Below are 136,874 nucleotides of genomic sequence, written 5' to 3'. Positions count from 1 at the left end.
TCCAGTAGGATAAGAACATGATTTTTAAAAATATAAACTCATAGCACTCTGGCTAAGAAGCATCCAGTGAGGAATAAATAAACAATTGTTCCTGAAGGCACCTCTAGACCCAACATTCTTCCACTGGGGCTACCTCTGTCTCATAGGCCAGGATAATTTTACGCCATGTGCAGCTGCTGCTCCACTGAAAATTCACCTAAAGAGTCCTCAAAGTGCCTCATTTCATTTAAACTGAATGTATCTGTTTTCCTGTGACATATTTTGACACAGAGTTTCTAAAGCAATGGTGTCTGTGCAGTATTTGGAACTCTTTACTTGTAGCAAAATGGCTATTGGGATAGCACATTACAAAAAGACAAAAAAGAAGGCTCATTGTATTAATATTTGGCCCACAAAATTCTTGATAGAGAGGGCAACTTGTGTGTTTCTAAACAGACTTGAAATACCTGTTGGAGTAGAGGTGTGACTCTGAGAATTTAAGCATCAGTAGAAACCTAAGCAAGAGAAGAAATGACTGTTAAATTGCTTTGTTAGAGAAATGTTGTTTGTTTTGAAAAACAAGGTAGTGAGTAGAGGGAAGAAAATAGACTATGAGAGAGAAGAGATTGGAACTAGCAAGGTAGAAACAGGCTATGCTGGGCTATTGTGGAGTGAAGGGCTTGTGGGTCCCCTCAAAGTTATGATGGGCAAAGAAATCTTATGAAAAAAAATAGCTTCCCAAACCCATATCTTTAACAACAACTTCTGCACTCAAATGTGCTTTTTCAATTGTCTTACATTTGGGAGTGAGGATTAGATGAGGCACTATGTCCAGTTCTATCTCAGATTAAATTGCCAGCCCCAGACTGAGAGGTCTTCTTCATCATGCCTGGAAAAGTCATATTAGAAGGGCTCAGTCAGTGACACAGCATGGTCTTATCCAGCCCTGGAAAATCACTCAAAATATCATAGGAAAATAATGAAATTTCTGCTTAATTCACTCTTTCTTTGGGAAGGCTGTTTAGATATTTGGGTTAAAGTATTGTGTTCTTGTTCCAATGTTGATTCTAGCACAGCAAATAAGTTCACCATGAACTAGCAAATAAAAAAGGCAGCTCTGAAAGTGAATTACCAGGGAAGGGAATGGAGGTTCATATTAGATATTCTTGTATTGTTTCAGTTTGTTACTACGTCTTATGTGTCAAGTCAGTATGTCTTGGAGATTCTTTGCTTGGCTTTGAGATAGGCACTGGAGGATCAGCCAGAGATGATGTGTTGTGAAAAACTAGGGATGGTATTGGAAAATTAGAAACATTAAAAGCAGCCTGAATATGTTTTGGTGGGAAAACATAAATATTGTGTTCATACTAAACAGCTATTCAAGGACACTCACAAACACACACACACATTCTTGAAAAAGAATGTTAAAAACAGATATATACATACATAAATAACATCATTTTTCTTAACAAAAATAATAAAAAATTATATCAAACTGGTCCATAATCATGAGTATTATCTATCATAAAAATGATTCAATATATGTGTCATTAAAAACCACAATGTATTACCACTACCTACACATCTGCCAAGTGGAAAAAAGGCAGACTGTGTTGAAGCTTGATGAGCTTAGAATGTTCATACATTACTGGCGTGAATATAAATTAACATAAATTAGTATAGCTGTGAAACCAATTGACAGTGTCTACTAATGCTGAACATATGCATTTGTAGTAATCCATTTCTAGATATACACATGTGAAGAATATGAACATTTGTAAACTAAAAAATATGTACAAGAATGTTTATAACACCACTATTCATAGTAGCCATAAAAGTGAAAGTACTCGAATGTTCATTGAGTTGAACGGATAAATAATTTATGATATATTCGTACAACAAATACCATACCACAATAAAAACAATTGACTTATAGCTAAACACAAAAATAGACTAATCTCACATGTATACTATTGACTTAAAGCCAAACACAAAAAATTAACTAATATCACATGTATGCTATTGAGTAAAAGACACTGGATACTAAAAAGATATATATATAAAAGCTTTATGATTCCATTTACATAAAGTACCAAATCTAATGGGTGTGGGAGGAGATGGTAGTGTCTGACTAGAGCATGAGGAAGGCTACAGGGAAACTGTTGTATTCTGAATTTTCTTTGAGTCCTGGCATTCTGGATGTGTTTAGTTTGTGAAAATCCATAGAACTGTGTATTTATGACCTGTCCACTCTTCTGTATGTGTATTTATGCTTCAAAGATGTTTACTTAAATCATTTGACAAACTCTAGGAATAAATCTACCAAAACATGCAAGGATTAAACATTGAAAACTATGCAATATTTCTGGGACAATTAAAGGGATAATAAATTGTGAGACATATCATGACTATGGATTGGAAGAGTCAAATTTATCTATAGATTCAATGCAATTCCCAGACTCATGCATATATAGTGAGTTGATTCATTGCAACTACCGTGAAATGATAATCTTTTCAATAAATAATGTTACACTAATATTATATACATATCAGAAAAATTAAACTTGGCTCCTACTTCCTGACATTAAAATAATCAATTCCAGGTGGACTGTAGATCCAAATTTGGAAGACAAAACAATACAATTTTTAGAAAAATATCAAAGACATTATTTTCATGTTCTCAAGTTTGGGAAACAAGACAAAAAACTATGAATATTAGCTATAAACAAAGAATCAATAAATTCAATTATATTAAAATTGAGAATTACTATTCATCCAAAGATACAATTAAAATAATTAAAAGGCAAATTAAAGGTTATGAAAAATATATATGCATGAACAGAATATATAAAGCAGTCTCCAAATCAAGAAAAGACAACTTCTTAGAGATAGAAAGCAAGGTCTTAAATAAGCACATTAAAAAGAGGATATCCTAATGAACAATAGACATGAAAAAGTGCTTAACCTCCCTAGTTATCTCTCGTCTCAAAGAAAAGCAAATTAAACTGTGAAGTAAATGTACAGACCCACTAGAATCACTATAATTAAAAGGTTGACATATCCAAGTGATGGTGAGAAGGTGAATCATTGCAGTTCTTATACATTGCTGATGAGAGTATAAATTGTGACCATAATATGGAAATACTATTTGATGTTCTATACTATGAAATGAACAAATGCATACTATATATTGAATAATTGCACTTCTAGGTATCTGGAGTGAAATATTATTACAGAACCCAGCAACTTGGATGAATTTTAATACCTAATTTTGAGATAAAAAAGACAAACCTAAAACAAATATTTCATATTATATAAAGACATAGAGCAGATAATAGCAGTCTATGAATTTACAAGTCAGGTAAAAGTTTTTGTATTAGTTATCTTTTATTGCATAAAAAATTTGCCCCAAAACATAGTGACTTGAAACAGAATTTCAAGTCCTAGCTTCTAAAATTCACAAGAATCTAGGTATAGTTTAGCTGGATCTCCTTTGTGGTCTCTCACAGGCTGTAATCAAAGTGCTTGCTGGGCTGCAGTTATCTCTAGGCTTTACTGGGAAAGAATCCACTTCCCAAACTCACTCTCATGGTCATTGGCAGGAGGAAGAGTGAGACCCTCTCTCTACAAAAAATAGAAAAATTAGCTGGTCCTGGTGGCAGGCGCTTGTAGTCCCAGATATTTGGGAGGCTGAGGTAGAAGGGATCGCTTGAGCCCAGAAGTTGAAGCTTGCGGTGAACTATGATGATGCCACCGCACTCTAACCAGGGTGACAGAAAATACATATATATCTCTATAAAGTGCTCAACATCACTAATCATCAGGAAAATGCAAATCAAAACCACAATGAGGTATCATCTCACCCCAGTTAGGATGGCCATTATCAAAAAGACAAAAAATAACAAATGTGGGTGAGGAGGTGGAGAAAAAGGAATTCTTATATACTGTGGGTGTGAATGCAAACTGGTACATCCACCATGGAGATCAGTATGGAAGTCCCTCAAAAAACTATATATAGAACTACCATATGATCCTGCAAACCCACTACTAGGAATCTATCCAAAGGAAAAGAAATTATGTTGGAGAGACATCTGTACTCTCATGTTCATTGCAGCAGTATTCACAATAGCCAAAATATAGAATCAACCTAGGTGTCCAAGAACAGATGAATGGATAAAGCAAATGTGATATATATATATTTACATATATTATAATAATTATATATACTTATAATATATATTTATATTCAGCCATATAAAAGAATTAAATCCTGTAGTTTGTGGCAACATGGATCGAACTGGTGGATATTATGTTAAGTGAAATGAGCCAGATAAAGAAAGCTTAATGTTACATATTCTCACACTCGTACATGGAAGCTAAAAAACATTGAAGTGGAAGTAAAAAAGTAGAACAGAGAATACTACAGGCTGGGAAGGGTACAGGAAAGGAAGGATATAGAGAGATTTGTTAAAGGATACTAAATTACATATAGATAGGAGGAATAAGTTCTAGTGTTCTACACCACTGTAGAATAACTGTAGTTAACAATAATACATAGTTTCAAGCAGCTAGAAGGAGAATATTGAACATTCCCAACACAGAGAAATGATAAATATTTGAGATGATGGATATATTTATTAATTACCCTGAATTGATCACCACATATTATATGTATATTGAGACATCCCTATATACCCCATGAATATGTACAATTATTATTTGTCAATTGAAAAAATTAAAAATTAAAAAATGTTAGTGAAGTAAATGCTCCAATTAAAAGGCAAAAATTGTCAATAATGACTGTGTTACTTAAAAAAAAAATAGGGCCAGGCACGGTGGCTCACGCCTGTAATCGCAGCACTCTGGGAGGCCGAGGCGGCTGGATCACTTGAGGTCAGGAGTTCAAGACCAGCCTGAGCAAGAGTGAGACCCCGTCTCTACTAAAAATAGAAATAAATTATCTGGCCAACTAAAAATATATATAGAAAAAATTAGCTGGGCATGGTGGTGCATGCCTATAGTCCCAGCTACTCGGGAGGCTGAGGCAGGAGGATTGCTTGAGCCAAGGAGTTTCAGGTTGCTGCGAGCTAGGCTGACGCCACGGCACTCACTCTAGCCCGGGCAACAGAGCGAGACTCTGTCTCAAAAAAATAAATAAATAAATAAATAAATAATGAGTGGAAGGATTGAAAAGAGGACTCAGCTGGTCCAGTAAGCTTGGTGTCTCCTAAAAGAGCTTTGGTCTTGGAATGGCTGCAGATGTAGGAGCAGAATCTTGCCATTTATTGCACAAAATCACAGCTCAGCTTGTCATCATGTATTATCTCAAGCTGGTTAATCTTCTTCCACTCAGAGGGTGGGTGGGAGGCAAAGCATTTCTTCTTTTGGGAGAACTTTTACATACAGAGTCAGGAGAGGTTAAAATTTTTAGCTTTTACATCAGTACCAGAAGAAAGGTAAAAAAGGGAAATTTATAGCCCAGATTTTATGCATCACTTTAAACTATTTCTTTAAATGTGTTCCTTCTCTGTATTGTTTTGTTATGCGTAACATCACAAAATCTAAATATGGGATAAAAGTAACCTAATCATAGTACAGGAAAAAAGGGAAAGGCAAAGAAACCTGTCCCATGAACAAAAGAATATGGCAATAAAAACTGACCATATTAAGTCATATACTAGGCAATAATTGCTTCTTAGGAATAGCCTAGTGAGTAGAAAGAGGGAACTATGACAGTGAATATGCTCACAAAGTGATAATTCCTGGTATTTTTTTCTCTGTTTTCCAATCATTAGTACTTGTTACCTTGCTTTAGCTTCAGAGAATTCTCCAGGTATTTGTGTGCTGTGATGGGTTGTCCATCTGCTCCCAGCTTCAGGGTCACATCTCTCAGGGTCCACACCTGGAAAGATGTCTGGAAAGATGCTCATGAAGTCAGCTGAATCCTCAACATCGTTTATATCAGGTGAGGATTTTGCTCTGCTTTGATTGGTCAGCTCTGTCATACAGCTAACTAAGGAAAAGTGGCAAAAAGAATAGGGCCTCTCAGCTGATATTAGTTACACATATTCCAAAACCTTTTTTATGCCTTTTTCTGACAAAAGTGTTAATTCATCAGTAGATCATGGGATGTTTCCCCTTGACAAAGATTTGTTCCTTGACCAAACTTTATTCAGGCTTCTCTGAACCCAATAAGGCCCCATACTTGGGCATTTCCTCTAAGAACCTAGATTAGACTCCTGCTAAATCAAGTTAGCCAATATCTCCCCACCTTCAATATCTGTTCACTTCAATATCAGATCACCCTCCTCATCCTTTATCATCTCCCAGGTGATGTATGATCATCCTGGCCTGCCTCCTTCAAGAATATTTTTAGGTCAGTTAGCAAGAATTACCATATCCTCTTAGTATTAAATAATTTTCTATCTACCCATGCTGCTGCTTTGTTCCTTGGCTATAAATTCCTACTTTTCCTTGGTGTATTCATAGGTGAGCCCAATCAATCTTCCCCCACTGCAATCATTAGAATGAGTTTATCTTTACCAAAAGCCATGTTGCATTCCAAGAGATGAACATTAAAATATTGAGACAGGACAGAATGTTTTCTTTTCTCCCATCATTGCAATAGTTCCTACAGTAAAAATAAAACCAGGCCTATAGTAATCAAAACAGCATGGTATTGGCATAAAAACAGACACATAGACCAATGTAACTGAATACAGCACCCAGAAAAAAATCCACACATTCATGGTCAATTGATTTTCAACAATGGTGTCAAAAACACATCATGTGAATCTTCTAAGATGGGAGGAAGATGGCTGACTAGAGACATCGGTGGTAAGATTGTCTCAGGAAGAAGGACAAGTTTTAGATGGAAAAAAATATATATATATGTCAGGTGTAATTCTGAGGGAGAAGTGCCAGAGATTTTTTTTTTTCCATCACATCCTAGATTTATTACAACTGATCTGCAGGCAAAAGGGTAGAACTATTGCATAAACACTTCGATTCTATGTATGTATCTCAAATACAGGAGGAATTCAAACAAGAATACAGGATAATATATTCAAAAGCTCCAAGAAGCTGTTATGTTACTGAGCTCCATTTTTACGGACAAATAAGGCAATATCCCTGCACATTAACTTTTTGATAGTTTTTATACATTTTTCTAAAAATTATCAAAAAGTTGATGTGCAGAGAGAAAAATAACCAGAGCTCACAATGTACAGTTCTTACACTATTTTCACAGTTTGTGAACACTATACACCTTTTTGTTTTAATAAAGATACATTGTAATAAACTCCTTGCCCTTAAGTTTATAGTTTATAATAATCTATATTTAATCCACTAAAATTGCCTTTTTATGTGGTTCACATAATAAAACAGTCAGATTAGCTCTTGGACAGTCAAAATTGCTTTTGTCTCCATTAGCATAATGGAAAATTGACCCTATGCTGAGCCAGACAGGAAGTTGACAGCAGAGAAACAGATTCCTGGTCCCCGGGAACAATGGAGGATGCTGGCTTGTTGTGGTCGAAGGAAGACATATAACAAATGCCTCCTTTCAGAACACTGGGAAGTCTAAGGGTTTAGGATGCCATAGGGGAGAAAATAGGGAAATTAGGCAAGTGGACCAAAATAATTACTGAATTCTTCAGTTTACAGGATGTAACTTTAAACAGCACCATTCTCCCTTTATTGTTTTATAATATTTATGACTGTCACTCCGATACAACAATCCCTGCTACAAATCGTGTATCCCACGATTTGGTTCTATAATGGCATCACCTGCATCTCAGACCATGGCTGTTTTATACTGCAGTGTGCTTGAGCAACTCACAGTGCTGCTTAACTGTCATACAAAGCCTAAAGTTCAGTGCCAGAGAGGCTAGAGCAAAACCTAATGAGAGCCTGGCTCATGGGTAAGTGAAGAAACACAGCAAAAGACAACAGATTAAATGGCCTCTTAGAACTCTGGGGTTTTTGTTTTCCTTTTTTTTTTTTTTATATTTCCTGGTAGAATTCCAATTCCAAGAAATGATGGTGAATTATTAGAGATTCTAGCAGGTGATGGCCTTATCTAAAAGACTGTCATTTCAGATCCTCATCTGGTCAAATGTGTCTCTTAGAAAAGATATCTCTTTATCACCTACCACATCAGCTGGGCCCCACTTTTCTCAGCCTTTTAAACATTAGAGCATATGAGAGATTTGGGGCTACAAATCCTTGGTAAGGAGCATCCCTGGTAATTATAAAGGTTTTCGATATAGAAAAAAAGGCAAAATATTGGATTATGCAAAGTCACATAAGGACAATAGACCATAGGGGAAGGTGAGAGGGAAGGGATTCAGAAACTGAAGTCCTGGACCAGTGATGGCAAGAAGCAAACGACTGAGACTTGGTCTTCTGCTGCCTACAAGAAATATTTACCGAATCAATCAAGGCACATTGCTATTAGCTACTTCTCCCTGTTAGTGAGTTATGATGGCTAAAATATCAGGCTTGGGGAAAATGTATAGCTGCTACAAGTTTTTCCAGATAAGATACTAGAATTGGAAAACATCTGTAAGCTTTGCCCTCTGTACTTTTCTTTCTTTTTCAGTCCTGGTGGTTTGTGCTAGGTGGAACATCAAGTTGGCAGCATACTGAATGCTGAGAATGAAAAATTCTCAGATCAGCACCTTCTTTGACAAGTGCCAGACCCCAGACTCTTCTCGGTGAAGAGTAGAAGGACTGGCAAACGAGAAAATAAAACATTCTGTCCTGTCTCAATATTTTAATGTTCATCTCTTGGAATGCAACATGGCTTTTGGTAAAGATAAACTCATTCTAATTTAACATGATATTTCAAACAGGAAATTTGGCTGAACACATCAATTCTGTAAAGCAACAGAATATCAAATCAGTAAATCTATTGCAGTTGGTGAAGAAAGTAAATGCCTCCTCTGTCTCCCAGCTCCAGAAGGCAATATGTCTCGTAGGCTGTGCAAGCTCCTCTCCCTCAACCCCTAGTCTCTACGTTCAGACATAGTACGTCCATCACCACGTCCTTCCAGGATTTGGAAGTCTGAAAAAACACCATTCTAGCAGCTGTGTCTCCAGGTTTTAAGTCTAGAAATGGATTTAAGATGTGATCTCATCACAGTCAACAACTTGACCATACTGACTTCCACATTTCATGAGTATGTTCATCATGAAAGAGCAGGATGAGATCCCTCTGACCAGCACTAGCACTGTGTGATCAATCAGGTATGACAAGGATGCACATTCTAGGTTACAGGAGTATACAGATATGATGGAAATGAACACCAATCATATTGCACATGGTGTCTGGGTGAGCAATAAAAACACAGGATGAAAATTCTTTATGTCTTGCTTCCTCTTAGCTCTCTTTTCTGGAGTCTGATGTAGCAGCAATGTCAATCAACATACGTGGAAGGGTTGGGAGTAGCTGGCATTTGATCCAGGATTTTACAAACATAGCATGCAACCTCAATGGTATGTTCTTAATACATCAAAATAAAGGTATGTTTCAGGAGTTCCTTATACTTTGGCCTCTTGGAGTCATCCTTTGTAAGGCATAAGTTGACAAAGTTGATGAAACTTTTATTTATTTTTTGAGACAGAGTCTCACTCTGTTGCCTGAGCTAGAGTGCCGTGGTCTCAGCCTAGCTCATAGCAATTGCAAATCCCTGGGCTCAAGTGATCCTCCTGCCTCAGCCTTTCAAGTAGCTGGGACTACAGGTGCTCGCCACCACATGGGGCTAATTTTTTCTACTTTTAGTAGAGATGGGTTCTCACTCTTGCTCAGGCTGGTCTCTAGCTCCTGACCTCAAGCAATCCTCCCTCCTCGGCCTTTCAGAGTGCTAGGACTACAGGCGTGAGCCACCACACCCAGCCAGAGAGTAGATTTTAAATGTTTGAACAGCAAAGAAAAATAAGTATGTGAGATGATGAACATGTTAATTAGATATATGATGTATACATATATCAAATCATCACATTGTACCCCATAAATATATACAATTATTACTTGTCAATTCCCTTTCCTCAGATTACTCAGCAGTGGAAGATCTCCTTTCACGATGTGTGTTAGTTGATCAAATACACTATCCCACTTTGGATAAGGAAGTTGGCTTGTGGCCAACTCATACAACGTGATCCTCAAACTCCAGACATCAGAGCGGACATCATATCCTTGTAGAGATGCACTTGGGTCTAGTCTTTCAGGAGCCATGTATGGCCTACACCCAGCGTCTCTTGTCTTGGCAGTGGAGTCCACAAGCTGTCCACTAATACCAAAGTCACAAAGTTTAATATTTACACTCCTTTCCAGAAGAATATTGAAAGGTTTAATATCTCTGTGAGTAATTTTCAAGTTTTCTTTTAAGTGAGTTAGTGCTTTCACAGTTGCTGAAGTGATTTTGCCTAACATTTCTTCTGGAATAACATCATCTAATACACTATATACATATTTGTAAAACTTATCAAATGAGATAGACATGAGTTCCAGTCACCATCTGGGAAGAGTGCACCATAAGCCTGAACAATGTATGGGCAATCATCATTCAGCATTACAACATCCTGAAGGTCATTATACTAGGATTTACCACTAGATGTTTTTCTATTGGAACAGTTTATGGGGTGTTTTTTTTTTTGTTGTTGTTGTTGTTGTTTTTATCATGCTGTGGTCACCTTCCTTACTTTTAGTTTTCTCTAATTATGTTTTATCATTATCTAACAAGATTTTTTAAATTACAAGAACAATATAAGCAAAAGCAAAAAAAGTGATAATTTTGGCCACAAATTTAGAAGACTTAAAATGACCCAAGTTAAGAACAATTATAACCTATCCTTTGAAGAAATATGGAAGTAGGCCATTAAAGGTATTGGTTAAATGAGCAGCTCAAGAGTATGATCAATAATACAAATTTCTTTTTACTTCCTTCTTTGACTGCCTCATTTGTGTTTTCTTAGGTTGGCCTCCTTCGTGTTCCCAAAATGGCAGCTGCAATTCTAGGTACCACATGTAGAATCAACATACTGAGAATGTAAAGTTACTGTCCTTCCCAAATGTCCCTTATTTTCTGGGAAGAAAATATTTTCCCAGAAGCCCCCCAAAGCACTGGACCATAGGGCAGAGGAAGAAATGACCACAAGGTACATATATTAAATTCAATTTATTGTGTGATATGTACCTATTAACTTTGTCTAATAAAAATAAATCCAATCATTAAGTCTCCATCAATGGATGAATGGGTAAAAAAAATGTGGTATATATACATAAAGGAATGCTATTTAGCCTTAAAAAATCAGGATGTTCTATCATTTGTGACAACATGGGTGAACCTGAAGGCCATTATGCTAAGTAAGCTAAGCCAGACACAGAAAGGCAAATACCGTATGATCTCACTTATGCAGAATCTAAAGAAATGGAGTAGAATGATGGTTACACAGGCTGGGGCTAAGAGTGGGGGGAGGGGACAGAAGGGGAGATGTTGCTCCGAGGGTACAAAGTTTCAGTTAGAGAGAATAGATTGTTTTGATATACTGTGCAGCATGGTCACTATAATTAATAATAACGTAATGTGTATTTCAAAATTGCTGAGAGAGTAGATTTTATTTTATGTTATTTATTTATTTATTTATTTATTTATTTATTTATTTATTTTTTGAGACAGAGTCTCACTCTGTTGCCTGAGCTAGAGTGCCGTGGTCTCAGCCTAGCTCATAGCAATTGCAAATCCCTGGGCTCAAGTGATCCTCCTGCCTCAGCCTTTCAAGTAGCTGGGACTACAGGTGCTCGCCACCACATGGGGCTAATTTTTTCTACTTTTAGTAGAGATGAGTTCTCACTCTTGCTCAGGCTGGTCTCTAGCTCCTGACCTCAAGTAATCCTCCCTCCTCGGCCTCTCAGAGTGCTAGGACTACAGGTGTGAGCCACCACACCCAGCCAGAGAGTAGATTTTAAATGTTTGAACAGCAAAGAAAAATAAGTATGTGAGATGATGAACATGTTAATTAGATATATGATGTATACATATATCAAATCATCACATTGTACCCCATAAATATATACAATTATTACTTGTCAAATAAAAGTAAAACAAAATTAAAAAAAAACACAAAAATTCTGTATCTGGACTTAGATAAGAGAAGACTTTTATTTTTATTTTTTTTTTAAATTTCAGCATATTATGGGGGTACAAATGTTTAGGTTATGTATATTGCCCTTGCCCACCCGAGATAAGGGAAGACTTTATTGATATGAAAGACTATTGCAATTGGGAGAGTGCTCTAATCTCAAGAATCTACAAGTTTCTCAAAATCAAGCGTAAAAAGACTTTTGTTTTATAGGGTGGGATAAATAAGAAAAGTTTTACAGGAACTTACAGGGAATTTGGACAAGCAAGGGGAAATGACTAATGGAATCTGACAGGAAGTGTTTCATTGTGGTCAGCCTATTCTCAGGATAAGCTCCTAAGAGCATATGTATGCTTTTAAGTCTTGCTCGGGCTTGGGGGCATGCAGAGCCCAGGGTGTCATGGGGAGGAGAGAAATCTAACTAAAATCTGGTCAAGATAAAGCAGAGGGGAAACTGTGAGCCTTGATTCACTTCCAGCTGCATTAAGTGAGGAAGTAATTACCTGTACACATTTTTTCCCCTCGCCTTCTTTTCATTGATACCAAAATCCAGCTTCACAATCAAAGAATGTTACACTATAGAAAAGAAGGGTTTATTCTGAGAAGGAAAGACCAAAGTCTTTCAATGACCACTTTGTAAGAGCTGATTATATATTGAAAGAATAGAAGATATACCTCCTGCTCATTCCCTGGATAGGTGGGTTTGAGGTGTTTGTCCAGATATATCTAAAGCATTCAAGATGAACTCTGTCTTCACTTGATTTCTTCTGTATGTTTTGCCTACGCTGAAAATGCATTCTGATATACCTGCAGGCAGGGTTCTTGATATATCCCACTCGACTGATCAGTCTTTAGCAGTAGCTTTACCCTGCATTTTGTCTCTTTTCTTTTTCCTCAACAAATCACACTGTCTGGTAAATTGTATCCTACAAAATTCTCTTCCCAACTTTTCGCTTTGATAGACAGGGGCACAAAGATATGAGTGTTCAGTTCCAGCAAAGATACATTTTATCTGTTGATAAATATTTGGCAGCAGTCCTATAAATATTTGTTCCATCTGCAGTCAAACCATTGATAGAAGAACTCAAATTTAAGGTATAAGAGTTAGAAGAGATTTTTTACTGAAGTTAGCTGGGATCTTGTGCATCCGTTGAATTCTCCATTTCCACCCTGGGTGTCACCTGCTGCCAGTGCTCCCCCTTTGCTACTTGTCCCCTCAGTTTACACCATCCTAATTTCTTTATTACCTTGGAGTCTCTCTTAAGTAGGACAGTTGTGTTTAAGTTTGTACCCTACACAAAGTTTTGGTGATGGTGGGTGATTTTCAACGCAGCCATCTTTTGGGGGATTCCTTTCTTCTCTAAGATAGTTCTTTCCTCTACCTTGAATCCCAAATTACTATTCACTTTTTATAAACAGCAGTTTAGGTGAATACTCTATCACCCTAAACAAAGTTCCACTTCTACCTTTGCATATTCAACAATTCATTACTGTATGTCGCTAAATAAAGGTCATCTTCATGTTATCACCCTTTTCAGAAAACCTTCTAGAATTAGCTTACTCCTGCTTAAACAGACTCTGTGGTGAACTATTTAAGTAAAATGAATGACATTGGTCCTATATCTAATCGTATTCACCAATGAAATCCTTTTGCAAACGTTGTGTCTCTTAGAGTAGAGACAGAGTGTTTAACATACCCAGGTACATTGCTTTGCCCCAAAGCCAAGAGATTAAAAGATTCCTTCCTCTCTACACAATGGTAAAAGTAAAAAATCATCTTCCCGAGCTTCATTATTTCCATCAGATTATTCAATCTGTATGCATTTGATAATCAGATTTTAAATAATGGCAGAGTAAATATAGGCATACCTCAGAGATATTGACGATTTGACTCCAGACCACCACAATAAAGCGAGTCACACAAATTTTTTTGTTTCCCAGAGCATATAAAAGTTATGTTACATTATTCTGTAGTCTAGAAGTGTGCATTAGGTTGGGGTGGCTGTGGAAATTTTTTAGAATAAGACAACAAGGAAGTTTGCCACATCGATTGACTCTTCCTTTAATAAATGATTTCTTTGTAGTATGCTATTTCACAGCATTTTACCCACGGTAGAAAGTCTTTCAAAATTGGAGTCATTCCTCTCAAACTCTGCCAGTGTTTTATCAACTAAGTTTATGTAATATTCTAGATCTCTTGATGTCATTTTGACAATATTTACATCATCTTCACTAGGAGTATGTTTCATCTCAAGAAAGCACTTTCTTTGCTCATACATAAGAAGTAATTCTTTATTTATTCAAGTTTGACCATGAGATTGTAGCAATTTGGTTACATCTTCAGGCTCTATTCCAATTCTAGTTTTGCTATTTCCACTACATCTTCAGTTACTTCCTCCATGGAAGTCATGAACCCCTCAAAGTCATCCATGAAGTTTGGAAGAAACTTCTGTAAATGTTGATATTTTGATCTCCTCCTATGAATCATGAATGTTCTTAATGACATCTAGAATGGTGAATCCTTTCCAGAGATTTTTAATTTATTTTGACCAGATCCATCAAAGGAATCACTGTTTATGGCAGCTATAGACTTAATGTATTTGTTAAATAATAAGACTTGAAAGTCAAAATTACTCTTTTATCCATGAGCTAAAGAATGGATGTTGTGTTAGCAGGCATAAAACAACATTAATCTTCTTGTACATCTTTCTTAGTGCTCTTGGGAGACCAGGTGCATTGCTAATGAGGAATAATATTTTAAAAGGAATTTTTTTGAGTAGTATGTTTCAACAATGGGATTAAAATATTCAGCATAACATGCTGTATGCAGAAGTGCTGTCATACCGGCTTGATTATTTCATTTACAGAGCAAAAGCAGAGTAGATTTAGCATCATTTGTAAGGGCCCTAGGGTTTTTAGAATGGTAAATGAGCATTGGTTTTAACTGGAAATCATCAGCTCCATTACTGCCAACAAGGTAGTCAGCCTGTCCTTTGGAGCTTTGATGTCAGGCATTGACTTCTCCTCTCCAGCTATGAAAGTCTTAGATGACATCTTCTTCCTAAATAGAAGGCTGTTTATCTACATTGAAAATCTGTTGTTTAGTGTAGCTACCTTCATCAAATATCTTAGCTAGGTGTTCTGGATAACTTGGCACAGCTTCTGTATGAGCACTTGCTATTTCATCTTGCATTTTTATGTTATGGAGATGGCTTCTTTCCTTAAGCCTCATGAACAAACCTCTGCTAGCTTCTAACTTTTTTCTGCACTTTCTTTACCTCTTTCAGCCTTCATAAAATTGAGAAGGGTTAAGGCCTTTCTCTGGATTAATGTTTGGCTTAAGGGAATGTTGTGGCTTGTTTGGTCTTCTATCTAGACCACTACAACTTTCTCCACATCAGCAATAAGGTTGTTTTGCTTTCTTATTATTTATGTGTTCACTGGAGCAGCACTTTTAATTTCTTTCAATAACTTTCTTTTTCCATTCACAACTTGGCTAATTATTTGCCACGAGAGTCCTAGCTTTTGGCCTGTCTTGGCTTTTGACATGCCTTTTTTACTAAGCTTACTCATTTTCTACATTTTGATGTGACTCTTCCTTTTCACTTGAGCACTTAGAGGCCATTTCAGGGTTATAAATTGGCCTAATTAGAATATTATTGTGTCTCAGGTAATAGCAAGGCCACAGGAGAGGGAAAGAAATGGAGGACTGATCAGTTCATGGAGCAGTGAGAACATACCCAACATTATTGTTTGTTTGCCATCCTTTATGGGTACAGTTAGTGGTGCCCCAAAATAATAATAGTAACATCAAAGACCACTTATCAGAGATCACCATAACAGATACAAAAATTATGAAAAAGTTAGAAATATTGTGGGAATTACGAAGATGTAACACAGAGATATAAAGTGAGCACATGCTGTTGGAAAAATGGAGCCGATAGACTTGCTCCTTGTAGGATTGCCACAAAGGTTCAATTGGTAAAAAATGCAACATCTACAAGGCACAAAATAGTGAAGTGCAATAAAATGAGGTACACATGTAGTTCTTTGAAGCTTTGTTAAATATGAATGTTAAGTTAAAAGTAGCCTAAAGAATGTTAGTAATGTGTGTAACTTATAAACCAGTAGAGAAAAAAAATTAAAAGGGATATTGAGCTTCCATAGCAAAGATAAAAATTGAAAAGATTGTTGCATCTTCATATTCATTGTGTGTTCATATTTAGTAATATGAATTTAGTAAAAAAAATCCTATTTTACTCCCACCATAATATGAACAAGTACAGTGCTCTACCTCGTTGGTTTGGATGACATTAATGAGGATGAAAAGGCTTTATGTGTCTCTACCTTTTATATTAGAAGATAGATAATTCTAATTCTCTGTCTTTGCTATGGTGAAGCATGAGATTCATATTCTGCCAAATGGATTGACCTTTGTGAGATTTAGATGCAGATGTGAGCAACTCAGGGACACTGCTTTACGTGGGGAGTTGGTTTTCTGCAAATGTGAAGGTGGAAGTGTCCATTTCCTCAGCACTGACGTAGTTAGAGCTTCAGGCAGTCAACATGGAAAACATGGTGCCAGGCAGCAGGAGCTGTGGGGTTTTGCCTTGTTACTTCATTCCACGGTGGCATTGTTCCTTGCCAAACGGCCATGCAGTCTGGCTTTCTTCCCATCCTGGGTATTCTACATGCTTCCTAATAATCTGAATAATTAATTTTTTTGACTAAAAATCAGAGTCTTTTGTTTGTACTAAAGGATCTTGAGTGATATACATCCTGAAACAGTTGGCTTGATTAATATTAGATTAATGAATTGTTCTTTCTTTTGTATCTTCTATTGTCTTATCCTTCTTAGCTTGGCATTCTTTCCTCAATGACTTCCAGGAAATGATGTCATAGCAGAAAAGTAGAGAGAAAATTAGAGTCAAATTTTAGGTTTTTTAATGGATCAGAACACTCCAACCCCATCCCAGGATAAAAGTAAAAACTTGAGAAAGAGTGTGGGGCTGAGGATATTTGGAAGCATGGTGAGCACAGGGAAGAACAAGTATACCCTGAATAGAACTCTAATATCTCTATGTTATGAAATGCATCTTGATTACTCAATTTCTGCAGAGTAAATATGCATGATTTCAAATATGGTATCCAGATCATATTAACCATTATTATAACAAACAACAAGAAATTGATAGCAAACTTTATGGCCCAACAAAGTGCAGGTAAATTTTTTCAATTTTAGTGGCAATTTTCCTGATGTTTTGAAGTTGCTCACTCAACTTGTGTGGTGGGCAGAGGAAGCTGGATGTGAGAGCTATGTTCTTTGGATGTTTAGTGCATGCTACTTGGTAGCTTTGATCCTGAGCTTCTCTGAATACACATGATTCCTTTCAGAAGATTTGTGCTCTCTTTTCTGAATCTCTCCTTGGGAAAGTCTTTCCATACCTAAAGCAGGAAAGACAAACCTAAAACCTACATGGTATAAAATTTGTTCCATATGGCTAAAATAGTCTCCTTTTAGTATTTACATTAATTCCTTAGGAGCTTTTGACATTCTTTTTCTGAAATTTTCTTCTTTTTAACTTTGATGATATCACTCTCCCTGAGGGTCCTGTGCCTAGTGCTAATGTTCATGGACCTTTTTTCCTAGCTTCTGAAGAGTTTTTTTTTCTTTTATTTTCCCTGAAATATTATTACCTTTTAATTCCATCCTGGGATTTTTTTAAAACTCATATCACACACAAACATTTTGTGTAAATGGTTGTATTAATAGGAAATAATTTTTTTTGCTGCAAATCTCACTTATACATTTTGGATTTCCATACATGGACCTAAGAAGCATGGTTGAAATCCAACAGGAAAGTCATTTCAAGATTCTCAGAATCAGGAGAGGTATCAAAGTAGAGAATTCCATGGGAGCCTCCAAAATGTTAATAGGAGCAGTAAGAGAAAAATATTGAGGTCAGGACCTGCATGGGCCATAGGGCATTTCTCAGCTATACTTCAGACTCAACATAGACTTGGAGTAGGGCTTGGAGCATAGGAAAGCACTGGCATGCTGGACACTTTCCTGCTCACTAGAGTGCTTTCAGAGATAGCCATACCAGGTATTGCAAAAAACAAAATCACTGTGAACCCCATTTGTAGGAAAGACAGGTTGTATTTTTTTCAAGGTATGATCAATGACAGTTCCTTATTTTTCATGCAATCACAAATTCCTCATTTGAAAAAGTATTATAGGTATCTCCTGTGCCATAGATGAGGCTTCAAATCTGCAATGCATAAAGCACTTTGTGTAGGGCTTGGAAATTCATAGCTACTGTATATTGAATGATATTAATAATGCAGGCTCCATGGAGCATGGTCTGCTTATAAAAGATTTTAGCAAGCACAGGTTGGCAGTGATAGAAAAGGAATGGAATGAAAATTGTAGTAGGATGTGTGGGATGGAAAGACCTTTCTGTGGGCATCATGCTCTAACCCCATACTGTTTTTGATGAGTAGTAGAATGGAAAATAAAGATATGCAGTTGAATACCCAAAGTTACAATGTAGGGTCCTCCTTCACTGTGTCTACAACTGGGCTCTCTCCCTCTTCATCTTCCCTATCGCATATGTACCATAACTTGACCCATATGGCTAAATTATTCTTCTTGTAGTATTTACATTAACTCCTCAAGAACTTTTGATGCACTGTTTCATGAAATTCATTCCTCCTTTAACTTCCATCAGATCATTCATCTCTGAGTCTTCTTCACTTTTCGTGAACCTTCTTTTTTATTTTCAGAAGTGTTTTTCTTACTGTTCCTGAAATATTGCTGCCCTGGCATGATGGCTAATTTTATGTATCAACTTGGCTTGACTATAGTGTTCACTTGTTTGGTCAAATACTAGTTAAATGTTGCTGTGCAGGTATGTTTTAGATATGATTAACTTTCACAATCAGTGAGCTGATTGCCATCCTAATGTAGGTGGGTGTCATCCTATCAGTGGAAGGGAATGAAAAGTGCAGTAGAGCGTGTAGGCTAAAAGCCACTATTCCAGACATAATGCTCTAACACTTACACTGTGTTTTTGACCTGGGGCTAGCAGAAGAGAAAATTGAGATGGAACAATGGATACCTGAAATTTAAGAGCGATAGTTATTTTTTCAACAACTGGGCCCTATCCCACGCTCTCTTCTCAGGTGGTTTTCACATGTTCTTGATAACTCTTTCTTTTATCTTCCATCATCTATTTACTGTTTTTTGCATGTTCTGAGGCATTTTTCGTAGATTCAAGTTTTAGGTGTTCAACTAAAGATGAAAAGGAAGAAGAAAAATTTATTATCATTAAGTACCACTCATTTTTTTACTTGTTATTGTTACTGCTTCATAAAAGAAATTCCCTCAGGTCATTTTTGTTTTTTTTTTTTTGCTTGAGGGTAACCACAAAACTGCTGGTTGCATATGCCACACTCAGAAATAGCTTCAGGAACTAAGACCCATCTTTGCCACTCTTTCTCTAGTTCCATGATCCTAGGTGGACCAGGCCTAGAAGGAGGGAAGTAAATACCCAAAGAGCTATTATGGGCAGAGAAGGCTGAGCCTCCATTATGTACCCATTCTGCATAGAAGTAAGCACTTCTGCTAATGAGTAAGATTCCCATCAACACCCATAGAAAATGCAGCCTCCACTCAATGGAGAACTGTACACTAGCTGCACATGGAAGCTAGGTTAGTTGCCCCTGACATTGCTGGTTTATGGGGACTTCCCTCTGCTCACTTCCAGCCCATAGTCATTGATCACCATGCAGTAGTGATGCTCAGTGCACCATGCAGCAGTGATGCATGGTGCCTAATGGCTCTGTGCAGGGCCCATTGGATTCACCCTATGTTCACAACAGTCCAAGCCCTTTCCAAGGCACAAGTAAACCCTTGAGTAAGAGCATGAGACTAACATATGTTGTGGAATGATCAAATCATGCTACTAGCCTATCAATCACCTTAAATATTTATCATTTCTTTAAAATTCTCTCTTTTAGTAATTTTGGAATGCATAATGCATTGTTATTAACTATAGTCACTGTGCTGTGTAATAGAACACGTTTGCTTAGCACAATGTTTTTAAGGTTCTTCAATACTGTGGCATGTATCAGTACTTCATTACTTTCTATGGCTGAATAATTTCCCATTGTGTGTATATGTCACATTTTGTTTATTAATCTGTTAATGGAATGTAGGTCGTTTTCTCCTTTTGGCTATTGTGAATAGTGCTGATATGAACATTCAGAAACAAGTTGTTTTTGAGTGGCTGCCTTTAATTCTTTTCCTTATGTACCTATAAGTGGAATATTGGGTCATATGGTAATGCCATGTTTAAATCATTGAAGAAGTGCCAAACTCTTTTGTACAGTTGGCTGCATCATTTTACATTTCAACTCATAATGTACAAGTGTTCCAGTTTCTCTCTATCCTTATTAGGACTTGTTATTTCCTTTCTTTCTTTATCTATTTTTTTTTATTGTAGCTATCCTAGCGAGTGTGAAGTAACATCTCATTGTACTTTTGATTTGCATTTCCCCAATGACTAATGAAGTTGACTGTCTTTTCATGTGATTATTTACCATTTGTATATCTTCTTTAGGGAAATATCTATTTAGGCTTTTTGTCCATTTTTAAATTAGGTTTTTTTGTTGTTGATCAGTAAGGGTTCTTTTTATATTCTGATATGAGACTTTTATCAAATAGTTGAATTTCAACTATTTCCCCCACTTTTTTGGTTGTCTTTTCACACCTCTGTTAATGTTCTTTGATGCACAAAGTTTTATTTTATTTTATATTTTATTTCAGGATATTATGAGGGTACAAACATTTTGGTTACATTTTGTCTTTGCCTCACCCAAGCGAGGTTTAGAGGCATGCCCTTCCCCTCTACAATGCTCACCGTGTCCATTAGTTGTGAGTTTATACCCCCCAATCCCCTAATCCCTGGAGAATATTACTACTATGTGAGCACCATAGTGTTGATCAGTTAGTGCCAACTTGATAGCAAGTACATGTGAAGGCTATTCCTCTGATCTTGTGATACCTCACTGTGGATAATGGGCTCAAGCTCAATCCAGGAAAAAATAAGAGGTGCTAGATCACTGTCATTTCTTATAATTGAGTAATATTTCATTGTATACATATACCAAATTTTAATAATCCACTCATGAATTGACAGGCACTTGTGTAGTTTCCACATCCTTGCAATAGTGAATTGTGCTGCCATAAACATTCGGGTATAGATGTCTTTATTATAGAATGTCTTTTGCTCTTTTGGGTAGATGCTTAATAGTGCTATTGCTGGATGGAACAGTATTTCTATTTTTAGCTCTTTGAGGTATCTCCAAATTCTTTTCCACAGAGGTTGTACTAATTTGCAGTCCCACCAGCAGTGTAATAGCATTCCCATCTCTCCACATCCTCACCAGCATTTGTTGTTTGGGGATTTTTTGATAGAGGCCAATCTCCCTGGGGTTAGGTGATATCACATTGTGGTTTTGACTTGCATTTCTCTAATGATTAGAGATGTTGAGTATTTTTTTATATGCTTGCTGGCCATTATTCTGTTTTCTTTCGAATGCACAAAGTTTTAAACAGAACGATTTATCTATTTTTTCTTTTTTTACTGTGTGCACTTTTGGTGTTCTATTTACACTGGTGCAAAAGTAATTACAGTTTTGGACCGTGAATTTCAAATCATTATAACTAGGCTCAAACACATCTTTATTAATCAAAATAGGAACCCTTACAATCAACACATTTTTGCTAATGAGAAATAAGTTTGTTTGTTCCTGTAGTGTAAAAATCCATGCTTTGGGATTCAAGGAACTCTTGGAAAGCATTTTCTGCATCCTGCTAGTGGTGGAGGCAGTTTCCTGCAAAAAGTTGTCAAGATGCTTGAATAAATGGTAGTTGGTTGGCTAGAGATCAGGTGAATATGGCGGATGAGTCAAAACTTTGTAGCCCAATTTGTTCAACTTTTGAAGCTTTGGTTGTGCAAGGTGTCATTGTGGAGAATTGGGCCCTTTCTTTTGACCAATGCTGGCTGCAGACATTGTAGTTTTTGGAATATCTCATCAATTTGCTGAGCATACTTCTCAGATGTAATGGTTTGGCCAAGATTCAGAAAGCTGTAGTGGATCAGACTGGCAGCAGATCACTAAATAGTGACAATGACCTTTTTTTGGTGCAAGTTTGGCTTTGGGAAGTGGTTTGGAGCTGCTTGTTGGTCCAACCACTGAGCTGCTCATTGCTGGTTGTTGTATAAAATCTACTTTTTGTTGCATGTCACAATCCAATTGAGAAATGGTTCGTTTTGCCTACAACAAGAGAAGAGGACACTTCAAAATGACTATTTTTTTGTTTGTTTGCGGTAGGCTCATAAGGCACCCACTTACTGAGTTTTTCCCCTTTCCAATTTGCTTAAAATGCCAAATGACCATAGAATGGTCAATGTTGAGTTCTTCTGCAACTTCTTGTGTAGTCATAAGAGGATTAGCTTCAATGATGGCTCTCAATTGGTCATTGTCAACTTCCAATGGCCGGCCACTGCGCTCCTCATCTTCAAGGCTCTCATCTCCTTTGCAAAACTTCTTGAACCACCACTGCACTGTACGTTCCTTAGCAGTTCCTGGGCTGAATGCTTTGTTGATGTTGCAAGTTGTCTCTGCTTGCTTTACAACCAATTATGAACTTCAGTATGAAAATTACTCGAACTTGCTTTTAGTCTAACATCATTTCCACAGTCTAAAATAAATATAAAATAAACAAGTAATGTCATTAGCAGAAAACATAAAGCAAGAAATGTACATTATAATGATGTATAACATAACCACATTTATTTAAGAATGTATTCCAAAATCAAAAGGCAAATTTCAATAATGCTAAAACCCCAATTAGTTATGCACCAAGCTAATAAGAAATCATGGATAAATCCACAATAATGAAATTTATCTCTATTTTTTCCTACTGTTTTCATAGTTTTGGCTATTAAATTTAGCTCTTTGATTTATTTTGAGATAATTTTTGCTTAAGGTAGGAGGTTAGGGTGCAAATTCATTCTTCTACATGTTGGTTTTGGTATCTAAGTGTCCTAGCACCATTATTAAAGAGGCTGTTTCTTTTTTTATTTAACTTATTGAATTTTCTTGGCACCCTTTTGAAAATCAATTGACCATAGCTGTATAAATTTATAGCTAGACTCTTAACTATATCCCTTTGTTCAGTTTTTATGTTAGTACCACATTGTTTTGATTACTGCTGCTTTGTACTATATTTTGAGGTTAGGAAGTGTGAGTACTCCAACTTCGTTCTTCTTTTTCACAATTGTTTGGCTATTTAGGATCCCTTAAAATTCTATGCAAATTTTAGGATTGGCTTTTCTATTAATATTTCTGCAAAGGAAGGGATTTTGATAAGAATCACATTGAATCTGTAGACCATTTTGGGGAGTAATGCCATCTTAACAAAATTAAGTCCTTTGATCCATGAATGTGAGGTGTCTTTCTATTTAGTTAGATATTTTAATTTCTTTCAGCAATGTTTTATAGTTTTTAGAGTACAAGTGTTTCAACTCCTTTATTGAATTTATTCCTGTTTTTTATGCAATAATGAATGGAATTGTTTCATTAATTTCCTTGTGGATTGTTCATTTTTAGTATATAAAAATATAATAATTTTGGGGTGCTTCTCTTGTATCCTGAAACTTTGCTGAATTTATTAACTAGCTTTAACAGTATTTTTTTTTCTGGATAGTTTAGCATTTTCTTTATATAAGATCATGTCACATGTAAGTAAAAATAGTTTTCCTTCCTCTTTACCAATTTAGATTCCTTTTATTTCCTTTTCTGGTCTAATTGCCCAGGATCAATAATAATATCTGCAATTTTATTTGTTATTTTAGTAATTTGAGTCTTCTTTCTTTTTTCTTAGTCAACATAGCTAGAGTTTTGTAAAGTTTGTTATTCTTTTGAAAGAACCAACTTTCATTTTTGTTAATTTTCTCTTGTATTTTTCTGTTTTTTATTTCATTTATCTCAGTTCTAAACTTAATTTTTTTTTCTGCTAGCTTTGACTTTAGTATTCTCTTCTTTTTCTTGTCATTTGCAGTGTAAATTTAGGTTATTGAGGTTTTTTTCTTTTTTAATGTATGTCATTATGGCTATAAATTTTGCTCTAAACACTGCCTTCACTGGATCTCATAAATTTTGAGATGTTTTCATTTTTGTTTCAAAATTTTTCCAATTTCCCTTGTAATTTTTCTTTGATCAGTTGGTTTTTAAATGTCTGTGATTTAATTTCCACATATTTATTAATTCTCCAGTTTTCCTCCTGTTTTTAATTTCTAGTTTCATTTCTTTGTGATCCTAGAAAATATTTTGTATGATTTTAATATCTTTAGATTTGTTGCGTAGTGGTGTGCTATAACATGAGATCTCTCCTAAAGAATGATCCATGTGCACTTGAGGAGAATGTCAAATCTGCTGCGGTTGGGTGGCATGTTTTGTATGTTTCTTAGGTCTAATTGGTTTATAGTGATTGTTTGAGTCTACTGTTTGTCTATTGATCTATTGTCTAGTTCTATTCATTATTGAAGGTGTGGTAGTGAAGTCTACAAATCTCATTGTATATCTTTCAATTATTTTCTTCATTTTTAAAAATTTTTGCTTCACGTATTTTGGAGCATTGCAGTTAGGTGCATATATATTTCTACTTGTTATGTATTCTTAATGAATTGACCCTTTTATCAACATATATGTCTCATAACATTTTGGTACAAAAATCTATTTTGTTTGGCACCAGTATAGCCACACCAGCTCTCTTTTGGTTACTATTTACATGGAAAATCTCTTTTTATCCTTTTGCTTTGAACCTACATGCTTTTGGATCTAAGATCTGTCACCTGTACACAGCATATTGATGGTTCATGGTTTTTATGTTTGCATTGTGCCAATTTCTTCTTTTAATTTTAGAGTTCAATCCATTTACTTTTAAGAAAATTACTAATAAGGAAGGATTTACTTCCTCCATTTTGCTATTTGTTTTCTGTCATATATCTTTACATTTCTCAATTTCTCCATTACTGCCTTCTTTTGTGTTTAATTATTTTTTAGCATCCTTTTTTGATACCCTTCTCATTTCCTTTTCTCTGCATTTTAAAGTCATTTTCTTAGTGATTTCCTCAGGCATTACATTTACATCTTTAAACTTATATCAACCTGGCTTCAATGAATACAATTTAGCTTCAAAGTCTACAAAAATCTGCTCCTATCCCTACTTCCTTTTATTGTTATTGTCACAGATTACATCTTCGTATATTGTGTGTCTATTATCATTGATTATAATTATTGTTTTATGTGTTGATCTTTTAAATAATATGGGAAAAAAGATGAGTTGCAAATTAAAAATTCAATAATATTGGCTTTCATATTTATCTGTGTAATTGTGTTTACCAGTTTGTGTGGCTTCAAGCTACTGTTTAGTGTCCTTTTGTGTTAGCCATCAGGACCTTCTTCAGCATTTCTTTTGTTTTATTTATTTATTCAGGACATTATGGAGGTACAAACACTTTGGTTACATGTAATGCGTTTGCCCCACCCAAGGCAGGGCTACAAGCGTGTCCCTGCCCCATACAGTGTGTTCTTCTTTACTCCCCCACCCACCCCCACTGTTACCAAATGAATATTACGACCATGTGAACACCTTAGTGTTGGTCAGTTAGTGCCAATTTCATGGTGAGTACATGTGGTGCATGTTTTTCTATCCTTGTGATACCTCAGTTCAAAGGATGGGCTTAATCTCTATCCAGGATAATATAAGAGATGCTAGATCACCATTGTTTTTTGTAGTTGAGTAGTATTCCATGGTAGTATTCCTTGTGGTATACATATACCACATTTTATTAATCTGTTCATGTATTGATGGGCACTTGGGTTGTTTTCACATCTTTGCAATTGTAAATTGTGCTGCTATAAACATTTGAGTGCAGCTGTCTTTATTATAGAATGCCTTTTTTTCCTTTGGATAGATGCCTAGTAGTGGGATTGCTGGATCAAATGGTATTTCTATTTTTAGCTCTTTGAGGTACCTCCAAATTACTTTCCACAGGGGTTGTGCTAATTTGCAGTCCCATCAGCAGTGTATGAGTGTTCCTATCTCTCCACATCCACACTGACATTTGTTGTTTTGGGACTTTTTGATAAGGGCCATTCTCACTGGAGGTAGGTGATATCTCATTGTAGTTTTGATTTGCATTTCCCTAATGATTAGAGATGTTGAGCTTATAATTGACTTGTTTGCCTATAGGTATTCATAGCATTACCTCATAAACTTTTTTATTTCTGTAAGGTCATTAGTAATGTCCCTTAACTCATTCTTGATTTTAGTAATTTGTGTCATCTGTGGGATTGTGTGTGTGTATGTGTGTGTTTGAAATTTATCACTATCTTGGTAGTTACTCTAGTGCTTAACATATATATAACTTAGACTATAACTCAAATTTATACTAATTTAATTCTAATGAGGTACACAGTTTTTTATTCTTATAACTCTACAACTATTGGCTTTTCCCCTTTTTGCCATATTATTATATATATGAAATCTGTATGCATTTAAACTTAATAATAAAGTTATAATTATTAATTTATATAATTTTATAACTTTTAAAGAAGCTAAAGGAGAAAATAAACATTTATAGATGGATAACAGACTTAAACCTAAGTCATGAAACCTTAAGAATTCTGGAAGAAAATGTCAGGAAGACTCTTTCAGACATCAGCCTAGGCAAAAAAATTATGAAGAAGACCCCCAAAACAATCACAGCAGCAACAAAAATAAACACATGGGACCCTGATCAAATTAAAAAGCTTCTGCACAGGCAAGGAAACTATTATTAGAGCAAATAGACAACCTACAGAATGGGAGAAAATATTTGCTCTCTACACATCCAATAAAGGGCTAATAACAAGAATCTATATAGAACGTAAGAAAATCAACAAGAAAAAAATCAAACAACCCATCAATAAATGGGCAAAGGACATGAACAGAAACTTTTCAAAAGAAGACTAATGGCCAGCAAACATACAAAAAAGTGCTCATCATCAGAGTTTTCATGAGATTGGACAAATACACTTCATTGATCCTATTATTGATCCCCTGTGTAAAATTGTTATACTCTAAATTGCTAGCTCTTACTCTCCCTATCCCTCCTCCACTTTTCTACATAGAAGTTATGGTCATTTGACATTCTGTATGGTTTATATTTTTGTTTATTGCTTGATGGATACAAAGGGTTTCAGCAAATGGAGAGATTTTGGCCTCCACTTATATACCCACTCTCTCCATAAATATCAGCTCTTCCTACGGTCAGTGTCCAGGAGTGACACCTTTTCCAACAGACCATATGACTTCTACCTAATTGTGAACCATATACTGTCTATACACTGAAACTAGATTAATTGTCCTACATTAGTTGCTTATGAGATCTTCCTCTAAATGCAGCCGGAACATGATCTATTGACCACTGGCAGGAGTGATGCCTAACTGCCCCCAAACTCGCTCACTCCTAGTCTGACTTACCTTATGATCTCAAAATTTCAAAAATGTTGATACCATCCCAGGACACAGGTAAACTTTTGTGTCAGAATATGGAGTTAAAGATGTTCAGAAGTATGATGTGGGTGAAGAAGATAAAGTCTACTCTGAATATAGCTCTCCTGATATATATAAATCACCTTCACAAAATTTACAATTTTTCCAGAAGAAATATTCATGACTTAAAATATGGTATTTGGTTAAATATCATATTATATATCAGTAGTGTAAGTCAGAATGAAATGAATACCTCTACTTGGTAACAGATTACCTTCATAATTAAATGTGATGTTTCCATACTCTCTGGTTAAACGAAAGTTCAAGCATCGTGATTTCTATTTGGTCTAGTGGTACTTGTCTGATGTTCTAAAATTAATTGTTATACTTGTGACTTGGTTTAATGGTGTAGGGGAGGAAATCTCTGTTATTTGAATTTTTAGGTCATAACAATATTATATAGATGATAATAATTGTTTTTCTGCTTCTCATCTCTGTAATCTAGATCTTTTCCTGAAGTGTTTTGCTATCTTCTCTGAGTTCCTCCTTGAGCAGTTCTCCCTGTTCCTAATACGGAAAGAGGATACTGAAAATAGCATGGAGTAAAATAAGATCACTAAATTAGTTCTATAGTTGTCAAATTATTTCCCCTTTTAGTACTTCCAATAATTCCTCAAGAGTTTTTTTTTAAACTCTTACTTGAAATTCTTTCCTGCCTTATGTTCCATTATGTCACTCTTTCTTGAGGCTTCTATCCCTGCTATTTAATTTTATAGGCCTTTTTTAATACTCCCTGACATTCTGTTGTGCTACATTTCCATCCTAGAATTCTTGAACCCCCAATGAACATGATTATTTTGCATAAGTTTTCACTTTTTTTCTCACTCATATGATGTAGGTTTTCATATACAGTCATGTGCTGCATGATGACGTTTCAGTCAAGGACAGACTGCATATACGATGGTGGTCCCGTAAGACTATAATGAAGAATATATAGAAACCTGATATATGACACTTGATATTGGCATTGCAGATAAAGTAGGGGGAATGATTTATACTCAGTAATGGTACTGGGACATTTGGTTTTTCTGTATCAAAAAATCATATAAATAGAAATATATAGGGGTGTGTGTGTGTGTGATATAGATTCATGTAAATACACTCTCTGGTGTTCACTACCACAATAAAATCACCTAACAATGCATTTATCAAAATATATCCTCATAATTAAGTAACACATGACTATATATATATATATATATATATATATATATATATCTCCCAGAAGGATGATGGAATTTCAGATGGAAGGTTACTACATGAATCTCAGAATCAGCAAAGATGTTTGATCAGGGATTACATGCAAGGCTTCAAAATTTTGGTTGAAGCAGTGAGAAAAAATAGTTGAGGAAATCAATGGCCCAAAGGGCATTTCTGGGCCAACATGCATATGTAACACAGGCTTGGAGTAAGGCCTCGAGAACAGGAAGATAATGGCAGCCTGGATATTTTAAAAATGTGTTTAAGTGAGTAGAGATGGTTAGGGCTACAGTTTGAATGTTTGTCCCTCCAAGTCTCATGTTGAAATTTAATTGCCATTGTGAAACTATAAGAGGCAGGGCTTTTGTGAGAGACTTGGGGTTAGAAGAGGTTGTAAGGATGGGGTTCCCATGATGGAACTAGTGTCTTTATAAAGAAAGGCAGAGAGACCTGAGCTGGCAGGCTCTCTCACCATGTGATGTCTTCTATCATGTTATGAGACAGCAAGAAGACCCACATCAGATGCAGCCCCTCGACTTTGAACCTCCCAACCTCCAGAACCATGACCTACATGAACCTCTATTCTTTGTAAATTGCCCAGTCTGTCATACTGAGGTGTAGCAACAGAAAACAGACCAAGGTAGAGAGTCTGAATACTCACCAGGATGCTTCCAGAGCTAATGTCATACAAGGTATGGCGAAAACAAATCACTATTGACTCCACTCAGTAGAAAAGACAGGCCAGGCATATTTCCACAAAGTATGACCTAGAAAAGTTACTTATCACTCAAAAAAATTATAATTTCTTCATTTTAAAAATGAGACTATAATAGTTCCTTTTCCATTAGATGGGATTCAATCATAGAATACCTGTGCAGTGCTGGCAGTGAATAGCTACTGTTTATTAGTGATATACCAAAGAATGATTTTAAAACGTTTATCCTTTAGTTAGCAGCAATGGCCAGGGGTAAAGCAGTAAGAGAATGAAAATCCTGCTAGAATGTATGGGTTAGAAAAGCCCTTATTATGATATCATGCTCTAACCATTATCTTGTATTTTTGATTCAGGGCAGCAGAAAACAAAACTGAAATTACCTAATCTAATAAATGAAGTTTAAGAAGCAAGACATCTTTCTTGCTCTGCCATTGACTGAACCTTATCCCTCACCATATTTTCTCATGGTTTTTATGACTTTTTTTCTTCCTGTTCCATCATCTACTCATACTTCTTTTGTATTTCCTCCAATATTTTTGCTACAGCCTGTGTAGATTCAACTTTTTAATGTACCACTTAGGAAGAAGAGGAAGAAGAAATACTTACGTAAGATTACCATCTTACCTTCTTTCTTTCATACTTATTTATTCTGTTGCTACTAGAGAAAGGAGATTTCCTGGGGCTATTTTTCCTTTGAAGAAATCCTAATACTAGTGACTCTAAGTGTCACACACAGAAGTGACTTTAGAAGCTACTAGGATCTTCTTCATAAGGCAGTTTTGCTCTGCCTTATGATCATAGTTTTGTCAGGATAACTCTATAAACTTTTAAGACCTTTTGTGAATATCTAGTCTCTTGTGTTACTCCTCACCTACAATCAATCTCCTTTTCCTTTCTTGCAAGAGTCTGAACTTTCTGTAGAATTGTATCAGTCACAGACTCCTTGGGCCTCATGTATGTCTGCAGATTCTCTTCAGCCTTAGATTCTAGAGAACACAGAGGTAGCAACAGGAAATAGCTGTAGGCACTTGTTCCTGTTTGTCTTCCCCTCATTGTTGCTTTAGGAATCGTTCCTCTTGGGTTCAGTGGTTTTGGTGGTCAAAGCTTTCTGTGCAAGAAATGAGCACATGGTCCAGGCTGGCCAATCATGGTGCCCTACTAAGCAGAGTACTTTTTAGAACACTAGTGCAGATGCTGGGGAAAAGAAACTGTCCGTATTTTAGATTGAGGCCACTATGTCTGGAGCTGCTTGTGCTGTGGTCCCATATGGGCTGAGCATGCTGGAGAACGAAGCCTTCCATCTTGGAGAAGGGAGATCAGAGGAATGGAGATAAAGGAAGAAAGGGAGGGAAGTGGAGATCAGGGTAACAATTGATAGGGATAGAGAGGAACACGTTGTTTGAATTCTTAAACTCAGTTTTCCTTGAAACTATGTGAAGCTTAAACTGATAAATTACATTTTTTGCTTAAATGTCCATTATAAGGTTCTGACCTTTGTAACATCATCTGTCTAGCTATAATATTAGAAACAGGTTACTTTGATGATTAATTTATAACTCTAATATTAGTTGAGTGTACTCTTTGATGAGCAGATAGGACATATCTGTTATAAGAGGCTTCCTATACATGTTTATTAAATGTAAAATTATTGCCATGGGCACTTATTATACAACTGCATTTGGTTACCCTGGTGTTTCAAATTAGCTTCCCATAATTGATGGATAAATCCTGATTACCAGTATCCCCTTCCTTGGTTCCTGAAGGTACTTTATTTTCAGCTTTTGTGTATTGTGACTGAAGAGAGGCTACTCCGCTGACTTAAAATATATCTCCTGCTTCACTCTTTCTTCTAGAGAACTATAAATATACTGAATTAAAGCCGAGCAAGGATGTGATGATGCTCTCTTCTTCTATTTAATAAAGTCATTCCACATTTTTTCCACCTGAGCCTTGAATGTAATAACAGGAAGCAAAAAGAATAACAGGAAAAATATTTTCTAGTTTTGCATCAGAATTTCTGGAAATGCTTCTCAAAAACTTATTTCCCCAAAACTTATAGACAACTCAACAAAATCATATCCTTTCTCTTGACTGAAATTATTCTCTAAAGTTGTTTTCTCCTTGAAGGTGATGTTCACAGCATAGATTCCTACCTTTATGCCACACTTGTATATGTAACTTTCTGCTTTTCAAATTACTCAAACTAAGGATTGCTATGAATGGAATAGATGTGACACAACATACCCCTGCTGCAGAGAACTAAAACTACAAATGTCTTTGCTTTTGTTTAGTATGATAGCAAATCAGTCTGATAATACTATGTAATCAAAATGCCAGCTCTATTTGTCACATATATTTCTTTAATTAAAGGGAATACTAGGCTGGGTATGGTGGCTCATACCTGGAATCCTAGCAGTCTGGGAGGCCAAGGTGGGAGGATCACTTGAGGTCAGGATTTTGAGACCAGCCTCAGCAACAGTGAGACCCTGTCTCTAATACAAATAGAAAGAAATTAGCCAGACAACTAAAAATAGAAAAAAAAATAGCTGGGCCTCATTGCGCCAGTCTGTAGTCCCAGCTACTGGGGAGGCTGAGGCAGGAAGATTGCTTGAGCCCAGGAGTTTGAAGTTGCTGTGAGCTAGGCTGACCACCACAGCACTCTAGTCCAGGCAACAGAGTGAGACTGTCTCAAAATAAATAAATAAATAAAAATAAAGGGAATACTATTAATTTGTGAATGAAAACAAGTTTCAAAACCTTGAATCCTATAATAAACTTGTCATGATTATAAATAGGTAGGCACAAATTTAAAATGTAGTACGAATTGCTTCTTTCAAAATAAATACTGATTTCATTTCCTAATAGTACTTTGCCATCTGTCCTAGTCTTTTTTGTTCTGCCACACCAGAATATCTGAGACTGGGTAATTTTTAAGAACAGAGGTTTATTTCTTACAGTCTGGAGGCTGGTAAGTCCAAGGTCAAGAGGTCTGTCTCTAGTCAGGGCTCTCTTACTGCGTCATCCCATGGTGGAGTGTGGTAAGCTGACTGAACTCATTTTTTTATCAGGAACCCAATCTTACTGTAATAGAATTAATCCATACATGAAGGCTTGTCCTCATGGCCTAATGGCCTCTTAACGTTCCCACCTCTCAACACTGTTGCATCTGGAATTAAGTTTCCAACACATAAACGTTGAGGGCCACATTCAAACCATAGCGACATCCAATCCCATGTAAAATTGAGGAAATTAATGCCACTAATCCTTTTGAAATAAATGATCTACATTTTATTCATTTATTTATTTATAGTGAATTGCAAGTCGGTGTCCTAATGATCTACATCTTTGAAGGAACTCCTGCTGCAGACTTCGATGGCCTCTCTCTCACTGGCTCTGTGTAGGTCTGGCAGCTCCCAGAAGATTTCTGTGAGAAGCTGCACCTTCTGGCTGTTCATAGTAGATAATAACCTTTTGCATTACATCTAAAATCTCTATCCAGGCCAAGACCAGGACTACATTCTTCAAGCAGAACAGATGCTAACGGCATTAATATAGGTCAGCACCAGGTCCTCTAGACCTCAAATACTGAACCAATGATGATATTCACTGCATTTGGGGAAAGGAAACATTTTTATGTTGTGTAAGTCTGAGAATGTCTATTAATAGTTATTTGCTTCATCAATGCTACTAGCATTACCTGGAAGCCTGACACTAATGCATATTCTCAGGCCCTGCCTCAGACCTACTGAAACAGAACCTTACCTTTGGCAAGATGCTTAGGTGATATGTATGCACATCAAGGGTTGAGAATCTCTATTTCACATTAGGCAGCTGTATTTATTGAATGCTTGTAACCATTTTAGCCCTGGCACATTTAGGATAGGAAAAAATAAATCTTTTATTTACATGTGTATCATCTGTCCTTTGAACCCTGGTTCACAGTAAACTTTTTATTATTTTTAAATACTTTTTGTTTTTAGTTATGGGTATATGTATATAGCTTTCTATATTTATAGGGTACGTGTGATGTTTTGATGCAGGCATAAAATGTGTAATAATCAAATCAGTAATTAGAGTATCCATCTCCTGAGGTATTTGTTAGTTATTTTAAAGTATACCATAACTTACTGTTGACTATAATCATTTTGTTGTGCTAACAAATATTGTTCATTCTACCTAACTGTATTTTTGCACCCATTAACTTTCCCCACTTTTCCCCCCATCCCCACTACCCTTCCCAGCCTCTGGGAACTATCATTCTACTCTCGGTCTCTATGAGATCAACTGTTTTTAATATTTAGCTCCCACATATGACTAAGAATATGTGAGATTTATCTTTCTGTGCTTGGCTTATTTCACTTAACATAAAGTTCACCAGTTCCATCAATGTTGTTGCAAATGACAGGATTTCATTCTTTTTTATATAATATAAAAATATTTTTAATAATATTCTATTGTGTATATGTACCACATTTTCTTTATCCAGTCATCCATTGATGAACATTTATGTTGATTCCAAATCTTGGCTATTGTGAATAGTGCTGCAATAAACATGGAGTGCAGATGCCTTTTTGAGGTACTGATTTCTTTCCTTTTTGATATATACCCAGCAGCAGATCACTGGGTCATGTGGTAGTTCTATTTTTAGTTTTTTGAGGAACCTTCACAATGTTCTTCATGGTGGTTGCTCTAATGTACATTCCTACCAACAGTGTACAAGGATTCTCCTTTCTTCACATCCTTGCCAGCATTTGTCATTGCCTGTCTTTTTGATAAAAGCCTTTTTAATTGGGATGAGATGATATCTCATTGTCATTTTGATCTGCATTTCTCTTATGACTAATGATGTTGTGCATTTTTTCATATACCTGCTGACCATTCTTATGTCTTCTTTTGAGTAATGTCTATTCAGATGTTTTGCCCATTTTGATTGGATTATTTTATTTTTTCCTATTGAGTTATTTGAGCTCTTTATATGTTCTAGTTGTTAACCTCTTGTCAGATGTGTAGTTTGCAAATATTTTCTCCCATTCTATGATTTTTCTCTTCCCTTTGTTGATTTTTTCCATTGCCATGTTGAAGATTTTTAGCTTGATGTGACCCCATTTGTCTAATATTGCTTTGGTTGCTTGTGCTTTTAGAGTATTCATCAAGAAATCATTGTCTAGACCATGTCCCGAAATGTTTCCCCAGTGATTCTTTTAGTAGTTTCATAGTTTCAAGTCTTAAAGTCTTTAACCCATTTGATTTTTGTATATCACTAGAGATAAAAGTCTAATTTCATTCTTCTGTACATGACTGTCCAGTTTTCCCAGTACCATTTATTGAAGAGACTGTCTTTTTCCTAATGTATGTTCTTGGCATGTTAAAAATAGTCAAAAATATAGTAAAAGGCCAGGCATGGTGGCTCACGCCTGTAATACTAGCACTCTGGGAGGCCGAGGCGGGTGGATCGCTCAAGGTCAGGAGTTCAAGACCAGCCTGAGCAAGAGCGAGACTCTGTCTCTACTAAAAAAAATAGAAAGAAATTATCTGGCCTACTAAAATATGTATATAGAAAAAAATTAGCCGGGCATGGTGGCGCATGCCTGTAGTCCCAGCTACTTGGAAGGCTGAGGCAGTAGGATCGCTTAAGCCCAGGAGTTTGAGGTTGCTGTGAGCTAGGCTGATGCCATGGCACTCACTCTAGCCCGGGCAAAAGAGCAAGACTCTGTCTCAAAAAAAAAAAAAAAAAAATTTTATATATATATATATATATATATATATGGTAAAAAATAAGTTGACTATAGATGTCTTGATTTATTTCTAGGTTTTCTGCTCTGTTGCATTGCTGTAAGTGTCTGTTTTTATGCCAGTACCATGCTGTTGGGTTACTAGAATTCTATAGTATAGTTTGAAGTCAGGTAATGTGATTCCTCCAGTTTTATTCTTTTTGCTCAAGATGGATATGGTTACTATGGATTTTTTGTGGTTCCATATATATATTAAGATATTTGTTAATTTCTGTGAAGACTGTGATTGGTGTTGTGATGGGGATCACATTGAATCTGTAGATTGCTTTGGATAATATGGACATTTTAACAATATTGATCCATCTAATCAATGAGCATGGAATATATTTCCATTTTTTGTGTCCTCTTCAATATATTTCATCAATGCTTTATATCATTTTCATTGTAGAGATCTTTTACTTCTTTGGTTAAGTTTATTCCTAGGTATTTTATTTTATTTTTAGTGATCGTAAATGGGATTACTTTCTTGGTTGTGTTTTCAGATTGATTGCTTACTGTTGGCATATAGAAATGCTACTGATTTTTGTGTGTTGATTTTGTATCCTGCAACTTTACGGAATTTATCAGTTCTCATAGTTTTTTTGTGGTATCTTTAAGTTTACCTAGATATAAGATCATATAATTTGCAAACAAGGATAATTTGACTTCTTCCTTTTCAATTTGGATGCTCTTTATTTCTTTCTTTTGTATGATTGCTCTAGCTAGAACTTCCAGTACTATGTTGAATAACAGTGGTGAAAGTGGGCATCCTTGTCTTGTTCCAGGTCGTAGAGAAAAGGCTTTTAGTTTTTCCCCATTCAGTATGATATTAGCTGTGGGTCTGTCATATATGGCTTTTATTTTGTTGAGATAAGTTCTTTCTGTACCCAGTTTTTACAGTGTTTTTTCATGAAGGATGTTGAATTTTATCAAATGCTCTGTCAGCATTAATTGAAATGGTCACATGGTTTTTGTCTTTCATTCTGTTGAGATCATGTATCACACTGATTGATTTGCATATGTTGAACCATTCTTGCATCCCTGAGATAAATGCCCTTGATCATGGTGAATGATCTTTTTAATGTGTTGTTGAATATGTTTTGCTAGTATTTTGCCAAGGATTTTTGCATCTATGTTCATTAGAGATATTATCCTGTAGTTTTCTTTTTTGTTGTGTCTTTGTTGGGTTTTGGTATCAGGATGATACAGGCCTCATAGAATGACTTTGAGAGTATTCTTTCCTCCTTGATTTTTTGGAATAGTTTAAGTAGAATTGGTATTAATTCTTCTTTGGATACTTGCTAGAGTTCAGCAGTGAAGCCATCAGGTCTTGGGCTTTTCGTTGGTGAAAGACTTTTTATTATTGCTTCTATCTTATTACCTGCTATTAGTTTATCTGGGTTTTGGATTTCTTCCTGGTTCAATCTTGGTGAGTTGTATGTGTCTGGGAGTTTATCTATTTCTTCTAGGATTTCTAATTTATTAGCATATTGTTGTGCATAGTAGTCTCTACTGATTCTTTGAATTTCTGCAGTATCAGTTGCAAATGTCTCCTTTTTCATCTATGATATTATGTATTTGAGTCTTCTCTTTGTTTCTTAGTGTGGCTAAAGATTTGTAAATTTTACCTTTTCAAGATACCAACTTTTTGTGTCATTGATCTATTGTATACATTTCTTTGGCTTCAATTTATTTATTTCTGCTGTGATCTTTATTATTTCTTTTCCTCTAGTTTTGGGTTTGGATTGCTCTTGTTTTTCTAGGATGAATAATTTGTTTGTTTACCTGAAGCTTTTCTACTTTTTTGATGTAGGTACTTATTGCTATAAACTTTCCTCTTATTACTGCTTTTACTGTATCCCATAGGTTTTGGTATGTTGTGCTTTCATTTTTATTTGTTTTGAGAAATTTTAAAATTCCCTTCTTAATCTCTTCATTAACCTACTGGCTATTCAGGAGCATATTGTTTAATTTCCATGTGTTTGTATAGTTTCCAATGTTCCTCTTGTTATTGATGTTTAGTTTTACTCCATTGTGGTCAGAAAAAATACTTGGTATGATGTCCAGTTTTTTTGAGTTTTTAAAGATTTGTTTTGCAGCCTAATATATGCTATATCCTTGAGAATGATCCATGAGCTGAGAAGAACATGTATTCTGCAGCTGTTGGATGAAATGTTCTGTAAATATCTATTAAGTCCATTTGTTTCATAGTGGATATTAAATCTAATGTTCCTTTGTTGATTTTCTGTCTGGATAACCTATCTAATGCTGAAAGTGGGGTGTTGAGATATCCAACTTTTATTGTGTTGCAGTATATCTCTCTTTTTAGCTCGGATAATATTTGCTTTATATAGCTGGGTATTCTGTGTTGGGTGCATATATACTTAGAACTGTTATATCCTCTTCCTGAATTGACACCTTTATCATAATATAATGACCTTCTTTGTTTCTTTTTACACTTTTGGTCTTGAAATCTATTTTATCTGATAGAAGTATAGCTACTCCAACTCTTCTTTGATTTCATTTGCATGGAATATCTTTTTCCATTCCTTTATTTTCAGTCTATGTGTGTCTTTATAGGTGAAGCAGGTTTCTGGTAAACAACAGTAGTTAGGTCTTGTTTTTTAATCCATTCATCCATTCTATGTCTTTTGATTAGAGAGTTTGTCTCAAGCTTCACTGTCTGGAGTTGGAGAAGGGGTTACATAGGCACTCACTTTGGTGCCATCTCTTGTGTCTCATTGGGTCATGTATACCCCAAGTCCACTGGCTCTGAGCCAGCACAGCTGCAAGAACTGCCCAAAGACTACTGTCCTCATGGTGTGGCTGACTTACAAATTTACTCCAGGCCCCAGGCCACTTTTGTCATTAAGTGGTGGAGCTAGCCAAAACTCGGGTTCCTACCACTAGAGTGGAGGATTCCCTTCTGGCTGGGGCTGCTGTAAATGTTCCCTCCCTGGGCACCAGCCAAAATCTGCCTTGTGTTGTATTTCTCTGTGACAGGGCAATACTGAGTTCCAATGCAAAGTTCCACAATCACTTTACCCTCCCTCCCCTAAGCATATACATTCTCTCTCCAATCAGTGCTGGTGAGGCACCATTGGGTGACTGGGGATTGCTAGAGTAGGCAATGTAGACTATCTTTCCTGCCCTCTTCAGTGCCTTTCTTTCTTGATATAATGTTAAAACTAAGTAGTGTGATCATACTCACCCAATTTTTAGTTCTTATGAAGGTGTTTTCTTGCATGGATATTTGTTCTATTTGGTGTTCCTGTCAGGGGAATGATTGCTAAGAGTGTTTTGTTTGGCCATCTTGCTCCATCCCTCCTCCCATGCTAAACAAGTGATAAATATATGTAAAACAAATGATATGGCAGTCCTAAGGATTCTTCCATTTGGTTCAATCTTGTTCACTGTTGTCCAACAGACTTTCTATGAAGAATGAAATATTCTATGTCTGCGACTTCCATTAGTGTGGTTATTAGCCATATGAAGCTATTGATCCTTTGAAATATGATTATGTGATCTTATTTTAATTTTTTTAAATTTTAACTAATTTACATTTAAATTTAAATAGCCACACTTGTGTCTATTTGCTACCAAACTGGACAATGCAAGTTCAACTTACTAGGACCATGTTAAGGATAGAGCTTGTTTTCCTTGGCCTTCATTATCTTTTCCTATCCTAAAGATTTGACTAAGGAAAAAATTAGATAATCTCTGAGATGATCTAGAATGTAACAACATACTCTACATATGAGTAGACACTGCATTTCTCAAGCTTAAACCAGGTGGCTGTTTTTCTACTGTCCCTTAGTCTTAACAATGAGTAGAAGGACTTGGAAGAGGACTCACAGGTCCATTGAACTTGATGAAGTTGAATTTAGTTTTAGAATTGCACAAGATGTAAGAACAGAATTCTGTCACCTATTGACAAAATCAGAATCAAGCTCATCATTTTTAAGCTTTTTGACTTGTATCTGGCGAAAGATAAAAGATATATCTAACACAGTGTTATTTTTAAAAAGTATTTTTAAGTATATGTTTCTTTTATTCCATATTTTTTGTCATGTGCAGCTTCATAAGACCTAAACAATGAGATGAAAGCAATTCATTTATATACTATTATTAACAGTTCAGGGAAATGGGAAATCATGAAAAACTTGTCCCACGAACAGAGAAATATTGCAATAAATATTGAATTTATTTAGTCACATACTTGACAAGAATTTTCTGGTGTATAGACATAGAAAACTGTGAATGTAACCACTCACAAAAAAAAATTTTTAATTCCTAGTAGTTTTCCTCTCTGTTTTCCAGTTATCAGTCTGTTATCTTGTTTTGCTTCAGGTAATTCTCCAAGGTACTCATCTACTGTGAGGGTTTTCCATCTGCTTCCAGCTCCAGGGCCACATCTCTCAGAGTCCACACAAGGTCTGAGAAAAAGCTCATGAAATCAGCTGGATCCTCACCCTCATTCTTGTCAGGTGATGATTTTGCTCTGTTTCATCTGGAATACTTAAGTAATACAGCTATTTCCTGGACAATTGTAATGGACCTGACACTTTTTATCACTTATCTTTTTATATGCTCAATACAATGTTATTGGGCATGTAAAGATCTTGTATCAGTTTTACGTATCATCTAAGGCTAAAATAATAAAATAACTTGCTGAAACTTTAGAATGGGTAGGGGATAGAGCTATGAGTTGAAAATATATTATCTGAACTTCAGAACCTAAATCCTTAACTAATGTTTTTGGCAGGGTAATAGTACCTGGCTTAGTTCACAGACTTTAGTGATAGAATACTGTCTCCTGATCATAGTCAGTGTTGATTTTTTGAGAGTGTTGCCCCAGTTCTTTGGCTCCTGTCTTGGAAGAATCAGAAGCCAGGCCTGTGAGATGAAGAGATGACAGACACTAGTGTTTCCACAGAAGCAGCTTTTATTGCAGGCTTGTCAGTATAGAATAGAAAGCGAAAGTACATTTCCTGAGGGGAATGGGTCTATCTCTGCAAGTAGAGAATACACTGAGGTCTTACCACACTTCTACTTTTATGTCTATGCCTTATGATGTGCTAAATGGTGGGTGGAATATTCATTACTTTCCTGGGAACAGGGTGGAGAGTTCTTAGAGCTAAGGGCACTCCCCTATTTTATATCCTTATAGGCTAACTTCCAGGGGTTGCCATGACATTTGTAAACTGTCAGGGTGCTGATGCCTGTGATTTTTACTATGCTAATGTATGTTAATGGAGGAAAAAGTCACCTTTAGACATGAGCTTCCTGGTTTCTTCACATGCTCCTGGCTGGGAAAAGTTCCTAACCGCAAGTTCCTGCCGTTTTGGGTTAGGTTCTAAGTGCTTGCTGGCCCCCTCATTCCTGCCCCCCTCCTCTTTTCCTGTGGTTAGCACTGCCAGCCTGCACCTGCTCCTAACAGTCATCATGCTCCTCTGTTACAATTCTGCCTTATGGATTTTTTTTTCACCTCTGGTTGCTATAACTTGGTCTCATGACATGTAAACAGAAATTAAAAGTCTTATGTTTCAGTGGAAGCTCTTATCTAAGGAAACACTAATTACTGAAGAGAATAGTCAGAGATAGATGCCTTAATCAAAAATGAAATCCTCCATCCTTACCTCCTCTACATATCCCAAGCCCTCTTTGTTAAGCAGAACTAGGGTGTGGTTTGGCTGCTTGGGATGAGGCACACACCGCATCCAGAGTCCTTTGGTGTGAAACTGCACTGTGGGTCCAACAGAGAAGCCTACAAAGGAGAGAGGGGATAAGAGGGAAAGATGAATTAGTAACAGGTGGTCCTGGGAACTGAGTTAAGGGAAATCTAGGTTAGAAGATGACCATAACAATGGCCAGTATTGAATTTAACCAGATAAAATAGGAAAATTAGGATATCCAATTTGCATCAGAACTTTTTGGTTTGCTCCAGTGATCAGGAAGCTTGCTGTTACCTCATAAATATTTATTAAATGTCATATAGTTTATATATATGCATATCTCTATTACTACCACTCACCCTTGTTCTTCCCAGCCAGCTTGTTCAGCAGGTAGGATTTGCCCGTGCGGTAGAGGCCCACGATAGCCACCACCACCACAGGCTGGGTAATGGCAGACAGGGTCTTCAAGCCTTCTGGATTAACCCTCAGTTTCCCTTTAGCATTCTCAATGAGGCATACTGGGCCTGGCATGTAGATTTCTGAGGCCATGTCCACGGTTGTCCCTTGTCTGCAAGGGAAGAAGTGGAATAAATTAGGATTTTCTGTCTTTAAGGCGAGCAAACAATTTTACCAGCTTATGTTGCTGGTAAAATTTATGTCATAAAACTCTCCAGCACTGCCAAAAGTTTGGGGGCATTAGTGAGATAGATGAGGAGCATATTTGTGTCATTTTAGAATGTTATAGAGTATTAAAGAAGTCATTTAATGTTAAAAATATTGTCATGAAACTAATATATCTATATTCAAGCACCCTTTTCATTAAAAGTTTCCATGTAATTTATGGTGGAAAACTTTTTGGAGAATTCTCATTAAACAATTTACAATAGTTATTAAGATGAAGATAGAATAGGTTTAGGAAAAATTTACTTTACATTCTGGCTATATGTAAAATATATAAATGTTTATTAATTGAACTAAGATTTATTTTTTGTTTACTTTTGTGCAAAGACTAAGTGCTAGAGGCTTGGTTTCTGGCTTCAATGAACTATTAGTCTTATTGTGAGAAAAATAAACCCTTAAGCAATACCTGTGTTCATATACAGTGTACATCCTGGTATTGATTATTTAATTTAATCTCTTCCATAACTCTGTCCCATAATGTTTTACATGATTTTCTATCTTTGATCCCAAGTCCTTGGACTCTATTTCAATAAGATTCTAGGTCCTTTAGCCCTGTGCTACAGGCTAGTATACTGCATTTCACCTCTGCTGTGCAACAGAATTCCCATTTCCTATATTCTAACCAAGGAATACTTTTGGATTTAACTATTATTTCATTTCTGTTGGACTTAGGCTATCTGTCTCCCTGTATGTGTATAATGTATTGATTCTTCTTTACCTCTAGTATTTTATATTCCAAGTTCTGCTTTAAAATATCATCAGTTTGCTTATCTTGCATCCAGGTTCTTTGTCCACACAAGATATATTCCTTTGTATACTCAAAGGTGACTGTGAAGCATTTTCTGATGAATCATGGCTCTTTTCTTCTCTGAATACTGCTTTTTGAAAAATATTTATACATAATTTTGCTATGGCTTCTTTAATAGGCTTAAAACATTTTTTAAAATTATGGAGTATAAGATATGAGTAAAACCCTTTATTAGTAATGTTATAACTTTCTTTTCTTGTTTATTTTGTTTTCTAACTTCTTTTTCTCAATCTCTGCATGCTAAATTGATTCTGATATAACTAACAATGCTAGCTCTTTGTGATTCAACAAGTTTTCTTTAGAAGTTGCATTTTTTCCCTCTTATTCTACAATAAAAAGCAATTTACTGAGATGCTTGTGAAAGGGGCGGCCTTGCAAAAATAATAGGAAAATACCTAATCCCACGTAGGAAAATACCTAATCCTACAATTTCCTCAGTACCTGTTAAGATCCATCCTATGAGTTTCCTCACTAACAGGAGTTCTGTTTTGCACAACTTCTGAAGAGCTGAATGGACAGAAAAGAGATGTAAATCTCTCTCTTTCAAAATTGTGTTTTGAGAATCTGCTTTTACAGAGTTCCTGAGTAAACAGCAGAAGAATGAACGACAGCCTCAACCATATGTCGAGGACAGAGTCACATCTCCTGTGATAATCCCTTCTCCAAGGAAAGGCAGGACACCAACTCTTAGACTTTGACATCTTGAAGTTTTTGTTACCCACCTCTGCCAAGAAGAAAGAAAGGAGTGGATGCAGCAATTTCTCAGCCATACCCTGCAGTTTTTACAACCCCGTTTAAAAAGCCCCAATAGCTGATTTTCAGGGCCAGCATGTTCTTCCTCTTTCCACCTCTCTGCTGGTTCATTTCTCTTCCCCCAGGGAAAAGTAAATAAACCTTTTCTTTCTATGCTAATCTCTGTCTGGAGAAATCTTTCTCAAAACCCGTGTGCACCGGCATCGCCACCCTAACACTTGCTTCTGTCCAAATGGAGCAATAGGCGCTTGATTTATGTTCATTCCTAAAACATAAAAAAGGGGACATGTATGAAACATCAGTTTTTGAGACATTGGACATCATACAACGAAGGGTAGTGATTCCTGACAGATGGAAAACAAACACACAAGGTAGCTGTTCCATTGACCCATCTTGCTGACTTGGATTATAAACACTGACACAGGTAGAGGAAACTTAATTGAAGCTTTGTGGACTCCTTGAATTGAGGAGATGGAATTGGAAGTCCACAGAGACAAGAGAGGCTTGAGTGCTTTACAGAGTACCAGAGAGAAGAGAGCTACACAGAGAGAGGACTCTAGAAAGCCGTAGAACTCACCGTGGTGTCCACTGAGTACTGACCAGCGCAAGTATGTAAGGAACTACCCATGGCTAGGGAAAGAGCTATGGAAAGGATTCGAAGGAACATTACCTGGGGGTTTAATGGCTTGAAATAGTGCTTGTTCCCACTGGCCAGATTAGAAAACTTCACGATTCACAGGTCACTGGGAAGAGTTCACCAAAGGGTATCTCCTCAGTATTGGGGAATAATTAACCCTAGACAAGGTTGAGCATGGTGGCTCACGCCTGTAATCCTAGCACTCTGGGAGGACTAAGCAGGAAGATTGCCTGAGCTCAGGAGTTCAAGACCAGCCTGAGTAAGAGCAAGACCCCATCTCTACTAAAAATAGAAAGAAATTAGTTGGACAACTAAAAATAGAAAAATTAGCTGGGTGTGGTGACACACACCTGTAATCCCAGCTACTTGAGAGGCTGAGGCAGGAGGATTGCTTGAGCCCAGGAGTTTGAGGTTGCTGTGAACTAGGCTGATGCCACGGCACTCTAGCCCAGGCAACAGAGTGAGACTCTGTCTCAACAAAACAAAACAAAACAAAAAAACCCTAGAAGAGCAATGCTCAGGGCTTGCCTAATATTTCTTATAAACAAACTGAAAGGATCAAAGTGTTTCTAACTATTCTCAAGAATACTTACAGGAACACAGAAATATCTAGCACCTAATAAGGTGAATTCAATGTATCTAGAATCCAATAAAAATTTATAGGGCATATAAAGAAGCTGGAAAATACAACTTGTAATGAGGATGTAAATCGATCAAACAGAACCGGGGCAGCACTTACACAGATTTTAGAATTAGCAGAGAACATTAAAAGAGTCATTATCACTGCGTACCATGTGTTTAAAAAGTTAAGGAGAGTAATGAAAGATACAAAAAAGATTCTTTACATATTAACATAAAGGCAAGAATAAATAATGACACCAAGATAGTTAGTATAATTTGTTGCCTACAGAGTGTTCATTTAGAGCAAGACTTAGTTGTGTAATATTTGGCATGTCATTTAACCATCTTCAAAAACATTTTCTAGAAAATGGAAATAATAAAACTTCATTCTTAGGGTTAGATTCAAGCACAATGTAAATATGAATATCATATTTCTTGGTTATAATGAGAGAGAGAGAAAGGATGAAAAATGTAGAAAGAAACACAAAAAAATAGGGATTAAAACTAGAAGGAAATAGTAAGAGAGCTAAAAACGATGTGTTTCAAAGAAAATATTTGTATTTCAAGCCGTATACTTCCAGGTTTTCTCTTTTTCACTGCTTTTCAATTTGAAGCAAGGGGAGAATCAGGAGAAGGAAGAAGAGTTGTAGTGTTACAGCAAGTAGTTACAGCGGGTAGTTCCAAGGACAAACCGAGAGGCACACGGAAAGTCGGATAATCAGGGTTTATTCCCGAGCGGGCTCAGAGGGGTCTCACCATCAAATTCTGAGCACTGTCTACCGGATTTTTCCCACTTTCATTAAGTAGGGGTGGTCCGAGGGGTGGGGTCTCAGGTGGCTAACGTGCCAGGTAATAGATGGGGGTTTTCCTTATCATTCCCCCCTTTGATGTCCTTATATATCTATTATAGGGCATCATTTCCCAGTGGGTGATAGCCTCGTAAGGCCATTATATGAGCTGTTGCTCTCCGGGTTACAGTTGTCGCTATGAATTTTATAATCGTGCTCAGTATGCAGGGGCCTACAGTGACAAGGAGGAGAATAGTTACTAGCGGCCCAGCCAGAGGTAGAGCCATGAGTCCATTGTCCTAAGTCGAAACCCCAGGTTTGTTCTAATTCCTTCTTTCTTTTCTGGATTCTTTATTTTAGCTCCCTGACCTTTGTGGTTACTACTCCTGTCTGGTTTATATAGTAGCAGCACTCTTTGCCTAGGAATATACGGGTCCCCAGCTTTTCAGCAGTGAGTAGGTCTAAGGCCCATCTATTCTGTAAGGTTGTTACTGCTAGTGAGTTCAGTGGACTCTGGAGGGACAGTAGGGAATCTGCTACTCTTTCCATGTCTTCATTTAGTTCTTGGGATAACTTGTGGTAGATGCTCAGGGATGTTCCTAGGCCTCCTACTCTTGCTCCCATCCCAGCAGCAATTCCTCCCGCTATGAGGATCGATGCTAGTAAGGCCCGTCTTTTCCCCGTGTTTGGGTGGGGGCTTAGTGCAGCTTCCAGTTGCTGGGTTTCAAAGATAGAAGCATCTGGGGTGAGGAAGACCAGGGTGCAGGTCCAGGTCCAGTTTCCTGGGAGGCAGAGGTAGGCAATGTCTCCATAAAGAAAGAATATGCCATCCCGGGAGCAGGTGGCAGTGGCATTACTGGGTAAGGTTTGGTTATTTGTGCAGAGCTCACCCGGTATGAATCCAAATATTTCATTCTCTCCTGCATTAGTGATGTAAGTGATATTCAGGTGGGAAGTTATGGCTAAATGGACATTGTATGCTACTGGGCCCACTACGGATGTTTTTTTTTGGGCCTGGGATCAAGATGTTAGAGTTCCAGCCCGGAGGCACAGGGACTCCAGTATAGACTGGTTTCTGGAGGGGTAAACAGACCCAACATGAAGTACGGTTGGGTAGGGCCTGGAGGGTCATATTGAGGAACTGGGTTATTAGGAGAGAGGTTTCCAGGGGTTCAGTGATCTTTCACATGCCAGTAAGATCTGGCCTCATGTAAGTTGACTCTGTTACTGAGGCTGCCTTAATAAGTTGAGTCTTTCTGTCTTTGACCTGTTGGATTCTAGCCTGGTCTTGGACTCCTTTCTCATCAGACATCCCCCAACGGGTGTAGTAAGTCCAACAGGCTGGTTTGCCTTCTGGGGCCATACAGATTTGAATATCACCTATAATGCTGCCAGTCCAGTATTTCTTTCCCCCACTGTGGCACACCTAAGCCTGACTATAACATGTATTTGGCATGTAGGTGCAGACTGTGAAAACTCCCATGGTCCAGAAACCTTGAGTAATCCCATTAGTGGAGGGGATCCAAGTCCTAGCATAACAAGCCTCAGGGCAGGGTTTCCTTGCCATAAGTCTTAGGACGAGTGCCCCAACCAGGAAGAGGGTAGGGCTGAGGCAGGAGTGGACATCCTATAATGAAAAGCACAGTTAGAGACACCCTCTGTAGTCCAGTCCACTCTCTCAGAGTTACCAAGAAGAGTCCAATCCCCAGTAAGTTCACTACAACCCCAATGAGGGCCAGGGCCAATGGTCCCATTTACTTCTGTTCAGTCTTGGGTGTGGCTGTCCTCATTGGGAGATGGTTAAGCTGGATTTTTAGCGGGTTCTGCTGGTCCTGACATGCAGTCCAGAGATCAGTTTGGTTGTCTGGTTTAGCCTTTTTCACCCAGGAGTGGTGGATCCACAGAGTGATACCTGCAACTTTAACAGCAGTGGGAGTAACTAGTATCACAGTATGGGGACTCTTCCAGGTGGGCTCTAGGGGCGTTCTTTTCCAGTCCTTTACCCAGACTAGATCCCCAGGTTGGTGGGGATGGACAGGGAGACCCAGGGCGGTAAGGGTTTTTTCTAGGACAGTGTGGTGGATATGGTGTGTAGTTTGGGCTAAGGCTTGGAGGTGTGTGTTTATATTCAATTCCCCTAATTGTCTAATGTCTCCCTTTAATTGCTTGATGAGTGGGGGAGGTCTAGCAAACAGGATTTCAAAGGATGAATATCCTGTGGGCCTCGGTATGCACCTGACTCTGAACAGGGCTAGCCTTAGCATGTCTACCCAGGGTAATTGTGTTTCCTGACATAGCTTCGCTAGAGTGGTCTTGAGGGTCTGGTTCATGTGCTCTATTTTCCCTGAGCTCTGTGACATATAGGCTGTATGTAGTTTCCCTTTGATTCCTAGTGCCTTGGTGAGGGTTTGCATGACCTCCGCAGTAAAGCTTGGTCTGTTGTCACTGCCAAAGGAGAGTGGTAGACCATACCTGGGGATGATTTTTCTCAATAGAAACTTTGCAACTTTCCTAGCCTTTTCGGTTTGGGCAGGGACTGCCTCGACCCAGCCTGAGAAGGTGCATATCACTACCAGCAGGTATTTATAGCCCCGACATGGTTTTACTTCTGTGAAATCAACTTCCACATCCTCAAACGGAGAGGTTCCAGGGGCGGGTCTCAGCTTGATGACTGTATTGTTTCTAGCACAGGTCTGGCAGCGGGCACTGACTATTGCAGTGAAGGACGGACGTTTGGCGATATGGTAGTACTGGGCAAGTAGCTGCGTGAGAGCTGTTTTCCCTAAGTGAGTTAGGTTGTGATGTTGGGAGACAATGGAGTATGCTAGTTTATTGGGGATAAAGATGTTATGGTTCCATAGGTGTCACAACCTGTCTGCGTCCTTCTTGGCCTTCTCCTGCTCTGCCCACTGGTTCTCTTCTGGAGTATATTTTGGTTCTTCGGGCTACTCAGGTTCCAGCAAGATTTGACATTGGGTTGGACTGTTGTTTTCTGAATATTCTGGGGTGGCTGCATTTTTGGCTTCTTGGTCTGCCAGGTGATTGCTGGTGGCAATTAGATCTGTGCTCTTTCGGCGCCCTCGACAGTGGATGACCGCAATTTCTTTTGGCTCCCAAACTGTCTCCAGCAGTTAGAGGATTTCATCCCTGTTTTTGATCTCCTTTCCACCTGCAGTCAGCAGTCCCCCCTCCCTGTATATTGCCCCGTGGATATGTATTGTGGCAAAGGCATACTTACAGTCTGTGTATATGTTTGCCTTCTTATCCCAGGCATGCCTGAGGGCTTGGATGAGGGCCCATAGATCCGCCCTTTGTGCCAACCACACTTGGGGCAAAGGGGCTGACATGATAACCTCATCCACTGTGGTGACAGCGAAGCCCACCAGTTATTTCCCGTTCTGGATAAAACTACTGCCATCCGTGTAGAGTTTTAAGTCTGGTGCCTGTAGAAGACTATCTTTCAGATCCGGCCAGCTAGCATAGACCTCCTTTACCACCTTGGTGTAATCATGGTCCGGGGGCCCTGGCTCAGTGGCTAGGAGTGTGGCAGAATTCAAGGTCCCCACAGTCTCTGGGGTGACCCACAGATTTTTCGCATAGCAGTCATTGGTATTGTGCTAACCGATTGTTTGAGAGCCACCGGCGCCCTGAGGTGTTCATTAGAGATATGACTGTATGAGGGACTTGCACACGGAGGTTCTGTCCCAGTGTGAGTTTGTCTGCTTCCTTGACTAGCAGGACAGTGGCCGTCAGTGCTCAGAGGCAAGGTGGCCATCCTGCCACTACTGGATCCAATTGTCTTGACAAGTAAGCCACTGGTCTCTGCTACGGACCCACAGTTTCAGTCAAAACCCCCAGAGCCACCTGTTTCTTCTCGTGTACAAACAGGTTAAAGTCTTTGGTGAGGTCCTGTAGCCCTAGGGCGGGGGCTCTTTTTAGTAAGTCTTTTATTTCCTGGAGAGCCCTTTCCTGACTCTCAGCCCATTCCAATTCTTTGCTTTCAGGCCCATGTAGGGCTTCGTACAGAGGCTTGGCCTTTAGGGAGAAACTTAGGATCCAGATGCAGCAGAATCCGGCCACTCCGAGGAATTTTCTGAGTTGTCTCCCCCTGGTCTGACTGGGAATTGTACAGATGGTGTGCTTACACTCATGTCCCAGTGTTTGGCGCCCCTGAGTGATGTGGAAACCGAGGTACTTTACCTGTTGCCTGCAGATCTGTGCCTTTTTCCAGGAGACTTTGTTTCGTTTGTCAGTGAGCAGTTGGAGCAGGCACCAGGTTCCCCGGTGGCAGTCTTCTCTGGTTGGGCTTGCTAGAAGGAGGTTATTCACATACTGTAGAAGTGTGCACCAGGTTTCTTCTCATGGAAAGGAGATGAAATCAGTGTCTAGAGCCTCCCCGAAGAGAGTTGGTAAATTTTTAAATCCCTGTGGTAGTTGCATACAGATTAGCTGGGTTTTCCTTCTTGTCTGAGGATCCTCCCACTCGAAGGCGAACAGAGGCTGGCTCTTCAGAGCAAGCCGCATGCAGAAGAAAGCATCGTTTAAGTCCGGGCAGAAGAACCAGGCAGCATCAGGAGGAATGAATCCCAGGAGGGTGTATGGGTTCGGTACCACTGGGTGGAGAGTCACTGTGGCCTCATTAATCAGTTGCAGATCTTGGTTGGGCCGGTATCCACCTTCACTGGGCTTTTTGACTGGCAAGAGGGAAGTGTTCCATGGGGATTGGCACTCCACCAAAATCCCCTCCCGCTTGAGCCTGTCGATGTGTTGCTGAATTTCCTCTCAAGCCTCCTTGGGGATGGGGTACTGTCATCTCCTGGTCAGTTGGGCTCCCGGTTTCATCTTGATCACCAGGTATGCATGTTGGTATGCAGACAGGGGGGTGTGGGGGTTGTCCTCCACCCATAGCGATAGAAAATCCTGCTGGAAGTCAGGTGGATTGTGTTCCTCTTTGGCCTCATTGTATAGCTTCCATTCCAATTCCCAGGGCAGGGTGACTGCCATTATGAGAGTCTCTGGAGCGCTGAGCGTGAGGCGCACAGTCCCTTCCAGATGGAAGGTGATCTGGGCTTCCAGGTTGCTTAGGAGATCTCGACCTAGGAGGGGAATGGGGAAGTCAGGTATGCATAGGAATTCATGTCTTATCTGATGGCCCTCCCATCTGGCATATTTGGGATTGGCAGAAGGGTCAAGCTACTCGAGTTCCAGTGGCTCTCACAGTGGTGGTTTCCTGCTTTGTAAGTGGAGCCACCGGGGTTGTTACCACCAAGTGTTCTGCCCCAGTGTCCACCATGAACGTTATTGGTCGCCCCCCTCCCTACTTACATTACGACCATAGACTCCTGGGGGCCAAGAGTCAGGGAACCCAGTCAGTCCTATTCTGAGTTGATCCCAGTGAGACTGATGAGGTCCTGGGTCTCTGGCTTCTGCTGGAAGCCCCTGGGCAGGTTTCTGTTTGGTGGTGGGTGGTTTCTTTTGTTGGGGCATTCATGCTTCCAGTGACCAAACTTCCTACAATAGGTGCACTGGTCAGGCTTCAGGGTCCCTCCTCTCCTGGGTCCTCCTTCAAGTGGCAGGCCAGGTCTCTTGGCTGGATCATGTCTTCCAAGGGCAGCAGCAAGGAGAGCAGCTTTCTGTTTCATTTTCTTATTATTCTCCCTCTGGGCAGCCTGGTCTTGATTAACATAGACCTTCTGGGCCACTTCCATCAGCTGCATGATGTTCATTCCTGCAAACCCGTCAAGTTTCTGGAGTTTCCGTCGGATGTCTATATAGGACTGCCCGACAAATGTGGCATTCACCATCTGCTGATTTTCGGCTGCCTCTAGGTTGAAGGGTGTGTGGACTCAGTAGGCCTCACAAAGGCACTGGTAGAATTCACTCGGTGATTCCTCCAGCTTCTGGGTGATCAGAGCGACTTTGTTCACGTTGGTTGGTTTTCTGGCTCCCTCCCAGACCCCATGGAGGAGAGCTTCCTGATACCTTCCGAGTTCCTCTTGTCCGCTTGGGAAGTTGAAATCCCAATCTGGGTTGGTCTCGGTTGCTGCTCTCTGTGCCCACTGCTCCATATCCAAGGTCCCTGCTAGAGCCTGGTCCTGGAGTCACCTCTGGGTCCCAGCTACAATCTGGCGTCATTCTTCCATGTTAAAAAGGGTCAGAAGGAGCTGGCAGCAGTGTTCCCAAGTGGGATGGTGAGTCTGAAAGATGGATTCCAGGAGGTTAACGAGGGCCTGAGGTTTTTCAGGGTATAGTGGGGTTTGGTGCTTCCAGTTCAGGTCAGTGGTGGAGAAGGGCTGGTAGTACAGGACTGACTGACCTGGCTGAATGGGCCCATCATCCATAACCTGCATCAGACCTTGCACCTCAGGCAGGGGCATCTGGAGGGCTGAAGTTGGGGCCTGAGCTGACTGTAGCCGATAGGTGACGAGACTGTCAGCACTTGGCTGATCTGGAGCTGGCGGTGGGGAGACTGATAGTGGCAGGGTGTCTGGTGGATTTGGGGGTACTTCAGGAGGTGTCACAGTAGGGTTATAGGGCAGTGGTTGTGAATCCTCTTCAGGAGTTTCCTGATAGATGGGTTTGGACAGAGTCTCTGGTCCTTTGGGCCAAAAAAAATCCTGTTCTGTCCCTTATTAGCACAGAACCAGATCCAAGGGGGCATGGTCTGAGAAATCTCTAGCCATGGATCTATGTAAGGGAATTGGTCGGGGTGGCCAGGAGTCCCGGTCACGATTCTCCAAACTGCTTGCATGGTGGGGAGGTCTAAGGTTCCTGTTGTGGGCCATTTCACCCCTAATGTGGGCCATTCATGTTCACAGAGGGCTCTAAGTCTACTGGGACTCAGTGTGACGCCATAATTTTCTGTGAAACCCTTCTTAAAGTTCTTTAACATGCATTTAAGGACTGTAGGCTTAGATTCTACACTACTCATCCTAGACCCTTGAACGGTGTCTCAGCTTAACAGACAAAGGGGGGGGGTGTTTCTCTCAGTTGTCTGCCTGGCTGCGTCCCTCATGGGAACCTAGGCACATTTTGGAGAAGGTGTGCCCATATAAACCCCAGGCCCAGTCACTCCCTTTAGGGGAGTGAATCACCGTTATGCCATACGATGCCACTGCAGAATCGCAGGTGAGGACCCACTCAAGGTCCATAGCTGTAGCCGTGGAACCACAGTCACTCTGCACTCACTCTTCACTCACTCATTCAGACAGGCAGAAGTTACTCATTCCCGCCCTGGGGATTCCCTGCACTCAGGAGGTGATCAAGCTCCTCTTCCATCCTCTGATGGGCCTGACTTGGACGGGTCTGGGGACCTTACCTGGTCCGATGTCTCCAGACTTGATTTGATTTGTCCATCCCTCCTGTGTGTCCGGGCTGGTTCGAGATCCTACGGCCAGCGGGAGCTCCCGAGGAGCGAAGATATTCCACAAAATGGCAGTTGGCACCATTTCTCTTCTGTCATTGAGGTCCCGCTGGTCACTGTGCCCCTCCCCGAACCGGTGGCTTCAAGGGGCTAGTGTAGTCGCTTTTCCCAGTCAGGGAACCAAAATGTTACAGCAAGTGTTATAGTAGGTGGTTCCGAGGACAAACCGAGCAGCACACGGAGAGTCGGAGAATCAAGGTTTATTCGCCTGCGGGCTCAGACGGGTCTCGCCACCAAATTCTGAGCCCCGTCTACCTGATTTTTCCCACTTTTATTAAGTTGGGGTGGTCCAAGGGGTGGGGTCTCAGGTGACTAATGTGCCAGGTAATAGATGGGGATTTTCCGTATCATTAGGAGAGGGAGGGTAGGATCTGAGAAGGAGAGAGCTGTCAGGCAAGTGTGAGATGGGTGAAGGGAGTGCCAAGCCCAGAATTCAGGAGAGGAGTTACCAGAAGGCAGGATCACAGTGGCTGAGGGCTCAGACAGGTCAAGGAAAGTGAAGATCTTACCTTTAGTGATGAGTTACAGTTAGAGCCTTGAAAGGTACACTAAAAGTCCTGCATTTTACAATTCAAACACTTGTACTCCCTTAATATGTTGAAATAAAAATTTAAAAAAGAAAGAACAGGTTGAAATTGTACTTTTAAGGGAACAAGGAGTGAGCCCTAAGAATTTGAATCTGGTGAATTTTGACTATTTCTAAAATAAGAAATTCACTTTGAAACAAAGTATAAGCATATGAAAAAAAATTATGCTGTTTTTATGAACCCGCCTCTTTCACTCTCCTTTCCTCCTTTGCTTTGTCTCTAAACATTGTCAGTGGGCTTTTATGCTGTGTCTCACTTGCTGTTTTTATCTTCTCATTAAAATAACATGTGTGTAGTAGCCTTTTCAATTTCTTAGCTGTGATTGAAACAGTATTGAACAAGTTCCCTCAAAGACAATAGCATTTTTTTTCTAGACAGCCACAGAAGCTATGTAACAATAGCATTTTAACTGTGTCCCCAGTCAACACAGTGGAGTACCAAGAAAAAGACAATCCTAATGCTTTCACACTCTCACTTTAGCCGCACCCTCCTCCTCCCCCTGAATTTTAGCTGAATTCCTGTTCTGCCTCAGGCTCAGCTGCAGCCTATTGTCCTATTGTGATGTTGATCACTCTCTCTCTCTCTCTCTCTCTCTCTCTCTCTCTCTCTCTCTCTCTCTCTCTCTCCTTAGAGATGTGGTTTTGCCATTGCTCAGGCTGGTCTCCAACTCTTGAGCTCAAGCAATCCTCCTGCCTTGGCCTCCCAGAGTGCTAGGATTACAGGCAGTGTTGATCACTTTTAAGACAACTAAGTGATCCTTATAAATCCTTTCCCACCCAGTCCCAATCTTATCCTACTTTCCCTGTCCCTAAGCAGAGATGTCCTTCAGATGCAGGGGTCCCCAACCTATGGTGAGTTGTAGAATTTTTTCATTATATATTACAATGTTATAATAATAGAAATAAAATACACAATAAATGTAATGTGCTTGAATCATCCTGAAATCATCCCTCACCTCCCTGGTCCATGGAAAAATTATCTTTCATGAAAATGGTCCCTGATGCCCAAAAGGTTGGGGACCGCTGCAGAGAGAAAGCTACTTAGGGGAAAGTAGAATTCTTACTCGTTCTTCTCAGTTGAGGTGGAGTGATTTCTATTACTTCTCTGTTTCCCACTGGATCACTGGACACTTATTTCTTTATGCCAATGTCCTGAAACTTCCTAGACTTCCTTCAGAGACTGGAAAATCAGAAGGGAAAACAACAAACAACCTTTTTTATTGCACTAGATAAAATGAAACTGAAAGCACTGAGAGCAAGGCAGAAACTGACCACTATAAAAGGACTGCCAGGAATTGCACTAGTGGGAAAGTACATGACATGATTTCTCAATCAGAATTTTCTAATTTTAATTTTGGAAGAAATCTTAGGAAACATTTGCTGTTAAAAAAAAAAATCAGCTGAGTCATTTGAAGTGTAATGATATTTATCTCAGATTTGTGGCCCAGTGTGAGATGCCTAGAAGGAGGAAGCACCATATTATTTTTAGTTCTAATTTCCTAAAATAAAGAGCATGGTCACAATTGGCCTGGTTATTCTTTTAGAGTGTAATCCACTGTGCCTGGATTACACATAGTGTTTTTAAAAGATTTTCTATAAAACCGATTCATTAGGAATGGATTTCTTAAGTTCATCAGCCAGCAAAATATCCCTTGTCTGTGTGTCAAACTTGAGTTCTTCTCTGTGAGAAAATTTCTCTTGAAATAGAAAACACACACCCCTAACCCTACACATATAATTTTTAATATATAGCAACATTCTATATTTGAAAATGTGCCCTCACACCCCCACTTAGTTGGAGCATGTGTTACACACTTGCGAATACCCAGCAACTAACTCAGCACCTGGCACTAAATGCTGAGTACACAGTCAGGAGGGGGCTCCATGTGTTGTACACATGTTCCAGCTTCAGTGCAGACAGCTTTACCCGGGTTACACAACTTATGTCTGCTAAGAAACATTTCCCCATCATTTTATAGAAAGTGGGGCACAGAAAGACTAACAACTTTCCAAAATCATTGCAGTATGAGTATCTGAACCCAAGCAGTCTTGATTCCACTTGTTGAACAATCTCACTATGCTGCCTCTCTCTGTTTGTTGAATGTATAACAATAGAAATAATAGCTTTTATTTATTGATCGCTTTTTAAGAGCTAGATATGGTACATGCATAATTCAATCTTGACTACAATCACGCAAAATGAAAGGCATTGTCTCCATTTTATAGTGAAAGCAAGGAGGCTGAGGGAGAGTAAGTATATTCACTAAGCAAGTCACAGATGTGGGATGCAAATTCTAAACTCTGTTTAACTTTAAACTCTGTGTTGTTTCTCCCCCTCTTCATTGCTTCTGTAAGAAAAGAAGGGAGAAGGAAGGGAGGAGAGATTTACAGAGTTCTTTGCTGATCCTAACAGCGTTTTGCTGCACATGAGGCTTTGTGTTTCTCTCTCTCAGCTCCAGACCTAACAATCTATAGACTTTATTTCTACATGTAGTCTTTTTTAGTTTTATTAGTTTTTCAAAATATTTATTTATTTATTTATAGAGATGAGGTGTCACTATATTGCCCAGCCTGGAGTGCAGTGGCAATTCACAGGTGTGATCATAGCTCACTGCACCCTCAAACTTCTGAGCTCAAGTGATCCTCTCACCTCAGCCCCCTGAGTAGCTGGGATGACAGGAGCATGCCACTGTGCCTGGATTACACATAGTGTTTTTAAAAGATTTTCTATAAAACCAATTCATTAGGAATGGATTTCTTAAGTTCATCAGCCAGCAAAATATCCCTTGTCTGTGTGTCAAACTTGAGTTCTTCTCTGTGAGAAAATTTCTCTTGAAATTAAAAACACACACCCGTACCCTACACATATAATTTTTAATATATAGCAACATTCTATATTTGAAAATGTGCCCTCACACCCCCACTTAGTTGGAGGTTAATTTGTTGTGGAGGTAATGAAGTTTAAGTTTCAGAGCCTCCCTCTGCCTGGAAGGGGCCCTAGTCACATGTTTTTATACAATTTGCAAAAACGTGTTGTTGGTCCATCTTCCAGAGCGGTAGTTGTGAGGAGTTCTTGTGGAACCACTTCCCAGAAAAATGAGCATAACTGGTAAAAATTGTTAAGAAAAGTGAAACTTCTAGAAATTGTTCTAAGAGCACACAGGTACTTCAAATAATGAAACATTTGTTATAGAAAGTCTTCTAAATCTTGCTAAGAATAGAAAGAGTCTGTGTCACTTGATTCATGACCTTTCCATCCTCCAGTTCAATTTGACAAAAGTTCCTTTCTGGGAGGTGTGGCCAAGACAGGGTTCCTTCTCTCCTCAGCTCCCAAATAAAGGATATGGTAATTTATTTACTGGAAGGGTGTAAAAGGAAAATCAAAGTCTCAGGGCCACCCCCAACTTCTTATGCAAAAGAGAAGGTAAGGGCCTCCTGTACCTGTGAAGAACTGACCCCACAGATCATTCATAAAGGAAATTCCTTGCTAGTCTCCCATACACAAGGACATGCAAATTGTACCTATGTCCAGCACCTAAAACTAAAGACTTTTTGGATTCCACAAGAGTAATAAATTGCAAGTTTATCTTTACACATAACAGAACTGGAGACAAGACAGAATCAGACATTCTACATCATTGATGCTTCCTTCACTCCTTTTTTTCCCTTCTAACATTTCACTTATTTTATGTAAAATGTAGATTTCCTGGGCCTTACAGGAATATAACCACTTTGCCTCAGAGCCCCCCCTTTCCCTGCCCCCTCTGCCCCCAACTTTTTTCCTTCTCTCTGTATTCCTTTAAAATGCTGAAGGTTTCAACTTCCCCTTTGGAAAAACAGCCATTGCTTGTCTGCAGTTCCTGTTTCTTCTGGGGCTTTTTTCAAAAATCTTGGCTCGCTAAACCTCATTTGAGTGTTATCCCCTTTTCTGCCACTTATTATTTAACAAGGGAGAGACCATCCATGTTTCTCATCCCTTCTGTTGTGGGTTGAATTTTGTTTCCCTTTCCCCACTCCCAATAATTCATATGTTGAAATCCTAACCCTGAGACCTGAAACTGTAACCACATTTGGAGATAAGGTCTTTATTTTTTCCCAAGTGTTTTTTTTAATGTTATTTTAATAGATTTAGGGGGTACAAATGTTTTTTTGTTACATGAATGAATTGTATAGTGGTGAAGTCTAGGTTTTTGGTGTATCTGTCACCTGAGTAGTGTGCTTTGTACTTAGTAGGTAATTTTTCATTCCACACTCCCCTCTCACCCTCCCTCTCTGAGTCTCCAATGTCCATTATGCCACTTTGTACGACCATGCACACCCATTGCTTAGCTCCCACTTATAAGTGAGAACATGCGGTATTTGATTTTTTTGTTCCTGGGTTACTTCACTTAGGATAATGGCTTCCAGTTCCATTCAAGTTGCTGCAAAAGACATCATTTCATGCTTTTTCATGGCTGAGTAGTACTCCATGATATACATATACCACATTTTCTTTATCCGCTTATCACATGATGGGCACTTAGTTCGGTTCTATGTCTTTGCAATTGTGAATTATGCTGTGGTAAATGTACAACTGCAGAGGGTTTTTTTTTTAATAAAATGACTTCTCTTCCTTTGGGTAGATCCCCAGTAGTGGGATTGCTGGATTCAATGGTAGATCTACTTTTAGTCCTTTGAGGAATCTCCATACTGTTTCCTATAGAGGTTGTACTAATTTACATTGCCACCAATAGTGCATAAGTGACCCAGCCCTGCCTGGCTTTTCCCCCCACCCATCTCTGTAGCAGAACATGTGAGAGGGACCCCCAAGAGTTCCACATCCCCACGCATTGCCTGGGACATCTGAGTACGTTGCTTAGCCATATTTAGAATACTCTAGGATTGTAATAGTCGTGTGTAAAGCAATTTTAGCCCTAGTATGAGGCTTGAAAGACAAATTTATTAATAACAACTTTAGCTAAAATAAATCATCAAGGGATACATATTATAAAATTATGACAACAAAAACATCAAATGTGTGTATGTAGGGAGTAAAATTAGAGAGTTGTATGCAAAGTTAAGTTATTATCAGCTTGAAATTAACTGTTATAAGATGTTTTATACTCATGGTAACCACAAAGCAAAAATCTATAGTAGATGCACACACACAAAAATAGAAAGAATTCAAAACATACCACCACATAAATTCATCAAAATGCAAAGGAAGACAGCAAGAGAGGAAAACAACAACAACAACAACAACAACAAATCCCCAAAAACAAAAAAACAAGGTATCTCCAGCAAGGATGAAGACCTTTATGATTATCACTTCCACTTAAGGAATAATGAATATATTTTTTCTTCTTTATGATTTTCTTAACAACATTTTCTTTTCTCTAGCTTACTTTTTAATAAGAATATAATATATAATACATATGACATACAAAATATGTATTAATCAATTGTTTAAATTATGGGTAAAACTTCTGGTCAACAGTAAACTATCAGTAGTAAAGTTTTGGGGAAGTCAAAAGTTATACATGGATTTTGACTATGTGGGGGGGCTGGCATCTCTAACCCCTGCATTGTTCTAGGGTTATCTGTATATCTACCCAACATCAGAGCACCTAAATATATGAAACAAATATTAAAGGATCTAAAGGGATATAAAGCTTGCAATACAATAATAGTAGAAAACTTTGATGCTCCAGTTTCAACCATGAACAGATCATCCAGACAGAAAATTAATGAGGAAACACTGGATTTGAACAATACTTTAGGCCAAATTAACCTAATAGACATATAAGAGCATTCCATCCAATAGCAACATAATATACTTACTTCTCAAGTGCATATGGGCAATTCTCTAGAATAGATCATATATTAGGCCACAAAACATGTCTTAGCAAATTTAAGAAGTTTGAAATCATATCCAGTATCTTTTCTGACACAATGGTATAAAGCTAAAAATCAAAAACAGGAAGAATTTCAGAAAATTCTCAAATGCATGGAAGTGAAACAACATGTCTGTGAACAACCAGTGGGTCAACAGAGAATTTAAAAGGGAAATTTACAACTATCTTGTGACAAACAAAAATGTAAACACAATATATAAAAACTTATGGGATACAGCAAAAGTAGTTCTAACAGAAAAATTTATAGCAATAGACACCTATATCAAAAAAGGAAGATCTCAAATAAACAACTGTACTTTACTCCTCCAGAAAGTAGAAAATGCAGAAAAAATTAAGCTCAAAGGAAGGAAATAACAAAGATCAGGCAGAAATAAATGAAATGGGGACTAGAAAAACAATACAAAAGATCAATGAAATGAAGAATTCATTCTTTGAAAAGATAAACAAAAAATTCTTTACGTATACTAAGAAAAAAGAGAAGACTCAAATAAAATCAGAAATGAAAGAGGAGACATTGTAACTGATACAACAGAAATGCAAGGGATCATAAGAGATTATTATGAGTAATTATATGCCCAAATTGGATAACCTAGGAGAAATGGAAAAATTTCTGGATACATATTACCTAATAAGACTCACTCACGAAGAAATAGAAAATATGAATTGTTGGGAAATAGGGCTAAGAGACAGGAAAGTTTTCAGAAGTTTTGCATGGCTTCACCTTGAAGCAATCTGTAGGTGTGTTAGCTCACAGACTAGAAGCTGCTTAGCAACCAGGGGGGCATTTTCAGAAAACATCTGCAAGGTGATGTGACTTCGAAGCCTGCCAGCCATCGCCTGGAGCTTGTGCAAGGCAGAGCTCAGCTTGGGTCCAAAGCTAAGAAGCTGATCAAAATGCCTATCCAGCAGATACCGTGCAGCTGGAACTATCTTAAACTGGCTATTCCTGCTTCGCTCCTGACCGCATGTGTCTGTATTTAGAGAAATAGATTAGATTAGTATGTAGACTCAGTGTTCTTGCTTTATACATTTTTATATTTAATTTGTATGCTCAGCTAGGTCTATTCTTAACTTAGGGCTTAAAATGTTTATTTTAGAAAAATTTTGTAACTGTCTATTCTTGTAGACAGAATTAGGTAAGGGTCCCTTGAAACCTTTGGGGAGCCTTGAAACCTTAATGAATGAGCTGTACACATAATTCTTTAACCAAGTATTTATTGCTGTAACAATAAATACTGATGTAAGAGTTCACTCAGGGCCTCCTGGCTCACAGGAATGCCGGAGGACCCCTGACTCCCCCATCACTTTAAACTACACTTTGTCTCTGTCTCTATTACTTCCAAATCTCTAGTGACGATCCTGCCTGGGACCTGTTTTGCTGGGACAGTAGCTAACTCCTGGCAATGAATAGGCCAATAAACAAGCAAAAAAATTGAATCAGTAATAAAAGGTCTCCCATCAAATAAAAGCTCAGGATGTAATGGCTTCATTGCTGAATTCTACCAAACATTTAAAGAATAACTAATACCAATCCTTCTCAAACTCCTCCAAAAAATTGAAGGAAGGGAACATTTTCAAACTCTTTTTACAAAGTCAGCATTACCCTAATACCAAATTTGGACAAGAACTATAGAAAATTATAGGCCAATGTCATTGATGGACATGCATGAAAAAGCTCTCAACAAAATATGAGCAAACCAATTCAATGACATGTTAAAAAAATCATTCAACATGATCAAGTGGGACTTATCCCTGGGCTGTAAAAATGGTTCAGTATATGCAAGTCAATAAATGTCATACATCACATTAAGAGAAAGAAGGACAAATATCATATGATCATCTCATTAGATGCAAAAAAATCATTTGACAAAATTCAAAATCCTTTCATGCTAAAACTCTCAACAACCTAGGTATAGAAAGGATGCATCTCAATACAATAAAGACCATGTATCATAAACACATAGCCACCATTGTATTCAATGGTGAAAAATTAAAAGCCTTTCATATGAGATCTGGCACAAAACAAGGATGCCAATTCTCACGACTTATATTCAACATAGTATTGGAAGTCTGTGCTAGAGCAACTAGGACAGAGAAAGAAATAAAAGGCATCCAAATAGGAAAGGAAGAAGTGAAATTTTTGCTGTTTGCTAACGATTTGATTATACACACACACACACACACCCACATATATGTATACATATATATATATATACACACACAAATATATATTCTCTCTTTTTCTTTTTAATTTATTTTTTTTTTATTTCAGCTCATCATGGGGGTACATAAGTTCAGGTCATATACATTGTCCATGTCCCACCCATCCCCCCGAGTCAGAGTCCCAAGCGTGTCCGTTCTCATTCTCCAGACAGTGCGCCTGGCACTCATCATGTAGTCATACCTCCATCCCCTCCCCCCCCACCTCCCCGGGTCTGCACCTTCAAGCATGACCATTCCCCAGAGGGTGTGCAACGCACTCGTCATGTAGGCATACACCCATCCCCTCCCCCCACCCCCCATCCCAGTCTGATATCCAATTGGTATCCTTCCCTGATGTACATTTAGGTGATGATCAGGGAAACCAGTTTTCTGGTGAGTACATGTGAGGCTTGTTTTTCCATTCTTTGGATACTTCACTTAATATAATGGGTTCCAGCTCTCTCCAGGAGAACCAAAGAGATGTCGTATCATCGTTATTTCTTATAGCTGAGTAGTACTCCATGGTATACATATACCACAGTTTACTCATCCATTCGTGGATTGATGGGCACTTGGGTTGTTTCCACATCTTTGCGATTGTGAATTGTGCTGCTATAAACATTCGGGTACAGGTGTCTTTGTTAAAGAATGACTTTTGTTCTTCTGGGTATATGCCCAATAATGGGATTGCTGGATCAAATGATAGGTCTACTTGAATCTGTTTAAGGTATCTCCATATTGCTTTCCATAGGGGTTGCACTAGTTTGCATTCCCACCAGCAGTGTATGAGTGTTCCTGTCTCTCCGCATCCACGCCAACATGTGTTGTTTTGGGATTTTTTGATAAAGGCCATTCTCACCGGAGTTAAGTGGTATCTCATTGTGGTTTTGATTTGCATTTCCCCAATGATTAGGGATGTTGAGCATTTTTTGATACGTTTTTTGGCCATTCTTATGTCTTCTTTTGAAAAATTTCTATTCATGTCCTTTGCCCATTTTTTGATAGGATTGTTTGATTTTTTCTTGCTGATTTTCCTGAGTTCTAAATAGATTCTTGTTATCAGTCTTTTATCTGATGTGTAGTATGCAAAAATTTTTTCCCATTCTGTAGGCTGTCTGTTTATTTTCATGACTGTTTCTTTGGCTGTGCAGAAGCTTTTTAATTTAATCAGGTCCCATTCATTTATTTTTGTTGTTGCTGCGATTGCCTTAGGGGTTTTCTTCATAAATTCTTTGCCTAGACCAATGTCTGTGAGAGTCTTTCCTACATTTTCTTCTAGAATTCTAATCGTTTCCCATTTAAGGTTTAAATCTGTTATCCACCGTGATTTGATTTTTGTGAGAGGTGAAATCTGTGGGTCCTGTTTCAGTCTTCTACATGTGGCTATCCAGTTTTCCCAGCACCATTTATTGAATAGGGACTCTTGTCCCCAGAGTATGTTTTTGTCTATTTTGTCAAAGATTAGATGGTTATATGAGGATGGTTTTATATTTGGGTTTTCTGTTCTGTTCCACTGGTCTGTGTCCCTGCCCTTGTGCCAATACCAAGCAGTTTTAAGAACCACAGCTTTGTAGTATAGTTTGAAGTCTGGCAAATCAATACCTCCCATTTTGTTTTTATTGCTCAAGATTGCTTTTGCTATACGGGGTCTTCTCTGATTCCATACAAAGTGTATAATTATTTTTTCTAAATCTGTGAAAAATGATGTTGGTAATTTAATAGAAATTGCATTGAATCTATAGATTACTTTGAGTAGTATAGACATTTTAACGATGTTAATTCTTCCAATCCATGAGCATGGTATGGATTTCCACTTATTTACGTGTTCTGCAATTTCCTTCCTTAGTGTTTCATAGTTCTCTTTATAGAGGTCCTTTATCTCTTTAGTTAAATATATTCCTAGATATTTTATTTTCTTTGTTGCTATTTTGAATGGTATTGAGTCCTTAATTTGGTTCTCCGATTGAATGGTATTGGCATATATGAATGCCTCTGATTTGTGTGTATTGACTTTGTAACCTGAGACATTACTGAATTCGTTAATTAATTCCAGGAGTCTCTTGGTTGAGTCCTTGGGGTTTTCCAGATACAATATCATGTCATCAGCGAAGAGTGAGAGTTTGATCTCTTCTGTCCCTATTTGGACACCTTTGATTCTGCTCTCTTGTCTGATAGCTCTCGCAAGGACTTCCAATACTATGTTGAAAAGTAATGGGGACAGTGGGCAGCCTTGTCTGGTTCCAGTTCTGAGTGGGAATGCTTTCAATTTTTCCCCATTCAGTATGATGTTGGCGGTGGGTTTGTCATATATGGCTTGTATTATTTTTAGGTAGGTCCCATTTATGCCTATGTTGTTAAGTGTTTTTATCATAAAAGGGTGTTGAATTTTGTCAAATGCTTTTTCTGCATCTATTGAGAGGATCATATGGTCTTTATTTTTGCTTCTATTTATGTGGTTAATTACATTTATAGACTTTCGTATGTTGAACCACCCCTGCATCTCTGGGATGAAGCCTACTTGGTCATGATGAATTATTTTTTTAATCAGCACTTGGATACGATTTGCTAGGATTTTATTGAGGATTTTTGCATCTACGTTCATGAGAGAAATTGGTCTGTAGTTTTCTTTTTTTGTGGCATCCTTTCCTGGTTTTGGTATCAATGTTATATTGGCTTGGTAGAATGTGTTGGGGAGAATTCCATCCTTCTCAATATTGAAGAATAGTTTATGTAGGATGGGCACCAGTTCATCTTTGTATGTATGGTAAAATTCAGGTGTGAACCCATCTGGACCAGGGCTTTTCTTTTTGGGAAGGTTTTTTATTGCTGTTTCAATTTCAGTTCTTGATATTGGTCTATTCAGGAATTCTATTTCTTCCTGATTGAGCTTGGGAAGGCTGTGTGTTTCTAAAAATTTGTCCATTTCCTCCTCATTTTCCAATTTGTGTGCATAAAGATTTTTGTAATATTCATAGATAATGTCATGTATCTCTGTGGCTTCGGTTGTGATTTCTCCTTTCATGTTCCTGATGGAAGTTATTAAAGATTTTTCTTTTCTGCTCTTGGTTAGTCTAGCCAGTGGTGTGTCTATTTTATTTATCTTTTCAAAGAACCAACTTTTTGTTTTATTAATTTCCCTTATAGTATTTTTGTTGTCTTTTTCATTTAATTCTGATTTGATCTTAACAATTTCTCACCTTCTGCTGGGTTTGGGGTCAGTCTGTTCTTCTTTCTCCAGCTCTTTGACTCTATTCATTAAGTTGTCTATTTGTAAGTTGTCTGTCTTTTTGAAATAGGCATTTATGGAAATGAATTTTCCTCTCAGGACTGCTTTAGCTGCATCCCATAGATTTTGATAAGTTGTGTCACCTTTGTCATTTAATTCAAAGAATGTTTTGATTTCTGACTTAATTTCTTCCTTTACAAAATTGTTATTCAGAAGAAGGTTGTTTAGCTTCCATGACTTTGAGTAGGAATGAGAGTTCCTGTTAGGGTTCATTATTACTTTTATTCCACTGTGATCTGAGAAGATGCAGGGTATGATTTCTATTTTTTAATTTTTTTAAGACTTGCTTTATGACCTAGGATATGGTCAATCTTAGGGAATGTCCCGTGAGCCGATGAGAAGAATGTATATTCAGTGGATTTCGGGTAGAATGTCCTGTAGATGTCAGTCAGGCCCATTTGTTCTAGCATTCTGTTTAAGTCTACTATGTCTTTGCTTTTTTTCTGCTTGGAGGATCTGTCCTGTGCTGTCAGTGGGGTGTTAAAGTCTCCAACTATTAAAGTGTTGTTGTCTATCATTTGGTTTAGATCGAGTAGGATTTGCTTTATGAATCTGGGTGCGCCTAGATTGGGTGCATATATATTAAGTATGGTTATGTCTTCTTGTTGAATTGTGCCTTTCACCAGTATGTAGTAACCGTCTTTGTCTTTTATTACTTTTGTTGGTTTAAAGACTAAGTTATTGGAAATTAAAACTGCCACACCAGCTTTCTTTTGGCTACCATTTGCTTGAAATATCAAGTTCCATCCTTTTATTTTCAGTCTAAATGCATCTTTGCCAGTTAAGTGAGTTTCCTGAAGGCAGCAGATACTTGGTTTGTGTTTTTTTATCCATTGGCCCAGTCTATGTCTCTTGAGTGGGGAATTCAGGCCATTGACATTTAGTGAGAGAACTGATAATTGGGACAGATTTCTGTTTATCTTATTGGGTAGAACTTCTTTGCTATGTTTTCTCTCTTGAGCCATTGTGGTGGCTAGAATTTGATCTTTAGCTCTTGGGTGGTTTTACATTCATGGGTCTTTGTTGTGCTGATCCGTGTGTAACTCTCTTTTGAGTACTTCTTGGAGGGGTGGTCTTGTCTTGGTGAATTCCCTCAGTCCTTGTTTATCTGAGAATGTCTTAATTTCTCCTTCATATAGAAAGCTTAGCTTAGCTGGGTACAAGATTCTAGGCTGGGCATTATTCTGTTTCAGAAGAGTGAGAATGGGGCCCCAACTTCTTCTTGCTTGTAAAGTTTCAGTTGAGAAATCTGGCGTAATTCTAATGGGTCTCCCTTTGTATGTTACTTGTTTCTTTCTCCTTACAGCTCGAAGAAGGGTCTCTTTAGTGGATATTTTGGTCAGTCTGACGACTACATGGCGTGGTGTTTTCCTATTTGCTATGAATCTACCAGGGGTTCTTTGAGCTTCTTGAACCTGTATATCTAAAGTTTTAGCAAGGCCTGGGAAATTTTCTTCTATTATGTCTTCAAATAGTTTATCCAGCCCTTGCTTATTATCTTCTTCACCTTCAGGGATGCCTATAACTCTCACGTTAGGTTTCTTCACATAATCCCACATTTCTTGAAGACTCTGATCTTTTTTCTTATTTCTTTGCTCTATCTCTGTGACTGTCTTATTTAATTGGAAAGAGTTATCTTCGATCTCTGAGATTCTGTCTTCTATTTGATCTACCCTGTTCTTGAGACTTTCCACTGTGTTTTGTAGCTCCCTGAATAAATCCCTCATTTCTAGGAGTTCAGTTTGGTTTTTCTTCAATATTTCTATTTCTTTAGTGAATTTTTCTTCCAAATCCTGGAATTTTTTTGCAGTTTCTTTGCGTTGGATATCAATTTTTTCTTGTATATCATTCAGCTTACTTATAACCCAAGACTGAAATTCTTCTGGCAACATGTTGGTATTCTGAAACTGGCTTGTGCCAATTGGAGGAGAGTTGGTATTTCTCTTTGGGGGCGAGGTTTCCGTTTGGTTTTTTGTGCTCCCCATATTTTTCTGCTGAGCCCTTCCCATCTGGCTCTATCGTTAGATCTTTTCTCACAGCTTTAGTCTAGTTAACAGCACGTCTTGTACTCTGTTCTTAGGCTGTGAAACAGACTAGGTATGTTGCTTCCTTTATCTAGAGGGGGAGACTGTTGTGTGTTGTTTAGAGTTCTTTTTTTTCTATCTCAGTTGGGGGACTGCTTCTGATGGGTCCACCCCCAGAGGGTTGGCTTGACCTAAGACCAGTTTGGCAAGTTAAATCACTGTGTTGTGGACTTTCAGTTAGTAGGCAGGATTCACACTATTTGCAAGCAGAAAGACTCTTTTCCCTCTCTTTTTCTTCCCCCCCCCCCGACTTTTGGTTCTTCCTCTGGATGTGTGGTTTCTGTCTCTTTCTGCAGGAAAGACACTGGCTAGGCAGAGGAGGCAGTGCCCTCACTCCCTCAGTGCCCCAGCTGCTGCAGCTCCCATGGGCAAAGGTCTACACTGTCCCAGTGTTCCCAAGGTCCGGGCTCCACACTCTTGCGTCTGGGGAAGCACTCAGTGTTCGCACCTGGGAAGGGGACCTGGAGAGGATCTATGGATCAGGGGATGGAGCCTCCTGGGGAGCCGCCTGGCACCCTATGGCTCTGCAGCAGTTAGACCTTGGCCCGCACAATTGCTGCTGCCCACTGGCTGATCACTGGCACTGGGGGGCAATTTTCAGGGTCCGATAGGAATCAGAGCTGGGGGTCTGGAGCACTCAGGAGTTTACAGTAGCTCCTGGGCTGGAGGGCCACCGGAAAGGAGAAAAGAAAAAGAAAGGAAAAAAGAAAAAAAAAAAAGAAAGAGAGAAACAATATGAATAACAAGGAGAAGAAAGAGAAAAATAAGAAAGAAAAGAGAAAGAAAGAAAGAAAGAGAGAAATTTAAAAAAAAAAAATCCCGCTTTAATATTTCACGCTCGCGGCCCCTCGCCTCGGTGCAGGTCCACGTCTGTCCCTTTAAGAGATAGGGCACCGCGGAGAGCCTCCAGAGTCCAAGGTCCTTTCCGCTTAGCTGTGGGAACCAAGATGGCGACCGTGCGTCCGCCGGTGGCAGGCGCCGGGGGAAAGCGTTCAGAGCTCGGCAGGCGCCAGGGTCCACAGCGGCTCCCCGGCCGGAAAGCCGCCGTAGGGGCAGAAAAGAGCAAAAAAGTCCCGCTTTAATATTTCACGCTCGCAGCCCCTCGCCTCCGTGCAGGTCCGCGTCTGTCCCTTTAAGAGACAGGGCACCAAGGTGACCCGCCCGAGTCCAAGCTCTCGCCCGCCTATGTCACCTGTCCTCGGAGCTCCACGTCTCCCGTGGTGATTCTGCACCTATTTCAGTCAGATCCCTGACCGAGTGGATGTGGGGGCCAGTGGGGAGATCAAGCCGCTTTGCTGTGGGGCTGAATCCGCCCCACTCGCCGGTGAGGCAGGCACGGCCGTCCCGCACTCCGCTGTCTGTTTTCCGGTCCCGCACTCTCCAAATTATCTCGGTCTGACTTCCCGCTCGCCTCTGTTTTTTCCTGTTCCCTGTGTCCCACGGTGATTCTCCGTGGGTTCACCCCACCCTTCCTGTGGAGGAGCAATCCTCTAGCGTTGTGGCAGGTGGAGATCCACGCCTTCCTTTCCGGGAGCACAAATCCAGGAGGTCACCTCCACTCCGCCATCTTGCTATCCCCCCCCAAATATATATTCTCTATATGTGCATTTATAAAATCCCAAAGACTCCACCAAAAATCTATTAGAACTAATAAATGAATACAGTGAAGTTGCAGGATACAAAATCAACACTCCCAAAATCAAATAACATTTCTGTATGCTAGCACTGAACTGTCTAAAAAAGAAATAAAGAGAACAATCCATTTACAATAGCTACAAAAATAAAATAAAATAATAAAATAAAATAAAATAAAATAAAAAAATAAATAGGAATAAATTTAACCAAGGAGGTGAAAGACTTAACACTGAAACTAAAAAAAGGTTGATGCTCCTCAAAAAACTAAAAATAAAACTACCATATGATCCAGCAATCCCACTTTTGGGTATACAGTTAAAGAAATTGACATCAGTATGTCAAAGAGATATCTACACTGTCATTCATTGCAGTACTTATTCACAGTAACTAAAATATGGCATCAACCTAAGTGTCTATCAACAGACGAATGTATAAAGAAAATGTAGCATATATACACAACAGAATATTATTTCACCTTAAAAAAAGAGAAAATTCTCTCATTTGAGACAACACAGATGGAATTGGAAAACATTGTGCTAAGCGAAATAAGTCAGGCAAAGAAGGACAAATACCACATGTTCTCACCTACATGTGAAATCTAAAACAATTGAATTAACATGAGCAGAGAGTAGAATGGTGGTTACCACAGCCAGCAGCAATGGGAGGATAATGTTCAAAGTATTCAAAGTCTCATTTAGATTGAAGCAATAAGTTTATTTTTTTGAGACCTGTTGCACAGCATGGTGAATATAGTTGATAGCCTTGTATTGCACATTTCAAACTTGCTAAAAGAGTAAATTTCAAATGTTCTCTACACAAAAAAAGACAAGTATTTGAAGTGATGATTATGTTAATCTGCTTAGTTCAAGTATTCCACAATGTATTCATAATCATAACATTGTAACAGGCTCCATAAGTGAGAAAACATTTTTTTATAGTTTTTTTCCATACAGTTCTCCTATGTTTCAAGTTCCCAGGCCAGTAAGATTTGCTGGCCAGAACTTTGTAACTGTCTGTTGCACTGATGCATTCCCTTTCTGAGTTTCTTTCCCAGAAATGGTGGAACCTACTTGCAGTCATGCGATAACTACAAAGTCTCATACCTCCTGTTTGTCCGGAGAAGACAAGATAAGTGACACTCCACCATAGACTGTACCCAAGGACCCCCTGAGCCTGCTCACAAGGCTGAAAGAATGACCAGTACTAACCCCTAGCTCATTATAATACTAAAATCCCCACCCTGAGAAGGACTTATCCACCATTTTTTGATCATGAGACGTATGTACTAGCATGATTTCTCACTGCGCTTGCGTGCCCTGCAGCTCACTCCCCTCATGCATTATTCATTTCACCTCTAGAAAAACCTCTGACCCCATTGATCCGGGAGGCAGATTTGAGGCAGTCCATACCTCCCCTTCCAGTAGATGTGTCTCCTGCAATAAATCCTTTCTTCCTTGACAATCCTCGTTGTCTCAGTAATTGGCTTTCTGTGAGGCAAGCAACATTGAACCCCCTGTATGGGCTTGTTAACAACATCATTTTCTACTTCATAAATATACAATTATACTTTGTCAATTTACAATACAATTTAAAAATTTTAAATTTTAAAAAGGAACTAATTTTGATTGAGTATTTTTTAATGGCTACACAGTTATTATTTTTATTTAAATTTGTTTCTGGAAGATCCATTTAGTCCCGTTGTGTGTTTATTCTTATTATACTCAATGCCACACTTTAAAATGATTATAATTTATATTTTGTTTTATTATCTGGTACTGAAATTTTTTCTAATACATTTATTGCGGCTTCTCCTACCACTTGTGAATGAAAATTAGGATCACGTTGTGAAGTTCCTCCAAAATTTTTATTGGCATTGTATTAGATATAGAAGGCCAATATAAATTGATTTATGAATAATTAATATATTTATTTCTTAGCTTCCATTTTTGATCATGGTCTGTTGGTCTACTTATTCTAAACCCTTTTTAGTTTTATTATTTGGTAATTTTCTAGGTCTCTATTCAAATTCAAATTTTATGATCACTTTATTGATGTATTTAAAAATTTTTAAATTTATATTATAATTCAATATTTCAAGTGCTTTTTTTTGACCAGAGATTGTTGTTCTACAACAGAATTCCCCCAACTGTGATCCTAAGGCAGATTCTATCATAATGTGGAGTTTTATATGCACAGAGTGCAAATTAAGTGGCTTAATTTGCATAATTTGTGACATCCCATGATCTTTCAATTCACTTTTCTATGTTATTCTACAGCTAGTCCACTCTTCTAGTGTATTGGACTTTGTTGGTCTGTAGGAATTTGTGATGGTGAGCTACTTCTATGTATGCAAGGCATACAATATTTATTTTTTAAAATAATCACCATGCTGTGTAAATATTTTTATTGATTTCAAATAGCTTTTTAGTTAATTCTATTGGTAGAATATTGTCCGCTACTGTTCAATATTTTCAGTAACTTAAGAAATTGCTCTCCCCCTTTGTCTTTTTTACCTCCTCCCTAATCAGAGAAGTAGCAGAGCCATACGATTTAATTGTACCCTTATTAGAATAGCCCATTTTTCAAGGGTAAATGAGGGCAATGATTAAAGGGAATTTTTGTCTGTGAAGCTGTAAATAAACTAGATACCATTCCCTATAAAAATGGCTTCCAGAGAAGTGGGACACTTTGCTGATTTACAGCATATTTCCTTTCCATACATGAGTTAATACTGTGTTGTTCTGACACTTGTCTGTCCTAAAGAGAGGTCTTAGCCCTTGCTTTTACAGGGTTGGTGTTAAAGAAATATGTGGGAACACTGCTAAGAAAGTCTAACCCAGGCCACCAATTCCCACATAGATCAGAAGTACTAGAACCTTTTGCTGTCTTTTCTAGAATGTTCTGGAGTCTTTGCCAATAGATGTCTTGACTATTCAGTTGAAAACATTCAAATAAGCAGGCTCAAAGGAGCAGATGATTGTTTGAGGGCTCAGGAACCTCAGCAAGGAGGGCAAGATTAGGGACCAGGAAGGTCAAGGAAGGACCTTCATTTGAAAGGCATTTGCTGTTGGCCTTTGGTAGCCTAAAGAAAGATCCCTTGTCAAGAACTTTATTTCTTCCTGTTCTGCATGAAAAATGCTTTTTGAAATTATGCAGACCCTATAGTAAAAATATTTCTAATGGGTTTGTGTTTTTCAGACAGGGAAAAATGTTACAATAACAGAGTGAACTCTCCTAATCTGTCACTCCAGATGTTTTGTCTTGAGAGGCCTACTCTGTATGGTGGCATTATTCGGGATGGAACAGCTGTAGAGTTTGACTCCCTTACCCTCCTAGAGTATCTGTGTGCTACCTAATAGTCTTAAAAATTAAATTACTTTTTGCTTAAATTTCTGAGAAGATTCTGTTATTTACCATAAAGAACCCTGAATAATACACCTCCTGAAACAATTGTGGTAGGTTAATGTTTTGTATTAATGAACTAGTGTTGATTTTTCCTTCTGTCATCTGTTCCTTCCTAGCAAAATATTTATCCTAAGTGGCTTTGAGGATATAATGTCATATCAGAGGGGCAGAGAGAAAGATGGAATCAAGTTTTAGGTTTTATAAAATTATAGCCATGGTCCTCAGAGAAATGGAAAGGGATTTATTTTAAGTTTGAGTTACAGCATTCCTTTCTGTGATTGTGGACGTTATCCTCTAAACTCCAGAAAGGAGAAAAGACTAAGAAAGGGAGATCAGATGAGAGCAAGATAGGTGGCCTAAGTTGGGGCAGTCATTACGTAGAGGGTTTACATAGACAGTGAAGGTGGGGCCTCCACTCATACCTGCATTCTGCACAGAGGCGACCACCTCCTCTGCCAGTGTCCAGGAGTTTCATCAGTGCTCACAGACCATGCAGCCTCCACTCAAGTGAGAACTAACTGTGCACTGTCTGTACCCTGAAGCCAATTAAGTATCCCAGATTTCTCTCATTTGCAGCTGCGTGTGATCAAAAAACCGCTGGACAGGAGTGATGCTCAACTGTGCCTCATGGTTTTGTTCAGTCATATTAGATTTTCTCTGTGTTCACAACATGCCAACCCTATGCTAGGACCAAAGTAAATCCTTGAGTAAGAGCATGGAACTGGCGAGGGGAAAAAAGTCTACCTTGAACAGAAAATGTATGATATCTCTTCATTGTAAAATGCATCCCAATTTTACAATTTAATATCTCTCTTGAGTCCCTGTGCATGATTTCAAATATAGGATCCAGTTAAAGATCATATTAATAATTAGTACCATAAATAAGCATGAACTGAATTGCTCTGTGGGTGAAACATTGGCTTTATAATTAAACTTCACTTTGCAAATTTTATGGCTCAACAATAATGCAAGCATCATGATTTCAAGTCAAGTTCAGTGGCTGTTGTTTGGCCTTCTGAAGTTGCTCATTCATTTTGTTCCTTGGGGAGGGGAAGCTAGATGCAGACATTGTGTTTCCTGAATTTTTACAGTATGATACACGATGGACCTGACGGTGTGCTTCTTCTCTGGAGATCCCGGATTTCCTGATGAAGTTTCTGGCTCTCATTCTGGAATCCCTCCTTGAGAAGTCGTTCCTGTTCCTGAAAGGGAAAGTGGAGACTAAACTCGTATGGCCTGACATATTTCCCATATTTGCCAAATTAGTTTCCATTTTGGTACTTATGTCAATCCCTCCATAGCTTTTGACACTCTTTCTTAAAATCCTTTCTTCCCTTAACTTCCATTGTATCATTCTTTCCTGAGTCTCTTATACCTGCCAATAAATTTTCTGGTATTTCTTTAGCTTCAGAAATGTTGTTGCCTTACAGTTTATAAAATAGTGTTGACCCAGAATTTTATTCTTGAGTCTCTTCACCCACATGCAACACAGTCTTTCTGAAAAAAACATCGCTTTCCTTTTTTTTTTTTTTTTTTTTGCTTCATCTCTGATCTGTATATTAATAGTATGGACTTTCAAATATATATCTAGGAAGATATGAAAGATGGGTGATTTTCAGCTGTAAGGTTACTGTATAATTCAGAATCAGGGCAGATGTTTAATCAGTGAATTTAGTACAAGTCTCTGTAATTTTGGTGGCAGGGGTAACAAAAATAAGTTAAGGCGATCAGGGCCTACAGTAACTCATAGGGAATTTCTGGGCCAACATCCAGATTCAACATAGATGCAGAGTAGAGCCTGGAGAGCAGGAAGGTACTAGAAACATGGGCACTTAACCAGTGTGCTTAAGTTAGTAGATGATAAAGGAGTCTTTCTGCTCATTTGGGTGCTTTCAGAGACAAAGTCATATACCAGGTATGGCAGGAACAAAATCCCTATGGATCCCACTCAGAAAAGACAGGCTGGGTATGTCACCAGGCAGTCTGATGAAGAAAAGTTACTTATTGCTCATGAAATCATAATTTTCATAATTTCATAATTTGTCAAATGAGAAAATAATAGTTCCTATGCCATTGGATAAAGACTTGATCTTGGAATGCCTATAAAACACTCCTGGAGTGCTTAGTAATGAATCGCTACTGTATGTTGGTGATAGCATAATGAAAGATTCCATGGGATTTTATCCTGCAAGTAAAACAGCCTTTAGTAATCAGATGGCCAGGGTAAAAGAAGTTAGGGAATGAAAAACATAGTAGAATTTCTGGGTAAGAAAGTTTTTTGGGGGAGGCATTAGGTTCTCACCCGTATGCTTTTTGATTTGGGACACTGGAAGAGAACATTGAGATGATGCACTTGGATACCTGAAGTTTAAGGCTTATTGTCTTCTCCTGCTCTGCCAGCAACTGTGCTCTGTCTCTCTCCATCTTCTCAGTCAATTGTCTCAGATGTTCCTGATAGCTCTTCTCTTTCTGTTCCATCATCTGCTCATTCTTTTTTTGCATTTCCTGCAACATTTTGTTTGCAGCTTCTGCAGATTCAACCTTTATGCGTTCCACTGATGAAGAAAAATAAGCAGAGAAATATGAATAATAAATCACGTGTTCCTTTTGCCTTTTCCCCTTTTTTGTTTTGTTCTCATGTCATTGAGAAAACTGGTTGTAATTTTTTCACTGAGTAACCAGAAGAGAGATGACCATATATACCAGTTAAGAAAAAACTACCACAGAACTAGGAATGATAGTTGCTATTCCTTCCCTACAATAATAATTCCAGGTGGACCGATATTGTTAACTAACATTTCTAGGGCTTTCCAGCCATCAGAGTGCTTTCAGCTTTTCCTACCTTCAATCTCTTTTTCCTTTTCTGTGAGTGACTGATCAGTCTGTAGAAGTGCATCAGCCACATCCTCCTTGGACTCGAAGTATTTTTTCAGCATCTCTTCTGCCTAGTTACACAGGAAGTTAGAATGAGGAAATAAAGACTATGGGTTAAGGCAAAACCCTGCAATATATATATTAATTTGACGTATTAAATAATTTTAGCACCCTAGTAACAATTCACTTTGTAATTCAAATAGCATTTCAAATTTAGTATGTCTAAAACCCAACTCTGGATCCCCCTTCAAATCTGTTCTTTTCCAATCATCTCAACTTTAATAATTAGAAACTTTATTCATCTAACAAAATCCTTGATACCTTCTTTGTCTCATACATCCCATACACAATCACCTGTTAATTGTGTTGGCTTTAGCTTCAAAATACAACCAGAACCCATCACGTGTCACCTGCTCCACCCAAACACCCTAGTCCAAGCAGCACCACCTTTAGCCTGGACCGTTGCTACAGCATCAGAATTGGTCTCTCTGCAACCACTCTTTCTTCCCTACAGTCTATTCTTCTCAGAGCAGCCAGAGTTTTGCTATATTATTTTAAGAAAGATCATACCACTCTCATACTCAAAACCCTCTATTAACTTTCCAACTCATCAAAATAAATTCCCAACTTCTTTCAGTGGACTTCAGCATACTCCCTTATCTGGCCTCTATGTTCTGACCGCTCTTCTGACCCTATCACCTGCCAGCCTCTCCTTGGCTCACTGCCTGCTAGCACATTAGCTTTTTTGCTATTCCCAGAATATAAGCCAATTTATTCTTCTGAACCATTTCTTGAATGCTTGAAACTTTCTTCCCTTAGAAGTCCACCGGCTCATTCCCTAACCGCTTTGAAGATTCTTAAAACTTTACTCATCTCAGAGGCCTTTTCTAAGAACACATGCACAAAATTGTTCCACATTTCCTTCCTCTTCTATAACTGTATTCTGCTTTTTTATTCTTCAGAGCTTTTTTGTCACTTTGACAGAGACTGCTAGAGTCATCCTAAATATCTCTTCTCTTCTGTGTACTTATAAAAGAACTCTGATTTTTTCCTAGCTAGGTGCATGGAAGATCATGATAATATACTGTCTTTTCTACTCAACATTCCTTATAGCTGGGCTGCCCATAAGATTAATTTCTGGCCAAAAACATGCAATCAGAAATGTTATATAGTACTTCTCAGAAATCTCTTGAAAGGAAGTTGACTCATAATCCTTTTACTCTTCTGTTTTTCCCTTTTCCTTTCCACCTATAATGTGGAACCAAAGGCTGAAATTCTAAGAGCCATCTTAGAGCATAAATTGACCTTGAAGATGGAGGCCATGTGCTAAGGGGCTGGAATAGAACAAAGGGAGGGGTCTGGGACCAAGATGAATATGGAGTCGTCATAGCAGCACTGGGCTCCCTCTTCCTGACTTCTTATGAAAAAGAAAGAAACATTTGCATTTTTTAAGCCACTGGTTTTTTTTGTTTTCATTTTAAATAATATATAGCCAAACCTAATTCTAACTGATATAACCTGAGTATATCAGCATTGAAGAACTGTTAAGAGCACAGATTCTGCTACCTGATCTTGCATTCAAGCTGTACTGCTCATTAGCTGTGCGACATAGGGCGAGTCTTTGTACTTCTCTGTGCCTCAATTATTTTTATAAAATTGGGGTATTAAAAATACATACTTTGTACGATTGTTGTGTGTATTAAATGAATTAAGCTCTTAGCCCAGTTCCTGGATCACAGTAAGTGCTATCTAGGTATTAACTGTTATTGTTATCTGTCAGTAAGGTATAATTTGCTTATTGCCTGTTAAGTACTTTGAGAGAACTTGGTCTTTGTTTTGTTTTGTTTTTTTCTTAATTGCTCTATCCCCAGCAAGTTGACAAGTGTCTGGCATGCAATTAGGCCAAAATAAATAATGACTGAATGGATAAATAAATAAATGAGTAAAGCCCATAAACATTTTTTGAGGGCTCAATCTGGGCTTCCAATGAGGAACTTGGTATCTATCTTATGGTAGGCTCTCTTATTGAATGAATCAGTAAATGAATGAACCAAAGGCCGAGGTCCTATGTACCAATCACAGTACCATTTTTTTTTTGTTCTCAGTGGGGTTGAAAGAGTCTCCTTAGCAAGTCCCCAGAAATGGTACCCACTGTGTAGTTTACCTGTATTCCCTTTCTGGGTGCCTGATAGTACTTATTCTTCAGTTCCTGCTTCTTCTGAATAAAGAGATGGTAACCTCCTGGTTTAGAAAATGTCCCTTGCTTCACATCTTCTTCTAGAGGGCCAAAAATATCCTGAAGTAAAGCCATGCAACAATCTGATGATGCTTTCAAATTCTGCTTACAAAAGTCATCTCGCTTTGCTTCCAACTGGGCCTGTGAAGTTACAAAATACACAGATGATACAGTAAAGCCATGAGGATGTTAACCACATATAGACTACTGGGAGGCACTTCTCTCACAGAGATTGTGGCATCTAGATAGGGCCACACTCCTCACCTTCCCTAAGACAAGTGCTAGTTGCAAAAATGTATCTGCTTCTTTGTGGTTTCCTGGAGCTGCTTTCCCTGTTTTCCTGCTTCAGAGAATGATTCTCAAAGCACAGATACTGTTTCAGATGAAACTTTCATCTTCAAGTCTTTAATTTCTGGAATGGTTCAGAGCACCAACACTGGACTCAGGCAGGCCTGTGCTACCACGTTGTGGCTTTGTGACATTCAGCTTTTGTGAACTGAGGATTCCTTGTCTGTGCAACAGGGGGATAAATAGCTATCCTAGATTTCTCAGCAGGATTATATGAAGTGATGTAAAATATTAAGCCCACTGACTTTCCTGGAAGTGCTCAGTAAGGGGCAAGTGATTATTTACTACATTCACTAATGTGAGAATATTTTTGTGTATTTTCTCAATATAGGGCTAATGAAAGTAATGAAGATTGTACCAGAAGTATTTTTCAGTATTTAGAAAGTCTAATAGAACAGCACATTTACCTACATTAACTCAGTCAAGATAATATGTATCAAGCTTTTTTCTTCCTTAGGTCGAAAGGGTGCTGATCATCTGCTGACACTGACTACCTAGCTTCGCCAGAACCTCTGACTGCAGCAACGTACCATTTGCACAGCTCTGCCTTGCTAGCCAGAGGAAGGGTTTTCACTTGTCAAGTGGTCATTCTTCAGGCAACAATACTTCCTTAACTTGGAATGAGGCAGACTTTAAAAACATTCTCTAATAAAATTCTTATGACTGGTTTTTCTTTCTTGGTCTTCTGAATGTTTTACCGCTGACTTACATTAAGAAAAAAATCCACAAATTTTTAGGGTTATTTAAAAAATAATTGAATCCTCATGAAAGCAATGCATTTTTGCAACTTTAAAAGAAAAAAGTAAAATAATCCTTTATAAATGCAGTTGTGTAATGTACTTATTTGCTTCAAACACGGCACTCAGAGGAGTGGAAATGAACAAAAAAATGGATTTTTATAAAAAACTTGGCTAGTTATGGTGCCATTTTTTATAAGTCTAGACTAAGCATATCCTAATCTTTTAATAATGATTGCAAATATGTACACATAGCCAAGTGCTACTATTTCGGGGTCTAGAAAGAATTACTCTCCTCAAGAAGGGCCCAAATTTTTCTGCCTTTCATGACCAAGAACACCAAATATACCCATAATTCCTTCTGGAACTTTTGGTCCACATCCTTGAAAGAGCTTTTCATGAAGACTTCAACGGCCTCTCTCTCACTGGCCCTGTGCAAGTCCAGCAGCTCCTGGAGGGTCTCTGTGGGCAGCTGCACCTTCTGGCCCATCTGCTGGTCATAGTGGGCAATGGCCTTTTGCACTGCAGCCGAGTTCTCTATGTGGGCCAAGGCCAGGACTGCGTTCTCCATGCAGGGCAGATCCCCGCTGCTGATGGCACCGACATAGGTCAGCACAAGGCTCTTTAGGCCTACAGGAAGGAATTTAAAAAATTGTGAGTATCAGTTGGTGGACAGAGTATTTTGTATGTTGTGAGTGTCACAAATAATGGTTTCAAGGATTTTCTGAGAAAGAATAGTAATAAAATAATTTCTTAACCTCTAGGTGCAGAGGAAATTAAAGATACTCTTTTCTCCTGTTTGTTTCACCCAAAAGGAAGATGTTGGAATGCAAAGATTACATTAAGGGTATTTTGAGGCTTAAATATCAGGTCTAGATCTTTTCTAACCCTTCCTGTCTCTTATCTCTCCCTGCATTCCTTTTTTCTCTTCACTCCTAACTTATTAAAAAAAGTCAAGGAGAAAACTTAGCCTTTTTCATTTTTATTTTCTTTGGTGGTGCAGGCCACTAGTCTTGTGTTTGGTTTAGGTAAATGGGTCATCAAGATATTCTCTTATCAAAGAGCTACAGATGGGGTGACCAACTCATCTGGATTTGCCCAGGGCTTTACTGGGTATAGCACTGAAAGTCACACATCCCACAAAAACCCGGTCTCAGGCAAATTGAAATGGTTGGTTACCCAAAAGGAGATAGTTCTTTGTGACTCAAGGCTGGACCTTCTCTTTATATAGTTTTAACTACCATTTGTGTGGATGACTGGTGAATTTTGTTTCCTGCCTTGATCTTATTTTTAAGTTTTGGATTTGTATATTTAATATCTGTACAATATCTCTTACTGTATATATCAGAAGACATTCAATATTAAATAATCCAAATATAAACAACTTCATCCACTCTGAAAAATGATTCCTCCTCCTGATATTACTATCTCAGTAAACAATACACCCATTCAAGCAGCTTGTTAAGCTTGAAACTCTGGAGACAGGTTTGGCCCTTCCTTCTGTTTATTCCCTGCATACATCTGTCATCATGCCCTTTGGATTTGATATCCAAAATATGGTTCAATCTTGTCTGTTTTGGCCATCTTCACTGCCACAGTCTTAGCCTAACCCAATCCTCATTTATTGCTAAACCACTGCAAACAGCATCCATTCTCTCATTCCCTCCCTTACAACTCTCCAACAAATTATCTGCAAAATACTCTAAGAATAAATACAAATATAAATTTTACCTCACTGCCCAAAATTCTTCAAGATCCTCCCATAGAGTTTAGCACAAACGCTAATCTCCTTCAAGTCCTCTGCCCGTCCTTTCAAGACCCAATCTCTGCTAACTTCTCCAATCGTGGCACCACTCTGATTCAGGCCACTCTTGATCCAATCACCTGTCTTTCTTCCATTTTCTTGAAGTTGCAAAGTTCTTTCCTGCCTCAGGCCTTCCCCCATGACATCATCTCTGTCTTTAAAGCTATTATTCCTTCCTCTTCTGATTAACTCCTACTCATTTTTAAGTTCTCATCTTACATGTGACTTTCAGAGACAAACATTCTCTATCACACAGTGTAAATGATATCTACCTTCTCAGACTCTTTGCTCTTTCATAGCAGTCTATTATGTTGATTTATTGTGTTAATCACTCTATCTACCATTATAAATTTTCAAACTTTTAAAAAATATCTTTTGCTCCTATTATGCTGTAATGAGACAAGAAAATCGCATTTCTCTTAGTCACCATTATACCCATATGTTATCAACATTCCCTAAATATTTTCAAACTGCTTAACAAGAAAATTACACTCTAGTTAGTGGCAAAGTCTCACTTATAAAAAGTATTTGCTTTTTTCTTTGTTGTTCTGTATGTACCTCCTGGAAAGCTATTTCACAAATGTGGAGCTGAGAAGTCGGTGGAAAAGGTTGCTACAGCAGAATTAGATTCTAGTTATCTTCTTTTTTCTCCTTGCTGTTATGAGTATGAGATGCACTAGAAGGGGTTTTAGTTTTCATGTAAAATTAATGTGATCTTTGTGTTATATTTTCTTTGGCATCATTAGACTATGTATTTGTCAGAAGTGACTCTTTTGCTTTCTTATCTTCTACAATGGGCAGAAGGAACGTCTAAGTAGGAAATGGGGAGAGAGAGCAACTCACGAGGCCCGTTGACTGTGATGCCACCTGAGAGGGTCTTGGCACGGGAATGGCTGAGGATGTAGGAACAGAATTCTGCAACTTGCTCTTTGAATTCAGGGTTCAGATCTTCCTCCTTTAGCTCTTCCAAGTGGACAAGGTACTTCCTCTGAGCAGGCCGGTCGAAAATGAAGCACTTCTTCTCAGGGAAAAACTTTCGGATACACAATCGAGGCTCATTAAAGTTTTTAATTTTCTTATCACTACCTGCAGGAATGAAAATTAGGGGTGGTAAAACTTCAAACTGAATACTACAAATGTATGATCCTACAATTCTATCATTTTCACAAAGCCTATGTAAGGAGAAAATTAATGATAAGGGAGAAATTTTTAAACATTAAATTGGTAGAGAAAGAAAAATGTTTTTCCAAGAAGAGGGAAATAATGCCACTACTAGAGATCTATTCAAAGGAAAAGAAGTCATTATATCAAAAAGACATTTGCACCCAAATGTTTATCACAGTACAATTCACAATTACTAAGATATGGAATCAACCTAGGTGCCCATCAATTGATGAGTAGATAAAGAAAATGCAGTATATGTGTCATGGAGTACTACTCAGCCATAAAAAGGAATGAAATAATGTCTTTTGCAGCAACTTGGGTAGAACTGGAGACCATTATCCTAAGTGAAGTATTTTAGGAATAGAAAAACAAATACCACATGTTCTCATAAGTAGGAGCTAAATGATGGATACATATGATCATAAAGTCGTGTAATGGACATTGGAAATAAAGGAAGAGGGAGAGTAGGAGGAAGAAGAGGAATAAAAAATTACCTATTGGCTACAATGTACACTATTCTGGTGACAAGTATACTAAAAGCCCTGATTTCAGCATTATACAATTCATTCATGTAACAAAAAACACTTGTACTCCCTAAATCTATTGAAATAAAAAAATGCTATTTAAAATTGGATTCAATTGATTTAGTCAAGCAGTACTTTAATTTCCACTAACAGAAAAATCAAGAAAACACAGTTACAAAATTATAACCTTCACCATCTACACAGGAATGGTCATTCTGATCTTGTTTTCTCTGTATTTGTTACCCAACCCAAACATCAGGCCCAATAACCTGGTTTTAGCTTCAGTGAATGCTCCAGGTACTCATCAGCAGAGATGGGTTGTCCATTTACTTCCAGCGCTAGGGAGAAATCTCTGAGAGTCCACACAAATGCTGGAAAGAAGCTCACAAAGTCAGCTGAGTCTTCTACCTGACTCTTGTTATCAGGTGAGGATTTTGCCCTGATTCGATCTGTCAGCTCTGTCACATAGCTGAGATGCTAAATTAAGAAAACTATAGAAAAAATGTCACTTTTATACCACATTTTATCCGAGTACTTAGCTAAACTAATTTTTTTCTCTTTATTAGCTGATTCATTCATTCATAAACATTTAATCACAGACTTCACTCATTCACAAGCATTTATTGAGCACCTACTATGAAACAGGCACTGTCTTAGGGACTAAGATTATTACAGTAAAGGAGACAATGCTATCATTATAAAACTTACATTTTGATGATGAAGACAGACAATAAACAAGTAAACAAATATAATAAAATCTCAGATATTGACAACAATTGTCTTGAAGAAGAATGAAGTCAGCAAAAGTTTAGAGAAAAACTATGTGTAACTGCATGTGGTGTTGCTTTATGTTGTCTAGTTGTCTAGGTAAATTCTTTCTGAGGTTGTAATTGAGAAGTGATCTGAATGAACTGAGGAAGCCAGCCATGCAGAAGTCCATTGGAGGAGCATTCCAGACAGAGGCCACAGAACCTGCAATCCTGTAGACAGGAAATCACTGAATGTGTTCAACATATATTGAATATCAAGAAATCCAGTGTGGTAGGACAGAAGTCTTAAAAGAAACAGGAGTCAAGGTCAGGCCCAGTGGCTCATGCCCTTAATCCCAGCACTTTGGGAGGCCAAGGAGGGAGATTGCTCCAACCCAGGAGGTCAGGGTTGCAGTGAGCTATGATTACTATGATCACTTCACTGCACTCTAGCCTGCCAGGTGACAGAGCAAATAAGACACTGTCTCAAAAAAAAAAAAAAAAAAAGAAAAAGAAATAAGGGTCAGGACATAAACCAAAGTAAGAAGTTTAAAATTTTATCAAAACTTAATGAGAATCCATTGGCAGGTTTTGAACGGAGAGAGGATATGATTTTTTTTTAAAGATCATACTGGCTGGCAACACATCTGAGTCAAATGTGTAAGCAAACAAAACAGTTAGGTAGTTGAGGAGATAAACAAGATGAGAGACGATGGAAACTTAGACTAGAGGAAGGGTGGGGAAGGCTGCATTAATTTAGCCGTAATCAAATAAGGTCGTATTCAAGAAACTTCAATTAGATACAGTTAAAAATGTACCTCATTTTGTAAAACTCTAACTACTATGTACTTGATAATTTCAAAAAATGAAAACTTTGGTAATTTTAAAGTTAACTAACCTTTTAATGACTTTTCTGTGTTTGCTTTTTGTTGAAAAGCATTTGAATATTTGGTTGCGGCATGGAAGTCCACAGTTTCAGTTGATCCCCTAGATGGGTATCAGTCATTTGTGATCTTAAGGGCATCTTGATTTGGGTTGGGTAGGAGAATGTAGATTAATAGCAATAAATGGTTGAAAAGCAAGAAAGCATTTTTCAGGAATATTGCCAAAGGCATGGGTATTCTACTGCATTTCTCCATATTTCAATTGTATCTTTCTTAGCACTTAAAGATGACTTTAAAATGTCATCTACTGAGAACTCAATCAATTCTATCTGTAGTTCTTTAGGTGCCTTGGTGATATCAACTAGGCAAGGCTGAAATACTAATTTGAGTGGGATGTCATGATTCTCAAAGTCAGTGAACCTTTCATTGTATTCTCCAATTAATAGGTCTATACCAGCTATGTATTCTTCAGTCAATTTGCATATATCATCCTCCTCATCAGTGACCTTGTTAACTGGGGAAAACGTTCATCAAAATTTCCTTTTGAAGAAATGCTTTGTAAAAAAGATAGCTTTTTTTTGAAATGCTTGGATTTTTTTTGCCACATATCATACATAGGCTTAACTTTACCTTTCAAAGAAATATTCAAGTCGTTTCAATTTGACATATCACACAGAAATGCTGAATACCTATAGAAATCTTCTTTCAGTAATTCACATTGCTGATTTTGTTCTTCACGAACTATCTGTTCTTGCAGAGATAAAATTTTGCCTAACACCTGTCCCTGTGATAGCCAATGCACTTTAGAGTGATGCAGCAAATCCACACTGAATACTTCTCATTCGACTTTTCCATGTTATGAAACTGACTATGCTGTGTTGCATTTGCACGAATATAGTTAACAATACTTATAACTTGTTGCAAAGTGTCATTTAAAATAGTAGCTTTAGCATAGAGATTTTTCTGAAGCAAGATATGATAAAAAGAAATGAGAGCATCTGGATCTGTTAATACATTTTTAATCTGTGCAATAAACCCTTCATGTTTTCCTGTCATGAAAGGTGCACCGTATGTCCACACACTCACTAAATTTACCAAATCCAGTCCAACTTCACAACATTTATTTTGAAAGTTGTTGAAAACATCTATTCCCTGTGTTCTGTCCGCCAGAGTGCCCAAGTGAGTAACTCTTCATAGAAAGAAAATCTTCTGTTATGACCCAAATGAAGTATAAAACCTGCATCAAGTCAGCAGTATCAGTTGATTCATCTGAAGTGACTAAATAATATATATTTTCCTTTTGAAGTATTGAATAAAGTTGTTTTGTTAAGTTGAAGGCTAATTCATGCTCACAATCAGTTGTTCTCCTTGAAAGAGGCAGTTATTTGTACTTTGAAACATTACTGGGCTCTAAGCATCCTACAACTTCAGCAATGCATTCTCTCACAATTTCTACAGAACAGAACACAGGGAATAGATGTTTTCAACAACTTTCAACTGAATGGCTTCCCTTTCTCCTCTCGAGTATATAAGCTACTTTATAAGTTACATCAGTGGCATTATTTCCAGGTCTTATTGCTTTTGCTTTTCATTTTTTAATTTCTGCAATACAACCTTTCATGTCTCTCCTAATTTAAAATATCTGTGGTCCTTACGAGTGTTATAATGCTGATGAGCATTGACTTTCTTTAATGTTGATATTGCAGTATCACAAAGCAAGCAAATCATTTTATCTTTAACAGACACAAGATAATATTGCAATTCCCAATCCTCATTGAAAAAATGTTTTCTTCCTTCAGCATTCTCTGTTTAAGCATACAGAATTAAAAAACACGGTGGAGCTGTGCATCTATTCACAAATTCCACTTCAAACAGAAACACAGCACACCAATGTCAAAAACTGATAACAGACTGGTGTACTTGACCCGCATAAACTCTTGCCAACCAGCCTCATGGGTGCGATTGTGGTGCCAGTCAGGCGGGAGAAGTTAGAACTAAATCATGAGCATAACAGCCATCAGTTTAGCCGTTATGGCTTACTAATGTTCTAATTGTGCCAGTCAATACAGGAGGATTATTTTGTTGAAACTTATTTTTTTTATTCTTATTTCAGCATACTATGGGGGTACAAAAGTTTAGGTTATGTATATTGCCCTTGCCCTTCCACTCCCCCCCCAAGTCAGAGCTTCAAACATTTGAAACTTATTTTATTCTTCGGTTTTTTAAATATGTTCATTTTAAAAATAAAATAAAAATATAAAAGATGAACAAAATGTATTAATAAAAATAAAAGGACTTGTTCTAAAAAATGTGGATTCAGTCAAAAGGGCACACTTAAGGACCTAAAAGGCCACATGTGGCTTAAGGCCACAGGTTCCCCACCCCTGGGACCTGTGACATGCAAGGTTTGGGATCAAAAAATAATTACCACGTAAGACCACTTGAGATGTCTGCAAAGGAAATATCATCTATAGAGTACAGCTAGGTGTCAGTTAGAAGGCAACATTTAGAGAAGATAATAAGAATATACAGATTTCTGGAAGTGAGAGCATAAGTTCAAGAGAACGTTAAATGTTTAGACATGGACAGGAGATTAAGTCAGATAGAGGATGTACAGAACCTTGTGTTGCTGAGTTTCTAAGAATATGTGTGACCAGGAAGGTTTGAATTCCTGGTGGAGATTGCGGTAAAAGTGGAGATTGAGGTAAAACAAGATGTTGAGCATAACGGGATCCATTAAAGAGGAGACTTACATACTTCAGTACTTGCTTGGCCCTGTGCCTGGTGAAAAAGCGAAGCCATTCATTTTTAGATTAAATGCTGTTCTAGACCACAATAAAAGGATACTGCAGTTGGTCCATGGCCTGCTGGTTGATGGTTCCCATGCTGTTGTACACGAAGATGCTGCTCAGGAGGATGGCCAGTGCAAAGATCCAGGAGTCATTCTGGTTGTCTCCCTGGAAGTCAGGGTAGAAGCCATACGGAAGAGTGACTAAGAGAATGTGCGGCCATTTCAGAGAGGTGGAGACTGAACCCCAGCTGTGTCTCTCATTAGCTGTGGAAACTTAGGTAACTCACTTCCCTATGCAATATTTGTTTCCATCTGTAGAACGAATGTACAATATTCAATGTATGATGTATAATTTAAATAAGGCATCATACATAACTTGTATATGACAGTGGTAAGTACATAAGCACTTGATTAGCAGTAGCTATTTTGATCAGCTGCCAAAGTTCAGACTGGTATCCCGAACTTAGTTTGTGACCCTCTTCCACGTCCATGACACATCCCGGTAAGAAACACTTTAGACAGTAATTAAAATAAGCTCCTTTAATAAGAGTTTTCTATGTCCAAGAATTGTATAGTAGTAATACATTACCCTTAGTGAATAAAGACATTAGTAGATCTTAAGCTTTGCTTCTCTTTCTAGCAGTGCTGCTGTGGATGTGAATATTCTTACCATCTCTCAGGGTCCCCACTGTGAAGAGTCAGACATGTGAGTAAAATGTCCAGTGAGGTTTAAAGGCGCCTTCAGTAGCCTCACCAAAACATATTACTATAATATTAAAGAAACAACTAAAAATGTCATTAGCCATTATTTTATGGGTTGACCCATAATTAATCAATTGGATTTACTATCTACTCTGAATGCTTAAACCAAGTAAATTAAAAAATAATACATTAATATGATTAATTAGAGCCATAAATCAAGGAGTAGGAGTGATAGTGCAAAGAAGGCTACTGATCTGACATATGTAGAATTTAACAGATTTATTTTTTACCTTCTCTACATCTCCCAGGCCCTCAGTGTCCAGCAGAACTAAAGTGTGGTCTGGCTTCTTGGGATGAGGCACACACCACATCCAGATTCCCTTGGTGTGAGACTGCACCGTGGAGCCCAGAGAGAAGCCTGCAAAGGAGAGAGGGTGTAAGACAGGAAGGAGATTAAACAGCAGATACTTCTAGACACTGGGAAAATACTTAACATAATCAAAGTTAAAAGACATAAAAGAAACTACAGCCAGTATTAATCTTAATTATAATCCTAGAAATAGGAAAACTAGATATCCAACATAGATTGAAACATTCATTTTTCCTTAAATTTCAGTGGAAGCTTGCTGTTGCTACAGTAACATTTTTTTTTTTTTTTTGAAGACAGAGTCTCACTTTGTTGCTTGGGCTAGAGTGAGTGCCGTGGCGTCAGCCTAGCTCACAGCAACCTCAAACTCCTGGGCTTAAGTGATCCTACTGCCTCAGCCTCCCAAGTAGCTGGGACTACAGGCATGTGCCACCATGCCCGGCTAATTTTTTTTTCCTATATATATTTTTAGTTGTCCAGATAATTTTTTTATTTCTATTTTTAGTAGAGACGGGATCTCGCTCAGGCTGGTCTCGAACTCCTGACCTCCAGCGATCCACCCGCCTCGGCCTCCCAAAGGGCTAGGATTACAGGCGTGAGCCACCATGCCCGGCCGCTACAGTAACATTTTAGTAAACGTTTTATGATCCATTATTATGTAGCTAATTTTTTCATTAACACCGTATTTCTTCCAGAAAGGCACATTTATATTCTTAAATGGGAAAATAAAGCCCAAGTGGGAAGCGTCAGTTGACTCTAATCTTCCAAAGTGAATTAAAGAGCCATGATAGATTGAAAGTTAGTTTTCAATATTCACCCCCAACTCTAACTTCCTTTCCTCACACCCCTACAATGGATGCTGACAGTGTGACTGCACAGAGGGGACTCATCCAAACTCTGCTGGTGCCACTCACCCTTGTTCTTCCCAGCCAGCTTGTTCATCAGGTAGGACTTGCCCGTGCGGTAGAGGCCCACGATAGCCACCACCACCACAGGCTGGGTAATGGCGGACAGGATCTTCAAAGCTTCCTCAGTAGCCACCAGTTGCCCTTTAATGTTCTCAATGAGGCACACCGGGCCTGGCATGTGGATCTCTGAGGCCATGTTTATGGTTTTCCTTTATCTGCAAGGCAAAAGATGAAATGGAAAGCAATTTCTAGTTAGTTAGCCAAGCTGAACTTCGCAGTATGGACTAAATTTTTGTTTTCTATCCTTGAACTTTGTTTTTTGTACATTTAAAAAATTCTTGTTTCCCTTTAAGACTGTCCTATAGACTGTTCCAGTGGATCTCTTTAAGATAGCTTTATTTGGAAATAGTTAGACCTACAGAGAAGATTCACAACAGGTATGGAGAGTTCCCATATATCATTTCCCCAGCTTCCCCCAGTGTTAATATCTTACCTAACCAGAGGTAAGAGAACAATTACTGAAACTAGGATTTTAATATTGATACAATGCTACTAACTAACCCACACACCTTATTTGCATTTCAGCAGTTTTCAACTATGGTCTTCCTGCTCTAGGACCCAATCCAGGATCCCTCATTGCATGTAGTCATTATGTTTCCTTAGTCTCCTTGCATCTTTGATAATTCCTTATTCTTGTCTTTCATGACCTTGACATTTTAGAAGAGTGATTTTGTGATTTTGTAGAATATCCCTCATTTGGAGTTTTTCTGATGTTTTCTCATTATTAGATTGAAGTTACATATTTTTGGAAAGTATGTCACAGATGTGATGTTCTGCCATTTTAGTGTCTTGGATCAAAGGATTCATGAGGTTGACATGACTTATTCTGATGCTATGATCTTAACTTTGATCACTTGATCACTTTGTTAAGGTACTGCCTTCCAGATTTCTCCACTATAAAATACTATTTACCACTTTCTCACTAAAAAGTACCACTTGAAGAGACATCTTTGATACTATGCAAATATAGTCTCATCATACTTTAATATATTTTTCAGCTGTTTTTACCATCCATTGATAACTCTTGCGTGCAAATTATTTACTGTGGTGTTTGACTGAAGGTAATTTTCTATTATTCCTTCTACATTTATTAATTAGAGTTCTACTGTGAGTGAGAGTTGTCCCTTCTCCTTCATTTATTTTATTTACTCATTCAATCATTGAGTTCTATCAGTGTAGACTTATAGATATGTATTTTGCTCTGTGGGTAACACTTTTCTATTATTATTTATTTCGTTACTCAACTTGTCTGAGTTTGGTCATTGAGAGCTCATTCAAGCTGGGTCTCATGTTCATATATTCCAGGTTCATCTCATAGTTTTCCTGATTCAGCCTTAGAATCAGCCATTTCTCCCCAGAATTCTGGTTTCTATCATTGTGTAATAGTACTTAGACACCAAGATATCACACCAGGTATGTTCATTACCTCTAGGCCCTCTCAGGGGAAAAGTTAAAAAATATATGTTTATATACTAGTACATGAATACACACATCTACATTTCTTTTTTACTTATCCATTTCTATATCCAAGCTTAAGTTTCTTCTGATATTTCCAATTCCAATCCAACACAACTGAATTCATTCAAATTTTTTCCCTTTGTTTTTAACCTTTTTCTATGACTATGTGATTGTACATAATATATTTACTTACTCAATTCTAGTACACGTAAAGTAGTTTCAAAGTTATTAATTCATAACTCTGTGAAAAATAAATTTAACTAGAGTACATAATGATAGTTTTTTGTCTTTAGTCTTATGCATACAGTTAAAACACTACATACTAAAATTGCTTAAAAAATAAATAAAATTGCTTAGTTATTTCCTTCTCCATCCTCTTCTGTGTGGTTAAATTATTCATTTTTGATACAGTTAGATTCAGCCATTGGTTGTTGTTAAGTATGTATTTATTTTTTGCAATTTTGAAATATCATGGTTCCAAAAGTCAGAGCTTTACAAAAATCTGTGGCTGGAGAAGTGTCAGTTCTCCTTCACCTTATCACTCTTTTCCCATCCCAGCTGTTTTTCTATTCTTTCTATCTCATTCCTACTCATCCTCCATAGATACCAAATCTTGTTAGATTTTTGTCTTATCTTTCTTGTATTTTCTTTTCACAAATGAATGTGTGTATTTTCTTGTTCACATTTTCTAACATGAAGATTACAACGTTTAGGTATATGGAAATCCCTCCATATCAGTTCATAAAAAGCTTTCTCAACCCTTTTGACAGGTGTCTACTCGATTATGTGGCTATACCACAGTTTATTCAATCACTCTTTTATGTATGGACATTCAGATTGTTTCCAATATTTTGCAATTACAAACAATACTTCAATGAATAACTCTACTAATCTTATGCATGTGTATTTTTATATTGTTGCAGGAGTAACTTCAGGATAGATCCCTACAAGTGAGATTGCTGGGTCAAAAGCTATGAGTGTATCATTTTGTTGGGTGTTATGAAATTCCTACCCAGAAGGGTGTACCAGGTTGTATCACACCAGCTCATCTTAAATCTCATTTTTCAGAAAATGAAATTTTTTCTAGGTGTTTCACATCTTCTGACTTACTTCCAGTATTTCCTTTGGAAGCTTTTCATGTTTACATTTAGATCTTTGGATTGAACAAGGCTTAACTCTCTGAGCTCATGTATAGAGTAATAGGGAGCCTTCACCTTGGAAATGTTATGTTGAACGTATACCTACTCTTTGAAGCATGGATGCCGTCCTAACCAGCCTTAGTCCTGGTTTCTTCCAAATCTGTTCGTGGGCAGAGTCTCATCAGACTGTGGGACTGAGCTTATCTGGTAACTTCCTCCTCTGACTGTTCTGGAAGCCCTCCAAGCTACCACAGTCCATCCCGCCCACCCACTCACTGGTTCTTAATATTTGCTGCATGTCAGCATTCACATGTTTTCCACTCAAGTCTGATATCTCAAACCTGACACCTAAGTCTGTTGATTTTTGACTCCATTATGTTACCAGATTTTGATCTCTCTGTGTTTTAAGATTGAGTCTTTATTCCCTCCATGTGTATCGGTTTGCATGTTACTTGTTTCAAGTAATGGAGACACCATCAGAAAACATTCCCTGATAAACCAGGGCTTGTTTGTTGTTTGAACTCTGCTGCCTATGGAGTATTAGATACACAATTGTAAGCATATCCTCTTTAACCAGGCCTTGATAATTTGATAATTTTTTAAAGTTAAAAGAAGTAAAAATCTTTCCTCTAGTAATGCCTTAACTTTGTGTTTTAAACTTGAATGTCTCATTCCCTATAACTTAAGTGATCATGATACAATATTTATAATATCTTTAGGATACAAACAGAGGCAATAGACACTGCAGTTTTCATTCTTATCCTAAAATGAAGAGCTGTTTTCCTCAACTATGGACCTGATTACATCTGACTTGCTCTGCTGACTGCTTGTAAAAGTATCTGGCTTCCCACCTCTTCAGAGGAAGATGATAAAAAAGCCATTTATTTTTCCATGATCAGGACTTATTTCCTCTTAAAACAATGGTCCACAGAGAGGCACACTGATAGTTTCATTTTGTAGCATGAGGTACACCACCATCAAATGGGAATAAATCAACAACTGATTCAGAAAAAGTGGCCACACAAAGATTTTATAAGCTCCTAATTACAATAACTTGTTGCCTCTTTTTGAAAATTCCCAAGTTGCCTACCTTCATTTACCTATAACTGTAAAGTTTGGCCAACAAGAAAGTGATGGAGTCTGAGTTTATTTAGGTAGATACTAATAAATAAAGGTAATTTAAGATGGTGTCAAGAAATAACCTCAAAACCTCCCATCCCTGTGTAGGCTCCACCTCTGCTGCAGCCTAATTCAACACAGCAGGAGCAGAGGGCACTTAAGGGACGCGCAGCCCCCGATGAGACCAGGATTCATCAGGACTTGTGTCCCACAGCAGGCTCGGTGCAGCCTACCTGGGAGATGGCCATTTTGGACAAAACACATGGACCTTTATAAATCTTCTCCTATCTCTGCCCAGTCTTACCTGGAAGCAGAGATCCTTTAGAGTTGTCAAGAATGCAGCTTCGATGAGAAGGATATAAGTCCTTATCCTCTTCCCTCTTCTTCTGAGTTTGGCTGCAGTCCTTTCACCCTCTTTTATCTGTCGCTGGAGTTTTGTACTTTAGCCAGGCTTTGAAATGTGATAATTTTACCCTTCCAATACCTTGGGACTTTCCACAGTTTCTTCACAGACCTGAGGATTAGACAAGTTAAAAAGTAACCTCTGCAAAGAAATACAGTAATATGAAACTGAAAGTAGGAATTTCAGGAAGTAACTCACTTACTATAAAAGGACTCTCTGAGAGCTGCCCTGGTGGGAGGGTTTGACATGATTTCTCAATCAGAACATTCCAATTTTATTATTAGGAGACATCTTAAAGACTGCTTGCCCTCTTACCTGAAAAGTTTCATTGGATCATTTAAAATAATGTTTTTTAAAAAAAAAATCTCATTTGTTTTTATTTCAGCACATTATGGGGGTACCAGTTTGAGAAGGCTGGGGACGAGAAAGTCTCATATAATAATTTGTAGGTCCAATGACCCTGAATATTACGCTTATTAGCAGTGGATCTTGTAACTCATGTTTAGTGATGAGGACTGGAAGTGCCCCGAGGGAATGTCCACTTTTGAATTCTTAGCATCTGAGCCACGTCCTGACACTTAACATGTAATAAATAAATGAATAATAATGAAGAAAGTACCCATTTATTGCACACTTGATACAGACCTACTGTCAACTTCTTTACATAGATTATCCTATTGTATTCTTATCAGAAATATTTTTACCACAATGTTACAGAGAGATTTAATGACTTGTTAAAATTACAGAGCTACTTAGTAAGATCTGAACCCGAGAAGTCTTACTCCAAAACCCAGGCTATCAACTACTTCACCAACATACCTCTGTGCTTGCTAAGCGAACAATAACAATAACAATGTTTCTTGTTTGTCAGTTGCTTTATAGACCAGAAACATATATCATTTAAACACTATAATACTGCTTCACAATATGGGGTGTGTATTATTCCCTTTGTCCAAGGAAGGAAAGGAGTCAGAAAGAGGTTAAGTAACATGTCAGCCTAAAGCCAGTGACTTACACTAAGCTGGCAAGTCATTGAGTAAGATTCAGACTCGAAAATCCATTTCATTAATATCACATTATTTCTCTACTCTAAACTGCCTCTAAAAGAAAGAAAGATAGGGGGGGAAAACAGTGAGAATAAGATCCTGGGTGTGGAGGGTGTGTGTGTGTGTGTGTGTGTGTGTGTATTAATGTTGGTGAAATTGAAAGTGCAAGTAGGGCAGGATTATTTCAAAATAGAACTAATGCTGGGAAATCAGCTGCTTTTTTTCTTCCTGAACAATAATATCTATTGTTTATATCATACATCCACAAAATAGTTTCAGGACAATTTAATCTTTGTGAATTAGATGTAATTTAAGAGTAAATAAAGATGAAGACTTGTTTATAAGTTAAAAAGAGCCCATTTTTCCAACTTCTTTTTATAATTTTTTTTTTTAAGACAAGTGGGTCAGAGGCTTTTCTCTAACCTTTTGAATATAAATAAAACCCACCAGGGGCTAAATAAAAACACTGCCAGCTTTGCAACCCAGAGAGGTCTTCAAGATTCTGGGCTCCATGTCTTTTGAAATGTAAACACTCATGAAGACAGATCCCCAGGCTCCCTGACACCATGGGAGCATAACCCGAATGCCTATCCTGGATGTAATCACTTCTCAGGAAGATAAGGAAAGGTTTATTATTCTTTCAAATGAGGACAATTAACTATGCAAATAGCCACCTAAATTCCCAAGTAAGCATAGGATGAACCACGTGAAGAAACATACAACAAAATTCAGGATGTAACAGCAACTTGAGTGTCAAATATTTTTATGGGGACACAGAATGGCATCGATCTTAAGGAAACATGTTACATACTGGCAAAAATAGTGCAATATAAAGAGTCTTACCTGTTTTGGTGTATAAAGAGTGTGAATCATCCTGATTTTCTAATCACCTGCTAAATACCTATGAACATGTACTTGGTTCTGCCTACTCAATAATAAAACAACATTCTGTTTTTCTAAATTTTTATGGGGAGGACTTTTTTTGGTAAAATTTTAAATTCACTAACAATATGAAGAAATTAATTTACTACCTACCTTCTAAATACCTTTCCAGAAGAATTAAAGTGATTATTTTTAGGTAAATTTGTATGTATTGTTTGAGAATAATTCATGGTACATATAAAATAATTCTATTTATAAAAAATTATAAATCAATAATAAAAGCAAAAGTCTAGGAGGATAGCTACTGTAAAATTAACTGGTTTTCTGGCTCATTGATGAGACTGGAAGTTATTTTTTATTTTTATACTTTTTTCAGTAGTGTGAATTTTTTAATGACTTAATTGTTTTATTATAATAAAAAACACATAGACACCAAAAAAGTAATTTTTCTTTTGAAAAATAAAATCATTTTTTCAAGAATCATTTTCTGCTGGGCATTCAGTTTTCCAATCCATTGGTCATTTATTTGTTGGAAAGATATTTCATAAACATAGACCATACACAACTCTGCCATATATTAGTGTTCAATTGTGTACAGTTGAGTTATTTATATTAAGGTAGTGTAGATAGGAAAAGCTATTTAGAATGATAGATTGTCCCCTTGGTTTGGACAGAAATCAGGGAATTTGATATAGTTGCAGGAGTCAATAAAGATGCTTTATCTTGGTGAGCAAAGAAGGAGACAAAGCTTTATGACAATAGAAGGGATAGCAGAGGGAATGGCCTGAAAAAAAATGGTTTAAAACTTTCCCCATTCTTTTTGAGAACTAAAGCCTGCATTCCTGCCCTGGCAGGTGATCAGGAGGGGCCTGGGGAATCAGCTACCCCAGGCCCTTGCACTAGCCTCCCAGGCAGGCGGCTGGTGAAGGTCACAGGCTTTGTCTTGGCAGAGATGGGACGATTAGAATAGTTAACCACAATAGCCTAGAACAGAGGGCCCCCCCCCCTTTAAAGGCTCTGTGTTTCTGCTTATGTTCAGGAAATTTGGATTTTGAGACAAGAATGTCTATCATTTTGCTCCTCTGTCAGCAAAATAATAAACTTCTCTTTCTGAAGAGCAGAAATAATTTGCAGCCCCTACAAATGTGTTGTGCTATTTCAAATGTGTTGTGCTATTTCATTGAACTAAGTGTGTTGAAAAGTAAAATAATTTGCTTATAGCTAATGGCCAAATTCCTCTTCTGTGAACGGTGCTTGGTTGCTCAAATGCTTGGTAAACAAGGCCCAGGCCCTGGGGGGGTGGTGACTGCAAGTAACTTACTGATAAAGGGGCCGAGGCATGATCAGCACGTAAACAGCCTAACAGCCAGGGCAACACTCCTAATCGCACATAAACGGCTTGTGCAGGGTGTGTGTGTGTGGGGGGGGGGGGGTTGGGCAATCAATATTGGACAATCTTTTGTAACAAGCTGTAGCAAAGAGTATAAAAGGGCATATGTCCCATTGAGCGGGGTCCTAGTTCATAAAGAGACCACTGCGTTGGTGCTCTGGGACTTGGACCCTGGCTCGAGCCAGCCAATAAACTCCTTTGCCTTTTGCAGCCTTGGACTCTGCCATTCTGTTCCTGGGGCCGAACGGGGAACCGGTTCTAACATTTCCTTCTCCTCAAACCATTTGTTCTTGTTCTTCTGATGAGGTCTCGAGGACAAATGTCGAGCTTTCAGTAACAGATTTTAGCTTCCCCGCCTGGGGCCCAATAGGCACCCTGGTGAAATGGCATCCTGGAACAAGGGAGAAGCGCTGGACCAAGACATGGGTCTTCACTGGGAGGGATGGCTTCTTTTTAGGGTGAGAGAATACGGGATCCCAGTAGCTGCTGGAGAGTGTTTTAGCTCTGGGGACTCTTGTTTTCGTCTCCTTGAAGTTGATGCAGCCCCCACAGCCTGAATTGAGTTGAGGGGAAGGAAACAGATTTGGGAAGTGTCACAATAGCCACAGCCATTTGGAAGCAAAGTCCCCTGGAGTACCGAGATCCCGTTTCCACCCATTTCTTTTGGAGCAATAGAACAAAAAGTGACCATGTTTTTAAAAAAGCATGATCCTTAGCACATAAAGCCCTTTCATTCACAGGAATACCTCCACACGGTAAGGAGACGAAACATGGGGTCACAGAGATGGACTTTAGGCATCATTCAGAAGGGCTGAAATCAGGAAGGAAAAATACGAAAAGTACCACGAGCTGTCTGTGGAACTCCCGCTCATCATCCTTGAAGGAGCGCTCCAGGAAGACCGCAATGGCGTCCCTCTCACAGGCCGCGTGCACGTCCAGCAGCTCCTGCAGCGTGTCCGCGGGGAGCCGCGCTCGCTGCGCCATCTGCTGGCCGTAGTGGTCGGCCGCCCTCTGCACAGCCGCTGAGTTCTCCAGCTGGGCCAGGGTCGTCACCGCGTTCTCCACGCCAGGCACTGCGCCACTGTTGATGGCATCCGCGTAGGTCACCGCCAGGGTCCCCAGCCCTGAATGAGTTATGAAATTTGGGGGGGTAAATGGAAAGGTTTCACTCATTGTTTTACAAGTATTGTACATCAGCATTCTAAAAAATCACAAGATGTCTGTTTCACTTGAAATTTCCCTCCTTCTCCTCCCTCTTTTGCTTCTATTATTACTACAACTACTATTGTTTATGAATCCACCTTTTTAGAGTAACATCACTGTTGTTTCTACTCCCTTTCTCTTATCGTTTTCCAACTCATCACATTACAAAATTAATTGCCAATCACTAGCAATATATTTAAGAGTTTCCTAAAAAACACTTTCCCATTTCAATAAAATTTAAAAGGTATGTATTAGACAGGCAAAGTCAGTTATGTCATTTGGGGGTCCTAGTTCTGAATGTAAATGCAGGTCCCTTTGTAAAAAAAAATCAGTAAACACCCACATACGGAAGGAGACTTGTGACAATGTTTCCCTCTCTTAGGTTCTTGGTCTTTGCATGGGTGAAGATATATAAACAGAATTTTTTTTGATTGTTCCTGGAAATTAGAATCTATTTGGTCTTCTGGCACTTCTTCAATATGTTTTAAGAGTTTTTGTCGCTTGTTGGGCAAAGAAAAATCACATCTGTTTTGGAAAGAAATGCTTGATACACTCTCTAGGCATGTTAGAATTTTGGATTTGGGGATTCTTGCCTGCTGAAGTAGAAAAGAGTGAATATTGAAAAACAGCTTTCAGGCAAGGCTGACGATTTTCATTTCCAGGGTTCTTTCTATCACTGTAGTCTGTCTCTATGTGAATCCCCTTTTATCCAACCAAGCAATCAACCTAATGCTAATCTACCCCAGGCATGGGAAATCCATTTCTGCACAGAGTAGAGTCAAGGAGGTGCTTCTGGAGAGGAAGGGAAGGTATCCAACCCAAGTGAATAAAGTATAAGTGGTTTCCTTAGCCCTTGAATGATATCTGGGAGATTGACTATATATTAAATGTTTGTTGAATTATTGATTAATTAAAATATGGTAAGAAGTACAGTTTGCTTTTTAAATTATATATATTCACAGTACATAATATAGTGTTTTGATATCGATACATACAGTGAACTTATTACTGTGTGTAAATTATATATTTATAAGCTTTCGTAGTTACATTTTTTTCTCTTTATTTGTGGTAAGAGAACTTACAGTGTTCTTTCTTTGCAAATTTCTAATATGTAATATACTACAATATTATAAACTACATTCCTTTCACAGCGCATTAGGTCTCTAGACCTACTCATGCTATGAAACTGCAAGTTTGTACACTTCAACAAGGACCTCTGAATTTCTTCCCTCACCCTACCCCTGGTAACCAGCATTCTACTCTCTGTTTCTATGTGCTTTTTTAGATTCCATATAAAATTGAAGTTATTTTTCTTTCTTTGTCTGGCTTGTTTTACAAAGCATAATGTGATTTTTTAAAATTTTACTATTTGTATATCAAAAAGGAAATGTGTGCTTAAAAATAAAATCTGCTAGAAACCTGGACATGATGCTGTTAGGGAAGATGTCAGAAAGGACAGAAAATAGCCAGGTGAGTACAGAAAAAAATTTTTATCAGTCAGAATAAAAAGAAAGATTACACAGTGTGAATGTGTTTAGGAATTCTTTTAGTAAAACCCTCTGAAGACTATGGTTACCTAAATGAAACTAGGAGACCTCAGCTTTCTCTAACAAGGTTATACTGGACTTGACAGCATCTTGCAGAGGGATTCTGTGACATACACCAGTTGTTCAAAATATGTGTGTGAAAGACTGAATAAATGATTGAATAAATAAAAATAAATATTTTACTTGCTGTCATTAGGTAGTCACTCTCCTGAATATGATCCAGGTAACAAATTTGTAATATTGAAAGAATGACATTGTATATGGATGCAGAATTCAGAGGTTGATATTGCAAGGAAAGTAAAATGAAGGATTTTTTGGCAGCATTACTGAAATGATATGGAAATGTTATTACTGGTCCATTTAGTGTATAAAATTGTGTCTTAGAAGGATGCAACTACACAGGCATTAGTAAAATATAGGATGTGAAATATGTTTTAGAAATTAGGTCAAATACTTCCTGTGTGATTATTCGTTTAGCACTTTTCTATCTAATGAACTGTTTCTTGGAATCAGAAGAGTCACTGATTGAGTCTCAAAGTATGTGGGCCTTAGGAAGTGATAGCACTGACTGTAACCAAAAATACTTTTTCATGGCATTCATTGGTCTAAAATCATTTGGTACAATATTGGGCCCTAAATTTCCTCAGCAAGTTTAAACCCCTGCCATTGGAGATGTTCACATACTCATCACCACTAAAACATGGCCACTTGTCACCAATCACCATTAGCATGGGCTTCAACACAGTTTCACAAACATTTTTGTTCAAGTGTTGAGTGACAGGGCTTAACTGATTTCACACTCCTACTGAACCTTCCCCTACCGAGGCCATGCTCTGATACCTGAAACCAGCTTCAAGGCATTCTCCAGGTACTCATCTTCTGTGTTTGGATGTCTATCTAACTCCAGTTCCAGGGCGAAATCCTGTACAATCCAAACAAAGTCTGGGAAGAATCTTACAAACTCAGTGGAGTTCTCTACTTCATCAGGTCCTGGGCAGGATTTGGCCCTGATTAGCTCTCTTAGCTCGGTCATGTAGCTGGTATCTTAGCTAAGGAAGGAGCAGCAACCTAAACCACCATATCCAGATCTCACTTAGAAAACAGTTTCATGAAAATTCCTTTTGCACATTGCCTTCTACCCTATCTTCCCTCCTAATACATGACACTGAGTGACACCCCACAGACACACACACAAAGACACAGTGTCCATCATCATTAATCTAGATTATTAAATAAAACATGGCAGTTTCGTTTCTGTAAGGATACTGCAGGTGCTCCAGGGCCTGGTGGATGATGGTGTTCATGTTGTTGTAGACAAAGGTGCTGCTCAGAAGCACAGCCAGGGCAAAGTTTCACAAGTCAATCTTAGGATCAATCTAGAGATAAAGAAAAACAAAAATGGAGGCCACTGTTTAGATATAGCCTAGTGTCGTCTGCTCATATCCATGCACCCAAAACTTAAGTCATTCTGGTTTTCCTGAAATGAGGACACATACTTGTCAGCTTGATTCAGTGAAATGAAACCAATCAACTCTAAACAAACAAACAGTCCTGCTTGCCCCCAAAAATGTTTTCATGTATAATAGCCGATCCCAAAAAGTCTAAACACTTCTTCCTTTATGCTTTATAAACTGTGCTGTAATTGCTGTAAGGAGAGCTTCTTACTGCTTAAAGTCACTGGGATCATTCGTGATCTCTACTTTTTGTATGACGATAAACTTTAACATTTTTCCTAACTTGATCTGATTTTATTATTGACACTAAAGAGCACATTATAGTTGGAACTTAAGAGTCTACTCTTTAGTCATTCGATTGTTCATGCACTGTTTTAGCTGTAGTATTTATAGCTGAACAGGTCAAGGGATATACATTTGGAAGATATTGTTAAATTCAAACCATATTTTTGCCATTTACATTGACCACTTTCAGGACTTTATTTCTCGTAGCTATAAAAAGAGACAATTGACACTGTCAATGTGTAAAATATTTCATACAGTACCTTGAATATAGCAGGTGTGAAGTAATCAGTGGCCAATAATCCCTTTGTAAATTGTCTCGGTCATTGGCTATAGTAGGGTTGCAAATGTTATTCAACTGAATTCACCAACAATTCCTCAGCCATATACAAAATACAGACCCTGCTTTTGGTTTTGTGGATGTGGACTTCCACAGGACAGTCCTTAACCTCAAGAAGATGACTTTCTGGAGTGGCAGATAAACATGTCACCAGATAAATAAACCAAGATGCCAAACTCTGCCAGGAAAGGAGCCAGAGGAATAATAAAAAAAATAAAATAAAAAAAATTAAAACAAAAAGTGGAAGATGGGGAGGGAAGGCAAATCTGTAGGCACCAGTACTCTGTGAGTTCAAAGTAAGAAGCAACAGTGTCTAACAGGGAATGATGGCAATAGCTTGAAAATAGCTGGGGTTTTAAAGAGTGGATAAAATGAGGATGTCTCTTTTATAAAAGAGCCAGTGTTCCCTTTTGGGGGTGTTCTTTCGGTTTGATGCTTCATACTTCTGGAGTTCTTTCTCTGATTCCTTCCCATCTGGAGCAGTTGTTGCTTCTTACCTTTGGATTTTTGTTTAGATAATGACAGGCCCAGTGTAGTCTCTGAGTCAGTACTGCTTGTGGGTGAGAATCAACCACACCCTATATGATGAGTCAGTAAATGCAGTAAAAGGGTGTTCAAAGTGACCTCCCTGTCAGTAGGTGGCGCTTGCCGGGAGGAGCAGGCTGCAATGTTGTTTTTGGATCCTGTGACCAGCTCTCCTTCCTCTGGAGAAGGAATCTAGTTCCCCAGATGGTGGCTGGGGCCCTGGGACTTCCTGGCAAGTCCGTATTCTCCACCTCAGCAGGGGCAGGTTGGGGGGTGAGGCTGGGCAGGGCTGGGTTGGGAGAGCCTGCCCTCAAGCGTCACAAATACTTTTAGTAGGGGTCAAAGTCTGTTTCTGATTCTGGGCAAGGCTGCCAGGGAGGGGCTGAAGTGACCCACTCACCCAGAAAGTCTCCGTGTGGAGGTGGGGCTGTCTGAGGCCCGCAGTCTTGCCGTCTGGAGCAGGCCTTGTTCCTTTCCACCCTCCCCTTGTCCACGGTTTCTCCCAGGCATCTGCCAGCAGGTGGGACCTCAAGCCAGCAGAGCCCCCCTACAACTGTGATGTGTGCAGAAGGTTCCCTGCCCAGGATCCCAGCCTGAGCTGGGGGCATGCCTGCCGCCCCCGCCCCCATGGGAGGAGGGGTTGCCAGCAAGTGCGTCACAGGTGGGACCCATTCTGATCTGCCCCTGCAGGCACCCACACCTCAGTAAACTAATGCACAAATATCCCCATTGTGCCCCTGTGCAATGTGATCAAAAGCTGGGTGTACAGGATCTGGCTTGCAGGCTGGTCCCCCAGGCCGCTGAGATCAATCCCTGTCCAAGCTGGCTCAATGTCCCTCCGCCTCTGGATTTGCCCCACTCTGCTGAAGTCACCGGAAAGCAGCACCAGGAAGGGTCGGTAGGTAGGGAGTTCACAGGCTGAGCACCCCTCAATCCTCTGCAAGGTCCCAAAGGAAAGGTCCAAGTCCCATTCCCTGTGGATGCCTCCGGGTGGTGGCTAAATTGTCTCTCAGCAGCAGTGGGTGGGGGAAGGGATGGGGAGAATAAAGGACTAGGAAGGACTGCACACTGACAGTGTCCAACCCTCTCTCTGAGAGGCAGTCTGCTCAGAATGACCGGACTCTGTGTTCACACAGCTCTCCAGGGACCCACTGGACCCCTATAGCTCCTGCAGTCTGGCTGGAGTTGGGAAATGTCTGTGTGGGGATGAGCAAGACGGACCCTGAGGAATTGTGGCCCCTCCAGGGAGGACAAAGGCACCTGGCGGGTAGAGAAACAATATGGCGCCTACTGACTGGCTCAGGTCTGTGGGTCTGGAGGTGCCCCGAGGGAGCTGGGAGCCTGGTGCCCTGTCCACAAGAAGCTGTCTGCTCACTGGTGGCAGCAAGTCTCTCCAGCAGCTCTGGAGCCCACCAGCAGTCCGAGATGCAAGGGAGGAGATTTTTAACCACTCAACCTATCCTTGTCACTGGTCTCCAAGCCTCTCAGGGCTTAATCCCTGCCGATGCCTTTCTCCTTCCAGTTCCGCAGCCTCTTCCACTGGAGTCTCCTGTAGGTTCAGGCACCCTTCCTTCCAACCCTCATCCAATCTATGTTTGTCTGTGTGTTTGGTTTTTTCTCTTTCATCTAAAATTTCTCCTTCTTTCAGAGATGCTCTGGCTGTGGTGTTTCCCGTCTGCCATCTTGCCTCGTCCAGCTTCGGCTTTTTGTTTGTTTGTTTCTATCTTCTAAAATGAACAGTATTTCTAGCTCATTGATGTAATTAAAGGTTATTTTTATTTTAATACTTTCCTGAGTAGTGTAATTTTTTTCAAATTCTGAAATATGTTATTATCTTGGAAAAAGACATACATGCCAAGAAAGTAATTTTTCACTTGAAAAACAAAAATCACTTATTTTAAGAATCATTTTCTTCTAGGCATTTAGTATTGCTCATTTATCTTTAGATATTTAATAAACAATGACTTTACACAACATCTATGATACATTAGTGTTCATTTCTGTACAGTTATTTATATTAAGGTATGTCAAACAGGAAACGCTATGTGGAATTACTCCTTGGTTGGGACTGAAATGAGAGGCACTTAATATAGATGCATGTGGTGTTCAAAGAGCATGTGAATTGTCCTAATCTGAAATGATCAGTTTACATTTTAGCAATTTAGCACCAGAAGCATTCTTTTCCATATATAAACAAACGTTTTGGGCCAGGCGCAGTGGCTCATGCCGAGGCAGGAGGATCGATCGAGGTCAGGAGTTGAGACCAGCCTGAGCAACAGTGAGGCCCTGTCTCTACTAAAAATAGAAAGAAATTATCTGGCCAACTAAAAATATATATAGAAAAAATTAGCCGGGCATGGTGGCGCATGCCTGTAGTCCCAGCTACTCGGGAGGCTGAGGCAGAAGGATCACTTGAGCCCAGGAATTTGAGGTTGCTGTGAGCTAGGCTGACACCATGGCACTCTAGCCCGGGCAACAGAGAGAAACTCTGCCTCAAAAAATAAAATAAAATAAAATAAAAATATAAACAAACGTTTTGCTGATTGACATAAAGGTGAGGTCATGGGATGTAAATTATGTGATTGCTTAGGAGAAGTGAACAGGTTCCAGTAACTGTTCTTACTTCCTGTTTACTTTTATGAACATGACGTAAGACATGGCACGCCCAGCAGCTCATCACAGACCTGGCATCTCCCACCCCGGGGGGGTTGGAGCTACTGCCCCACTTCCTCACACCAGAGCGGAGCCTGCCCTTGATCTAACTTCAAGAACAGGAAACCTTTCACAGAACTTCTCTGTGTTCACCTGGGGTGAGTCCTTGCTTCACAGACAGGGACCAACCCAGGATGCAGGCACATTGCTTAACTGTTCTTACTTCCTACTTATGTTCAATGTACATGTATGTATGTCTTGATTTAATCTAAGACTGAGGAGGCCAAAGGGCACCATGCAACACTGTCCCCTCAGCCTTCCTGCTATCTTCAGCTATTTCTGGTATTCTTGGAGAGAGATATACTCTAATTTTCTTTGTATTTTTAACAAGTTGACAACCCTAAGTTCTCCTCCAACACTAACGTTTCCTTAAGAAATAAATCCTGTGAGGGCTCTTCAAGCTCAGCCTCACAGTGGCGAACAGAGCACTAGTGAGGCAGGATATAGAAGTCCTTGAGAATGGAGAAAGGATTTTAGAAATGGATAAGGAGGTGACTTCTTACTGTAACTAAATACCATGTGCAACCAAGGATGTGAACCTGCCTTTCTCCAAAATGTTTTAGAAGATGCTGGAAATAGATCTGTTACACTTTCAATAATACACCAGTTATTTATTGATTTTTCTAGAATGTGAGAGGTCTTTTGCCTGGAGCCTTATTTTGGATGTATTATAAACTTTATTTCAACAGATGACAACTTATGCCTGAATATCAAAGTGGGTGGAGAATCATTTTCTTTGCTTTTTTTGTCCGTAAGCTCACTCCTGCTCCCTCCCTAATTTATAAACAGCTATAATTTGGTACATCTTATGTGGTTGAGTGTTTCCTACTCCGATTGGTGGTCATATGTTCGGAATATTTGATGGGGAAGTCGAATTTTCTCTTGCCCCCTCATAAATTGTTCCCAGACCACCTAGATGTGCAGTATTCAGAGCATTCCTCTGCGTGATACCAGTGGACCTTTGTGGACTCAGTTGCGGGACACTTCTCAGTCCATGGTTTGGGTTTGGGAACCTGAGAGACAACTAAGCATTGCTTTGAAACCCTGATAAAAACAGAGCTGTGCTTATAGGACTTTAGGGGGAAGGAAAAAGTAATGAAGTAATCATAGTGCTGCTATCTGATGACTATTTGGACAATGTGCAGATTCTTCTACTCTGGCAGCCTGTGGGTATCATTTTCAGTGAGATTTTGATCCTCATATAAAGAGCGTTGTTTTACCGCAGCAGAAGTGCGGGGAGTTAGCTCCGCTCCCAGCAAAGAGGTTTTTCCTTCCAATCAGGTCTCTCAGGCAGGGGTCATCGCAAAGGATGAAAAAATAGTAGGAAACAGAATAATAATAATAATACACAGAGCCAAAGATATAGTTTATAAAGTAAAGGTTTATGAAAATAGATAAAAGCAGGGTATCCGGATGGGGATATTTCCTCCCGCTAGAAATATCTCCAAAACTTAATATCCACACAGGTATTATATAGGGTAGGTACAGGCTCCCGTTGCCCAGGGCAACGGGATTCACATACTAACAGGCAGTTTGCTTTAGGGTCAAAGTCTTCTAAAAGGCTACTACAGATCCTCTAACTAACTCTAACTAGGGGAACAATGAGTTGTAAAATCTTTTTGGGGCAAACTTCTAAGTTTTCTGATAAGGCTGTTACTTTAGCAAAAAACAGAGACATCTTGGCTCCGGTGATTGTGTTCTTGGAGACAGAGATGATTTCAGAAGTCAACATGAGCTGTGCTTCATGTTAATTACTTTAACCCCATGGCTCCTTCTGAGCCCGGCTTGGGTATTAGCATATCTCTCTGATCAGCTCTCATCTCCAGGGGTCCTTGTCAGCTCCAGCAACCCATGGCTCTAGGAAGAGGCCTGCCTTGTCTTTCAAAACAGTTGAGAACCATAGGCCCAGTTTACAGCTGTCTCTTTGAAGTGCAGCTTTTACTGACCAAGGAGACACCCTCCTGAGACAGCTTTTGAACTAACACATTTCTTTTTTCTTTAAGGCAAAGCCTTATGTGACTTCTGAAATCAAATCTTGTCTCCAGAAATACAGGGGGCATTTCTATGACTCAGTATTCTTAGGCTCAACACAGAAGTAGCCTGAATAGAAGAACTATGGCAGAAATGAGAGTTTTGCATGACTCTGGCACTTTCTTTGTCAGTTTAGGCATAGTAATCGTGCAGGGAGAAATGGTGGTTGGTGACTTCATTTGTGCGTAGTTGTGGGTGAGAAGCTGGAGAAACACAGAGCCCATGGGTTGTCCCGTCCCTCCGAGGGAAAAGGGCAGCAGACTCAGACAATTGCTCGTGTCCTTTCTGATTCAGTGAATCCCTTATGCACTTGTTCCTAATTATGTTCTTTATTTTGAGAGCCCTAGAGACTGGGGGAAATGGTGAGGATGTGGTAAATTTGGCCCCATTGGAGGGCAGCTCATGTATTTAATGAACCCATACTTGGTGTTTATATGGTGGGTTTTGTGTTTGAAACTAAAGAAAAGCTGATGAAGAAGACCAAGCACTGAGATCAAGAGGAGCTAGACAAAAGTAAACTGGCAATTTCAATTTCATGATTATATAAAAAGTTCTGTGGTAGCAGTGACAGTGTGGTGACATGGCTACACAGACAGGGCCACCTCGTGCAGTCTTGGGAAGTCAGAGAATGGGATACCTTAAGCAGCAGTAGTAGTTGGTTGGCAAATAAGGGTACAGGGTGAGGAATCACTGTTGTTTTAAGAAGTCTGCATCCCATGTGCAAAGGCCCACAGGCAAGAGAATGTGCCCAGTTTGTGGAATTACAAGGAGGTCATTCTAGCTACAAGTCTTAAGTACTAGATAGCTGAAAACAATTCCTAAAATGTTGAGTTGAAGAAAATATTTCCTTCCAATTCATCATCTTTTAAATGTGGGGCAGAATTTAGAGATCATTTCCAGTAGACATCCCAGGGGAGTCTGTATCTGAAAATATATTTGGGAATAAACTGTGAAATCCTTATTGAAAGGCCATGATAAAAACAAAATTAGGATGCATGCCTTGTGCTCTTTCTAGTTCCCTGTTCTGATGAGCAGATGTTTCCTGCTGAGCTGATTTACTGTATTTGTAGTAGCAACAGTCATTTTCATCCTGTCATGGGAACTCTCCCATTCATGTACTATTACTTCATTTTTAATTGTAATATTTATATTTATTCATATTTTAATATATAAATAAATTCATACAAAATATTAAAGGCACAGAAGAATATATTATTTAAAGTTATCATTCCTTTCTCACCTTAACTATTCAGGTCCATTACAGTTGTGACCCTGGATACTAGTTTATCTTGTATTTTTCCAGAGAGAGACAATAATATATACACATATTTATTATTTTCTAAATTCAGTGGCAGTATTTATACACATTTCCTGTATCATTATATTTTTACTTATGATACCTCTTGGAGACTTTCTCATATTAGTACAAATAGAGCTTCTCTTTTCATTTTAGTGACTATGGGTTATCACTTAGAAAGTATTTCCTAAGATTTACCTTATCAGTAGCTTCCAGGGGGACTTAAATGCTATTTCCAGTCTTTTGGCATTACAACAATTCTGCAACATATATACTATTAATATTATGTTATGTTAAACTTATGTAAACAAATATATGCACAAATACCTAAATGTGGAATTGCTAAATCAAAGGTATGTGCATTTACATTTTCGACACATAATTCCAACAGTTTGCACTCTCACTGGCCAATATGAGACACTGCCAATTCCCCCAAACCCTTGCCAGCTCAGTGTCCTGTCAAACTGTCCTTTCCTGCCCACCGTAGAGGTGAAACAAGAACCTCGCAGTTTTACTTTGTACATCTTTTATTATTGGTAAAATGAAACATTTTTATTCTCATATTTTTGCCTATTTAAAAAATGTGGTGTCGCTCTCTTCTCATAGATTTGCAAGAGCTAATTATAACTTAAATTATCTCTGTGACTATAATATAAATTGCAAATGTTTTCTTGATCTGACCATTAGCCTTTTTGCTTTACTTAAATCTTTCTATGAATAATTTCACTATCTTCCAACATGTTCTCTTTTCTATAAATTATTAATTCAATCAAAATTAACTTTGATTTTTTGGATGTCAGGTCCTGATATTCTTCATTAATTGCTTTTTATTTTTAAACTTTGTTTGAATGAAACTACTATGACACACATATTTTAAAAATGAGCACCACTGTTAAGCTATTAAAACAAAAGAAACTTTATTTTATAATTTCCTTACCAGGAATACTCAGCCTATCTAATATGTGAGCTGAGATATTTCATCCCTAAACCAACTAGCTTAGCAGGCACAGGGAAGACTGAAATCAACATATTGGCAGCCGTGTCAAGGATCTGTGAAATCACTGAGGGTTTTGCATTGTTGGCTCTTTCAATCTTTTCTTGTAGTCGAGTTATCTCATTACTTAACTCTTCAGATTTCTTTTTAAATCCTTCCTTAAGCAGTTCTTCTTGGACCTACAAAGGGAGAATAATCCACTTTTGCAAAATCCCAATTTGTAAGAGTCATTTTGTACTTGACAATTTTAGCAATTAAGCATGTGTTTATTTCTCTAACATCTTAGAACACTCTTTGATGAGTTTGTTCAAAATTTCCAGATGATCAGGCCTGAGTAGTGGGAACATACACGGTTTATACCTTTGTGAAATTCACTCATTGGGGTGAGAGGAGGAGTTTTGTTTTAGCACAAACAATGCACTTTGGGAGGGAATGTAGGTTTAATTCTAATTAATTCTCTGTTACACTGAGTAAGCAGGGCTATGCTCATCTAACAAATTATGGGAGCTGCTGACCCTGGATAGAACTCTGGTGGTCAATCTCCAGGTTGGGCCAAAGAACGTATGTTACTCTAGTTGTATAGGATGAATCAGGAAGATATGGAAACAAATGAAGCAATTTCATAGCTTTCAGCATCCTCTATTCCATATCAGGCCAAATCTGATACCTTTAGACCAGATGGATCTAATTCAGGTCTCTTTGATGGTTGTGCCAAGAATCCCAAGAACTAGTGGACTAAACCTATTTCACTGGGGCACAGTGAGACCACCCTATATTCACCACACACAGCAGCCAGCACCGTGGGGGTGTCACATGTACTCTCCAAAGGCTAACACTAGAGATGGTGCTCGAGTCTGTAAACTTACAAGCGTCGTTGGGATTGAGAGGTTTGTATTTGAGGTTTTAGTGAAATCTATACTTTTGTGCTTCCTTCTTGAATTATGACTATTCTAAAAATTGTGGAATTCCCTTCTTGAGGAAGCAGAGCTTTTTCCCCTCAAGCATTTTTAGGCTTCATCCAGACTCACCTTCAGCTTGTGCTCCAGCATCTTTTGGTGTTCTCTCAGAAAGTTTTCCCTTTCCCGCTCCATCTTTTCTGTAAGTTGGGCTATGTTTTCTCGGAAGCTTCTCTCTTGAGCCTCCATCATTTGCTGCTGCTCCTTCTGTTTCTGTCTTTGCACCAACATTTCCTTCTCAGCTGCCTCCTTCATAGCCCTCTCCGCTGTTCCACAAACATTTTACAGAGGAAAGAAAATTACAGTCAAGCCTGAGTTCTACCCCCCCTGAACTCAGAGACCAAACTGAGTTTGGAAAAGGTAGGGAGGTGGATGATTGGGACGATCTGAATTCTCCCACTAGCCATGTCAGGAGGAGCATGTTTCAGAATGTGAAGGAAAGACACTGACTGGTTGGATGGGAAACCCCAACTCTCCATGTTGCTTTCAGATTTAGCAGAGCATGTGTTCTCTAGCAGGAGGAAGCTCCTTGTGTCAGGAAAATCTTTCTGTCTGATCAGGCAGAAGACATTACAGGAAGCTACTCACCCCTGGGAGAGCTGAGCCCTGTCCCTGTACCTGCTATTGCCTTCTCTCCAGCAGTGAGGGCTTTGTCTGACTGCAGGATGGATTCCTCTGTAACTGCCTGTAACTGCAGGAAGCTCTGGAGGACCTCGTTTGCCTGAGGAACCAAGAAGAAGCAAAGATCTGTCAGGCAGCAAAGATCTAGTCTTCTGATGAGGAAATTATTGTCCAGTAAAGTCACAAATCTAACCCTGTAATTCTGCATCTGCTTAGGATCCCACAGTGCTTCTTTCCTTCCTTGGCCACAAGAAAAAGTCCAAGCTCTTTGATGAGATGTGAGAATCCTCCACAGCAGCCTCCTTCCCAGCTCTACAGCGTCTCTCCCAGGGCCACTGCCACCACCCACCCCAGTTGCAGACACCAGATTTACTGCTGTTCTGTAAACACTGATTCTCCATTGTTTGAAATATTTTCACATTTTCTTTCTTCTGCGTGGATGCTTCTGCCTGGTTGCTGTGCTGCTCTTTCTTAACTAGCACAGCATCTATCAATACTTCAACTAAGAGCTCCTACCTCAATGCCAGAGAGCTTTCCAGGCTGCCTTCTGAGTTTCTTTCACAGGTTTACTGAGGTATGATTGACAATTAAGAACTGTATACATTTAAGGTATGTAGCATGATGTTTTGATACATGTTTTGATGCATGTATACACTGCGAAGTGATTGCTATAATAAAGCCAAGTAACATATCCATCACCTCATATAGTTACTTTTTTTGTGTGGTGAGAACACTTGAGATCTACTATCTTAGCAAATTTTAAGTATGTAATACATTATTTTAACTAGAGTCACCATGCTATAAATCAGGTGTTCAGAATTTACTTATATTATAAATAAATGTTTGTGACTTTTGACCAATATCTCCCATTCCTTCCTACTTCCCTGGCCCTGGAAACCAACACTGTCCTCTCTATTAATATGACTTTGAGTTTCTTCTTTTAAATTTCACATAAAGGTGAGTCATGTAGTATTTGTCTGTCTGTGTCTCCAGGTTCATTCATGTTGTCACAGTGGCAGGATTTCCTTCTTTTTAAGGCTGAATAATATTTCATTATATTATATAACATATACATCTTTTTCACCTATTTACTGTGGATATATACTTAGGTTGTTTCCATAGCATGGCTATTGTGAATAATGCTGCAATAAATATGAGAATACAGATATTTCTTCAAGATAGTGATTCAATTTCCTTTGGAAATATAGCCACAAGTCTACCAGTAGCTGCTAGGAACAATGAACAAATTCAGTAAAGTTGAAGGAATAATAAATAAATTCAGTAAAGTCGAAGGATAAAAAAATAACATAGAGAAATAGTTGTATCTCTATGTACTAACAAAGAACTATCTGAAAAAATTAAGAAAACAAACATTTACAATAGCATCAAAAAGAGCAAAATACTTAGAAATAAATTTAACCAAGGAGATGAAAGAACTGTAAAGTGAAATCTATAAAATACTGATGAAAGAAATTGAAGAAGGCATAGAATAAATGGAGAGATATCTAATGTGCATGGGTTGGAAGAATTAATATTGTTTAAAATATCCATACTACCCAAAGCCATCTACAGATTTAATGTAATCCCTATGAAAATTCCAATGAGATTTTTCACAAGAAATAAGAAAAACAATTCTAGAATTTGTATAGAACTATAAAAGACCTGAGTAGCCATATCAATCTTGAGCAACAAAAACAAAGCCAGCAGCATATTACCTGATTTCAAAGTCTGCTACAAAGCTATAGTAATAAGTAACATAACAGTGGCATAAAACACACACATAGCCTAGGACCACAGAATAGAAATCCAGGAAATAAACTAACTCACATATGGTCAAATAATTTCTAACAAATGTGCCAAAAATATGCCATGTGGAAATTAGACAGTCTTCAATATATGGTACAGGGAAAACTGAATATCCAAAAGAGTGAATTGGACCCTTATCTTAGATCATACATAAAAATAAACTAAAAATGGATGAAATATTTAAATATATGACCGGAAATCATATAACTCTTAAAAGAAAACACAGAGGAAATCTCCTTGACAATAATCTTGGAAATGATTTTTTGAATTTGTCACTAAAAACACAGGCAACCAAATACAAAAATAAACAAGTGGGACTACGTCAAAGTAAAAGTTTCTACACAGCAAAGGAAATGATCAATGAAATAAAAAGGTAACATACAGAATGGAAGAAAATACTTGCAAAAATATATCTCATAAGGGGCTAATATCTACTGTATGTAGGGAACTCATACAATACAATAGCAAAAAAAAAAAAAAAAAAAAAAGCCCAAGTAACCCAATTAAAAAAGGGGCAAAGAACCTAAATAGACATTTCTCAAAGGAAGATATTTAAATGGCCAACACCTAAGTGAAAACATGTTCAACCTCACTAAGCATCAGGGAAATGGAAATCAAAAGCACAATTAGATATTATCTCACACCTGTTAGAATGACCATAAATGGTCATTATAAATACTCAAAACATAACAATCGTTGGCAAGAATATGGAGAAAAAGAAACCCTTGGGTAGTGTTGGTAGGAATGTAAATTTGTATAGTCACCATGGAGCACAGTACAATGTTTTCTCAAAAAGAAAAGTTCTGAGTGTCTAATGACTGCCAAGTACATAGATCAACCCTATTAGCTCTACCACTTGCTGGCTGTGTCATCTTAGGCATCTTATTAACTTCTCTATGCATTATGTTTCTCAACTGCATGATGTGGAAGACAGTAATACCTAATTTATGTTATTACAAGAATTAAATTGATAATCCAACAAATCACCAAACACTATACCTGGTACAGAAAGAGAATGCTCCATGTATGTGAGCCATTATGTTCATCACCGTCATCATCATCATTATAATCAGCACATACCAGTATGATAAGAGTAATCACAATATAGCCAATTGACTATTAATTTGTCTATCTCGGGTCAGATCATAAGCTTCCTGAAGACAAAGTTGTTTCTTTCATAATGTATCCTCTGTACTTAGCATAAAAATATCTACTCCATTACTTGATAAATAAAAGAAATGTTTCACTTGAATTCCTGATTCTAAATCCTCTATGGGAAGAAATATTTCTGGTTTCTTTGAGAGTGTCTAACTAATGTGAATGTAAAAGCTAAAAATGTAAAGATATTGCTATGTTCTGCTTTCTCTCCACAAATGGTGCTGTGGTCTTAGGTTTTCAGAAGGGGCACAAAGACCCTCTGACTATACTCTGGTGGCCCATCCCCTGTCCCCTTGCTCCTCACCTTAACTCCTTTCCTGGGCACTAGCTCATAGTCCAGTTCAACCTTTTTCTTTGCTTCTAAATAGAGCTTGTGCCCTCCAGGAACAGAGAAAGTTCCTCTGGAAATGCTTTCCATCAGGGGCTCTGAAAGATGCTTAAGCTCAGCCTGGCAATATTTGAGAGATGCCTCTTCATTTCGCAGCAAGAATTCTTCCTTCTTTTTCTCTATGGTTACCTGCCAAGGAAATGTAGGGAAATCCAACAGAGAGAAGATGTTAGAAGGGAAGGTCCAACTGTGATCCTTTTAAAAGAAGAAGTCTCATGGCCTCAGAATGGACTGAGATGTGGTGTAGACCAAGACTCGGAAGACTGATCATTTCTCTGTGTGACCTGTGAAAAGTCACTAATTCCCTTGAGGTTAGGTTCAATGTCTGTAAAATTATGAGGCGATAAGACATAAACTCTATTGTTCTTCTAGTTATAGTATGTTTATCAGGACTCAACAACCAAATATGAGCAATAGAAAGTTGAATTCTTGTTGGAAGTAAAATTGCCTCTGAAGACATAGAATGGTATGGATAAAAATATATACATGGCAAATTAATTTCCTAGTAATGAGTTAAATGTATTCTGAACAGAGTACAAACCCTCTGTGTATTCTTTTAATGAAGTTTTGAATACATGAGGATTTAGGAAAAAGAATTTATTTTGTTTTTACTTGTAAATTACAATCCAGCTGGGTTTTATCATTAGGAATTAAGAGAATTTTGTCTCTTTAGGGTCAGTCCCAGACAGACTGAAAGACACTTTCAGTAAATGTGCCTATGCTAACCAGAATTACGATATCACATAGGATTTCTCACCCGTTGGTTTTCACACCCTGCGGAGTTCCTGAGCCTGTGAATATGACAGATATAATCCTGTGATTAGATCATGTTATGTAGCACAGGTTGAAGTTAAGAACTGGAGAACATCTTATTGCGCATTACCCAATCACTTGAGCCCTTTAAAAGCAGTTTTCTCTAGCTGGTGTGAGAAGAGGGAATCAGAAAGATTAGAAACGGAAACTCTGATGCATCATCACTGGCTGGAACATGGAGAGCGTTTCTCCAGAGCCTCCATATACAAAAAGTAAGGCCATTTGACACCTTGTTTTCAGCTTGTGGTACCCTAAGTAAAGCGGCCAGCCGCCCTGATAAGGACTTTTGACATGCAGAACTATGAGCCAATAATGTGTGCTGTTTTCAGTTGCTAAACTCATGGTAATCTGTTTAGCAGCAATAGAAAAAAAAGTGACGTTTAGAGAAAGCGTGATCGGCAGCACATAAAGCCCTTTCATTCACAGGAATACCTCCACACGGTAAGGAGACGAAACATGGGGTCACAGAGATGGACTTTAGGCATCATTCAGAAGGGCTGAAATCAGGAAGGAAAAATACGAAAAGTACCACGAGCTGTCTGTGGAACTCCCGCTCATCATCCTTGAAGGAGCGCTCCAGGAAGACCGCAATGGCGTCCCTCTCACAGGCCGCGTGCACGTCCAGCAGCTCCTGCAGCGTGTCCGCGGGGAGCCGCGCTCGCTGCGCCATCTGCTGGCCGTAGTGGTCGGCCGCCCTCTGCACAGCCGCTGAGTTCTCCAGCTGGGCCAGGGTCGTCACCGCGTTCTCCACGCAAGGCACTGCTCCACTGTTGATGGCATCCACGTAGGTCACCACTAGGGTCCCCAGCCCTGAATGTTAGAGAATAAATAGAAAGTTCTACTCCCTATCTTTTTTAAGATTTAAGAATCAGCATTCTAAAAATCACAAAAATTTTATTTCCATTTTCTCCTCCTCGCCCTCTTCTTCCTTTTTCGTCTTGCTTTATGAATCCAACTCTTTATAGCAACATTATTGATTTTCCTATTCATTCTTTCTTCTTTGGCTCTTGAATTCACCCCTTATGAAATTAAATTACTCATTGCAAAATACATGTTTTAGAGTTTCTTGGAAAAAATACTTTCCCAGCTAAATAAAATATATATGAGTTTATTATACAGCTAAAATATATTACATAATGTATGAGTCCTAGTTCCAAATGAGAATGCAAGTCCCCTTATAAAAAATATCATGAGGAATTTGAAGACAGTAACATAGACTTTTGAAACAAGGTTGGGGCCATCTCAGCATGGGGTCTGGGTGAATGGCACAGGTCACATGTCCATGAAACCACGCTGTACTTAAGACAATATTTAAATTTGTTTCTCAAACTCTCAGTGAGCTTGTGTGGGACTCACGACATGCTATTTACTTTCTGACTGATGTAAATGTATAAAATGTCTTGTATATTTTCACTGAGAAACATTCATCCTGTATGACTTTTCTCTATCATGCAGATTTCTCTCCTAAAGGACAGCAGTTTGTACTTATGTCATCCATGTATTAATTTCATGAGATATATTAGGCCTCAATAAATCCTCACATGATGAAAGTTTAATTAAGAAATAAGCATTTGTATGTGTAGCATGAACATCTGCTTCTCCACATTCTTATTCAGAAATAAACAAAATTATTGATAAAACTGCGGAAGCATCACAGCTTCATCTCACACACTGGAGCACAGAAAGACATGCTTTGGGTATAAAGAGACTCACGGTTCCCGGTGACAATGATTCCCTCCCTCAGGGTCTTGGTCTTTGCATGGGTGAAGATGTAAGAACAGAAATTTTCTGATTGCACCCGGAAATTGCATTCCAGTTGGTCTTCTGGCACTTCTTCGATACGGCATAAATTTTTTGCGTTACTTGTCGGCCGCTCAAAGACAAAGCACTTCCGTTTTGGAAAGAAACGCCTGATACACTCTCTAGGCATGTTGGAATTGTGGATTCGGGGATTCTTGCCTGTGGAATTGTAAAAAGAGTGCTCACTGACGAGACAGCCTGTAGGGAAGGGCCAGTGCTGAGGACTTTTCCAAGGATGACTGCATCAGTGCAGTTCCCCTGCCTTGTAAATCTTCTTTATCCAATCATACAAAGCAGCTTTATGCTAATCCACCCAAGGCACGGAAACCCATTTTTGTACAGGGTGAGAATCAAGAAAGTACTTCTGGAGAGCAAAGGGAGGCATACATGGCAAATGAAGAAATTTATGATTGGTTTTCTCAGCCCTTGTATGGAGGCCAGGAGATTGACTGTTTATCAAATGTTTCTGAGCGGTTAACCACAAACATTGTCGTAAATACTTTTCTGGTATTACAGTCACACGTCAGAAATGAAATGTGGGCTCTAAAACAAAGTAAGCTATAAATAAGGGTAAGATGGTGCTGGAAATAAGTTCATGAGGAGGACATATGATACCCACGTCAGAAAAGAAAAATGGTTCAAAATCGGAGCCAAATTTATAAACACTATAACTATGTTTAGAGATTCCTTTAGCAGAAAATTCCAGAGTAAAGTTAATCTAAATGGAATTTGGAGACTTCACCACTTTTCTATGTCAGTATATATTAGATTTGACATTGTCCTCCAGAGGGATTCTGTGGCATAGATCATCTTTTCAAAATAAAGGTTTGTGGAAAAGATGAATAAGTGAATGAACAGAAGTTGTCATTGATCCAGTTGTCATCAGTTCCCCACTCCACTAAATATAATCCATGTAATAACTCTATGATAGATTGACAACATATTGCTTAAGGCTGTAGAATGAAGAAGGTGATGTTGTGGAAAAGGTAAAACGCAGGATTTGATGGTCTTACTGGAAACACATATCAGTGTTGTTTTCTTTATTCCTGAATCATTTAGTGTATAGATCTTTTCTCTGAAGATATAACTACCAAGGCTGGTAAAATATACACAGTGAAATATATTTTCAAAATTATGTCATTTGATTTCTTATGATTCTGGGTTTACTAACTTCCAATCAGATGAGGTAATTTTCTCTACCTTAAATAAGAGTAGCCTTTAAACTTAATAAGTGACACAAATATATGAGTCTTAGGAAGTAATAGCTATGATTGTAATGATGAAGTTTTTCTTTCATGGTACTGATTGGTCTGAAATCATTTGATAGAACATTAAGTCCTAAATTTCCTCAGTGAATTTAAATGCCAGCTTCTGGACATTTTCAAGTAATAATGACCATGAAAATCACAGCCACCTGTCCATCCCCAATCACCATTATCATGGGCCTCACTTCAGTCTCCTATAAACATTTATGTAAGGCACTGAATGACTGGGTTTATTCGATCTCACCCCCCTACTGAACTTTCCTCGCACCCAGGCCATGATCTGGTACCTGGAATCAGCTTCAAGGCATTCTCTAGGTACTCATCTTCTGTGATGGTATGTTCATTTAACTTCAGCTCCAAGGTGAAATCCCGTACAGTCCAAACAAAGTCTGGAAAAAAACTTACAAACTCGGTAGCATTCTCTACTTTGTCAGGTGCTGGGCAGGATTTTGCCCTGATTAGCTCTGTTAGTTCAGTGACGTAGCTGAAATCTTAGCTAAGGAATGAGAAGCACCCTACACAATAATTTCCAGATTGCACTTAGAAACAAATTTTAAACATTGCCTTTTTCCCTGTGTCCATTCTTACTCAGTGAGGATAACTGGGTCCCAGCAAAGAAGACACAAGGTCAGTTTCTATTCTGCTAAACTCAATAAAACATTGACATTCACTTTTTGGAAGGATACTGCAGCTGCTCCAGGGCCTGGTGGTTGATGGTGTTCATGCTGTTGTAGACAAAGGTGCTACTCAGAAGCACAGCCAGGGCAAAGATCCAGCAGTCATTCTTGGGGTCACCCTAAAATGCACGTTTGAGCAAAGGACTTTGGAGTTTATTCTTCATTCATTCATTTGGCTGTTCTTTCACTATTCAGCTGTACCATAGTTGAATAGTAGGGTAAATAACATAAATTTTGAAGGCATTGCTACATTCAAACCTCATTTTTGTTATTTACATTGAGCCCTCTCAGGGCATCACTTCATTTACCTATTAACAGAGATTAATGACATTGTTAATGTGCATAAAATATTTAATAAAGTGTCTAGAACATAGTAGGTGTCCAGTAATAAATGGGCAATTATTTCATTGCAATTTTTTCTCAATCATTACTATATTAAGGACACAAATGCTATTTAATTAAGTTCAACAACTCTTTAATTAGGCATCTGACAAAATGACAGACCCTGCATTTGATTTTTTTGATACAAAGTTCCATATAACAATCCCTACCCTCAAGAAATTGACTTTCTGGAGCAGTAGATAAACATGAGAACATACAAATGCAGCCAAAACAGTAATGTCTTCCAAGAGTAAAACCCAAAGTTATAAATTAAAAATAAATGTTGGGGGGGGCAGGCCAGAAATGTGAATAATTACTCCCTGAATTCAGAGTAAGAAGTGATTATATTAGATTCAGATATGATGGCAGTAGGTTGAAAATGCCTGAGCTTTAAAGAACTGATAGAATGTGGACTTGCAAAACTGCAGGGATCAAGCAGGTAGAATGACCAACAGAAGCCAAGTCAGCGTGGTTAGAGCATGGTCATATAAACGTACTACAGAATTATCTTATTGACTGAAGCAGTAGCTATACATGCCAGAGCAGAAGAGGAGGCTGGAAGCAAGATTCATGGCAAGACAAGAAAGGCCTATAAACAGATTTAGACACTATCCAAATCATACTCCCAGTTCTACAGTCAGCCAGTAGTTCTGTTGCCATCAGTTTATATTTTGATATGTTTTGGTCTCTTGACAAATGCAATTAGATATTAAATAGAAAGCAGATGTTTTATGTAAACTTCAAGACAAGAAGATAACTGAGAATGTTAAAACCAAATTTTTTTTTTTTTTTTTTTTGAGACAGTCTTGCTCTGTCACCCTGGCTAGAGTGCCATGGCATCAGCCTGGCTCACAGCAACCTCAAACTCCTGGGCTCAGGCGATCCTCCTGCCTCAGCCTCCCGAGCAGCTGGGACTATAGGCATGCGCCACCATGCCTGGCTAATTTTTTTCTATATATATTTTTAGATGTCCATATAACTTCTTTGTATTTTTAGTAGAGACGGGGTCTTGCTCTTGCTCAGGCTGGTCTCGAACTCCTGACCTCGAGTGATCCACCCACCTCGGCCTCCCAGAGTGCTAGGATTACAGGCGTGAGCCACCTCGCCCGGCCCCGAAATTTTAAATTCAGAGTTTCTAATTCTGTGCTTCCTTCTGTCCTCCCACCATTTAAATCTATTAAATATATTAAAATAAAATTAAATACAAACATAAATAAATAAGACAAGGATTTTACAACCAGTGAATTATCTTCAATATTTAAAAAGCAAGTTTAAAACTCCAAGAAAAAACATAAGAGGATCACCATGAGCAGAGAAGATTCTCTGCCTCACCTTCTCCACATCACCCAGGCCCTCGGTGTCTAGAAGGACCAGGGTGTGGTCTGGCTTGGTGGGGTGGGGCACACACCACATCCAGATACCTTTGGTTTCAGATCTCACTGTGGAGCCCAGAGGGAAGCCTAAAGGAAAGAGGAGAGACAACAAACAATAACAGCAGACAGACCAGGATGCCAAGGGTTACATTGTATATGAAATATACAAGGATCCTTCTGTCTGCTCATCTGTTTTTCAAAACAGGATATATTAAACTACACTTGTGTGCTATTTGAAATGACCATGTACCTTGAGCTAAAGTGGTGTAGGATAAGAAAAGGAATAATTGCTGCAGCTGAGCTCCTGAGCAGGTGAGAGTGGATGGAATTGAGAAGATCAGTAGAGTGGATCTTTTGATAGGACTGGGATAATTATTGACTATTGGACAAAAAAGTCAGATTTTATAGTTATATTGGGATTGAGATTGTAAATTTGATGGAGAGAATTAGATGTTTTCTTCACTGGGAGAGTCATGCTCTTCTTTAAGATAACCCTAGAGGAGGTATGATCTGCCTGTGTTATCACTGGTTCCAAGCAAATGGCTCCTGCCCCAAGACCACACTCACCTTGTCTTCGTCCTGCAAGACGATTCATGAGATAGGATTTTCCTGTACGATATAGCCCTACAATGGCCACCACTACTACAGGCTGAGAAATCTTGTTCAGAATCTGTAATGCTCTTGGATTCACCATCATCTGCTCTTTCTGGTTTTCCACTAGACAAATGGGGGCAATCATGGTGGATTCAGATGCCATGGTAACCTGAAAACCCAGAAACACCACTCAGTAGAAAGCAAGAGCTCGAAGTCATCCGTAATGTTTACCCAAAGCACATGCTTATCAACTTTCTGCTTGTAGAAGGTTATATCAATTTCTTATGTTTCGTATGCTTCTTAAGGAAACATCTCATGATTCTTACAAAAACCCTAAAATAGCCTTGCCAAGAGGATGATAAAATGAATAGAATGAGAAAAGCAAAAAGGTGATGACAGAGCCCCAAGAATATGAAAATTTGGGGGCAAATAGAGGCAGAATGTGATACGAAGGAAATGAGGAGTTGTCAGAAAAGGTTTTGGCATTCCAGAAGAATTTGTTCTCTCATTAATTTAGGAAATATTATTGAATAGCTACCCTGTGCTGGACACAGGTCTATGTGCTCAGTGTCAAGCCAGGAACAAAATTGTTACAAATTCCTGCCTATTGGAGCTCTATTCTAGTGGGGGGACAGATAATAAATAAAGCAAATAAGAAAAAAAAATTATATATTTATACTAGATGACGGTATTTCTCAGGAGATAATAGCATGGAATGGGGATGGAGAGTGTTGGAAATTGAATTTACATAAAGGGTAGTTAGTTAGAGAAGGCCTCCCTAAGAAAGAGACAAAGTGAAGATGATCATTGATTGACCTTGATCAGGACAGACTTAGTGAATTGGTGAAGCAGAAGCAGGCTGGACAGAGGAATGATCATGAAAAAAGGAAGACAAGATAACATAACTTTCAAAACACAACAGGATAGATTTTTAGAGTAACTCTCTAGACAAACATATGGTCTAGAATTTATTTTTTTTTAGCTCAAGGTGAAAGATAGGTCTTATTTATAGCCTGACAGGGAAAAGATCCAGTAGCCAGGGTTTGTTAGGGTCTTCCCAGATGTGACAGGGTCCCACATCTTGTCAAGGCTTTTCTTCAAATGTTTTCTTCATAATGAGTGAGGCTCTGCAAGAACTCAAGAGACAGAAAGCAGTGACAGAGCACTGACTGTTGCTGTATGTTCTCAAAGACAATGCTCAGCAATATTCTCATGTACCCTTCCTTTATTAGCTGTGTGACCCTTGGATAGATTATTAATTTCTCTCTGCCTCAGTTTTATCTTCCGTAAAATGGAAATACTCATAGTAAAAATCTATTGATCATTAGGAGTATTAAATATCTCATTATAATGCTCTTAAAATCATGCCTGGTATGTAGTATATCCTCTATAGGCATTGTATAAAAATAGAGTGTCTGAGAAGCCAAGCAGGGTAATTTTTAAATGAAGCTGAGGGGTTGCTTTGGGCAGAAACAGTGATGCTGCTCTCCAGGGTGCAAGCAAGTGCAGGGCATAGCCCAGGAGGAGGATGAATAGGCAGGAGCTGACCCAGTGGGAAGTGCTGGCAGGAGGCCACGAACACAGGATGAATCAGGCAAGGGGAACCGAGAGCTGTCCTAGGATGTCACAGCACAGTTCTGGAGTCAGGCTTCTGGGGTTCGAACCCTAGGGTTCAGATCACCTGTTACCTTGAAAAATGGAATTTACCTCTGTAAACTAGATTTTCTTATCAATGTTATAGGTAAGCAATAATAAGTGCCTGATTCATTACTGTAATGCTGATAAAAAGTAAACTATCAAGAAATAATTATTTTAAATTTTCAAGATTAATATACCATTTCTAGAGTGAGTAGGCAGGCAGTGTGGTTTTTTTTCTTGAAGAGACAGGATCTCACTCAGTTGCCTAGGGCTAGAGAGTGCAGTGGTGTCATCATAGCTTACTGAGCTTACTGCAACCTCCATCTCCTGGATTCAAGCCATCTGCCTGCCTCAGCCTGAGTAGCTGGGACTACAGGCAAATGCCACCATGCCCAGCTAAATTTTCTATTTTTTTGTAGAGACAGGGTCTTGCTATGTTACTCAACCTGGTCTTGAACTCCTGGCCTCAAGCAATCTTCTGCCTCAGCCTCCCAAAGTGCTAGAATTAGAGGTATGAGCCAGGACATCCGGTGGCAATGTGTTAATATGTATTAGTATGTTCTGTGAGGTGCAAATTACCAAGAAATAAAAAATATCTAAAATCTCCTTGTCAGCAAAATCATCACTTTGTTTCTTACCAGACTTCCTCTATAGAAGTTCACTTCTTTTTCTGTAGGTGCTGAGGAGCAAGACTGGAGGAGTGAAACATGAGCCTTTCACTGGTATGTACTTAACAGGAAGAATCATACAGCATATATCTTATATTGAGTGTTTTAAAAGCTTTGTGTAGAAATAGATGAATTTACAGCATCATGTTTGTTTGTGTAATGCAAAGCATAGTGAGATATCCAAGCCAGGAAGCTTTTAAATCCAAAACAAACTAGTAGAAAAAGACAGCTTAATTAGTTGTGGGTAGACAATCAACAGTTTTAAATAAAAAGTTACTGTCCACGAAGACTTCTGGAGTTAGGGTTAGAAATGCCTCAGCCTGGGCTCAGGCCTGTCGTCCCAGCACTTTGGGAGGCTGAGGCTGGAGTATCCCTTGAAACTAGGAGTTGGAAACCAGCCTGGGCAACATAGCTAGACCTGTCTTTGCAAAAAGTATAAAATAAAATTAGCTAGGTAGGGTGGCAGGCGCCTGTAGTCCTATCCTAGCTAGTCAGTAGGCTCAGGCAGGAGGATGCTTGAGTCCAGGAGTTGGAGGCTGCAGGGAGTTGGAGGCTGCAGTGAGCTATAATCGCGCCACTGCACTCCAGTCTAGGTGACAAGGAAAGTCCCTGTCTCTCGAAAAATGAAAAAAAGCCTAGAACTCTGTTTTTTCAACCAGTACAACACATTTTTCTGATGCAGTTCTTCTTGCGTGGACTAGGCATTAAAAACAATCTAGGCAAAGAATTTATGAAGAAGACCCCAAAGGCAATCACAGCAACAACAAAAATAAATAAATGGGACCTGATTAAATTAAAAAGCTTCTGCACAGCCAAAGAAACAGTCATGAGAGCAAACAGATAACCTACAGAATGGGAAAAAATTTTCACATGCTACACATCCGATAAAGGACTGATAACTAGAATCTATTTAGAACTCAGGAAAATCAGCAAGAAAAAAATCAAACAACCCTATCAAAAAGTGGGAAAAGGACATGAATAGAAATTTTTCAAAAGAAGACAGAAGAATGGCCAACAAACATAAGAAAAAATGCTCAACATCTCTAATCATCAGGGAAATGCAAATCAAAACCACAACGAGATATCACTTAACTCCAGTGAGAATGGCCTTTATCAAAAAGTCCCATAACAATAAATGTTGGCGTGGATGTGGAGAGACAGGAACACTCATACACTGCTGGTGGGATTGTAAACTAGTGCAACTTCTATGGAAAGTAATATGGAGGTACCTTAAACAGATTCAAGTAGACCTACCATTCGATCCAGCAATCCCATTATTGGGCATCTATCCAAAAGAACAAAAGTCATTCTATAAAAAAGACATCTGCACCTGAATGTTTATAGCAGCACAATTCATAATCGCAAAGATGTGGAAACAACCCAAGTGCCTGTCAATACATGAGTGGATTAATAAAATGTGGTATATGTATACCATGGAGTACTACTCAGCTATAAGAAATAGTGGTGATATACAATCTCTTATGTTCTCCTGGATAGAGTTGGAACCTATTCTACTCTTCTTGGGAAGTTTCCCAAGAATGGAAAAAGAAGCACCACATGTACTCACTATCAAATTGGTTTCCCTGATCATCACCTAAGTGCACATTTGGGAATAACACCAATTGGGTGTCGGGCAGATGGGGGGGGGGATGGGTGTATACCTACATAATGAGTGCGATGCGCACTGTCTGGGGAATGGACACGCTTGAAGCTCTGACTCGGGGGGTTGGGGGGAAAGGGCAATATACGTAACCTAAACTTTTGTACCCCCATAATATGCTGAAATTAAAACAAAGCATGATAAACAAACAAGATTAGACCCTAAAGTTAAACAGCTGATTAGTGAGAGTGAGACTGAAATTCCATATAATGACGTTTTGTAGCATCTTTGTAATGTTAAATGTAGCTAATAGAAAAGTGATCAACAAACTTTCAAGGATTTAAATTGCCCGTAGCAAGGATCTTTTCTCTGTTTCTCCAATGTCTGGCAGCGGGCAGCCAGGAAACGTCTGAGAAAGGAAGAGGGGGAAAGCAACCCCACAGCAGCGCCTCTGCGAGGGGCCGGATAGTGGTCCCTCTCCCCGTGGGAGGAAGGACTTCAGCCCTCCTTTCGGTAGCACAGGGGCTCTTTGCTGCAGCCCTGGGGGGATGCTCCGAGGAGGAGCGGCTTCCGCTGGGGACATGGTGCGCGCGGTGTTGGCTCGCAGCCACCTCTGAACCAAGCTGAGATTCTGAGCCACCTGGAGCAAAGCGGGAGCCGCACAGAATCTAACCTCCGGCGCGGTCCTCCAGCTGCCTCTGTCACCTGCCAGTGTGGAGTCCCCCCAGCCTCCCCGCGTGGAGTCTGCGCTTGGGAATTCGATGTTGTTTGTTTGTTAACCCAAATGTGCAGGAAAGGCAAAGCTTAGGTGCGGCCTTACCTGGTGCTGGCGCTGCAACCGCAGGACAAGTCCTCAGCCGTCCTTGCTCACCCCTTCAGCTCTCCTGAGTCTGAGTCTGCCGCCTCAGGATCCCAGCTGCTCTTAGAAACCGAAAGCCACGCAGGATATTGCAGACACCCAAGTAAGGGCTGGAATGCAGAGAACCGAAATTGAAAGGAAAAGCGCTTTCTCGGAAGTGAATTGTTGGGGTTTTTTTTTCTGTTTTCCTAAGGCAAGAGACCAGAAGTGGGAGAAAATTGCTGGTTCCTCAACATCAGACTTCTGAAACCCAGGCTTGTCCCTCTTCCACCCTTGGCTTAGGTTTCCTTAGCCCCCAAAACGAATATAGAGCACAAGATGTGAATGTAAACAAAGTAAATGTAGATTCAGAGTGTTTCAACAGCCTGTCCATCAGGGTAATTTTGTCAGGAAAAAAGTTTGGGTTTTCGCTTGTTTTTAACTTGTTTACTTGCTCGTTTCTCATCTCTTTTTTTAAGTTCCTTTTTCATTAACTGTAAAATTACATATGTGTGTTTGTTTATGTATGTGCGTATAAATGTATGTATCCCCTAAAATTGTAGTCCAGAGGTGCAATTATAGTCCAGAGGTGGCAAGTAAACACTTCCTCTCTTTCAAAAAACAGTCATCTCATTGAAACTGGACTTTTTGGAGGGCAGCAGGATTATTGGACTATTCAAAGCATAATTCATAATTAAGAGTCTTACCCAGGCTACCAAAAAACTGGCTCAGTTCCTAAGATCACTAGTCAGTTTGTGAACAGAAGTTCAGAAAACTTCTACCCAAAACAATGGGTAATGTGTCCCCAGTTTTACCTGTCTACCCTCTAAATCTTCCTATTAGTTTAAATATGTCTAATTAAACATTTGAGAATTTTTAAGTCCAAAATTTTAGGCATTTTTCCTTTAAAAGGTAAAATTACTCGTGCTCATTTTAAGACAAAACTTGAAATTTATTTCCTGTGATATTGAAAGTGAAAATAAAGTTAATCTAATTTGAAATAAGACCAATAATAATAAGTCAGCTGCTTTTTCTTCTGACCATTTTAATGTACATTTTTATATCAGGAAGCCCCTTTCTCAAACAAAAAGTAAAAAAGGAAAGTGATGATTGAATCATGGTAAATATTGTGTATGAACCAACTGAATTCCACCAGATTCCATCCAGGCACCCCTTTTCAAATATTCTAATGATAATGACACTAGATAGTCATGAAAATGTTAATCAAGAAGAAATTTAATTCACAGTGCATGCTTTATATACATATATATTTTGATTACACTTATGAGAAGACATATATAGCAACATGTCTATGTTACATAGGTAAAAGCCTAGAAGTATTCACCCTACCACCACCCCAAAAAATTAATACTTCTAGCTCAAGTGATTTTTCAGAATTTTTATCTGTATTATATGAATCTTTAATGAGTCTGTTTTTTATGATCACAGACATACACACACATACACATAACAATGAAATTTTATTTTGATAAAGGGAATCCATTTAGTTCAATATTTAAAAAATATTTTCCATTCGAGACTAGCCTGAGCAAGAGCGAGACTCCGTCTCTACTCAAAATAGAAAGAAATTATATGGACAGCTAAAAATATATATAGAAAAAATTAGCCGGGCGTGGTGGTGCATGCCTGTAGTCCCAGCTACTTGGGAGGCTGAGGCAGGAGGATCGCTTGAGCCCAGGAATTTGAGGTTGCTGTGAGCTAGGCTGACGCCACGGGACTCTAGCCCAGGCAACAGAGTGAAACTCTGTCTCAAAAAAAAAAAAAAAAAAATATTTTCAATGTCTCAGGTTTTGTAATTCTTATTTATACATTTGTTGAATAAGTATTATATCTAATAATCAAGGTCTATATACTTTTATATCTGTGCTTTAACTTGTCATTTATTTATAAGGTGAATCACAGAAAAAACGTTTGAAATGAGGGTGTTTTATTGGTTCACTGGTTTTGGAAAGAAACTAGAGGAAATAATAGAGTTGCAAATGTCTTTATCCCATTGAGTTAGTCAAGAAGACGGGAAGTTAGGACATTATTAGGTCACAATGGGGCATGTGATTACATTATCCCTGTGTAATTACTTTAAAATAGTTCATAATAATAATCAATGTTTTGTTTGGGTGTGAGACTGTGTGTGTGTGTTCACACTTGCCCACCTGTGTATACAAATTAATTTCAATCTCCATTCTAGAAGTGATGATAAGCATATGAATGGCCCAGTCTGGAATGATCTTCTCCAGAAGGAGGCATTTTTTTAAGCCTCAACACCAAATTCTTGCCAACTGGCCTAAGGGATAGTAGATTTAGTATTATCAATGTTGTTTAACAGAGGTAATTAATTGAAAAAATAAGCAACACCCTTGCATGAAGAAGTATCTGTTTGGGCTTCTATAAAAAAATGTAATAAACTGGGAACCTTAGAAACAACAGAAATGTATTTCTCATATTTCTGGAGGCTGGCATATACAAGGTTAAGGCACTGGAAGATTTGATGTCTGGTGAGGGCCACTTTCTGGTTCAATAGATGGTGCCTTCTTGCTGTGTCCTCACGTGGTAAAGGGCAAGGCAGCTCTCTGGGCCTCTTTCATAAGGGCATTAATCCCATTCATGAGAGCTCCCCTCTTGTGACCTAATCCCCTTCTAAAGGACCCCACTTCCTAGTACTATCACACTGGTGGTTAGGTTGCAACATATAGATTGAGGGGGAGCACAAACGTTCAGACCATGGCAAGAATGCATAAAATTAAGCAAGCCTCTTAGCCTATGCCATCTGTGCAGTGTTTTAGTTTAAGAACCTACTGCCCTGCTTCTTACACTCCACAGAGGATTCTGCCACCTGGTTTAACTTCGGGGCCAGGCATGGAAGCTCACCACATTCAAATTGGAATGAACCTTTGCTTCAAAGGAGCAGCATCTGTAGGCAAAAAACAGATTATATGACTATTTGTAGCTGCTTGCTGTTAAATGTTTGACAGAAGTTAATCCAGGCCTTTTTCATTGTCATATAAATAAAAACCTGGTATCAAGTTTTATGGGACGGGGATTCATAACTCCTCTAAGTTCTAAAAACAAGGGGCAATTCACTCTTTCTTTTATGATTCAGTAACTCCTTACATTACTGTTTAGTTACTGATCTAAGCCAATATGCTCAAGGCAGAGCCCAGGAAAAAAACACCCTTCCATCAAAATTAAATAAAAAAGAGTAGATTAAAGAGGTGAACTAAAGTACAATAACACCAGGTACATAATTTGGCCCAGTTCCTAATGAAAATGTGGGCTGCATCATTAAAAAACATTAAGAAATTCAAGAAAAAAATTTCAAACCAAGTGCTGGACCTTCTGAGGTCATGGGACTACATGACTGTACAATTTGCATATCCATGACCAAGACCTGTACATAAGATTATATTTAATTTTTTTAAAACACACATTCTTTTCTCTCTCTCTTTTTCTCTTTCTTTCTTTCTTTTGCGGTAATGAAAGCCAAAGACCTACTGCTACTACTTTAATTTAGACTTCAAGTAATATAAAATAAGGAGAAATCATTCATTTCACCTAATACTATAAAGACAAAATACCTAAAATTATCCCATTTACACTGTTAAGGTAGGTTAAATTAATGCCTTTAGAGGAGTCAGTGGAGTTAATCTTGTAAAGCCCTTAGAAATGGAGCAAAACCTTTATGAATGTTCCTGATGTAGCTAAAGCTATTATGAAGATTTTTTAAATAGATAACTTCACTGAAAACCTATCTTCAAGGTTTCTATTTCTAACTGCATCACCCCCACATACTTTAACTGGTAGCTCTCAGTGATCCCATTGGTTACGGTCCAGATGTTATTTCCTCCAAGAAGCTTTGACTGGCATATACAACTGGGTTAGGTGCATTCTGTGCATCTATGGCACCCTGTACTGATCACCCTGTATTTGTTGTCTCTCCTATTAAGCTCTAGGTCTTGACCTTGGTTATTGTTCTATCTGTAGTACTTAACACAGAGCCCTGGAATTCAGCTGCTCAATATTATTAAATTCTATTGTTCACCCCTGTGTTAAAATAAGATCTTTCCTTAATATTCCAAAATATTTTAGCTTACCAAGGAGAAAAGTTCCAGGAAACAGAACTTAATCTCATTCTTCACATTTTGAATTTGCATTTGCAGAAATATGTCAGAAAAGTTGAATTAAAGTGGTTAATTAAAAGTTGAGAATCAAAAGCAAAAAGATTTCTCCACGACTCAGCCCTGCCTTTTCTATATAACACAGACCCTCAGTGTCCAGGAGAACCCGGGTAAGGTTCAACTTGGAGGGGTCCCACATTCAAATCCCCTTGGTTTGAGACCTAATGGCAGACCCAAACAGAAGCCTGCAAAGGAAGAGGAGAAAGCAACATGCCATGACAGCAGATAGGACAGACAGCCCACGGTGTAAATTTGGTGGCAGGAATTGGAAATTTTCTTCACTGGGAAGGGTTGAGCGCTTCCTTGCAATGACCTTAAAACAGGTGTGACCAGATACGTTATCAGTGGTTCCAAACAAGTGGTACTCTATCTCAGGACCACACTCACCATGGCTTTGTCCCACAAGGTGATTCATCAAGTAGGATTTTCCTGTGCAATACAGCCCTACAATAGCCACCACCACCCAAGCTGAGATATCTTGTTAGAAATCTTTAATGCTTTTAGATTCACCATCAGCTGCTCTTTCTGGTTTTCCACTAGGTAAACAGGGATCACCATGATGAGTTCAGATGCCAGGGTGAACTACAAAACCAGCAGAGCCTGTCAGTGGAATATAAGATTTCAAAATCATCTCTAATTATTTAAGCACATGAGCTTCTTATTTGTGGAACATGTATATTATCTTCCAAGGGAAAAATATGTAGGCTTGCACTGGCAGATCATAGGATTCTTTCTCCATTGTGCCCATTACCCTTGATAATATTGATGATGATAATAGGGTATAACTGGTCTCCAGTGATTCATTATTCTAAAGATAAGATTCTAGCTAATGAATTCCTCTCTATGTCAATGTCTGCACACATGATTTATGCACATTATCTTATTTATTCTTTTTGTTTTTTGAGACAGAGTCTCACTTTGTTGCCTGGGCTAGAGTGCTATGGCATCAGCCTAGCTCACAGCAACCTCAAACTCCTGGGCTCAGGCGATCTTCCTGCCTCAGCCTCCCAAGTAGCTGGGACTACAGACATGTGCCACCATGCCCAGCTGATATTTATATTTCTGGGTTTTTTTTTTTACTTTTTTGACAATATCTATTCAGTTACCCAAATTAAAAATCTAGGAATCATTTTAGAAACCTCCCTCTAATTTTAATCTTTGTAACCATTGCATATGCTGTTTTTTTCTTACTTTTAACTCTCTCCCTTCGGCATCTTTACTAACTTGCTTCTTTTAGAGACTGTTTTTTATTGTTCTTCCTTCAATCTATATTGGATCACTCCTTTTTTATTCTGACACCATCCTGTGCATATATCTATCACGGCATTTCTCTACTTATGCTGCAATCAATGATATATTGTCTAACTTCTCCAAAATACCATCTAGTCTTGAGACGTTCATGCTTACTCTGACAGAGATTGTTTTTATCTTACAATTTTCATCCTTTCCTTCTCTTGCCATAATAAAACACCTCATTTTTATCCAGACAAATAACAACCCACTAGAGAGACTAAATATCTCTACCTTCTTTGCAGATAGGCTGCCCATAAGATGCAATTCTAGCAAATGGAATGTGAGCAGAGTAATTATGCATGATCTGTCATCTAGGAGATGTTCTTAAACAAAGGCGACCTAGCCTCTTCCCTGCTGTAGAGAAGGTACATGTGACTGTGAGCCATCTTGGACTAGAGGAGGCATGTTAAAAGATGGCTAAACAAATAGTAGAAGGAACAAGTGCTCATGATGACTTTGTGCAACAGAACCACGGACTCTTACCCTTTCGATTTTTGTGCCAGAGGGAGATAAAATTTTCATCTCCTTAAATAACAGTTTTCTGGGGATTTTCTATTACTCACTAATGAACTGAATCCTAATTGATATGAATTCTTTTTTTTATTTCAGCATATTATGGGGGTACAAAAGTTTAGGTTATGTATATTGCCCTTGCCCCCCCCCCCAATCAGAGCTTCAAGCCTGTTCATCCCCTAGATGGTGCGCATCACACTCATTATGTATGTATACACCCATCCCCTCCCCCCTAACATCTGCCCAACACCCGATTGATGTTATTCCTAAATGTGCTCTTAGGTGATGATCAGTGAAACCAATTTGATGGTGAGTACATGTGGTGCTTATTTTTATATAAATATGTTTTCGGTGTACATGAATTTTTGAACATATTTCATTTCTGGTATACTCATAGGTCATCCTAACAGAATTGTGTGAATTTGAATACAAGTGTCTCAGACTAGTAGAGCATTTAACCCACAGTGGATCATGCTCATTCCTATCTCCTGAATTAGCTGGGAGTGTAGGCATATCCACTTTCTTACCAATGTGAACCCAATTCTCAGCAGATACTAGACACTAAGTAAATAAATATTTGCTGACTTGAATTGCTATGCTGCTCAGGAGGAAGGCCTGACTGAAAAGTTAGACATAAAGACTACAGTAAATGCCTTGAAACAGTAGGGATGATTTTTATATCATCTCACGCAGACGATGAATAAAATAATAGAATGAGAAAAGCAAAGGACAGATATGGAGCTCTCAGAACACCAATATTTTGAGTGTAACTACGGGCATAATGAGATATGAGGAAGACTGATAAGAAGTAGTCAGAGAAGTTTCCACGATTTTTAGGAGAACATGTCTTATTAGCCTGCAAGGGTGCATATCAAGAAAGAGGAAGTGATCAATACAAACTATTAATACAAGGAGAGAGTTCACATAATAGGACCAAACATATCATTAGGCTTGTCAATATTAATTTATTTAAATTGTATGTATACAGAGTACTTGTCATGTGCTGCACTGTTCCAGGTTCTCAGTGCTCAGCAGTAAACAAAATGGACACAAACTCCTGCTTCATGGAGTTTTATTTTAATGGGGAGACAGAAAATAAACAAAATAAATAAGAAAAATGAGTATGTGTGTCTGCATAGTATACTGTATATGTATACATACACATATATATAAAATGTTAAGTGCTGTGAGGCAAAATAGGCAGAGAATGGAGACAGGGAGTATTGGGAGTTGACTTTATACATAGGGTAGTCAGGGAAAGGCCTCCCTGAGAAAGAGACACAGTGGAGGTGATCATCAACCTTGATGAGGACAGATTTAGTGAACTGATGGGGCAGGAGCAGGGTGGATGGTGGAGTAATGAAGAGACAAGGAAGAATAGACCAAAAATGAACCTCTCTTGAGATTATACAGGGCATATCTTTATAGTGCCTAGGCAAAAATGTGAGTCAAGGAAATAATTTGTTTAACTGGAAGAAAGGGGTATTTCCTGTTCATCGGATGACAGGGAAGAGAGACAGTAGTATAAGTGTCCGAGGACCTGCCCAAACTGGACAGAGTTCCTAAATCTGGGTGAGGCTCTACTTTAGACTTTTTCATCTTAATGAGTGGGACATTTCGTGACCGCAGGAGACAGAGACCAATTGCCCTTTTATCCTAAGACAGTAAGAAGCAGCACGCTGCTTCCAACCCTCTGCCCAAGGTGGGTTTACTTTGAACCGTCATTCAGGCAGTCTTGAAGCCCAAGTGACAGGAGCTCTCGCACGAGGGTCTGCCCACAAGGCAAAGCTGAGATCTCTGGGCACGGCGAGCACCTGCTTCACAGGAGGGAGGCACGCTCACTACTCCTGTGTAATTCCTGTGAACTTGTGTAATAGTGAAGCACAATTCTGTATCATCTGGGGCAGGGTAAATGGTGATACGCAATAGCAGCCCTCTTATCTCATTTGAGACATTAAATGAAATATTAAATGGCAAGCAAGTATAATTTCTGGATGAAGACTGCCTCCTCATAGCTTTTTAATATTATATTTTCTTTCTACCTTTTTTGAGATTAGATAACATTGTTCATGTGTTTCCTAAGAGAAAGGAAAATATATGTTAATTACATTGCAAATATGCATAGATTTTTTCAGCTCACAAAACTGGGTTGCTTAAAGCTATTAATAATAATCAAGAAGAGCTCCAATAGAGCTAAAAGTAGCACAGAAAAAAAGATGAGAAAAACAGAGAGAAAAAAGGAGAGGGAGAGGGAAAGAAAGAGGAAGAGAGAGAGAGAGAGAGAGAGAGAGAGAGAGAAAAGACTAAAGATCCTGGATGACCAATAAACCAAAGAGAGTCCACATGATATACATAGTGTATTTGAAGCCCAACTGCCTGGGTTCAGATACTGGATCCATTCTTTACTGGTTGAGAGGTACTTGCTTTCTGTGTGTTGGTTTCTTCCTCTGAAAGATGAGAATACTAATAGTAACTACCTCATTGGTTCATGGGAGAGTTAAATATTTCATAATATTTATGGCATGCTTAAAATTATACCTGATACATAGTAAGTATTATGTAAATATTTGTTCTAAAATATATATATGTATATATGTGGATATATATGTATATGTGTACATATATATATGGAGGCAGGAAGGATGGAATGCAAAATGAAGGTGAAGGATTAACTTTAGACAGAAACAGTAGCTGGAGTCAATGGGGTTGTGAAGGAAACAAAGACCCGTGCAAGCAAGGAAAAGGGCATACAAAGAGGAGGAAGAGCAGGCAGGAGAGGAGCCCCTTGGAGGAGGAGTCAGGCAAGAGACACCCAGAACAGCACAGGGATGCCACAGCAGACATTCAGGAGTCAGGCTGCCAGGGTCCAAACCCTAGGGTTCTAATCACTTACTGCCTTTGAGACCTTAAAAGAGGAACCGCCCTCTGTAAGCCTCGATTTGCTTATCAATGTTATAAATAAATAAAAAAATTCTGACTGGTTCATTACTGTATAGGCTAATAACAAACAAGATTATTGATAAATTATTTTTAATTTTCTAGGATTACCTTTTCTATAAGTAAGGTAATGAGTTAATATGTGTCGATATGTCCTGTAAATTGTATGTTACCAAATAAACTAGGTTAACTGAGAGTGCTTTTGTCAGAAAAAAATACCAATTGGTTTCTTAACAAACTTTCTGTTGCAACTTCTGTTCTTTTTCTGTGGCTATTGGGGAACAGAATTCATGGAGTAAACCATGAGCCCTTAACTGCTGTGTTATTAATAGCTGTGAACTGGTCTTTTTACAGAGGTAGCACTGAAAAAGAATTAGTTATTTTTGTCCAGTGCTGACAGATCCCTCAAGCCTCTTGGATCTACACAACTGTGTCAGCAGTATTTACCGTTTCACAAACCTCTACTACTCTTCAGAATATGGGAGCCTATTAATCACATTGCAAATGGAGCAGTAGAGAGCAGCACTTAGGCAGCAGAACACCAGTGTATGTATCTCTGCAATAGGAAGTGACCCAGATGTCTGCCAGCTAACCCCACCCATTTCTGTCTTTTTTCCTGTAATTACTATGATGTGAAAGAAATAGAAACTGCAGTTGGGGCCTACTGTGAACCTGGTCTGATTAGCCACCTCACAATGAATGCTCAGGTTCTGAGTATTTTAGCCTTTTTCTAACTCTTTTCTCAGTTCTCAAACTCTTCAATATACCTACCTGATGCCAGACCCCTAATTCCATTCCATCAGCCTGTGCCCTTGTCTATTACAATGATAAGAATTCTAGAGAAAGCTCTATTTTTCTAGTGCAGCCAATTCTTGAAGGAAGAGCTGTAAATCTGGCAATAGAGCTAGTAAGTCCCTAGATAGCTTTTTTCTGACATTCCATGATGTGACATCCACTTCTCCCTCCCAAAGTGAGCTTCATTTTAATTCTTGGGGAAGAGCCTGGAGGGTCTTTTTTCTTCCCCAATCTTTTGCCCAATACAGAACCAAAATAGATGGAATTTAACACATATTGGAAAGTTCTCTATGACCACAGGCAGTGGGGGCTCACAAACTAACTTCACTGAAATTTCAAAGAAAGAGTTACATTTCTCTTTTTGTGACTTGGAGTTTCTGCTCAGAAGACATTTAGTACAAGTTCTCTCCATTACAGGCACTTAGGCATTCTGTCACAGCTCTTGGGGTTAGGACTTTGTCTGCACTGATACTTTGAGTTTGGACTTGTACGAACACCTTGTTTTCCTTAGACTCTGCTATTTTCACTGAAGCTGCCCTAAGCATGGTTTAAAAAGTCTCTTTCATGTTGAGAGTAGGGATTCCTAGAAATAGTTCCAATTTTTAATACGAGAAAATAATTTTTTAATATGTTACCTATTGATGAGGGCAACTTTCCAGGGCAATAGGGAAGGGTTTTTCGTCCGTGTAAGGCTTTGTGACCAAAGTTTTAGGCTAGCCACTGTTTATTCTTCCCCCCTCAAGGAGTGAGGTTGCAGTTTTTTAAATTGCAGGGACCTACGCTCAGGTCAGTCCTCAATGTACCTTACTAAGATAATTAATGTGATACACCCACTGTTAAATGTCCTTAAAATCAGTACATTACTGGGACATCCAATGGTGAACTGAATGTGTTCCCAGTGGTTCTTTTATTTTCTCAACTTAATTGTAGCTAGTAGGTATTATCACAAAGCCAGCATAACTTTATCTTGAGCCTCTTTGGTTTTCATCTTGAATGATCCTAAAGAGATAACAGTTATATCTTTGGCTTTAGTTTAGAGATATTATTACAATTCACATGATATAAGCAAGGCTACAACATACTAACCAGTTAATATCATTCCTGATCAGCTACAACATGTAATGGGTTATCATTAAGTGTGTTGGTATGCCATTCTCCTTGTGGTGCTAGGTTCAATCCTCCATGTGGTAGATTTGCTTAATTAACATACATTCACTCTTCCTTCTTTACTGTCATGGAATTATTTTATTTCCCCACCACATTTATGAGATTGACCACGTGGCTTGCTTTGCAAATGGGATATGGTTTGAAAGGACAGTGTGTCATTCCAGAGCAGAGATTTCAAAAGACATTATAGGTTCCCACCATTTCCATTTGCCCTCTGCAATGAAGACAGTAAACCCCAGGTGAGAATTGCTCCATCAAGTCAATCACAGCTGAAAAGTACACTCAAAATAGATTTGAATTTAACCCGTAGTCTACAGCATAACTTTTGCAGCCAATTTGAGTTACATGAGCAAGAACTAAATATTTGTTTTTACAAACTGCTCACATACTGGAGATTATTTTGTGGAGTACTATTGCAATAAAAACTGATTAAGAAAACTTTCTGCCTCTCTTCCAAATACAGATCTGGGTTCTTCCACTATCAAAACGTTGCTAAGTAACTAGATATTCAATGCTGTTTTCTTTGCCTAGGAAATTTTCTGAAACATTGTGGGGAATGTTCATATGTGATAAGTTAGATGAGAATGTAGCAACTTCTCCAGGGACAGGGAGATGCAGTGCTATCTGTTGACAAGGAGAAAATGCTGAGTATATACCAACCAAAAGGATATCTAGAAAATGTCTGGCAGCAGGGAATGGATATTACACCGCTGAATGAAGACTGGCAATCACTTATGCAGTAACGCCACTCATGCTGATCCTTTCTTGTGCGTGCTTGGGTATAGGAATCATATTGTGGCTGCCATTATTTATCTTTAGGCAAACAACATGGGCCTCTCATCTCTTTTAAAACATAACCATCACATTGAAACAGGACTTTTTTGGAGGACATCAGGATCACTTTATCATTCAAAGCATAATCCAGAATTTGGAGTCTTACATAAGCTGCGAGGAAACCAGCTCAGATCCTAAAATGACCAGTCACTTTGTCAACGGAATTTGGGGAAACTTCTGTATGAAACAGGTGAGAAATGACTCTCTGATATCTATCCTCTTGTCCTTTCTAATTTTTTTCAATTTGACTGATTAAACATTTGCAAATTACAAAGTCCAAATTGTTTGACACTTTTCCTCATGGAGATAAAAGTTCTGGTGTCAATTTAAAGACAAAAATTAAAACTTTATTTCCTGTGAATAGTAAAGAAAATGAAAGTAAGGGTAAGTCTACTTTGAAATAAGACCAGTGTTAAGACATCAACCACTTTTTCTGACCAAATAAAGTCTATTTTTCTAGAAAACCCATCCCTTCTCCTTCACCCCCCGAAATCTTTTTAAATATTTTGCATGAGACAACTAACTCCACCAACACTACCCCTCCACATAATTTACTGTTAATGACTTAAAATAACCATGAAGACATTAGTTAATAAGAAAATTAATTTAGCATTTGTAACCTAGATAAAAACCAAG

At 38.6% G+C, this 136,874-nt stretch overlaps 3 protein-coding genes and 2 pseudogenes across 4 annotated transcripts; all 5 read right to left on the bottom strand.

The window, feature by feature from the left end:
- Positions 1-9,398: 9,398 nt before the first annotated feature.
- On the bottom strand, positions 9,399-28,066 carry LOC123634839 (annotated as a pseudogene).
- A 171-nt stretch (positions 28,067-28,237) lies between these two features.
- Positions 28,238-41,706, bottom strand: LOC123634838 (guanylate-binding protein 1-like). The gene is made up of 4 exons (XM_045546539.1): positions 41,517-41,706; positions 41,122-41,249; positions 39,338-39,409; positions 28,238-28,303 (listed from the first exon to the last, which is right to left on the bottom strand). Exons 1-4 carry the CDS (start codon positions 41,704-41,706, stop codon positions 28,238-28,240), a joined length of 456 nt encoding a protein of 151 aa, XP_045402495.1.
- Positions 41,707-72,861: 31,155 nt separating this feature from the next.
- GBP2 (guanylate binding protein 2) lies at positions 72,862-92,386 on the bottom strand. Its single transcript, XM_045547580.1, has 11 exons — positions 92,129-92,386; positions 88,055-88,263; positions 87,064-87,191; positions 86,128-86,237; positions 81,917-82,116; positions 80,803-81,045; positions 78,505-78,785; positions 76,999-77,211; positions 74,803-74,905; positions 74,322-74,515; positions 72,862-73,162 (listed from the first exon to the last, which is right to left on the bottom strand). Exons 2-11 carry the CDS (start codon positions 88,242-88,244, stop codon positions 73,046-73,048), a joined length of 1,779 nt encoding a protein of 592 aa, XP_045403536.1. The 5' UTR covers positions 88,245-88,263; positions 92,129-92,386; the 3' UTR covers positions 72,862-73,045.
- A 3,881-nt stretch (positions 92,387-96,267) lies between these two features.
- LOC123635429 lies at positions 96,268-99,667 on the bottom strand (annotated as a pseudogene).
- An 8,161-nt stretch (positions 99,668-107,828) lies between these two features.
- Positions 107,829-124,648, bottom strand: GBP4 (guanylate binding protein 4). Of its 2 annotated transcripts, XM_045547575.1 has the most exons (11): positions 124,489-124,648; positions 119,736-119,931; positions 119,128-119,255; positions 117,424-117,533; positions 117,025-117,221; positions 115,386-115,631; positions 114,202-114,482; positions 112,776-112,988; positions 109,505-109,607; positions 108,959-109,152; positions 107,829-108,109 (listed from the first exon to the last, which is right to left on the bottom strand). In XM_045547575.1, the coding sequence occupies exons 2-11, from the start codon at positions 119,923-119,925 to the stop codon at positions 107,888-107,890; spliced, it is 1,884 nt and encodes a 627-aa protein (XP_045403531.1). In that variant the 5' UTR covers positions 119,926-119,931; positions 124,489-124,648; the 3' UTR covers positions 107,829-107,887. The 2 variants fall into 2 exon arrangements, with proteins under 2 accessions (XP_045403531.1, XP_045403532.1); XM_045547576.1 differs by lacking the exons at positions 119,128-119,255; positions 119,736-119,931 and having other exon boundaries at positions 124,489-124,645.
- Between the last annotated feature and the right edge of the window lie 12,226 nt (positions 124,649-136,874).

The sequence above is a fragment of the Lemur catta genome, chromosome 3 (genome assembly GCF_020740605.2).
Source record: "Lemur catta isolate mLemCat1 chromosome 3, mLemCat1.pri, whole genome shotgun sequence".
In the NCBI taxonomy this organism is placed as follows: domain Eukaryota; kingdom Metazoa; phylum Chordata; class Mammalia; order Primates; family Lemuridae; genus Lemur; species Lemur catta.
This window is presented reverse-complemented; position numbering and strand designations above follow the sequence as displayed.

Coding starts and splice junctions, on each gene's coding strand:
- LOC123634838 (XM_045546539.1), bottom strand. CDS start 41,706: ATGGCCTCAGAAATCTACATGCCAGGCCCAGTATGCCTCATTGAGAAT. Junction 39,410..41,121: donor GCTTGGGATATGTAGAGGAG/GTAAGGATGGAG, acceptor TTTTGTCAATAG/GTGACAGAATTCTGTTCTTA. Junction 28,304..39,337: donor TCATCAAGTTCAATGGACCT/GTGAGTCCTCTT, acceptor TTTCCGTATTAG/GAACAGGGAGAACTGCTCAA.
- GBP2 (XM_045547580.1), bottom strand. CDS start 88,244: ATGGCCTCAGAGATCCACATGCCAGGCCCGGTGTGCCTCATTGAGAAC. Junction 78,786..80,802: donor CATCACAGTCAACGGGCCTC/GTGAGTTGCTCT, acceptor TCCTTCCTGTAG/GCCTAAAGAGCCTTGTGCTG. Junction 74,516..74,802: donor AAAGGAAAAAGAGATTGAAG/GTAGGAAAAGCT, acceptor TTTCTTCATCAG/TGGAACGCATAAAGGTTGAA.
- GBP4 (XM_045547575.1), bottom strand. CDS start 119,925: ATGGCATCTGAATCCACCATGATTGCCCCCATTTGTCTAGTGGAAAAC. Junction 114,483..115,385: donor AATCATTGTCACCGGGAACC/GTGAGTCTCTTT, acceptor TCTAACATTCAG/GGCTGGGGACCCTAGTGGTG. Junction 109,608..112,775: donor TGCCCAGGAAAGGAGTTAAG/GTGAGGAGCAAG, acceptor TTGGTTCCTCAG/GCAAACGAGGTCCTCCAGAG.